Source organism: Passer domesticus, chromosome 1 (assembly GCF_036417665.1).
Source record: "Passer domesticus isolate bPasDom1 chromosome 1, bPasDom1.hap1, whole genome shotgun sequence".
NCBI lineage: Eukaryota > Metazoa > Chordata > Aves > Passeriformes > Passeridae > Passer > Passer domesticus.
In genome coordinates, this window is record NC_087474.1 from 80,091,326 (window position 1) to 80,235,504 (window position 144,179).

Here is a 144,179-nt window from a genome sequence, read left to right on the forward strand (position 1 = left end):
AGCTGGAACAGGTGCAGATTGTTTTGGTTTGGTGTTAGTGTTTGCTGAAAAAAATTGGGAGCATCATTAAAAAAAGAAGAATCAATCACATCAGAAAATTTTCAAAATCCTTTCTTCATTTAAACCCCAGGTCAGTTTTCCAATAAGAAACAAAATTTTTAGTTTAAAAAATATTCAAAATGAAAGATGTTGTCCTAAAAAATTCATTCATTTGGGTTGAATGTATTTGAGGAATATGATGGGAACTCACAGAGCTTTTAACATCTTGAAACAATATTTTAAATAAATAAAATTCAACCATTTTAAGTGTAATGATGTAAACCTGTAGAAATGAATTCTAACTTGTTGGTCTTTTGGGAAACAGGGGATTAGAGAGTAGGACCCAGGAAATAATTTTACCTTTATATATTACTTTTGAGAAACCTATATAAAAATGCTCCAAATCACCTTGACATTCTTATTTTTTAGAAGTTGTTGACAAATTGAAGGACTTGTGTAAAGAAGCCAGGCAGTTTAGTTTAGGTTTGGAGAAAGTGCCTTAGACTGAGAAACATGAAGGTCTCAGTTTCCTTGGCTTACCAGAAAGGAGATTGTAAGGTAATTTGATTATAATGTACAAATGTTTTAAATCATGGGGAAAATGGGTTGGACAAAGCTGTCTAATCTAGGAGGAAAGGCAAAATCAAAGCCAAGAGCTGGAATTTAAAACCAAATTGAAATAAAATAAAATTAAATTAAAAGAGGGAAAAAAATTATATTAAAAAGTAGAGAAAGATGACCTGGATTCTCCATCTCTTAACTCTGTATCAAAAATGGGTGCTCTTTCAAAAGACTATCTTTAACTAAGACAAATTGTTTTAAACCCCAAGTAGTTATTGCAGTTAATATTGGGTTAACTGATTGAAAGTTTAAAGGCCAGCAGTATTCAGGAAATCAAACTTGTAGAAAGTATGTTGGTTCTCAGCTAATGAAGTGTGTCTTACTATCAGAGCAGAGAGCACGACTAGAGTGACAAGTCCACAGAGGGCATTAGCCTGGGCTTTGTGCCAGTGTGGCAGAGGGTGACAGGGATGGGGAAGGCAAAAGGCTTACAAAGTACTGGGCTGCAGCTTGCTCCAAGATCCTTAGTCTGAGTCTCTTGACCTCAGTCTCTATAGAAGACAGGCTGGTGCTGTGAAGGCAGTGCATAGTAGCTTTGGCTGAAATAAAAGTGTTTAATGGCATCAACATTCAGTGCTTAGAATGAATTTCATCAGCCTCCCTGTGGACAACCCAAGGTTAAGTGCAGCAAGAAGTGGCACTTAAATTTCTATGTCATCAAAAATCTACTGTTGACTTCTGTACCTCCAGGAACATCAGCTCTCTGAAGTGAAGGCCTCTCCAAGCTCTTTGCGGATACGAACGCTGAGTAAATATGTAAATAGATAACAGGAGTTTTAAAGATTCTTCTTGTTTATCCTTTTCCCATCTTCCCCTCCGACCCTGCCAGCCAAGAGACAATCAGCAACACCCATGTGATGTGCTGTGTGCAGGATTTTGTGCAGCTCATTCCCAGAGAACATCAGGGCTGGCAGATCATAGAGATAATGGGTACTTGAAAAGGATGGAGGCAGGTCCTAAATAATACTGAGGTAAATTGAATAATTTTGCTAAGTTTACCAAGAGAATAAAGTCCTTCAAAGATCCCGTCCATGCCTAGCTGCATATGAGCCAGAGGAAGGGGAAACATTGAAGGTAAGGTTACTGAGTTCACCTTTACAGGGAATTAGTTTAGATTTTATGCATACAGACATACACTGACAAAACACACATGTTTACAGAAATAAAAGCTTTTAGCATCTAGTAAGAATTAATCACTTCCAAAGTTTTCAAATAGAGAACTTTGATTGGAATGAAAGTAAAATAAGATGTAAATTATCAGAGTGACATGGCATTCAAATCCAGATTCCCAACATTAAAGTGAACTGTTAGTCATTTCATACTGTCCAATTGAATTGTAGAAATTACTAAGCTCATACAAATCTTTCTACATGTGAAAAGTCTTTTAGTACTTTAAAAGAAACCTCTTTTTTTTCTCTAGCTAAAAAGCTCTGAGTCTCATGAGCAAAGACAATAGGAAACAACCCTCTGCTGCTCTTCTCATCCCTGTTTACACACCCCTTACACAGAATCTTTTAAGCCTTCCAGTGGTAAAAGTTATCAATGCAAGAAAGAATGTGAGGTCATGATTCCCAGTCCTTCAGAAACTGGAGACCCAAAGTAAGACTATCGTATATTAGGTTAATGACATGTATTAAAAGGGCCTCATTGGCCCTGATATATAGAGAGGGCAGAAAAAAACCAAGAACAAACCTTAATGATATACGAGGACCTTTTTGATACTTGAACATATTTGTTATTAATTCTAGCTATCACCATTTAAATAAGGCATTTGTAAGACGTGAAAAATAAAATGAACTGCAAAAATAATAAAAAGGACTTTTCCCTTTCCCAGCAAAGCTCAGTAGTTGTGTTACACAGAGACCTCTATCTAAGCATACAAAAAAAAATTACTTCTACATGCCTTGTCGGGGTGAACAATGTTGCTATTATGCCAAAATGTTAAAACTAGTTGTTGTGGTTTGACTGTGGCTGGATTCCAAGTGCCCAAAGCCTTTCTATCCCTCTCCTCCACAGCTGAACAGAGAAGAGAACATATAATGACAGGCTCCTGGGCTTAGATAGGGGCAGGTAGAGATCACTCAGTGATTACTGTTGTGGAAAAATTGAGGAAATTTGTTTAATTTATTGCCAATCAAATCAGAGTAGAGTAATGAAAATTAAAAAACAAGACTTAAAACTCCCATCCTTTCTCGGGATCTCCTCCGGTCAAGATGACTCCGAGATGTATTAAAAGTCTCTTTTCCCCAACCCAGCTGTCCCAGAAGAAATCAAAAGCCTTCGGCTTGCATTCTCAAGGTTGTTTATTATTTCTTAGCTCAAACATTTTCTGTTTCTGAGGTCTGTTCAGCAGGTCAGTCCGAGGCACACTGCCCTCCCACGGGGCCGGCATTGTCTTTTGTACTATAAGCTACGTATTCAATATTTACAGTTATGTTCCAATATCTATCACCTATGTTAGTGACTTTCTACTTTACACCAATCCCTGAGTGCCACCATCACCAAGAAGATGGAGGCTAGGAAGAAGAAGGAAGAAGAACAGGACAACGCCCAAATTCCTCCATCTTGCCTCCTAGACCCCTACAGTAAAAATCTTCAAAATTTCTCTTTTCACCCTATAACTACTACTATTATGCTATTTAAACTTTTGTGACCTTTAATTCTTCATACAAAGGTGGTAATTTGTTCCATGGGCCGAACTCAAAGCCCCAGGGGTCTTTGGCTGTATGCCAGGGTCTCCGACCCCCCGGCTTCAAAGCCCCCGGCTGGGGCTTGGATCATCCAGGACCGTCAGGGGGATGTCCTGGGCTCCAACAATCCCTCGCTTCTGCTTGGGTCCAACTTCACTCCCAATTTCCTCTACCTCCCCCCCACCAGTGGCACAGGGAGACAGGAAAAGTGTGATGTGGTCGGTTCATCACATGTTGTTTCTGATGCTTCTTCCTCCTCAAGGGGCTGATTCATCTCACTCTTCCCCTGATCCACCTTGGTGTCCCTCCCAGAGGCACTCCTCTATACATATCTCCAACATGGGCCCTTCCCACAGGCTGCAAAAAAAAAAGGCTTTGTAATATACATGTATAAATATACATGAAATAGTACTATGGTGTTTATATAATAAAATTTATATATATTTATAATAAATACATTTTTATGCATACAGTAAGTGCACTACATTTATATTAGTGAAGAGGAAACTACTCATTACTATATGCAGGCTTTTGAGTGTGCTAAATACAGCATAACTTGTTGAGTCCACTTGAATTTTGGGTAAGTATCATCCCAGTTTTTGAAAATAACTTAAACATGTGTCTTACTGCTTTCACAAAACCAGAGCTTTGGAAAAAATTAGATTTAGTCTAGTATCTTATCTGATGTGCCACGGCTGAAGATCTTGACAATTCTCTTCAGACTGTAATTCATTCATGTACGAATACATCTAATTTTAATTCTACTGACTAGAACTAATTGCTTAGCATGCCTTCTCTCATCAAACTCTTATCAGATACCAAATATCTAAATGACGTCACAGTTGTTATAGACGGACCAGATCTACATCTACATCTGCAGTCTTCTTCACTTCCTCTCCCTTAGTCCTTGACAGAAATCTTATGTCTGCAGAAGACCTGTTAGAACTACTTTTCCCACTGAAACAGAAATAGCAGAGAGCCTTCAGAGGATGACAACAAAGGAAAATGTTTTTCAAGATGCAGTGCATTTCCATGTGGAAGCCCCAGGATCTGTATACCTGTATTTTCATTTCTTACGGAGAGATATTCAAACTCTGTTACCATTTCACTGTTGTTTTTCAAATGCAAATTTGATAGAAACGTTTCATTTTTCAGACAGAAGAGAAACCTTTGCTTTTCAGTTACATTTCAGAAGAGCTTGATTTTGATAAGTTTGTTTTATTGTTTTCCCACAGGTTTTAAGTAAATTGTTTTTCATTTTGCTGTTTGATGTATCTAGGATGTGACAATGTCATTTCTGGACAGTGTTCCTGAAAAAAAAAAAAAAAAAGACTTTAGAAAAAATTTGTATTAGTCCCCCTTTTTGTGGAGTTTTGGCCCAGTTTTGTCTGTGTCATATCATGAACACCTAAATTTCACTACTGGGACATTAAAGAAAAGAAACGGCAGCTGTATTCCTGCATACAATGCCATAACCACTACCACAGCCACATGGGTTTTTTTTTCACTGACAAATAAGTTGTTTTTATAATACATCAAATACTTCCCATGACTGCTGGATCTGAAAATTTACTGAGAGAAGACTACTTTTTCCCTAAGGCCTTCAGTATTCTTGCTTTTACTTGAAGTTAAATCAGGAATTAGTCATAAAAAATAGATTATCTGAAGACAGAATCACCTGAACTTACACCATCTTTAAAGTTAATATCATGCCCTTTATATGTCCATTTCTCCTCTGACTTGCACCACTGCAAAGTGCAAACAGAATTGGCTTAGAAATAGGAGGTACATGAGCTACAGAAATGGTATAATATAAGGGCTACAGGCTTCTCTACAGCCATTGTATCTCCTTTCTGCCTACAAGTTTTCCAAGACTTGTGCAGTCAGTGTTAAAATAGCCTAGAAAAGGTAAAAATTGTCTAAGCCTTATAATAATTACTTATAATTTATCTATTAAGTCAGTTCATAAGAGTAAAAACATTCATGACATCTAGTATTTCTTCATACTTTTCATATCAGACTTCTCAGAAAAAAAAAATTAAAAATCATCAAGAGTACATACATGCATCTGTGACTCTTAAAAGCAAGAGAAAATTAATAGGTCTTAATAAATTTCACGTGTGACTTACTAAAGACATTGACTGTCTACAAGAAAACAAATACTGTAATCAGTTCTCCTAGGAAAGCATCTTCAAGTTAGTGTTGCATGAAATAAGACCTGCTTATATTGTAATAGATAAAGCTGTGAAAAATATTCCCTTTAATTTAAAACCAGGCATCTCAGTTTTTTAAAAACACTTTTGGCACTAAACTTAGCACATTTAAGAAACTCAAATCTATGATCTAGTTTTTCATTTGTTTTTCATGTAATAATAGAGGGAAGATGGAATTCAGGCAAAACACTGATTCTCTTTAGTTGATATTTTAGTTCTGTTTGAATACAACAAACTGTAGTGTATAAATTAGACAAATCTCTCAGGACAAGAATTCAATTTCACCTCTTGTGTTGAGCATCATTGCAATTACTCAAATGATTAAAGCTATACATGGCTTTAAAGACTTCACTAAATCAGGGATTTAGTACTTTAAAATTCCAGCATCGAATCAGGCAGCACTAATATGGTCATGATTAAGGGGGAAGGTATTTTTCTGTTGTCTTCTCACCTGTTGGGTAACATCACATCAGGTGGTTCTGCCTGGTGAACTTAGAATTACAGCACTTGAACATGAATTTAGTTTAGTGGAATTTGTGGAGCCTCTGTGAAAAACTAAATCAATACTAAATCAAATTAAAAATCTCAGTTGTCTATGGATGAATCTCCTGGCTGAAAGAAATTAAGGCAGAGAAAAGAAACACCACAGGAACAGTAACCAGTGTTCTGAAATTAATAAGTTCTGCATAAATCCAGGCTCACTTTTCATAATATAATAGCTTACAAAAACTCATGAGTTTTATTAAGCATACTCCTGATACCTCTGGTAATGCAAGTAACCCTTGCTGTAGGTATTATTGACAAAATCAAACTGGTAAGTATATGGCTTTTTGTATTAGAAGGCATTATTGGTATTTTCCACTTAACATGAGCTTTCCAATGAAAGCCAAGGAAAAAAAATCTGCTTATGAGCCTAAAACATAGGCAGACAGAGCAACTCCATCCATAAAGATTTTCTGAGCAGAAAAAACATTCTCTAAATAAACAAACAATAACTCAGTACGGGCAGACAGCACAACAAGGGACAACAGCCATAAATTGCAGCTTGGATGGTTCAAATTAAACAACAGCAAAAACTATTCCACCATGACACTAGTAATTACTGGAACAGGTTGTCCTAGGAGACAGGCTTTTATTTGTCTTGGTCACGTAATTAAGGATGACCTGTGGAATATATTTTTCACCTCTGGAGAGTGGGTAAAGTACAGAAAGGCTAGGTGATGGGAAATCTGGTAAACATCCTTTAACAGCAAAAAAGAAAAAAGGATGACTCAGTCTTGATTCCAATTTCCATTCAAATACTCACATGATTTAAAAACACCTGGGAAAAAAACGGAGACATAAATTACATGCTGTGCATACACAAGCAGATTAGATCAAACTCATTTATTCTCCTTCTCTGTTAGAGAAATAGTTTTGTGGATATATGAAGTAGTCTTTTACACATCTTCGCTTTAGTAGAGGATTTACCTCAAATGCCATTTTTGTTGGCTGACTCAGGAATTACTAAAAGGTCTAGGCTGCCCAGGTGTTCAGAAAATTTTTCTCAAACTAGCTATCAACAACTTAATGCTAAAACTGAGGGCATCATTTCAGGACTCCTCCTTAGCTATAGTATCAATATATGCAATCAATAAAAACTTGATGAAGGAACATAGCATATGCTTATTAAACACTATTTATGGCACCAGAATGGGAGGGACAAAATATACAGTGAAAATACCAAATTTAAAAGGTTCTGGAAAATTGAATATCTGATTTTTATGGTGAAGCAAGATTACAATTCAAGAAGCAAGCAAAAATAAATTGTAACAGAATTATAGAAAGATTATTACAGCAGCATTATAAAAATTACAAATTGCCTACCCATCAACAGTGTCATGCTATTCCAACACTGGGTAAAAGCCTCATGTACTGGGAGGCATTAACAGGCATGGAGCCTGTCAGATACAGAATATAGCACTTTAGTCTTATCCACCCTTGGAATGGTCTCAAGGGATTCTGTCTATAAAATACTTAAATGAAAGGTATAACCAATTGGAAAGGTCAAGAGGTTAACAAGGAAACTCAAATGTATAAGAATAAGAATTCAAATGCAGGTTAAAGAAACTAGTGTTCGTTTTTTATTCTCTTCAGGAGGAAAAAAAGCCAGGTTGAACAAGTGGTTAAATAGTGCTGTTAAAATATTAAAAGAGATATTGTGGTCTTCATCTTTACAATATGTTCATCATGCACACAATTGTTATAAGTGGAAATAACAAAATTGAAGTTGTCTATGGAAGTTTTGGTCTGCAGATAAGACTTTGTAGAGGTAAGAATGATAAAATACAAAAGGTTGTCTGCAGAAACTATGGAGTCTCCATCATTAGGAAACCTTTGAAGGCAAAACAGGCAAGTATCTATCAGGGTTGACACAGAATAAGAAGATAAACTTAACCTTTTCAGTCATCTGATGAAACAAACAATCAAACAGTTAAGAAGAGACCCAAGGAATAGACATCAAAACTGGAGTTCTTGAGAAGTTACTTTGGAGAACAAACTATGGAAGGTATAAGGTTGCTTCAAATGTTAGAGTAACCAGGTCCTATTTGAGTGCTCCCAAGGATGAATGGGCAGGCACAGGGAGTTAAACTTAGGGGAAAATATGTAGGATAACAAATGGGGGAGAAAATTTGCACTGAAGTAGAAAACACATAATATAGGATTAAGAATAGATTCTTGTCCATTTTTCATGTGAAGTATAAACTCAACAGAAGAATGGAGGACGGAAAAATACGGGAAACGTCAAAATATGTTTTTAAGGAAAATAACATGGCTACCAAATTATATTATATTTATGTATATATTATATAAATCTTCGACATCCATATTGGCTTCCTCAATGGAAACTTCTTAAATTATTCAAGTTGCTGTCAGACGAGAAATTAAGGCTCATTCCCTTTTAACTGTATAAGGCAAGAACACATACATGCATCCAAAAAAATGGGTAAGAACACAACATATTTTCTTCCTGCTACTGAGATGGGAAACTCCAGGAGAAATAGCCAAGAAATTATTCTCCATCCCTTGATGACATTACAAAGGCCTACTATTAAAAAAAGACAAAACTTAAATACATACTCAAATCCCAACAAGCACACCAGTGGCTTGGAAAACTTAATTTCCTCATATTGCAGTTAGTTCAGAAGAAGTTTTATCGAAAGCAGTCCCTTATGGACAATATAAAGGGATATTACCTGAATAAGATTCTAATCTGAAGGAGTAAGAGAAGAATACAATCAAGTTTTCTGGTAGCTCAAACAGGGAGAAATGAGAATGGAGAACAAGGAAAAAAAAATATAATGAAATAAAAATGTAATGGACAGAAGAATGAAAAAGGGGAAAACGAATTAATTGCCTGTAATAGAAGCATATAACAGGGAGAAAAGATAACTCAACAAAAATGCACAGTATTTGAAAGCCAGTGCTGATCATTCGCTTCCAAATAAGAGCAGTTATAAGGAAGCAATGAAGTGATTCCTTTGAGTGTAAATTCAGTTTTGTAACTTAGCATCTCATTTAGATAAACCAGTATGAAGTGAGTGTTAACCTCCCTTTTCAGTGATAGAGACAATGATGAGTTAAGGTCTCAGTCAGTTTCTCAGATTCTAAGAATTGCTTTTAACAGAACTGGAGACCAATATTCTTTACCTTTAGTGTCTGAAATCTGCAAGTGTTGGTGTGTACAGAAAGAAACACCTCTTTGGCCCAAAGCCTACTGGTGTAAAAAGTTCCCTATCTTTATTTATGGGAGGCCAGTGTTAGATGAAATTGACCATAAACTACTTATTGCTGTTGCCAAAAAAGGTTTGACAAACACTCCCACTGAGAAAAGAGAGTGCTTTTTTTCAGCTACAAATATAGGATTTGCAAACTGAAAGCAAACCTGGAAAGATTTGTGGCTGTAAGCTCACCCTCCAGGGCATTTCAGCAAAACAAAACAGCTGTACAAAGTCCAGAACTAAATTAAATGCACTTCAGTCTGAGGAAACAGAAACATGTACACATCAACCACCAACTGTCCAATCTCAGATAAAACACAAATGACAATTATCAGAGCTATGGCCAAGAATGCAGAGAGTAATGAAGGCTGTGATCACAGTCCTATTGTCAATCTGAAGGACAGCAGCTGACAGTAAATGAAGTTTGATCTAAGGGCACAAGAAGGCAATTCCTGAAGGGATAAAGACCTAGAGAAACATAAGCAGTTTCTTCCTCATTGAGACAGACCAAAAGTAACTTTAAAATCTGTCTAAAATAGGTCACTCCCAAACCTGCAATAGTACAGGGACACATGAAGCCATAGGCTGTAACGAGACCATTTTGCTTGATTCCAGCCAATCATTTCTATTCACCTTTAATGTAGACACTTCATTTTCATACTAGTCATACTTTTCAGCTTATCTTATAAACTGAGCCCTGTTTGGTTTTTTTTTTTTTTAAAGATGACAATGTCAAGCCTGATAGCTTCATTTGCTAACCTAACCTCTTGTATTGGGAAATTCTGTGAATAACCATTCCTTACATGGCAGTGTATCAGCTTCCAGCGTACTACACTTTTCTGTTGTGAAGTGAAATAGTCTACTCAATTTGTCTCACACCTCTGACCATCTCTTCTGCTCTTATCTTGTCTTTTTTATTCTATTAGCTCCTTTTCAAGGTGGGGTAGCAAGAATGCCATGTTGTGTTCGAGAAACATCATTATTTGTTCAGCTGTGTACTACTTTAAGTTCTGCTTGCTGCTCCTTTACTCTTTGAAAGGAATCTATGTGCTTTCCATGACTGTCTTTGAGCACTGACCAACTCTCATTCCTGCATGATGACAATTCATTCAAATGACACAACTCAGGATACAGAATTACTTTGCATTTACTCATTTATATTGTGTGAAAGCAATTTATAAAATAAAGTAAAAAAAAATAAATAAAAAAGGAGTGTAAACCAAAACACAAGACAGGAGAAAACATCAGTTTTCTTTTGGTCTTTTTGGCCAAGAAATTACTGCAGATGTCTCAAACTGAAAAAATTGAGCATAGGATCAATTGCAAAATATGTCTAAAAAACCAAGTACTACTGAAATCTTGTTGTTACCTCTAGACTAAAGATCCCAAAGTAAAGTACATTTCTATTTTAGAGAGAAAAAAATCCAATCTCAAAACAAAGGGACCCCTTAGATCATTACTAGAACTCTCCCAACATAAACCTACCAGAAAATTGTATATCTGGATGAACCTTTTGTCCTACAAAATCAATTTTCTGTAGAAAATGCTGTTTCTGACAGTGGATGTTAGTTTGGTGAGGACAGTGAGAACTCAGGCCTCTGAAGTTCTCCTTATTTCAAGTAGGGTCATCCCTGAACAGTCTGCTGAAGTCTCTTAACATGGCATAAATATGCTGGTTTCAGGGCTTGTTCACCAAGTAAGTAACTTTAATTAATTTGCTGTTAAGGGCCATGTATATCAGTTGAATTTTAATATTCTGTTTTCCTAAAGTATATTTAGAAGTTATAATTTTTCACTGTACTTAAATTACCTTTTCCCCCCACTCCTGCTAACAATAATCCAAAGCCTTTTCTATAGGCAGGAAAATACAATGTTGTCCCCTCAGAATTCTAGTTTTCATACTTAGGGGTAAAAAGAAAATACATGGGTCTTATTTTTCAGACATCAAAAATAGTCATAGGTTACCTAAATTCTTAAGATGAAAGAAGGTTAGAAGAAAAAATGACTTTAAAATCTGCTCATCAGAAAAGACAATGGGGTCAGATGTCAGCTGTAATGAATATTCTAAGTTCTGTAGTCTTTTCTAGGGTCTGGATAATTGCAATCCCTTGGTTCAATTCCAATGTGTAATATGTATGCATCTTCTCTTTAGTGCATCAGCCATACTGCCACAGCAGATCTCATAACAGAGTGTAAAAAATCTCAGAGAGTAAAATATGTTCTGGATCCTGCAAGAAATGCAAAGTTTCCTCTGCTGTGAATTTGTGACTTTACGCAACCAACAAGAGAAATGAGTGGCATGCTCTCATCTCCTTGAAGAATAAGTCATTTGCAAAATAAGCAGATTAAGACCCAAGGACCCTTCAAAGGTACAATTTCAGTGCACCAACTACAGGAAAACATAATTTCAGAGAAAGGTACAAAATAGCTGAAGGGTTTAGAGCCACATAATAGCCCTGCAAATTTTCAAAATGAATAAAAAATGTTTTTCTGTACCTCCCACACAGTGTTTTGTTAGTGGCTTGTTGACTCTGTTTGAATTCTACACTTTGCAAAATTTAAATAGAATCTTCTCATGGAAAAGACAGACACCATCTAGGAACTACAGAAAAAAGTAATGACACTAAAAATCTGCACTAATAATTATATTGATAACTCTAAGTCAAACAAATGAGAAATTATCTTCCTACTTTAAATACTCAAAAAACTATGAAGTTTTTTCATACCAAAGTTATAAATTTTTGTGTAATGCCACATAGTTTTTAAACTTGTATCTTCCGAATATGTAATTTGGCCTTCCTGCTTGCCAAGTTTTTCCTGTGTCTTTACAAGTCATTCAAGGCTACGAGATGCTGAAAAATTAGTAGAGTGACATTCCTTGTCTGCCACAGACATCTCTAGTGAAGTGATGAAAAATTAAAATAAAACCAGCATCATATTGCATATCTGTGCATATATGGTCAAGTAATAAATACACTCTGCTTAAATCACAACTGCAGCACTCAGTATACACATAGCTCATCATCTCTGTTGCAGGTTCTTTAGTTGGCCACCACCACTTCTTTCCCAGATGAACTGATCCAGTAAAGATTTAGGAACAAGACATCAGAATTCACCATTGTGAGAGGAAACATACAGAAACTGTGTTTAAACAGTCTCTAAACATTTGTACCAGTTAATAAACTGATTTACACTGAGCTAACTGCAGATCACAGCTTCAGAAACTGCTATGTGCTAATGGTTGGCAGGCAAATGATTCCCTAATCTGATTTAGTCTGTCTCACTGTGCATTTATGCCCCAGGATATCAAATTACCTCAGTGACTACTTATCAATATACAGCTGCTAATCAAATCACTTGCTCAACATCTGAGATACATGTTGGTCATACAGAAATATTTTGAACACTTGGATATAAATAACATTTCAATAATGTAATAATAATGGTCTTTAAGTATAACCTTCTATTACAGATGCACTCTAAAATGATTTGAGCAGTTTTGATAACATAGCATGCTTAAAATAGTCTTTAATTTTCAATATCAAAAAATTATGTACATTGTGATTCCATTTCAAAATGAAAGTTCTGGTGGGTTTTATATTGTCTTTAGGTAGTTCTATATCCTTTTTATTATCACCATTATAAATACCCAGTTATAGTAAAGTACAACAGTATGTTATTTTCTGCTAAATGTTTACCTTGTTTTCCAAAATTTTTATAGGAAACTACATTTCCTTGAAAATCTCTACAAAGGACTCCAGGTAGATAAAGAGAGCACTTGTGGCATATACTTTAGAGAAATACTATTATAAATATGAAAGAATTAATTTGTTGGACAGAAATGGGTTATAGGTGACTTTGAGGTTACATTCCCAATTCAAATCCTCCTTCTCAACTTTATCAGATTCTTGAGTGCCACAGAGGCCCATTGTATTAATAAGCATTAGACAAAATGAAGGCTTGTGCTCCAGAAGCATGGGTACATAGACTGAAACTTTTTATAACAAGAGTATTTCAGGTCTGTAGACCCGTACAGGAGAAAAGGTCTGAAGTAAATCAATCACCGAAGAAAAGAGCACCACTTCCTAATTTTCTGCAAATGAATCTGTTTTAAAACACCACAAATAACACACTTTCCATTAACGAAAAATATAAAATATGTGAATAAAAAGCAAAGAAACCTGTAACTGATGATTCTGGTATAGGAAAAAAAAAAACCTTCAAAATGCAGTCAAAACACTGCAGAAAACCTGTCTGAGAACTTTTATTTGCACTGAAACTTCAGAATTCAGTTATACTAGTCTCTTATCATGGATTTGTGCAGCAGAAACAATAGACACTGTGGTACATTCTATTTTACTTTAAAGCTCTACATTTAGAGAAAAACAATATTATTATCTCAAGGTCAACATTTTCTCAACATCTACATGACTACAATGAGGCTGTCAGTTTATGGTTCATATGGATGAGCTATACTACTTTCCACAGTAAAGTCTTTGCTTTGCTCTTTTTGTAATTTTATATTAAAAATGTCAATAACACAACACAAAAGCAAGAAAAAAATAACATAAGAAATAAAAAAACTACACCATAGAATATTTGGAATTTCACTTGATAGCAAAACAATGCAGATGGAAGAATGAAACTGTAAATTGCTCTCTAATTTTAGGCAAAATTATGATAGACAGAAAAAAAAAAGACTGTTCAGCATTAGGTAATTTAAAACTAGGCTGTGTACAATTTTCCTCCTTATCTTGGCAGAAGAAACTGTAATAAACATGCAATTACTAATATTAGTGAAATACATTTTGCTTCAAAAGACAGTTGTATTATATTTGCTTACAAATATGTTAAAACTTTTCAGTCTCTTTCAGCAATTATATGACACGGTGTTAAGGATTCAATGCAAAGAAGTAATTGCTATTTCAAGAGAATATTTTTTAGAAATAGCAGACCGTCATCCTTTTTGTAGGGCTGTAATAATAGTGAAGGTGCAATTACAATTTGAATACCATAAAGTCACATTCAATGTTTCCATGATTTGAAAAAGCACAACTGTCTCACCTGGAATGCTGGAATGCCTATTTGGGTTTTCTGGTTTGTTGTGCTTTTTGGTTTTTTGTTTTGTTTTGGTTTGGTTTTTTTTTTTTGTTTGTTTGTTTGGGCTTTTTTGTTTGTTTGGGTTTTCTTGTGTGTGATGCTTTGGTCCCTTAAATCAGTATCTGAAGCACTGCCCTTTTGTGTGCCGTTAATCAGTTCCTTTGATCAGTGTAATGTGAATTCAGAGCATTAAATTTGCTTTAGGGATTCCACGCTAGCATAAGTGAGTGCACAAATTGCCCAGTAGGGTCTTATCCATAAGAACCTGTGCACCTGTAATTTCTATTCCCTTCATTGGAGCTGGGGGAAGTGTTCAATAGTCCTTTCAGAGCTTCAGTGTACTTATGAGATCCAGCTAATCTTTTGGCTGGTCACAGCTGGCTGTACTTTAAAATAACAGGAGTCTCACAGCATCCTGCAGAAACTGGATGCCAAAACTGAAACTAGGATGTTCAGTTTTCACAGTCCCAGTCTCAAATACTGTCCCAGATTCTCCTAGGAACAATGCATGCAATTATCTTCATATTTCAGCAAAGAATGGAAACCAAAATATCAGCTTGGACACCTCCTACACCTTGAGGACATTGATATGCTCCCCAGCTTCCAGGACAGTAAGAAACTAGTACCAAATCAAACACCTAAATATAACTGAATGGACTGTGTTTGCTGCAACAGTGTAGCTACAGCCTGTGGTCCAGATTCTAATCCTGGAAAGACAGAAAATACAAGACTGCAGAAAACCATCATCAGTGAAAAATGAATACCCTGGGAAATGGAAGGCAACCAATTTTTTTCTCATTATGTGTTCATTTCTTAATTTTCAAGGGATAAGTTTTGTCTTCTTTGTAAAGCCTTGCTGGAAATAACAGGATTTGTACAGGTACAAATGAGGGCAAGATGTGTCTAATTATTTTAGGCTTTGAAATTAAAAAAGGAATTACTACTAGATTGCTGTGACCCTTCATTTTGCATAACTACCAGCTATCATCCTTTTGTTTAAGAGAGATTTTTTCCTTTCATTGTAAGCACTCATCATTGACTTGCAGTCAGATGACTAGAAATGCATCATTTTTATTCTAGAGGGGAACTCTGAACTCTCTCAACTTATGTACCACTTGGTAAAGATGAGAAGAATTAGACATGCACATTCCCTTTATCATGGTTTACCTTTCATTTTTCTAAGAGCAGTTACTTTTTTGTTTAGTTCAGGAGGATAATAAAACCTCAGAAGATGCAGGTCAGCTGTGATCAGAGCCCTTTGCTCCTTCCACTCTCCTGGCCTTATGTAAAATCTCAGATTTCATGGAATTGGCATTGTCTAATGGGAAAAAAATGTCAGATGGAATAACCAACAAAGGGGCCAACAATGCATAAAGAGATTGTATCTTTCAAGCACACATCCCCACTTTGAAACTTTTCTGGCAAAATTCTGAAACTTTCCAGAGCTATTTAGCTCTGATTAGAACAGAATCTTCTTGGTAAGAATACCAAAACTCTGATATTTGTGACAAAACTCTTGTATAGTATCACAGATGCACAAACAGGCCAGAAATATTAAAAAATATCTAAGATCTAATAAGCAAATATAATACTAGTATGAATTGCTTTTCTAAATCCTCCCTGAAAGGATCACAAAACATCCTGCTATCATTTACTTTGTGAACTCTGGAAAGCAGAATATGCTTTTTTCTCCTTTCTTCTGTGGTCAACAGAAGACTGTGGAGACAGATGTTAACATAAGACAGGAAAAGATGTTATTGTCACACAGTAAATTGTACTTACATCAAAATTGTTAGGAAAAATGAATAACTGTTATTTGGGTGGACTTGCCTGTTCAGGCTACTCTCAGTGCCAATCTGTCTCTTGTCCTTAATATCCTTCTCCAGTCCCATTTGGGTATCTTGGGAAGCAATGAATCCCAACCAGGAGAAAATGGGGCAAAAATGTCTCAAAAGAGACAAAGAGAAAGAGGTTTTCAATGACTTCTACACTTTAGTCTTCTATGGCAAGTGTTCTAGCCACTCCAGCTCAGTTAGGATAGGCAAATGCAGGGACTGGGAGAATGAAGACCCTAAGACCACTGTAGGAGAGGTTTGAGACCATCTAAGGAACCTGAATGTGAACAAGTCCATGGGACCTGATGAGATTCATCTGCAGGTCCTGAGGGAGCTGGCAGACAAAATTGCTAAACCATTGTCTATCATTTCTGAAAAACTGTGCCAGTCAGCTAAAGCCCCCAGTGACCAGAAAAGGAAAAACAGAACAAAACTCCCATTTTTAAACACAGGAAAGGAGAAGACGTAACTACTCACTGGTCAGTCTCACCTCTGTGCTAGGCAAGATCATGGAGCAGATCCTCCTGGAAACTAGACTGAGGCACATGGAAAATAAAGAGGTGGTTGGTAACAGCCAATGTGGCTTCACAAAGGGAAATCATGCCTGATAAATTTGGTCACCTTCTCTTATGGGCCCACAGTGTTGGTGGATGAGGCAGAGGAACTGACATTGTCTACCTGGACTGAAGAAAAAGCGTTTGACACTGCTCTGCATGTTGTCCTTGTCTCCAAATTGGAGGCATGGATTTGATGGATGGACTACTTGGGGACAAAGAACTGGATGGCTGGATGGTGCAGCTGGATGGCTGCGCACAAAGAATTGCGGTCACTGGCTCCTTGTTCACAGGGAGACCAGTGACAGAGGTGTCCCTCAGGGGCCAGCCCTGGGGCTAATACTGTTCAGCATCCTGTTGGTGACACGGACAGTGGGATTGAGGGCACCCTCAGCAAGTTCACTGACCACACCGAGCTGTGAGGGACGGTCGGTGTGCTGGAGGGAAGGGATGGCATCCAGAGGGACTGGACAGACTGGAGAGCTGGGCCTGTGCAAACCTCCTGAGGTTTAACAAAGCCAAGTGCAGGGTCCTGCACATGGGCCAGGGCAATCCCAGGAACACCCACAGGTTGGGCAGAGAGGTGATTGGGAGCAGCCTTGAGGAGAAGGACCTGGGAGCAATGGCTGATGAAAAACTCAACATGAGCCAGCAGTGTGTGCTCCCAGCCCAGACAGCCCATGGAGCTCTGGGCTGCATCCAAAGGAGCGTGGCCAGCAGGACAAAGGAGGTGATTCTCCCCCTCTGCTCTGCTCTGGTGAGACCCCACCTGGAGTGCTGCACCCAGCTCTGGGGTCCCCAGCATGAAGGGACATGGGACTTTGGGAGGGACACAAAGCTGGTAAGAGGACTGGAGCCCCTCCCCTATGAAGACAGTCTGAGTTGGGGCTATTCAGCCTGGAGAAGAGAAGGCTGCATGGAGATCTCATAGCAAACTTCCAGTACCTGAAAGGGCCCTACAGGGAAACTGGAGAGGGACCCTTCATCAGGAACTGTAGACAGCACAAGGAGTAATGGATACAAATTGAAGGAGAGGAAATTTAGGTTAAATATTAGGAAGAAAATCTTGGCTGTGAGAGTGGTGATACACTGGAACGGTTACTCATGGTAGTTGTGGATGATCCAACCCTGGAAGTGTTCAAGGCCAGGTTGGACAAGGCCTTGAGTAAAGCGGTCGAGTGGGAAATGTCCCTGCCCATGGCAGGGAGATTGGGATTAGGTGGTCTTTGAAGTCCCTTCCAATCCAAACCATTCTATGATTCTATAATGTTGTTTGGTTTCCATTTTCCCTTTTGGCCAAAACTACAGTTAATTATTAGTAGCTATCAGTCACATATTGAATAGGAATAGCTATTGTAGCAGAAGGAAACTAAAAATAAAACAGGAGAGAGAGTAAAAGAGAATCTCATCTAGAACAGTGTATGGACTTGTCTTTGTGAAGTCCTGACTGCTCCATTTCCAGCGAACAGCAATCAATTGAATCCTTCTGCAGCTGCTCCTTTTTATATATCAGGTATTAAGAAGGAAAAAAAAAGAAGAAGCAGCAAACTTTGGTCATGTTTTCTGGAAGCTAGCATGTGCAGATATGTCTGAGTTATTATTCCAGGTGTCCCAACCCCAAAAATACCTGGAAAACCACCAAAATAAAAGCATGTACCTTATCCTTCTGCTTCATCTTCATTTCTCTTGCACCCATTAATTTCTTGTGTCACATCTCACCACTTCCCGATACAAACATTATTTGTTATACCAGCTTGCCTTCATTCACCTTCTCAAAGCAATGTGGCCAATTAAATGATGATTCTCAAGGAAAATAAGAGATGGGATATCTGAAGATAACAACACGGTCTACATCAGTTGGATTCTCATTTTATATCGGCTGTAACCAAGGGACTTCTGTACTCTTTCTGTGCTTATTTCCTCAAGGTCAAAGATTCCTTCTGTAAATTCTGCATCTTCTGTGCTTGAATTGGGTGAACTGGATTGAGCATACTGAAAAACTATCAAAAATTAGCATAATCTCTTCCAATAATTTTTGAAATTTATGAGTGCTTACTCTGAACAGTAGTTCTGAGGTCAGCTGACAATAGAAAAAGCAAAAACTCACCACTTTTTGTCAAAGGCAGGAAGATAAAATCTGCCTTGAACAGTGATCAGAGGAATGCAAGTCTGAGACAAATACTTGGGTTTGTTTTTGAAGAAAGAAGCTTATTCTAAAACAGTAGAAGTATCACTAAAGAAATTAGTTTGGCATGCAGGGTGACACTTCCCTTCTTGTGCTTTGTAATGTATAATTTGGTGCTTTAGAAATACTTTCTCATAATAATATCTAGAGGAAGGATTAGAAAAACTATTAGCCATTTAAACTGTAAGCAATACATTAGGAGCTACAAATAAAACTTCAGTGGGGATGGTTGACTTGTAGGAAGCCAAGAAAAGCTACATTAAGGCTGTGAGCTCACATTTGTAATGATTCCCTCCCTAACACTCTCCCAGTGACATAGTCCTACAGGACTCACTTTAAGAGAATTTACCTGTGTCTGTCAGTCCCTGCATACATCTCCTTGACACTCATGTATCAGGCTGCAGGAAACAATTCATCAAATTCCCAGAGGCAATGCCAGGACTGTACTTTACAGGACTACTGTCGAACACTTTCTTCTGTCAGTGCTGGTGGCTCTCCAAGCTGCTGACTCATCTTGTGTTTTCCTACCCATCCTACATGTTTACAGCCCCACTCCACCAACCAATGCCTCTTTAAGCAGGGTTAGAAGGAAAGAAACAATACCATCGTGGGGGGGACTCATTATCTTCCCAGTTCACTTTCTTCATAGGGTGAGGGGACTTCACACAGGAAATGCTCCAGTAATCTGTGTTTCATATTAAACCTATGCTGGAGTATAGTTGAGGAAAATCCTCCTTTTAAAAATCAAACAAATATTTTCTTTATTTATTTATTTATTTGTTTTCTATTCCCATAAATTCTGCTCTTAAAACTAACTCAGACTTGCATTTAAGAAAAATAAAGAATTTTTTACCTACACTTCAGCTGAAACATTCAGAAACATTGATACAGAAGGTGAACATCAGCAGTAAAGTTGTTCACATTTCGTGTTCAATTTATTAATTTCATCTTCCTTAAAACAGAAGAAAGAAGAAAGCTGGACAAGTGTAGAGAAATAAAGCACCAGTAATGCCTCTCTTAACTGCTTGACCCAAAGGATTATATACTTTTCCATTAGAAGGGGCATTTCATGCCACTGGCCCTGGTAGAGCTGACAAATTTGACACAAATTTCTAATCTCTGTCACTGAAGATCCTGCAGATGAACACTGTCATTTACACTGAATTACCTTTAATTCAGGCATTCCTTTTCTTAGAGCACTATCCAGAAATTTATAGGGATATTACTAGAGATACAAAAAGCAAATTCAGAAATAACATGACAGGAGAAAAGGATTTTATTTATTATGTACATCTTTAATTAAATAAAGAGCTGTTGAACCCCATGCTGCTGCAGATGTCTCTGTTTGTTCTAACAGACTCTCTTGTACCTATACAGTACAACAAAGAGCTCAAATTTTCAGCAGGAGGATTGTATGCACACAGTGCAAATATACTGATTAACATAATAAGGAATGGTCTTACTTAACTGAAGTCTTGAAACAAAAAAAAAACATTTGAGCTTTCTCGACAGGACTGCATCACCTTTGGAAATGAACACTCTGGGCTTTCTCTTTCCAATGACATGAAAGTCCTGAGCCTGGTTCTCATTATAGTCAGGGTAGAAGTTCCAGACCAGACACCAGCTAGCCTGGCTCACGCTGAGCATGACTTTGAAGAAAGAAATGACTGGAAAAAGCCCAGGCTCTTCCACAGGTGAGTCTTTCAACTTTAAATGCAGTAATTAGAAAGCATTTGTGTCAAATCAAATAGAGAACAGAACGAAACACCCCATATTCTGCTAACTGCAATCATATGAGCGACTTTTTCAGGGTGCTCAGCCTGATCCCTAGTCTCCAGACCAACTATAGGTTTTTTCTCTTGTATGGTTTCTTCCATATTAGCATTTCCTAAGGGCCTACAAGACTGTTTCATTTCATTTGAACATATCACAATCCCTTCAGTACATCTCTATTTGGAGCACATGTTGCAGCTTAGCTCTTTTTTTCTCTTGAACTCCTCACATAGCACTGCTGGAGACAATGATAACTGCTGTTCTTCTTCTAGACAAAAAACATAAACCAAACCCCTCCACAAAACCCCCCATGTATGTAGTTTAATTACTATTTGAAGCAGAAAAATAGAAAGTTGCTTTTCCTGTATCTGATGATGGCTCAGTGTGTCTTGCAATTTTACAGTAAGACAGACCCTGTGTGCACTTCTACTTCTAAAGATTACAACAGTTTAAGCACAACAGGAAGCTTCACAGGGAAAATAAATAAAATTACTAGCTACCATCAATGCGTGGTAATTTATAGTTCCAAACATCAAACTTAACTACTGCTAGCAGCTCGTAAATTGGAATGGATTACTAAATTTCATAATTTCCTTGTGACATGTTTTTTGAGGAGTGAGGGGAATCATAAGGGCAATATTTGTTACTATGAAATGCATAAAAAAACGGGCATACTTTTTACCATGCCACTAACATAACTGAGTATACTAAATTGTGCCACATAGTGAACTGATAAACAGTAGCACTACCTGAAATTGCCATAAGCTGATGCCTGAAAGCTCAAAATTTTCAGTGGTAAGAGTGAGCATACAAAACTGGGTGTCAGCGCTGATGCTGCACAAGTGCAGACGTGTGGCTCTGGGCTGACCTTGGCTGTCTGCCTGGTGCCCTCCCCACTGTTCACTCACTTCCTTCCTCAACAGGACAGAAGGAGAAAATTAGATGTAAAAGTTTGTGGACCAAAACAAAGACAGGGAGATCCCTTACCAAAACAGACTCAACCTGGGGAAAGTTAGTTTATTGTCAGTTATATTCAGGTGGTCAGAAACAGAGAAGAAATTAAACACCTTCCTGCCATCCAGCTACTTGCTTTCAGGGTCAATATCACTTTTTCACTCCCAGCTCTTTATCTTTTCTCCCTTGGGCAGTGCAGGGAGCCAAGGAATGGGGTTTATGGTCAGTCCATGATAGACCCTCCCCACCGTTTCTTCAGGGCACATCCACCAGCACCACAAGGTCTCTCCAAGGCATACTGTGCCATCTGTGTTGGGATCTCTACTCCTCTCCATCCCTCCTTCTGCTCTCCCCGAGGGACTTACAATGGAACAATTAACCTGCAGGCAAAGTAGCAAATCCCACACACATCCACCCAGTTAATCCACGTGGGTGAACAGATACAGACAAATTTTTCTCCTACTATTTACTGTTACGCTGAGTGAAGAAATCCTTGCTTTCTTTTACACAACACCTAGTGGTATTATAACTTCTGGCCTTAAACATCTGTGATTTCATCATCCTTCAGATCAGAAACAGGATGCTCTGGCAAGCAGACTAGAAGGGGTCTGCTGCTCTCACTGCAAGACTCCCAGTGCTGCCATTGCAGCACAGCCCCCAGGCTGTGCTTGTCAGCCATCAGTGGCAGTGGACAATCCACCCCAATTAACAGGCAGATGGGAATTGTGCAGCAGGACTGGAAAAGCGTGGATAGATAATCCCAGTGTTCTCCAAGACCAATTGTATTATGTGAATAAATGAAGTGACTTCATTGACTCAGTAGGTAAGTAATGCTTGAATAGGGCGGGCATCCAAAGAAGTTACTGCTGGTATGCAGGACTTGTGTAAGTCTCCCTCCTCTTGCAGGAATGGAAGTCGTGATAATTTTAATAAGTGGAAGTGCAACTGCGGTGGGTAGCTCATAACAGTGCATCATCATCAAATCTGTCTGCATTTTGAAGATCTTCTACACAAGTTGATATGAAAGAAAAATGGTCTAGTTTTAATAGTAAAACAGACTCTCTACGGAAAAGATGATAGTAAAGTTTTTGCCAACAACACAGCACATTAGTTAAGTATATTTATCCAGCTCCAAATATTTCATACTCTTTAAATTTAAACTGATAATTATTGAAAGAAATTAGGCCTGTTCCTCATACTATTTTGCTGTTAATTTGTTATTTTCTCCCAAAGCAGCAACAAATGTCATGCTCTGCACAAATAAAATGTTTTAAATTGCTCTCCTTCAGATCAAACTCCAGATTTTCATTTTGGTTGTACCTAATTGAGTATATTTAGACAAATCTTGGAAGTGTGTTTTCAATCTATTAACAAATTCTGGTCAGGATTAATCAGAATTCAGCTATTATTCTTATAAATTATGACTTCTTGATCCAGACCCCATAGGAGTCTTGAATTTTCTTTTTCATGTTCTGCAGGCAGATGTTTAAATCTATGCTTCCATCTGTGTATGGAAGTGCTCTGGCCTTGAATACATGGCAAAATTCGTTATCCATCTCATGCTTTTATCCTTTATCAGACAGAAGAAATTTTATCTTTCTATTCCTAGATGTTCTGAAGGAAGACTTATTCTCAAAACATGCCTTCTGGATCAGACTTCTGCAGATAAGCCAGTAATTGCCACTACTTTAAAAAAAATAACTTAAGCAAGTGAGAACTCTAGGGAAAACAAAATTATTTTATGCAAAAGGCCTGTGATTAGAACTTCTTTCTGAGAAGTAGAACCTGAAATGAATTTTTCTCACTTTGCAAAGACACATACTTCTTTCAAGGTCCATAAGCTTGGCTGCACTATCTGGTGGCTATACACGTTGATGCAGCACAATCCATCCTCCTGAGGATTTTCTTACAAACAGAAGAGAATTCATGGTATCTTGTGCTACAGATAGTACAAGAAAGAGCTTGACAAAGCAGACTATTGATTAGAACGGTCATCTGGAAAGGAGGTTTGTGGCTGAAATTTCTGCTCTGAAGAGCAGTAATTTAATCAATGACTATGTCAAGTAATGGGAAGATATGGATAGGACTGCAATGGGGTTTTCCCTCTTTTTCCTTACAGATCTTGCTGGAACTAAAACTCTAAACTTTTGACTGTTAATCAAGTCTAACTAAATTTGTATCTACTGGACCAATTCTCTTCTTGACTAAAATGTTTAAACCTTGGGATCCAAGGTCGCCTGGTCTTCTTATCTACATATCTTTGGAGATGGATGCCAGGAGTATTAATACTACAGTATTAATATAAATGGCATTCATGTTGCAAATATACATAACATACACTTTCATGAGCTACACTGAAGTAAAATAAAACAAGTGGTTTGAAAGACTGAAGATCTTTTTCAGATTTGTAAAGTTCTAAGACCTATGAAATCTCATAATCACCAAGGAAATAAAAAAAAAATTCTATTGTTGCTTATTTCTAGGATAGTAGGGAGAATTTCAGAAGAAATCCTACATTTAGCTGAACATATGGTCCAGTTATACACTTTATACCATAATGAAACACAAATAGAAATGCTTGTGTGACACTTTTAAGAGCAAACTGGCTTGAAAATTTTGAGTGCAGCATTTTATTGATTGAATGGCACAATGAGTTCTGGCACCCCTTTTCATTGCCAGTGGATAATTTTGATTATTATGAGGAGCATGCTTTGACAGAAAAGTGAAATAAGTCTCCATTTTCTATAGCTCTGAAAGACTACTTCCCTCTAGAGGTCATATGTGGAAGCACAAAACAATTTTATATTACAATTTTCATTTTGCCTTTAAAATAATAAATTAACATTAATATGAATGATACATTTTTCTATCCAATATAATTATGAGGAAACAACACCCCAAGAAGTAAGAAGTACTCCAAGTACAATAATTCGTATAGCCAAGTATATCCATTTTAAAGTCACTGAAATAAATCCTTAAACAACTAGGTGCAGAGAAAATCCACTTTGCCAAACTTTCAGTCAGAACTCCACAATTCATTATTCACTTTCGCAAAAGCATTAAAAAAAGTGATTTTTGAGAGCTGAAATCGTGCATATATTATTTCCAAATTACAGACTGTCAATTCCATTGCTTCCAGGAACAAAAAAAAAAAAAGAAAAAAAAAAGAGAAGAAAAGAATAAGAGAAAAAAAAGTGTTAATTTTATGAAGTCACGTTTTCTCAAATGATTTTCACTGAATAAGCAGAACTGTTAAATATTGTAATTTGAACATTTTAAAGTGCGTCCCTACACATAGTTTAACATACAGCATATTCAATGTACACCTTTATCCATTCTCTCACAGGCTGTACTTGAAAGCACACACTTATGGAAGATGAAGTGCTAATTGACTGCTTTCTCAAATTAATCTTAAATAAAGGAGGTTTTGATAGAATACCCACAAATTTTAAAAGCTACCCAAATGTCAAAGACCAGAAACTGCGCCCTGTGCTCCCTAATCCAGCTGTAAAAGACTCAGAAGGCAGGGTGGAAACCCTTTCATCTGCCACACAAATCTCGTGTGCAAATGTCACTTGTGCAAATGGTGCAATTCTTTGAGAAGTTTAGCATCCACAGCTGGAGCAATCTCTGGAGGAATAGACACAGTTTTGTCATCTTGCCATTCTTTTCTGGTTCAGATCCATTTTGTCAAATATGCAGCTCTGGGTTTCATACTACTTTTATAGGGTGACTGCCAGGGACCTTGGTTTTTCCTTCCCATTCCTTTCTAAGCTTTGTTTCCCAGTTCTCCCCACACAGTCTTTGCCCAGAGCCACATCTTTTCCAAAGCTGTTGAGCCTGATGTCTCCCTCCCCTTGTGCTTCCTAGCTATGTGAATTCCAGTTGGCTTCTTTCTTCCATTCTATATTCCCTGCAATACAAATTGTCCCACTGAATTTGATTGTGATTTGGCCATGTATCTTCTCTGCCAGCCATCAGATCTTTGCTGGAAGTGAGAGGGTATCCAGATGATGCCCTTGATGGAGCCAACAGTGTTTAGGCCAACAATTTAAACAAAGAACTAGCACCGCCTTTTAATCTGAGAGCTTCTTTTGCATTTGGATTGCTCATATGATCTTCCTGCTCCCAAGCCCGTGAAATCTCCTGCAGATTGCTTTTCCCAATGTCTAATCCTGTTTTTAAGAAACAGGATTGGATATTGGGGAAAGCAATCTGTTTCTCCCTTGCACATTACCTGTTGTATTGCACTAAACAGTTTATTTAGTTGTTGTTTTGCAATGGGTGATTAAGGATTTGCACTAAGTAGTTTTTGTATTGCACTGAATAGTTTATGTTATATCACAAGGTTTGTTATTCCCCTCTCCCATCACATGGTCTCCCCCTCACCCACCCGTCTGCCCAATACCCCCTGGTGGACTATTCCCTGGTCAGTCTCTCCCCTTGCCCCTCCTCACTGGTATCCCATTGGCTGTGGTCCTCCTCCTCCAGCCCCCATTTCCCCTGGGGTATAAAAGTCTGCCACCGTGAGCCATGGGGGCTCTTCCCATGCGGGTTTTTCCATCTGGTGATTCTCAAGTCAATAAACAGAGGACATTTGCCGCCACGTGGAGAAGAGAGCTTCTCTTCTTTTGCTTTCATCCATGTAAGATTGTGTGGGCTAGGGTTAGTAGTTAGCTGGAGTGGGCCCAAACAGCCTGTTGAGACATGATCCTACAATTACCAAAGTGTTTTCCCCTTCTGCAAATATATGCTGTTTATTTTCAACTTTTCTTGATATCTGAGAGGAAAAGATTCATATAGGGGTAGAGAAGCAACCATTTCTGAACAGAGTTTCTCCCTAAGGATAAAGCTAGATATTAGAGATGATATCTAATATCATCTCTAATGAGGTAAACTCTCATTGCTTAAAATTACCTCCCCTTCTCTCAGACATTCATGGATGAAGGTAGGAAACACAGATTTATCTAAACAGAATGATTCCCCTAATTTATTTTGTATATAGAAATTTCATTTCCGTTTCCCCAGCAAAAAAGCATGATTCTCAAGGTGGATTCAGTTAATTTGTTGATTCAGGAACTCTCTTCTATGTTTTATTTTCTTTGTGACCATCTTTCAGCTCAGTGTTCATTCTGAAGAGTCCTTTGACAAAAATTCCTCCTGAAGCATAGCACCTTACACACCTACCTGCCCTTTTTTATCATATTGCAGTCTAGACTCCAAGGTCCTATCTGTATTTTTTTTTCCTAGGGACTATCCTTACTCCTTTCTTCTCTCTTTCATCTGAAAGACAGGAAACCTCACCTCCCTACTTTCAGTGATCTCCTTACATGATTTGTTGCTGATCAAAGTGTTTTCATTAAAACCAAACGCAGTAACACTGCCATAGTCTAAAATATGTATGGAAAGGCCAGGAACATATGCTGGCAAAAGCATTTTAACAGTCATTTAAATAACATCACTATAGAAACTTGCAGTAAAAGCAAACTGTACAAACATAAATTATATAGAAAACCTTGCCAAATCACAGCACTGGTTTGCTCTAATTCCACCTGCATGGGAAATTCTGTTCTGTTTTGGAATCTTGGCCTCAGGCCTCACAGGATGAGGCTAGAATATCCCCAGCAAGCGGTAGGTGAGGGAGCATGCTCAGTGGTGGCAATAAAAAAAAAAAAAAAATTCTGAGTCTATTAAGTTAAGAGTTTTTCAGCAAACTATAATTCAGCAGCACCTAAGCAAACTATGACAGGAACAAATGAACACCTTGATAAGCATGCAAAATTTGATTCTGAAATTCATGTATGTATTAAAGCTTTTCAGGGAAGTAGGTGTGACAGTACATCATGGATATGATGAGTTATGCTAATATTACTGTCAAAACCAAACCAAAACCCAACAATGGAACTGTTCAGACAGCGTGAAAGAAACCCTCACAACCTAATAGTTACAGTTTTATAAAATCATAGGGTTAAAAGTTTGCTTTTTTTCATGGGCACTGCAGACTTTGCCACCTGTGCCATCTGCAATAATCTTGCTTTAGACTGTCACATCCATGAATGTGCATCCATGACGCAGGTCAATTATAGTTCACTAGAGCCTGATATATAAACTTGCTGACTGAAACATGGCCACTTCAACTGGCAACACTTGAAGCATTTAGTTAATAAGCAGCATGAATCATATCTAAATTTATGCAATTCTCTCCAGGATGCATTCTCATGAAATTTGAGCTGGGCAATGTGTGTTGCATCGTAGTAAGAGTCCTCAGTCCTCTTTACACTGAGTACCCTGAAAAGAAGTGGTGACAAAACATATTCTGAATAAAAATCAGCACTTACTTGGTAAACCATAGACAACTAATGCCTTGAAGCAATGCTTAGGAGTATTTTTTCCCCTCTCTTCTTCCTTTCCTACAATATACACTATAAGGATTCCCTTTATGTAACTTACTAGATAAATTTCTAATTAGAAACTGCTCTTCAGCCAACTGAAAAGGCTGAAACAGATTTTCCAGTTAGTTACATAGACTTAGGTGAGTTACAGAGAAAGTCAGCCATTCATTTTCTTCTGCTTCCTTTAAATTTTCAGAACGATGTTAATTCAATTCTCAGAAAAAGAAAATGAGGCACAGGCAGAATGTTACTGATTGTTTTGTTCTTCTTAGGGGTCATCTTTGGTACCAAGGACGCTAAGAAGGAGAAGGTAGTCTTAATATGGCACTATTGTTTCATGGGCCATGGCACTATAAAAGTAGTAGTGTTGCCTAATTGATTACTGGTAGTACATCTTTCCAGCTGCAGTGTTGAAAACAGGATTGATGACAGCAGGGATCGTTTAAATAAGGTTTTACCACAGCTTACAGAGAAAAAGTTGACAAGAAATTATTTGAAGTGTAGAAGGCTGAACTCAAGACAGTTTCCTTTGTTTGCTATTTGCTTTGACAGCTGTAGTTCCGATTTCTGGTTTGTGTTGCTCATTATGTTTGTTTGTCCTTCTTTGCAGTCGTTAATGCCTTTATGATCCAAAAATACTGAGTGGGTTACTGGTATATTTTCCATATATAAAAAAGTATTTTCTTTTTTGAAACAACATCCAGACAGACTTTCATCCCACTTCTGTAGAAAGGTACATATGGAAATAGGTATTACTTTTCCATAAGTAATCTGCTCTGCATCTCTCATGGTATATCTGAAATAAAAACAAACTATGCTCTTGCTGGAGGTCCAGTAGCCTGACTACTGAAAATACAAGTAGCGAGGAATATTTTTTGTTTGGTTGGTTTTGTTTTTGTGTTTTGTTATGGGGTGTGGTTTTGAAAACATTGACTCTGCTTACATAGCAAGGTAATTTAAATTCATTGACTCTGTCACCGAGTGAGTCCTGACACATCAAAATGAAATTCATATGTATGATCTTTCACAGGAAATCATGACACATAGTAGCTGGTGTCCAAGTCTGAGTGGCTGGTGATCGGAAATACAGCATATGAAGATAAGTGAACCTGTCCTGTGAGTGAACATGAGCACAAAGGCTACCATTGCCAGCTTGCTCTGAACTGAAGTAAAAGGTACAGCTCAGTTACACAAGTGCACTAAAACAGCAAAAATCCCCTTGGTGGATGTTTTCTCAGTCCTCTCTGGGATGCTGTGCTTAATAGGTCTTTCTGGTGTTTTCAGAGGTAGTTCTTAAACTCTCAGCTGTCACTTCTCCCCCTACTGGTTGTTTTCCCCATAAAATCAACTGTCTGGCCTTGATTTCCTTTTTCTTCTAACTCATTCCTTTTCCTATTCCTATGGTCTTATTCCATGACACCTTTGCTAAAGGTTAGACAAACAGCCCACATAATAAAATTACAAGATGTCCAGGTCTGGGGGACCTAAACCTTCCAAGAAGAACTGTTTTGGCTTTGCTTACTTTTTACAAGGCACTGGGATTTCAGTGTGCTGTTTTCCTTGGTCTCAGTTTTCTTGTACTGGTTTGTCACTTAAACATTTTATGGAGTAGTTTAGATGCAATTTAAGGTAAAATTTTACCCAGCCCAGAATTACTTAATTTATAAAAAATCCCAAACTTCTGTGATGAAGAAATGCATGAAAGTCAAGTACAATGTCTCACATTCGGACACAGGATTTGGTCTTTCTCTCTCTCTTGCTTGCTGTCTTTCACTTCAATGTATGAAAAAATGGACATTCACAACACAGAATGGAATGGCAAATAAATGAATTGTATATTGCGATTTAATTCCACTCATGTAAATTGATATATGTTTGACCTTTCTTTCATTCACAGAATAGCAATTAACTTTAAATTCTTCAACTATTTTAACAACTTAAAATGGTTCAGTTTTCCAGATTTAATAAAATAAGTAATTTTCTTCTAAGAGAATACAGTGAGATGACCTAATACTATAATTACACACAAAACAAGTATAATACAAAATACTGCTAGAGTTATATTAATTCGGCTATGAAAGGAATGAGAGATGCATTAAAAGATACTTAAAAAATTCATTGTAATCTTTCAATCTGTTACAATTTTGGCATCCTCTCTGAGTGAAAATAGCTCACCTTCACTATATGAGATGAAAATACAACTTCAGCTTGTTTTGGAGTTTTTGTTGAAACCTGAAGTTGGAGCCAGGATCCCTAAGAGAAGTAATGGATGTTTTAAAAATTTCAGTCATAATAAGGAGAGAGACCACCTCATTTTAAACCTCCACAGGAATTGTGGCTTTGTAGGTCCAACATGAATGCTACAGCTTAGTTTGGGAAGGCTGGAAATGGAGAAATAAGAGGGGGAGAGAATCACATGTAACAGCCAAGAGAAATTACATACGTGTACAATGTCACAGAAACAGAGCTGAGCACTGGCTAAGAGACAGACCAACAGTTCTGTACCTGTGAGAGAAAGGAATAATACAGCAGTCTGGTAGATGCAGAAGGCTATTTTCCTCTCTTAGTAAAATCACCAAAGGGGAAACAAATTATTTCAAAAAGGACTTTAGGCATAACTTATATAGCTATACCACCTTGTTAAAAAGTTGTAGGAGATGTCTAGACAGATCCTAATCTCATTCTTAAAATGAGGTGTCATAGATCTCAGTGGAGACCTCCACCTCTGACATAAAAGATCATAGACTTTTGCTTAAGGAAAAGTGAAATGGCAAGTATTAATTGCCTTGGCCTACTGGGAACACAATATTGACTTGAACAGTAGACAATAGGGTGTATCTCTTCAGCTGAATGGATATGAACACCTCTGTAGTGTCTTCTCCCAGCCCATAAACTTAGCATCAATCAGCTTGAATTTCAGTAATTATCCCTCATCCAAGCTGTCACCTCCAGTATGCACAGGGTAAAACTCCAAGCTGTGTAATGCAGACACTGCAGCAATCTCTCTCCATTGCCCCTTCTAAAAGCACCTCACAGGCGTTGGCCGGAGAGTGCCCCAGGGGAAGATCCACCAGGATCCTGTCTTGAGAGTCTCCTTGGAACAAAACAGCAATCACTGGATATGACCCTGACAAGATCACTCTAATACTAAATTATCCTGCCTAGTCTAATTAAATGTAAAAATACTGTATAGTTATTAAGAGAAATATGGCAGATTTTCCTCAGTTAGGCCAATGAAATAAAACACAACAAATATTCAACAGGCTCAGTCTCTAGTTATGCCAGCTTTGAATATAGAAACACTATCTTCTCTAGTGAGTTGATGTGGAAGCAAGAACTATCCCAATCATCCAGAAATATCAACCCCTGAAAATCTAGGTCTCTCCTCTCAAGGACAAGTCTGGATTTAACTGAAAGAATCTTCACTTTGTGAATCTTCACTTCACAACTTTCTCCTGTTGCAGTCCTTCTAGCAGATATGAAACACTGGAAAATTACAACAGCAACATTTTAAAGCAAATTTGCACAGATATAAATGGCTACTCTATGTTCAAAATTAATTCATTTTGAACAACCAAGGTGATGCTGTCTGGACTTGAAAATAAAAAAATCCTTTTCCATGCAATTCAAAGTTAAAGAGAAAAAAATCAACTCCTAAAATACCTGTTATTCCAAATGTGTAATCTGCTTGTAGTTTAAAATAAATAATTTGTTTTTTCAAAATTAAAAAAAAAACCCCTCTGGGCTATTAAAAGTCATCTACAACATTCCTTGACTCTAGATGTTATGAAGTTAAGCAAAGAAGTTGAAGAAATTTATCTTTGCATGAAGGATGAACACTGCATGGTTCTCTGTAACTCAGCTTATCTACACATGGGCTCTTGAGTCTCTAGTCAATGGGGCAAGGCTGGTGAAGAAAGCTTCATTAGCTGCTTTGACTCCATGGCAGTTAATTACTCTGAAAGAGTTTATGTGTGGAAGCACAGTACAGGGCAAGCAAAGCACTCATTGCGGAGATTTTAATTCCATTATTATGCTTTTCTGGTGCTGTTTTGTTTTTCAAACCAGAATGACTGCATTATCACTTATGAGAAAGTCAAGGGCATATCAAAATGGAGTCAGTGAACATATGCATAATCAGAATCTGATCAATCTCACAGGGGTAAGTACATAAAAACTGTCAAAATTTCTCACCAGACCATGAGACATAGTATAATATTTCATTATTTTTCTTAGCAGAGAAAATTCACAGGAGAGGATCAAATAAAAACATCCAATATGAATTAGAAAAAAAAAAATCTATACAATGAGACAAGATCTCCAAGAAGTGACACAATTAATTGCAATTGAAATAGATGTCACAGGGCAGCTTGTGACACTCTTAAAGGTGTTGTGTAGAAGGACTATGCTGAGTTTATGGTTGACTGATGGTCAAAGTGATATGCAACACATGCCTCTGGAGACAATATAAATTGTAGAAAGTACAGCTACAGGTAAAACTTGCCACATACATTATGTCTGAACACCAAAATTAGTTGTGTCATTTACACTGTGTTACAAGCTGCCAATAGCCTTGTTATAATTACCCTGTACAGCATTTTACTTAATCTTCCTGTCACTTGTAAAAGGTGACATCTACATAGCAGCAGGAATCCTCCTTGAAGAAATCATGCAACAAAGCCACCAGAAGCACAAGTTTAAATGCTCATGCAATATTAGGGGAGGTGAAAAAAACCCCTGCTTGCGTAATGAATATATTTTTATATCACAAGAACTTACTTGAACACTTCAGTGGACTGAATGGATTAAACCAGGAAAAGCTTTCCTTCTTACTTATTATTAATGACATTTTGTACTGACTATATGTCTTGGCTAGAGACCCCTTAGCTTTCTTCTGCTAAAAAACCCATTCATTTTCACAAAAAGGAAAACTCTCATTGCATGTAGAAAGAAAAATCAGGACATAAAATTAGAGGTTGTCATTCCAAATCACAAAAGTCTCAAGCTTTGCTGCTACTCCTTTCCTAACACCAAGTCCAGTGCTGGCACTGCTGGTCTGTGGGACACGTCTGTGCTTGGCTGAAGAGCCTGCTCCCCAAGTGCAGTGATGAAGGTGAATCAGAGGTACAAGAGGGTCAATGCTGGATGTACCTAGTTATACAGTGTCACCACTAACAATTAGGGGCCATCTTTGCCTGCCCTGGAACCAGATGTGAATTATTCTTGCTCTTCTAAAATGTCCTGAATCATCTCAGAGGCTGTTCAGAGTAGACAGCCCCATAAGCCCCTTGTCTTCTATGAAAACATCTATCTGCATGTGGCAGGTATTCTTGACCAGTTCTGCAGCTGATGTCAGCTTTTTTAATACATAATTTTCAACTCCTTCTAGACTCCCCACAAGTGAAAAAAATCCCCAAAAACCAACCCACATGTGAAAAATACAACCAAAACAAGACTGGGAATAGAGAACCTGTTTATCTGTTCATCAGCTCCCACTCCCTATACATTACCAGCTCCCCTCCCAAGCACCTGTTTTATCTCAGAGCACCACAGTGAGGCAGAAAAGTGATTTGCTTAACATCAAAAAAGTTCTGTAAGAGAGCTAGGAACTGAACCTGTGTCCCTTGACTCCCAATTTAATGCCTTGCCTACAGAAACCCTTTTCTTCATAAAAGTAGAGGGACATGCTTGGTACTAAATTTAAATTGTATGTGGACTAAAAGCAATGTGCTCTCCTGACTCCCTGCATAATAGGCAGCTATTAGCAACCCTACAACTGAGGCAGTAAATAACCTATTTTCCCATTGTTTCATCTGCAAGACATGAAATTAATTTCCTGTGCTCCCTGGATCTAAAAGTGAGCTCTCTTGTCCATGTTCAAGGCAATCTTTCATAATAAATTAAAGGAAATACAGCATGTTCACAGTGTCTGGAAAAGAATTGTGTGGCAGCACATAAATCAGCAAGAAGGCTCTCCCAGAACAACTTGTTAGCAACTGATGTGGCATTTGTAGGAAGACGTCTGTGACAGTGTTCTTTCTGAAAGCAAAATAACCACTAACTATTTGCTAGAGTTTCCTCCTCCCCTGCTAAGTAAAGCATCAATTAGATGAGCACCGTTTAGAGTTGCACAGTTCAACATTTCTAATCCCTTGAAGGCTGCTCTTGTGCCTTCCCTGCATGCTTGCATAACAATTACAGGTTGCTTTTCAGCTTGTGCAATCATTTTCCTATTTAAAGAAAAAAAAACAACAACAAAACAAAACCAAAAAAAACCACAAAAAACCAAAAAAACAAACCACACAGAGAAAGGAAGAAAAAGAAAGACAAAGAAAGGTTTCCCCATGAAATATATAGAAATTGTTCTGGAGGTAGTGAAGAAGTTTATGCTCTCAAATCACCCTGAATCTGAATTGTATCTGATCAGAAGCAACACTCTATGCAATGTCAAACATAGCTTTTCTGCAGTTTTTCCTGTAGCTGGTTCTGTTGGTTTATTTGGTAAGTGACTAAAAAGTGGAGGGCCAGGGTCTCACAGGGAGGGTCTGGCTCTTCAGAACGAGCTGTTCCCAAAAAAAAAGAGCCACTGAGATATGGTCAATGAACTGTGAGAGTGAGCATGCCGGCAAAAACAAGATTCCCAGTACTTCCCAAGGCTCTGAGTTCTCTTATGCCCCTCCACCTCTTTTAGATCAGAACAATTAGACTTAGAGGCACCTAAGAGATTATTGTAGAAATATTAGATTTTTTTTTTTCAGTTTTATGAGTTATGGGCGCAACACATTCATATCTCATTAGGATACTCATAGATGTTCCCAGCTGTGCTTTGGCCTCTACAGCTGTGACATGAGTTTCATGGGCTGTTTCTTCCCCTCCAAGCCCTGTTCACATGAGACAACACTGTTGTTGCAGATGGAGACAGTCAGAGATATTGAAATTAGTATGGAATTCTCAGTATGGAATTCTCAGCAGTGCCACAGCTGTTATTGGGCCTACAACAGCATTGATGCTTGATAAATTGTGGGGTTTGAGAGACACACCAAATTCCCTTGCACATACAGAATGCACATTCACTCACTGAAAAAGGAAATTAATTTCCCTTGGAGGCTGACAACTCACTTTTCTGCTAGCTTTCAAAGGGCTTATACATTTGAGCAAGATCTAAAGTCATCTGCTGTATCCAAGAGGCCAGAAAATCCCTGTGGAAAGAACAGACATACAGGCTGCAAAACTTGTCTATATTTGAATCAGAGTTCTGAGACAGAAAAAAAGAAAATACAAATTTGTACACCTGTTTTAAAACACCTGCCTAAATGCAAAGCTGTAGTAAACCAGGTCATAGCAATGTGCATGCTAATAAGCGTCCTGTTGTGCTATCAGAAGGTTCAGGAGGAATCATGAAAAGCATTTAATGTTCCTTTTTCTATCCCTTCACAGCATGTGATTATAGTCAAACCCCCTCCTTTTTTTTTTTTTTTAAATAGACTTAGAAGAATGCAAATAGTCTTTTTAATTGTTCATGAGATGTCATTAAATTTTTCTTTTACGCTTAGAGTTCATTCTTTTAATCAGCTGTTTGGTCCCTTCCAGACAAATGTAAAGGCTGCATAGTTTCCTTTATTTTTTTTGCTTTAATAGAAAATGCAACTTCAAAGTGAAATGATTAGAGATTTTAATTTTTTTAAGAAACTTATACTTGGGGGGTTAATTAGCATTTTAAAATGGACTTTTGTTATCAAAGCTAAACTATATGACCTCGACTTTATGTATTCATTGTGAATTCAGATGCTCCTGAAAAAGCCTGATTTATGATAAATTATTAATTTTTCCACCTTCATTTTGCTGCCTGCAAACCCCAACCATGGATCAACACTTAAAAAAATAGGAGAATTAAGATCTTATTCCTAGAAGACAAGGATGCATTTCAATAGACAAAGTGGTATGAGCACCACTCATTTCATTCCTTCTTTACTCTGTGGGTAAGAGAGCACTTCTCAAACTTGTTTGTCCTCAAAATATGAGATGCCAGCTTTATTAAGAGCCCTCCCAAATATCCATCAGATCTGGGAATGACAGGATAAGCAGCATGTCCCCAAAGCCTGGCAAAGGTTAAAACTACCTGTAAGTAACAAGGCCATGAATTCTACAAAAAGAAAACAAATATTTAACTGCTGCGGACCAAGCAACATCTGTGTCTGTTTCCAGTGACCTTGCAGCCTTATGCCAATTTTCGTGCCATGCCACAGCACAGTCAAAAGCTAGGCCTAAAAAAGAGCTGAATTGTGTTTTGGTGTTGCCAGCATGCACAACCCCAAGCAAAACAATAAGCCATGCACTACTTGCTGAAAACAAATCTGGTTATCCTCAGAGATAAATGAAAGCCAAATTAGCTCAGCTACACACCATTATCACTGTGATAAAACACATTTCCTTATTGAAGCTTTCTTCTCTTCTTTTTATGTTGTTCCACGAGGTGGGAGGGCACAGGTATTTTTTTGTTTTGTTTTATGTTGTTCTATTTGTGATTTTTTTTCTTGGTTTATTGTTTGGCTTGTGGTTTGGGTTTTTTAAACCTATTTTTTTCCAAAACTACTTTGAAAAGTTCCATAAATCTGGCAGTCTAGAGGCTTTAAAGCCATTTTACCTTTCAGAGGTCTATGAGTGCTGGCAAATTTGTCTAGTGCATTTTACCTTCTTGTTCAAAGGTAATTAAGTTGTGGGATTTTTTTGTTTGGTCGGGGGTTTTTTTGTGGGTTTTTTTTTTTTTTTTTTTTAAAGACATTCCAATTTTCAGGACTAAAGGCTGGTAAAGAAATGAGTGGATTGAAGCAGTAAGCAGATCTGATACTGTAAAAATTATATATACTGAATCTCTACTGGTAGATTAAGCATTTGGCAGGCATCTTGTGATTGTTTCCACAGAGACAGGGCAGCAGAGAAGTGACACTAAAGGTTAAGCCCCCAAAGCACTGAGGTGACCTGTGAGTAGACCACACTCAGGAGCATAGACAGACACCTACAGATACACCTCAGAGTCCATGAAGACATCAGGTGTGCAGGAACACATTGCTATCAGTGGATATCAAGTACATCACTTTAGCCTGAAACAGAAATAGAACTTAATCGCACAAGGATCATTTTAAGGATAGAATTTCTGCTGGGAGAAAAAAACTGATGAGGGTGCAAACTATAGACTATTGCAGATACATGTTTACCTTGCTGACATTTCCAGTAATCATCCTGCAGGCAAATAAATCAGAGACCTATACTACATTTTTCTTGCCTAGATACTAATTTATTTTTTTTCTTCTATATAGAGAATTTCTCATTTTGACATATTTCTATCATGTCACAAAGCAAATGCTGTTTCCAGGAATATAGTACATCAATTTTCAAAATTCTTATCTATAGATTAAATTTGCTAGCCCAATTCAGAAGCATTCCATTTAGATTAGTTATATTCTCTGAAATAAGACAAAACATACCAGTATGTCTGTTTTTACAGCCTTTTGTGCATAAAGATTATATTAATAGGGTCACCATAAGGCAAGCTTCTCCAGGGTTCATAAGTACATGAACATATTCCACATAAAATCTGTAATAGTCTGTATGTTGCTGTGAAGAATATGAAAATCCCCTTATTTTTAGCACTGTAGAGTATTTCAGGTGTTTCACAGAAACTGCTCACTTTTGTTCTACTTGTGATTGCAGACCTTTAAAATCCTGCTACCCAGGGGCAGCAGAAATATATGAACTGCTCAGGGTGCCTATGAGGAAGCCTCTGAATTGCTTAAGAACAAAATTGATCTAAAACCTTACTGAACGGGCTAAAGCATACTCCATGATATAGTTATGGTTTTTTTAAGTAAAAAAAAGGAACTTTCCTTATTGACACTGCCACTCACAAATTTCTAATACACCACTCCCCCCTCCAACAGGCCACAAATGCAAAAGTGGGAGCAGAAATTGTGTCCCACACTGAGATTGTGCTGTCACTGGAAAACCAGCTCCGAGTCAGGTTGGTCTATCCACAGCTCTGACTCAGCTGTGGGAACACAGGCCACAACCTGAGCTCTGCTGACCACAGCATTGTCCTGTCCAAGCCTTGCAGCACAAGGGGATGATAAACACACCCTTCCTCCCCAAGCTGTGTCTGTGGCATGGGAAGACAGCAGCATATTGAAGAGCATTACATAACCAAGCAGGTCAGAAAACATTAAAATGCTGAATTTTCCAGAATATAATGAGGAACTTTTATTTTTCAACATCAGACACACTAACAATCCTTTCATGATTTCATGCGATTCTTCTAATGTGTTTATTATAGTATCCAAAGTGCATGCTGCAGGCAGCAAAACCATGGCTCGACCCTTCAGACACTAATTTATGGAAGTGGTTTCTGAACTTTTGCCTTGGTAAAAGTAGGATGCATTTTCCTCAGCACTTCTACTGAATTTGCTAAGATGAATGATAAGCTCTGCTGGGAGAGAGAAACCTGTAGTGGCATTATCACCTGTGCTTTAGGTGACTGACAAAACATAGATCTCTTTTCATGCTGAGTACATCATCTGACATCAGCCTCAAACACCTTAATATTCACATGTTGAGATAGTCTGTTTTCAGTATCACAAAATCCAAAGCCTAGTCCTTTTTTGAGAATATGGTATCTTCTCCATAGAGAAATCTCCTGTTTCAATGTCTCTAAGCTCACACAGTCATGAGCTCATTAGTCATTAATTGTATATTTTTAATTAATTGGGACATATTGACAGATAGCAAAATCTGAATTAAGACAGCCTATAATTAATATAACAACAAAACCACAGAATTCGTCAGCAAACCAGGAAAAGACGCAGCCTATTCTAGCTACCCTTCTAGCTACTCAGTAATAAATTGCAAGTATTTTCTTACAGAGGTATGGTAATTCACATAAGAAACACTGATTAGGGCTTTAGCCATTTTTTATCTTGGAGGGGATTGAAAATTTGTGGTGCACCATGTTACTATTAAAAGAGAAAAATTTTTCTCAACAAAAGTTAAAGTCATTTTTATTTTATAGATTTTACACCAAAATATTTTGGAAAAAACCCCATCCCTTGCATTATACCATTGTCTGCTAATAATCTTAAGGTATAAATAACATTTTCCAACTCAGTAACAGCTCCTAATGTAACAGCATCACCTTCAAATCTTCCTGCCTCTTTATAGCCTCCATTTTTGTTTTCCCTAGTTCGATTTGAAACTTCTTTCTTCCACTAAATGTTTGTATAATACCTTACAGCACAAGGTTGCAGGCTTGATTGGGATTTCCAGGTATTACTCAGACATTATCAAAATAATAGCAAAGCTTATTTGACCTTGGATTTCTACTCTTCCCTTCCCATGCTTACTTCCTACAATAGCCAGGTAAATATTCCCACCCATTTCATAGCCAAAGCACTACAAAGACAACTTATTTGAAAGAGCTCACCAAAACCCCCTCCAAGAGAGTGAGACAGAAAAGGGACCACCTGACTTGCGGATATGCAAGGCTGCCAACAGCACTAACATGCCACTCCTGTAGACTCAGCTACCATCTGTGTGCTTTATCCTCATTAATACAAACAGAAGTTTAGTACCTGACTCAAGGTTTTTCTGAGATTCAACTCCGTTGGGAATTGGAAAAGGCAGATGCCACAGGCTGTGCAAGTGTATGAGAAACAACACAAGCCAAGTAAAATTCTACACAAAGACAGAAAGTACTTATCAGGTGGCAGGCAGAAGGGAGATTTCTCGAACAATCCAGCACCACACATATATTAAGACTGCAGATTTAATAGGCCAGTTCTCATATAGAAGTATAGTTGGAAAAGGTGAGGATAAATGAGTTAAGGAAGGCTGGAGGACAGTGATGAACTGCATTTAGAATTTTTAATAAAAAGGTTCTCTTGCAATTGACACCTCAAGGAGCTGGAGTCATGGCCATTTCTGGTATGCTATTTGCTAGGGTAATGTCCTCCTATACTTGCTGAAAAAAGTCTTTAAAACAGGGGAAAAGAATATTGAAAAAAGGAAGGAAAAAACCTATCTCTACAATGACCTTAAAACCAAAACAAATCTACTCAGCCTGTGCTTCCACAAAGACCGCAGCTATCCAAAATGCTCAGGCATTATCCTATGAGTGATACTACAGCAGCAGTTACAGTCCTTCATAAGCACTGAATTTCACTTATGATTTTGTAGATTGTTTTCAAGCAGGAAAATTATGGTACAGAATAGCCCTTAAGATTCTAATGAACAAAACTTGCAAAAGGGAGAGGGATACCAATGAAAATCAATTTTTATGCTTAGTTGCCAGTCATTACAGAGACAGTTGTTAAAATACAGGCGTAAATTGTCAATAAGTGAAAGAAACAGTAGAAGATTCATTCAGGCTGTTTGGAGGAGAAAAAACCCCAATAACAACACATCTCACTGGTCTCTGACAACTTTTCTACCTAAATAGGTAGGGATTTGGAATTAGATCATGCACAGATTTGGAAAGACAGAGTGCTCCCCTTCCCTACAAGTTTAACTTGTGAGAGACTAAGCTTCAAGGGAAGTTTCAAGGGAAGTAGAGAGTAGGAAGTTGCTGCCTGGACTTTCCTGGTTATCTTGGAGAATGTTGCAGAAGGACCACTCCAGCCAAATAATTAGAACAGTCTTAATGAAAGACTTTGGGGATTGCTTTCTGGCCCCTGTGGATGGAGAGCACCCAGAGCACCCTTCCCTACATGCAAAAGAAAGCACACATCCTGCAAGGATCCAGTGCCAGGCACTGGTAAGGAATTTGTTAGGGAGAGACCTTAGATTTCAGATTTAGATTAGTTTGAAGAGGTTTAGAGTCCAAAAGTTCTCCTTCCTAAAAGGATGTTTACACCATTCTTTAGGCTCAAAATTGGCTTTCTGTCTCCTCCTCCATGGGATACCTCTGAGAAAAAGAGCTCCCTGTTACCTGGATTAGACAGTGCCCTCACTCCAAAACTTGGCTTTCCCACTTCTCATTATTGGAGGAAACTGGGCTTGAACCACTTCACAGTGAGAAACTGAACATCATCCATGCATGAACACACCAATGTAAGCACTAAGCTCTTTTGCAAGATGATCTGCCATTTATTCTTTCCCAATAAAATCCATTTTAGAAGCAAGCTGTAAACACAAGTGCATTTTGTAGGTAATTCTCATCTGTCAGTGTGCTTTAGGTATCATTTGAACTAAGTCACTTGGAGAGTTTGACAGCAAAGCACTTCAAAATGTTCCCACCACTGATTATTCTAATAAATTTTATTATTGTTGTATCACATTTTTCTACTGAAAGGAAAAGCTGAATTTCCAGACAGTTCTAATCTATTGTGATTTTGGTTCTCTGAAGGCTCCGATCCATTCAAATGTCCCTGGTAGGCAATTCTATCCTTTATGAAGAGTTAAAGATTTTGAAGGTGCTCTCAGAAAAACCCTAGCAATTAAGCACTGAAATTTCTATTGGTCGTACACCAACATTTTTAGGTTAGTCTAGATGTAAACAAGGCTTGTTTGTTTACATCTAGACTAACCTAAAAACGTTCTTGTGCTATTTTCACTAATCCTCCCAAATCAGTGCAACACAATATAATTAATCTTTTTCAGTCTCCAGCAACCTACAATTGAAAAAGCCTTTACAATCACTGCATTTAAAGATCTCCATTGCTAGCAGTCAAAAAGCAAGCAAACAATGTGATGGTTCTGATTTTCCACATCAATCTGATCTTGCTGCATTTCAAAGAAAAAATGTGGTTCAGATCTGAGTTCAAGTGAAACCTTCCTTGCCTTTAAGGTTTGGAGCAAAAAAAAATCTAAAGGAAAATGCCACTAGAAAGTTTCTGCCTTGTTTTCAACCTTAAGTTATTAGTGATGAAGTACACTAGACATTAGATCTAGATCAAATATGAATGCAATTCTGTTGAAATAATGGGAACATGATACAGTTTAGGACAACTTTCTATTTTTAGTCTAGATTTATGAAACTTATGGAAAGGTAGGCTGTACTTGGCCTGATACAAATCTGTACTACATATTTTCCTAAAGAAAAAAAAGAACTAATTTTGCTTAATAATTTTCATTATCACCAATTCAATGTTTTGGGTCACATGGCTGAGTTGTTTACTACATTTTTAGCTGATATCTGTGAGCTCTCAGCTAGATTTATCATCAGGCCACAAACTCTGAACTATTTTTGTAAATGTGTGATTGAACAACTGGTCTATTTTTCAGTCCTGTGGAGAAACTGTGGAGAACAGAAATAGTTTAAAAGGCAATTTCTGTGACAGAATCTCTCCCATTCTAAATGTCTTACAACAACATGACACCGCTGTATGAATATGCCTGTAACAAAGTGGAACCTACAGTAGATACACGTTATTCACATTACTATTCTTTTCAGTATTCACACATCAGAGAAACAAATTGCTTGAAGAATGGTTGGCCTGTGTAAATGGACAGCACTCCATTGAGTTTAGTGGAGTTCTGCAATTTACATCAAAAGGTCATTTGAGATGATTTTGAGCTCTCAGCTACACGCACAATGAGAATGAAGTCCCTCATGAAACATGGAAAACCTTTTGTAAAAAAAACCCCAAAAACTACATACCTGAAAACTAAACTGCCTGCAACAGATTAAACAGGAGAGAAAGATACAGTCATGGCTTTCTTTATGTTTTGTGCATAAGTAGTTTCTCAAGAAGTTTAGTTAAGTTTCAGCATACATTGTGCAATTTTTGAATAGGATCTTGTTTCCTCGGTGGATTCAGCACCTCTTAGTGAGATCTGGAAAAATTCAGCATCCCTAATGCATTTCCTTACAGGTGGTTTAATTTCCATATTGTTTATGAAGCCACACATGTTCATGGGACAGGTGAGCAAGATGAATCATTATAAATACATTAATGATTTATCATCTGTTCTGCACAGTGTAGCCTCATAAGTTACTCTATTCCATGATCAGCGATGAGTAAGTTGTTCTTCAAAATATCAGGGATAGGTATCCCCCATGAGCAGGTATCTCAGTAAAAGCTGAACTATTTTTAGTTATTATATTAGATTTGCAATGATTCATATTCTTGGGCATTTTTAGCCTGGGAGAAATAAAAAAGCATAGATTTAGAAACAGCAGTAGGATTACAGGGCATTTTTTTTAGTTTCACATAGAGCACCAAAGGCAACTATATCCTAATGCTGTTCTCAGCTCCACTGACTGGTGGTGGCAGTTCCCATATGCAGTGGTGGGGATTTTTGGTCACTGTACTCATCCATAATACTCACTGAAGGCTGATAGGCACTTATGTCTCACAAGAGCCCCAAATCCATTTGCAGTGGGATGCAGATACACACAGTAATTGGGAAAGAACCTTCTGTCCTCTGTCTTTGGCTTTCTTTGGCTTCTTGAGGAAGATGGACCTTGGAATAATCTGTATTCTTGATAATCATCTTTTTGCATCTACCATCATGCTTCCCTAAAGTCTTGTGTAACAGACTTACCACAGCTAACTACAATGGATCAGTTTTGCAATAGCAAATGCCAGTTTGCCACCTTGAGCTCCCCAGCTCTGTACATCTCCCTGGGTCACGCAGCATCCTGCCTTGTTAGGCAGCCCAACAGCTGAGAAATAGGGGCAGCAATGAACTTCGGAGAACCAGGCAGGTAACTATTGCAGTGACAGAAATGCCCTTCCAAAGGGCTCAGCAACCAGAAGCACTCAAATGATTTTCCTACACAAATAAACAAATTAATTAATTGCAACCATTTTTTGACAACACTGGAATGTTTTTGTTTTCAACAAAATCTTAGTTTGGTTTTGTTTTCTTCTAATGCATAAAATTTGTTCCCTGATCAGCTCTATTTATTTCCTTGTATCCTGCCTGTCCTCTCTGATGAGTATTTATTCCCCCTGGGTTGCTTTTATTTGTTTACTACCTAGCAGAATGAAGCATTACTCTTAGCTGGGAGATGCAGGAGGTATTGTAATGTGAACAAGTAATTACTATTATGAATATTTAATCAGGAATAGGATGAGCCTTGTCTAATACACACAGCCATGTCTTAGTCCCTGTGCAAGAAGACGCGTGGCCAGAATCCGTATTCACTCTGTCTTCTTGTTCTCAGAAACAATTTGAAAAAAGAACAAACCAGAGCTATAGCAGGACAGAAAACTTTCTTCTGGCTGGATGTGAATCACTAACAAATGAAGCAACAGTAATAAGCCAGCATAATCACACTTCCATTGCTTCAGGGAGCCACAAGTGGCTGCTCTTTACAGAGAAACAAGCCAGGGGCTGAGGATGACACAAGGCAAGCATGGGCACTGTTCTCACTGACAAATACTGCAGGATGCTGAGCATGGAGAGCAGAGGTGCTCTGACCAGTGACACTAATCAGGCTCAGGCAAGATTCCAGATCACTGAGCCAGCCCAGAGGGATGCAGCAGGCCTGACATCAAGCCAGGAAGGCAATATGTCAGATCAGGTCAGGATTAGCAAAGTCCATGAACAGCCACAGGCGCAGCTGCAAAGCAGTCAAGCCAAGGACTAGGGGCAAGAGGCTGAGCAAAATCAAAACCCCTGGGTCTTAAGAGAGGGGCTCGGGGAAAGATACCTCCCAGCCTGTTCTCACACAGTTCTTCACAGCAACACAACCACACTGCATCAGAGCTACCCTGCAGCACAAGGGTCTGTATTCTGAGAGCCCTGAGAGGCTGTGCAGCCTTCTGTGTCTGTACAAACCTGAATGCTTTCTCTCTACTGCGGTCTCTCTCTCCGAAGGAGAGCACTCACCGGGAGAGACCCCTGTTCAGATTGGTCACTGAAAGTATTTTGCAGCCCTATGCATACCTGTAGTGATGAATTTAACAAATCACCAGGAATATGAGCAGCCTTGCACAATATTCTTCAGGGTAAGAACTGTTTTTTCTCCCTCTGTTTTAATTAAGCTGCACATGGTGTTCTAAGAAGCTCTGATGCCATAGGGTCAGCCATGGGCTCTGAAGCATCATTTGCAAGTGAAGCTTTGTATCACAATGAAAACCCACCATCTTAACTCTTAACACAAAAGCACTAACAAAAGTAGCAAGATAGAAGGAAAATTGGAGCCATGTACTTTGCTGCAAGGTCAGGCCCTTTTGGAGGCTATGATGAACTTCCAGCCTCTAATTAAAACCAAGATATGCTAGTTTGTTTTGGTGGCAAAAATACCATAGACAGGCTAAAAATACAGCAGGCCAGCAGCTCTTCTCTAGACAGCAATTATCACCTGTCGTTTTTGGTGCAACTTTTGCCCAATAACTGCTCAGTTCAGAGGCTAACAAGAATAATCCCATATGTCATGTACCTACTTCCAAGTAAACCTCTACTACTTCTAGTCCCCAAAATTCTTATGCAAGAGAAAAGGAAAGAACTTCATAGAGCTCCAATGCATAATTTATTATCAAAATTTAATTTGATTTAAGAAAAGCATTTGCAAATAAATAACAATTACTAACAAATGAAATCCAATACATATGACACTTCCTGTGTGTGAATTCCCAGCCTAATTTAAACTCAACAAAACATGGGAGACAAACTAGGAAATGCTGAGTCTCTAAACTCACAGAATTTGGTGCTGTTTGCAAGACTTTCAAAATCTCCATATGAGCAGGATTTTGTTACATGCTCTGTATGATCTTGTTTTACTCCCAATCTATTTTGATTGTATTAAATGACAGAATAATAGAATTTTTAAGATTGAAAAGGACCTTTGAATCACTGAGTCCAACCCTTAACCCATCACTGCCAAGCCCTCCACTAAACCATGTCCCCAGGTGCCATATCTACACATCTAATGTACAGACTGTATATTCAGATCTCATTTTGCTGCTAATTTCACTGTGCCATTACAAAAAGATCAGATGTATTTACTATACATGCAAGAATTGGAACACATTTTTTTTGTCATGGATTTTTATCACTCCTAATCACTTTTACCATCCTGACTTGTGTTTTTCTGTATATAGAAAAATTTATGGCTTCTGGGGAATGCTAGTAGTCTTTGTATCTCCAAATGTGGTGCAGTAGTCCAGCTCATTATATAGCTGGCAGTGAAAGCCATAGAGTTTAAAGCAGATGATGAATAAAAACTTTTATCTATCCGTAGCCACAAACCTCAACCTGTCTGCATGTGTACCCATCCACTATACAAGAAGATATGCGTCTGTATGTCAAAATCCCTGGTTTACACTTACAAAAAGAGGGATGTCTTTAAAAGTTTTATTAAATAATCTATGGGTGAAAGCATGACAGTAGCAGGAATATGCAGTGTTTTGAACTTTTCCGAAGTCTCTAAAAAGCTGCTGGGTTTTTTGAGGATTTTTTTGGCATTGATGTTCTTTGTCTTTCCAGAACATCTTAAGTGTAATAGCAGGAAAGAATGCACAGGCTATCTGGTCCTTACACCACCTTCTGGAACTACATTACACATCTTCAGGCACGTAAATCACTTTGGTGAAACAATATTTCTTCAGTGCTTATGGCCACTATGTTATGTGGCCATAAATGTAGTACTCTGCAGGTGATATCAGAGATGGCACATTTGATGCAGAAAATTCATCATTCAGTGCCTTTGTTTAATCTCCTTAGTGGAGCCAGATAGGTTTGATTTTTCTTCTTTTCCAAAGAGTGCATGGACTCTGATTTTCCTTCATTCCATGCTGGTGTAAACTAAGGGGAAATCTAAAAACGTTAATGGGTTTTCATTTACATGAAGTTGTGTAATGAATGGAAGGAATTATTCCATGGCTCATTGTTTTCAGCCTGGCTACTTGATCCAAACACATACGGGTTCATCTTGACTCACTGATACTGTCTTTCAAGGTAATTTGGTACCTTAATTGTTAAATTCAGACCATTATACATCTTATACATGAGAACAAATTGTGAGAACCTAAGTCAACAATAAAGTAGTAATACAAATAGAGAACAAAATGCAACTATAGTTCAATTGCACTTAAATAGAATGCTAGTGATACATTTTCTCCTTAAGAAAGTAAAAAGTTGTGGAGCAAGACTCAAGAGTTGTGGATGTATGAGTAATGGAAATATACTACCTCAAAGATGGTGTAAAAATAAAATCAGGTTGATTTTGTTGAAAATTTATTTTGGGAAAAACTTTGTAAATAACTCTTATAAAGCCATAATGACTTCTCTACCACTTCAAGAATGAGATGATTTAGTCTGAATTTGCTTTATTTAAAAGCTGTAAAATGAAACAAAACAAAGCAAACAGCTGATTGTTACACTTGACCCAGACCAGTCTTACAGATTTCATTCCAATTTGGAATGCCAGGGAATTTGTAAATCCTTGACTAATGCTTCTGCAGAACTACTGCTTTTACTTGATTTGTTTTTTTATGACTTCCATACAAATACAATTTTTCAAGAAAAATCCTTTAGAGAGTTAAGACTTAGGGCTTGAATAGATTTGGAAGACAAAAGACAGCACTATGGATATTTTGACTGACATGCTCCGTAACAACGCCCTGAGCAGTTATTTCTGCATCAAGCCCATGCCAAAATTCCTCCTTGAATAACAGCCTCTCTTCTAGAAAGACTTAGAATATCCAGGGGATGGAGAATCAAAATCTTTCTGGAGTATTTTCTTTCACAACACAAGCTATTATTCTCACTAAGGCATACTTAGTGTTTCTGTTATGTATCCTTGTTGGCCTGTTTTGGAATAGCTTCTCACAGATCTTTTATGTTGTAGGGTTTTTTCCATTCATCTCATCAAGTCTCTGAAGATTTTCAACTATACCAAAGGCCAGGATAACATTACCAAATCTCACATTAGAGCAGTGTACTGTCCCTCAATTGCAAACATTTTGGCAGAGTCAAAATTCATCCTCTTCAATGTAGACCATTTGTCCAATTGCTCTGGATGAGTTCATATGAGTACTTGTCATTTACTACTTCATATTTTAAGACATGGGCAAATTTTACCAAGAGCATTTGGTACATCTGATTTCCAATCATTGAACATCTATCTAGTATTTCACTGAAAACATGTTCCCCTTTAAAGTCACTATAAAAGTCCCCCAATAAAATTCATCATAGGTAAGTCTTTCATTGACAATCCCCTTACTAATCACTTTTTAATATGGACTACTTTGACCACAAAATTTAATTGTCTGAAATGCAGCCTCTTTTACAGGCTACGTCAGAAACATCTTACAAAATTCTATAACAAAATTTATATACAATATCAGTTTTTCTGCCTTGGCTAAACACAGTAACTCGCAATCTTGAAAGCATTTGGTACAGCAAAACCCACAGTTACTTGTGGAGAACTGACATGAGGTTCAAGCATGTCCCACTCTTAAAGAAGTAAAAGTCGCAATATATAGTTCATCTGTTGCTGTAACTATCACACCAAAACCTGGGATCCACAAACATCTCAATTTGTTTTTGTTATAAAATTTTAAATGAGAAATCCAACTATAACAATTATATTTAGTTTGTATACAAGGTATCATTTCCACTGTTCAATAAACAATTGATTCTAATAAATTGTGCTTAAGATTTCTCCATTTTAAAAGAAAACAATAACTCATCATAACCAGGTCAATTTTTTTCTCATTATGAAATTCAGTAAGTGTGGGAAAAGACATCTTCACCAGCACTGAACCCACCCAGGACATGAGAGGCATTCTTACATCTAAACATCTTTATGGGAAGATGTTCCCCAACACTATGTGACCCCAGTGGGTGGGGTCACATAGTGTTGGGGAGGTGGAGTGCAACAAGGCCCAAGTAATGAACTTTGTGTAGTCTTGGGTCAAATTTTAGTGTCTCTCAGCAGAGAGTTAAGGAAAGCAGAATTAAGACAGTTAAAGAAGATTTACTTTCCCATTGTTTTAAAGTGTTGAGACAAGTGCACTGATCTTCCCCAAAAGAGTAAAAAACATGCAACTCTCCAAAAAAAGGCCATGTGGTTCTGACACAGAGCAGGAAACAGGCAGAGTGATGGAGGTTGGAAGGACCTGTAAAGAACAACTCCAAGGCAGAGCTGCTCTGAAAATGACTGAACCAATATGTCCCAACATATGTGAACAGAAGTCATGAATATAAAAGTGAAATTGAATCAAAAGAAGGTGTGTGTCTCTTTCTTTTTTCTATATGTTCTTTTCTGAAGGCTTGTGACATTCTGCTGTGTTAGTTCACAGAACTGAAGCAAGTATATGCACTAAAATCAAGGAACACTTCCTGTAGCCTTCAACAACATTTTCATCAAGGTTCAAAATAAATAAAACCAAAAATCTGTAAAATCCCCTATCTTTCTCAGTACAAGGATCTATATTAGAATGACAATTTATCAGGTGATGCCCCTGGGATTTTTATTACAAGCCCATTTAGCCCACTAACAAGTCTCCAACAAAGGCTGCTAGAGAGCCTTTAGGGAAAAAATTATAAGAAGTAGGACAACCATGGAATGACTTTCCATCTAAGTATCTGCCAAGAGCCATCCTTCCTTAAAAGCCTCAAAATAATCTGATCTCAAGTTTATATCAGCATCTATATCCCAGGCAATTATGTTTTTTCATCATTCATTCATTCATTCATTCATTCATTCATTCATTCATTCATTCATTCCATGTAGTTCTCTGTCCATCGAAACCACCAGGTCCAAATGAGAGATTTAGGTAGGCTGATATACAGATTCAGGCATGAAAGTGTCGTGTACTTCTCAGAGGCTTTTCCTTTTACTTCTGCCTTTGTGCCTGGGACTCCTAACCTGGAGGGCTTTATTGCTTCCCTCTCCTTCATCTCACCAAGAAAGGAAAAAGAAAGCTTCTCCAAAACACGCTTTCTTCTTCACAAACATGTCTAGTACCTACCATTGCCAGCTACATCACCTGTATGCCTGCATTCTTTCCATGAGTTAGTATTGCCATGAAAACATAAAAACAGAAGCAGGAGCTCTGCTTCTATATATTTGGAGTGCATAATTCAGAACTGAATGCAATTTTTAAAGTAACAGCCTTTAATTGGCATAATATATGCTTATCAGTTACTTTTTTGTTTCCTTTTTGTTTTGTTACATGCATAAGCTAAGATTTGGTTTGCATCTAGAAAGACAAAGTGAAGTTTCAAGTTTTTATATCTTTGGAATAGTTTAATGGACAATATAATGTTTCAATTTAATTAATCTAGCCTCCTTAACCAGAATGAGGTAGTACAGCCATATCCTCAGCTGACATACTTTATCATAAATTGAGTAAATCCAGTGCTTTCAGATTAAATAATTGGAGAAGTGTAGAAAAACTAAAGAATATTTATAGAAGCTACCCATAGGGATATGGTTGCATACACAAGTAAAACTAATAATACAAAAGCATATAAATCTCTATAGTGTGCACTCCATTTTCGTGAGGAGGAATATATAACTAGAGGAAAAACTCACAGGCATCCTTTTTGTTTCATATGCTAATCATTTTAGCTCAGATTCTTTCAGAATGTGTGAGCTTTCTCTCATCCCTCTCCCAAAAGAATATTATAGAGCAAATCACCTCTGATTTTGCCTGAGAGAAGCGGTAAGATTTAAAAGTGTGGATAGACAGCGCAAACAAGACAAATTCAGAGTCACCATTCTGAGAATTCTTATATCCAACCCAGGAGACTGGAGAGCCAGTCCTAAAACTGGGACAGCCGTAATACCAGTTAATAAAGTATTCTATAAATGTGCAGACTTTTAAAGCTCTGTACTTGATAATCTATTTCAAAATTAACTTTATAAAGAGAAGAGAGATTTATTTTAAGAAAGTTTTATGTGTATACACATTTGCCCCTGCTCACATGGGAACAAGGATATTTGCTACTCATGTTGTCCACCACTGACTGTTTTGCTTCACAAGTTTCAAACATCCAAGCTGAGCCAACAATAAACACTGGATGCAAAGAAAAGCCAGCAGTCAGAAAAAACAAACTAAAGAAAATTATCATATTGAAAACAGCCTGTTCTGTTTGAGCAGTCTATTTGGTGAGGTCTTGTAAACAGTAGAAAAATCTAAAATGTAATCAATGTGCAACCAGAAAAGAGTTTCTATGAACTTACTGGTCCTCAAGAAATTTGTTGCATTTTATTATCACAATTCAGATGTATCCTTACTGAATAGGTACCATGGCAACCCTAAGGAGATATGACCTCTCCAAAATCCTTGTCTGGATTGGATCACCACCTGCTTTCATCTTTCTTCTTTCTCATCTGAAATCTGAGCTTAGCACAGTAGGACAGAGAACCTCTATCAACAAAGCAGGTTCTCTTACTTCTGCTGCTTCCTGAGATATTAACTTGCCTCAGCACAAGAGGAGAGGTTTCTCCTTGCTTTCACTGGGTCTATTGTCTCTATACACACAGCCTCAGACAAGTTAATGTGCTGATTAAAAGATCAGCTTCACCTTTGGTCTCTTTGGTGACTGGTGCTTCAGCTGACTGACCAGACCAAACCCTCCTGTGGTGAGGTACTCAGACACTGGAACAATACTTTATCTTTTATGTACTCTGCAAACAAGTATCTGTGGAAAGTATTAAGTGTGGAAATGTAGACTAAATTGAATCTTCCAGACTCCAACCGTTTTTATCTTTGTCCTTGAAATTATCCTCCACACTGGGCATATATATATATATATATATTTCTTTAATCAAGCCAGTGATGGAAATTGTTTACTACCCACTAATAAATTTTATTAATGTATAATACTCGACATGGAAAGTGTTGTAGCAAATAACACTTAAATGTGTGATATTAACATAAGTATTAGGTTGATTTAGTTAAATGGGGATGCTGTCTTATTATGTAAATTAACTTTGGTAAAAACCTAGACAAAATGTCAAGGTTACCTACCTAAATTTAAGCACATGCAGTCATACTTTTGATCCCTGATAGAAGCATTCTCTCCTCACTCTAGCATGGGTCTACAACATCAAAAGTATCCATAAAATACTATGTGCTGTAGCTATGCAGCACATTGGGGTAGGGGCCAACACACACAGGTACAGCTCACAGTCCATGGAAACACAGTTTTCAAACTTAAACTCTAAGAATGAGTGGAGTGAAATGTTCATACAGGATTTTTTTTGGATCTTGGCCTTTCTTCAGTTGGACAGTTTTGACAGGGGCAAGCACCTATGCTAAATAGTCCATATTTGCAAATGTGGTTAAAAAGCATGATCTAGAGTGAGGGAAACAAACTCAGTCTATTCCTGGTATTTCATTCATTTCATTCCACTTTAAACTGTCTTTCAATTATATGTTATCTGCCATTTTAAGATACATGTAGCTTGTGTTCAATACATTCTTATCCTCTTATGAGCATCATTTCTCACTACACATGTAAGGTGCAAATGCCATATATTTGGACCAAGGAAACTCCAAACATTTGATGATTACTATGTGTATTCCCACATTTGGTAATAATTACTGCAGTAGGAATGGAACTGACTTTTTTGGTAATTGAAGTGCATAGCACTAAATATTTAATGATTTATAACATCTAACTCCACCCCAACAATAAAATGCATTCTAACCTGCAGATTATACTACTGTTATGGCATTGATTTGTATTTGTAGTTGCAAGATTCAGTTTTAAATAGAAAGAAAGAAAGAAAGAAAGAAAGAGGATAATGCCAGTATTATTAAGGAAGGAAGCTGCTTCTTTTGGGCACAACACTTGTTGCTGTTGTCCTTGCTGATTTCAAACAAGAAGCAAAAAAAGCTTACTACACCAAAACATTGAAACAGGGACTTGGCTTTTATTCCATGCCCTCCAACTCTGGGAAATATTTGGAGTATAATTGATGACAACAGTGATCAAGTAAAAACATTCTCCTTGTGGCCTACCACACATAAGTTACTTACTGTAACTCTCAGACTAATATGTAAGTCAGGAGGAGGAAAAGAAGTAAAAAGTTAAAGAACAGTTCTGGTAAGGACTTCAGGGAAGATGAAGACCACACAGTGTTATTTATTTCCACCTTTTTTTCTGATGGGAAGTTTGTGATTGACATGTGGGAGCAGACTTTAATCTTGGCCTTCCAGAACTCAGGTGAGGGCTCTGAAAATTCTGGCTGTGGACAATTTTGGTCCTTCTTCTCATGAATTTCTCTTGTATAAGATTATGTTCTTATGATCTGGCATTTTCTAGTCTTACGCTAGTTCACAGGGAACTCTCTAGCCAGCACACAATGCATCAATTGAACTGGGAGGCTAAGGCTGCTAGAGCATTTCACCTTCCTTACAAAAACTCAACACAATTTTCACTCTCATGTAGTCATCTGTAGTCATAAAATTACTTGTGTTCTGGTATCAGAGACATCAGTGCTTCATTTAACTCTGGCCGGGTTGGCATGCTGTCAGAAAATAAAAGATTTAAGGGTAGGTGGATCCTTTGCATAGGGGATAAAAACTCCAGTATTTGACAACAGAATTCAGATGTCTAGTACACAGGACAAAAGTTCAGATTTAAAGAGTGAAAGACATGCAGTAGGTGATCTAGATCTTAAAAAGGTTTAAAAATTTTGCTCCCTAAGTAGTTGCTCAAGAAAAAAATATGGATGCTGGCAGAAGGGGAAAGTATATTATAATATGGGAGAGAGCTGGCAGGGAGTCTTCACCTAGCAGTGGCCAGAATATTCATCATTTAACAGTGAGCATGCAGAGTCAGACTTCAGAGGGAAAGAAAATAGGGCTTCTCCTAGGGACCTAAGTTAGATTGTGTACCAATTGCTGTGATTTAGAAAGGCCCCAATTTACTGGGTTGAATGTAAGACTAAAGAAAAGGATTCACTCTGAAAGAACCCAGAACTGGAGAAAGATACAGGTTTATAAGCCTATTTCCAACTCACTTTGTATTTTTACTATCCTTTAAGAAGTTTGCTTTTCTAGTTTATATTTGATCTCAGTGACTAGAAATCTCACTTTTAAAAAGGTGTAGGAAGTCTAGCTCAAAGCTACAGGCTCCTGGAGGATCATAGCAGTGACACTTTTTACTTCAAAAAAAATATCTATAGGCCAGTGCTATTTATGCCAAACAAATCTGAACCGCTGTAGACAGGTGCTTCTGTTCTGCTTATTACTGTGAAAATGTGTTTCATTTACAGTGAATTTGCTTTATTGCAAACTATTCTAAAACAGGAGCTGAACCTAATTAAAGGAAAAAAAAACACCTTTTTTCTACTTGGCCCTGAATTCTAACATTATTTCAGAAGCAGAGCATATTTACTGTATCAATACAAATTATCTTCAGGTATATGTTAATGGATAAGAATAACAATGAATTATTAAGAAATAAACAATTATGCTTTTGCCACTGTAGATATTAAATATCTTTAAATCAGACAAAGCCAAAAACAGAAGCCTTTTTCTTTGCCTCAAATCACTTATATATACCAGTTCTCACTGAAACAAGTAATACTAATATTCAAATCAGCAGACAACCAATATGAAAAGCAGTCTATAAAGAACTTCACAATGCATAAATGACAAGAATGACAAATGATGATAAAACTACATATACATGTAAAAACACTGTCCATGGTGATATTTTGCCTAATATCCAATCTAAACCTTCCCTGGCATAACTTGAGGTCATTTCCTCTTATCGTGATGACACTGATCCCTGCCTCCTTTCAGGTAGTTGTAGAGAGCAATGAGGTCTCTCAGCATCCCTTTCTCCAGACTGAATAACCTAGAATGTCTTAGTCACTTGTCCTCAGACCTGTGCTCCAGATCCTTTGCCAGCTCCATTGCCCCTCTCTGGACGTGCTCCAGCCCTCAATGTCCTTCTTGCTGTGAGGGGCCCAGAACTGGAAGCAGGATTTGAGGTGCGACCACACGAGTGTCCCGTACAGGGGGACAATCACTGCCCTGCTCCTGCTGGCCACAAGAAGCCAGGATGTCCTTGGCCTTTTTGGTCAGCTGGGCACACACTGGCTCATGTTCAGCTGCTGTCAACCAGCACCCCCAGGTCTTTTCCCACCAGGTTTTCCTGCCACTCCTGTCCCAGCCTGCAGTGCTGCATGGTCTTGTTGTGGTCCAAGTGCAGGACCTGACACTTCACCTTGTTTAACCTTGGTCTACTGATCCAACCTGTCCAGATCCCTCTGGAGAACTTTTCTACCCACCCAGCAAATCAACACTCCCACCCAACTTGGCGTGATCTGCAAACTGAGGGTGCACTCGATCTCTTGTCCAGGTTGTTGATAAAGATATCAGACAGGACTGGCCCCAGTACTAAGCCCTGGGGAGCACCACTTGTGACCAGATGACAGCTGGGTTTAACTGCATTCACCACAACTCTCTGGGCTCAGCCCTTCTGATGGCTTTTCTTACTCAGTAAATGAGTGGAAACTGGAATCTTCTGGATGAACCTTTCTACTCAGATTGACAGGAGATACCTCAACTTCTGAACTGTCTTATTCACCTGGAATTCTGCATCTGGGTGTAGCACAGAGCATTGGTATGAAACACTGAAATTATAAAAGGAAGTATTCCTTCATTATTTTTATAGCTCTTTTAAAATTTTCATGCCAAAGTTATTACCCAGGACAGGTGCAGGTGGGCAGGATCCTACCTTGAATTTATGAATAAAATAACTGAGAGAAGCATCTTTCTTCTACTGTACAATGGGCAGAGAAGCAGTATCTTACTGTCACATCTTTCCCCTGAAACTGGCCCATGAAAAAACTCCATTGAATACCATGAACCTGGAAGATAACAGAGAAAATCACAGTGCTAAAGAAAAATCATCCTGCAGATTTCAGAGTAATGTAAGAACACCTCTCAGATTTTGTCCTTGCACAAAAAATTTGCACCAAATCAATTGAAAATGGAGAATTTTAAACATTAATTTGAACAGAAATAAGACCCTACAAATGCACTGTTTGAAATTGGCATGTGGCTCTTTGGTTTAATAAAGTGAACTACTGAGTTCAGCTTAGTCAATATTTTATTTATTTTGATTTAAATACCTGAAGGCACTTCTCCAGCATGTTCAGCACCTAATATACTATTAGTAGTATATTTTAAAATTAAACAGCACAAATCAATTTATTCAAGAGGAGCTCACCCAGCTGCCTATTGAAAACTCCTTTTCTTTTTTGCATTTCAGAAATGAACCTTTCCCTAAGAAAGAGACTTTGCAGCAGATCAGAAACTCAGTGAAACCAACTTTAAGACAGATGTGTCAGCAGCAATTTAATTCAAGTTAATTAGGAAATCGAAAACCAAAATGGTCTCAACTGATCTAGTTAAACTTGTGTATTATGCTTTTGAGAGCAAATGTATGTAGGGTAGGATGATATTCCAACTCTGTTGCTGAGATGCACGTGGCTCTTAGATAATGTGCACCCAACTAATGAATAGTTGTACTTATCAGAGAATTTAATTTGGCTCTAATGATATCATTCCAACTAAATAGATAATTTGCTTTACATATGAGCTTGGTATTGTAAAACACTATAGCTACTACTGCATGAATATATTACCAGGAAACACAGGGTTTGTAATTACCCATCTTAATTATGCCTTTATAATCAAGGAGAATGCATAAGTTAAAAGAATGAATTACAAAACCCTGCACTTTATCTCTGGCTTAATAATAACACAATATAAGCACTTATTCTCTTTGCAATATTTTTTTCCTTATATGGTACTATCTTACTATTAACCTAAAACCTGAGAGCACCTTGAAAGATTAGGAAACAGGAAAAATAACTGTTTCCTTCTCAGTACTCATAACAGAGGACTGTTTTGCTGTGTGCCATCAGACTTCACATGGGATAGTTTCTTCCCTTTAAGATTAGCTATGTGAAGATAAAAAAAAAAGGATCTCCAAAAGAGTTAGTTCACTCAGCTATTGCTCCAATAGATGATTTATATCCTTGCACAACTGCCCTACATTACCTGAACATCTTCTGCATATTCCATTGGAGGAAAAATTATGATCTTTTTTTTCCCCTCATTTTCCATTTGTCCTCAAGCATTTGGAGACCTAACTACCATTGACTTTATGCAGGTCTCCAGCTATGAAGAGTCCCATTCTACACAGTAGAAAGAATGGCAACTATATGTGGTCTTCAGGAAATTAATCAGTCCTGAGCACACCAAAACTATCAATCCCCTTTCCACTGACACATATTTTAATTTTAATCTTGCAGCCTAAGATAAACAAGAGATAATTTTTGCTTGTACTGCCCAGGGAGAACAGCAATACACAAATTGTTATGTGGACAGTGCAGTCAATCTTCTCTGAAGCTCTGTGGGGTAAATTACTAGGAACACTCCTCTTCGTGTGCACTGCTGGGAGAAGGCCAAGGCTCTTCATACATATTAAATATTCACATCAAAAGAAGTATCCCACTATACTTCATCTTCAACATGTGATTTTTAGATTTTTCAAAGTCTCTCTCATGGCAGGATGAAAAATATATTTACTTTAGGGACAACAATCTCAACTTTTATGGCTCAGACTTCTGGTATATGTTACCATATTATATTCTTCAGTTTAAATGTAATATCACAATGCAACTGTTGTAATAAAGAGGAGTGAAACCATACAAAGTGTTGCATTGAAAAATGAAATTTCAGTAGAAGTTTTAGTACTGGTGCCTTTTCTCACCAAGAAGGTAAAACACAAGTCAGAAATCTGTGACAAACAGGCAGTAAGAATAATTTGTTGCAGAACTACTATCATGTCATAAGAGAAGGTCTTCAGCAGGACTGAGAATTGAGTGAAAATTGGAGCAAAGATTTTTTTAATTGCTAATAAAAACTTAAAAATCAAAACAAAACCAAGCAAACAAAAACCCCCTCAAACACCCAAACAAGTTTCATTCTTTTACAATACCAGTAATTGCAAGTTAAGAAACTTGAATTACATTTGCAATATTTTTTTAAAATCCTATTCCTAACTTGTATTTTGTTGCAAAATCCTTTCAGCAGGAGTATGCTGTGAGGATGTTAAGACGGACTTAATAATTAGGTGTTCTCATTAATGCCACACAAGGGTTTGCAAGGAAAATATTTTCACACCATAGTTGAAAGCATCAGCAGATTGCCACTTGAGACAGCAAGGAATATTGCTGCTTGTCTTTAGAAAGCATAAGCAGGTTCAGCACCTCTTTTAAGCATTCACCCCATGTAAGGAGAGCGTGACGCGTTATTTAGCAGAATAACTCAAGAGAATGAAGCCAATTTTTAGGTATTCTTTTGAAATGTGCCATTTAAAGTTACCCTCAGAGAATAGACATGTCAGCAATAGGGTTAATCACCACAATTTGTTGTTCTTTTCCCTGATTTAGCAGGGTACCTTGAACAGAATCACTGAGAATACCGCATTTGTTTGTTAAAGCCATTGTGCAATATGATAATCAACTGATAGGAAGCTTATATCTAAGCAGGTTCCTCATATTTAAATTCAGCTGTCATCACACAAGAAGATTTAGTGAAGTTCTGCTGCCAGATTCACCTAAAACTAGCAGTTAGCACAGAAACATGTTACAGGCACACAGCTTGCTTTTTCAGGAAGCCTTCTGGTGTCTCCTTGAACCATTGGCCCCTTTTCTACCCTCTAGCTGATTTCTTAATATAGGAGGTTTCTTCAAGTTTTCTCATGGTCTGTTTAAACCACTGAGAAAATATGCAATGTCACTGATTGCAATAGGAGTCTAAAAAGCCAAATTAAACCATGGGTTGACAAGTATGGATGGAGAAAGTTAAACTAGATCAGTCTAGTGCAATAAAGATGGTGTTTGGGTAGCAGTTTCCTGACCTCTCCATGAAAGAACACCGATTTGTAAACTAGTTTCAAAAAATGGAGGCGAGAAGAGACATAAGGGCTCTAAATATTTTCTAAGTCTAATATACAGGGTTTACACCAGAATTCTTGTCTACACTGGCACAATCAGCATAAGCAAATTATTTCTTTCAGAAGTCTCTGTGCACCAGCACAATGGCAGTGAAAAGTTTGCCAGTGCTTTCACTCCCACTATACTGAAAGTGATATTAAAAAGAATATCACAACGAACCACTCACCATAGGTCTTCAAACCTGAATCACAATTCATATAAAGAAGACTTTAGGAGCTACAGGTATGGGGACTTCAGGAAAACAAACAAACACCCCACTCCGAAAAAGTGGATAAGTAACCTGTAATACACAAATGGGCAGTGGCTGAAAGTCAGACACTTGATTTTGCCATAGACAAGGGAAGAGTTTTCACCATCAAGAAGATCAAGTTCCTTTGTGAGCTGATGAGAAACTTCAGGCACCTAAAAATCCCATCTATTATTTGTACTCTCACACAAAGGTTCAGAGGAGTGAATACTGTTAAAGAGACATTATAATCTCCCAATTTCTTAATTGCCAAGCCATTAGAAAGTCCTGTGTTTGCTGAATTGAATTTGTTACCAAAGAGCAATTTCTAACAGAAAATTCAAATTCTGCAAGAAAATCATCATTAAGACCCTTTCTTTGAAACAGTATCTCTTCCAAAGGCAGAATAAAAGATTTGGGCTATGTCACTACAGCAGCTCTGTACAACGTGAGGACTTTCTTTACATAATAGAAAGGCAATATTAAAATCTTTGTCTACCCAGGTATATGAGTTACCAATGAGATTTGCACTTTACCTTTGGGAGGGGAGGGAAAACTTCATGCAGTTGCTGCCCTTAGCCTGAATACACATATTACCTGAAAGAAACTGAGAAGTGTTATCTACAAATTGTTCTAGCATATAATTGGTTTTGAATAAGCTCATTGATGTGCAAAACCAAGGGTGGCAATTACAAGTCAGGAATGTGTTGCACACCTAAACTTCAAAAACCTGAGTGTGAGAGCCACATGCATACATATGGACAGCATCAGCAGCAGAAAATGCAGCCATAAATCTGTAAAAGGGAGGTTAATTAGACACTTGGGAATGATAAATAACAGATCACACATGATTACTGGATGAGGGGGAAAAAAAGGACCAAAATGTTCAACTGGAAGAAACCCAAATTCAAGTGCAAACAGTTTAAATGCTAAAAGAATGAAGATCAAACACAAAGGCATAGCCTATGGGTAAAGAGGGGATAAAAAGTTAAGGGAATACTTCAGCTGAAGTTATGGGAAGAGATTAAAAAAGTTGGGTTTTTTTATGCTAGAATTCTGCAAGACAAAATATATCAGCAGAACTGTCTAAAGGAAGAGCATGCATCAATAAAAATGTTATGTATGTGAACACTGATGTGAGAGGCTATAACATATTTTGATTTTGATATGGAACATAAAAATGTAAAGGGATGATAATAGGAAAGAGAAAGAAAAGAAAATGAGAAAGAGAAGAAAATGAGACAGACTTAATTGTGAAGTAAAAGAAAAGCAAAATGACAGATTCAGGAAAAGAAAATAACATGAAATAGGAACAGAGAGTTACCAATGTGATTAACCATAATGAAAAGTCCTAAGACATCTTCAAAGAGAAGTCAGGTTATTAACAAAAGGAATTTAAGGGGATGTATAGCAATTGGCTAGGTGTATTTATCTAGGGTAAGCAAAGAAAGGAGAATAAAATATACAAGTCTCCCTTGCTACAAAGCCTCTGTATAATAATGGGAAAGAATAATTCCTTGACTATGTATCTCTCTAGACAAGTTGTTCTACCAGACCAACAAATGAACAAACTACATGACAAAGTGTCCCTCCAATGTGGAAGAATTATAGAAAATCCATTCCAACTTTGTTTAACATTTCCCAAGTACAGTCAAGTAAAGATGTGTTAATTGCACCCCTGTGAAAGATCAACCAGGGAAAAAAAAGGTCTTTTTTGGTAGGACAAACTGTCAACTCATTAGGAATTAAAATGTACTGTTTGTTTATTTATTTATTGTTATTTAAATTGGCATCTGATCAGAATTAGTTACAGAAAATACTTCTGCAGGATACCTTGCAGAAATGTCTTTTGAAGTAATACAGTTTATTTTTCATTAATATACATTTCTGATCATGCAAATCAGATTGATATTTGGCAATTTGTGTTTTGTTGTTTTGTTTGGGGTTTTTTCCTTTTTTTTCCCTTTTCCTTCACTGTACTTCCTCTTTTTCTCTTTTCCAGAAGCTGATTTACTGTAGTCAATTGAATTAACAGGTCATCAACAGCAATTTATCACGGTTCAAATAATTCTATCAAATAATCAAATAATCTACCTCAAGGAGCTACTAGTATTTATGTATTCCTGTTCTAACACAGTGGCGTAACTTCCATGTAAGCTCTTCACAAGCACTACACTTCTATCTTCTTTCTACATCCACAATCTTCCATTCTCATACTTGCCAATGTGTCTTTCTGAGCCTTTCTCCAGACAGATTTTCCTCAGGTTTACTCTTGTATGTTAGTTCTATTATTAAAAAGTCGATCCTATGTAAGCTTTGTGCTACACCTAAATCAAATACTGGTGCTTTGACCTCCCAAACCTGATTAAATGACATAAAATACCTGTTTCCCCATAACATACCAAAGATGTGACAGAAAACTGATTTTAGCAACAATTCTAGCTTCCTCTCTCTTTTTTTTTTTTTTAATTAATTTTTAAAGTAAGAAGTTTTTACCTCACTCATTATGGCTTTTCTTAGTCACAGTGTAAAGTTCACAGCTCCATTTTTCCTTACAGTAGGAATAGACACATCTCACAATCTTCGAGATTAGGAAATTATAGTCCTGGTTTTGGTTCTTTGCCAGAGCTCATGCAATTTCAGCTTTTACTCCACACAGAATGATCAAATGTATGTTATTTTGTAACATGGATGTGAACTGACAACTGACCTACTTCTGTCCCAGGAGCTAAAAATTTTAAAGGTGTTTTTACCTTCCACTGTGGAACACCAAAATGGTTAAAGAAAGTAGAATATGTTTTGGAAGCAGAGTTAACACCAACTTTGTAAGCTTTATTATCAAAGAGTACTTTGTCAGCTCTTCAAGAAAGGCAGAACAAGACACAAAAAGTGAATTCAGCAAGAAGGGAGTACCATCAATGTCTGCTGTGGTACACAGTGTGGACAGTCCTACACTTTCAAAGATGTGAAAAGTGGGAACGGGAAATCTAAAATTAGAAGGTATGCAGCAATAGTGAACAAAATTTTAAAAGAGACTGATACAGAGAGAGGAAAAACAATAAAAATCCAGAAAACAAGTGAAGACAGTCCTAGTTATTGACCATTATTGCTATATTGTATTCTGCAGTTCAAGAGAGCAAAGCCATGGACTGATTTAAAGTGATGGAAGTGACCAAGGACAGAAATTTCACATGTAACTTAGGACTTTTAGTCTCATCAGGGAAAAAGGGAGATGTGATTCTCTGAAGCCAGAGAAGAAGTAGAGCTTCAGGACAAACCAGCTCCAAAGTTATTAAAAATTAAAAAAGCTTAACTTATAAGTAACCCAATACAACTAAGATAATAGAATATTTGTAATAAGAAAGAATTTATTAAGATATAGGGACAATTAGCCATTTTGGTCAATTTGGACTTGTCAGAAACTTTATTTAAGCAATTGATTCCAAAATGACATTTTAGGAAATGGCATGAATTTTTACAAAATGCTTTTATTACTTCAGAATCTGGGATGCAGATCAGATTCATCATCAGGGGAGGTGATGGAACATTTGACTCTGCTACGTTTGAAATTATCTCTATATCAAGGAACATATCAAGGAAATTGTGCCTGGGATTAGCTATTATTCAAATAAATTCTTTATTTTCTCCACGTCTTTTCTAATGCACACTTTCACTTCTTTCTACAGAACAATCTGCTTTATTTCAATGTTTGTTATATGTTTTATTTGTAGCAAATGAATTAAGAAAAAGCTAAAAAGCATAAACCTCAAACCCCCTTGGTACTGCATTGAAACCCAACACTTAAATAAGGTTGTCCAACAGTTATTTTTAGGAAATGGTTACATGTAAACAATTTTATTACTTGAGCTAATTTGTTTTTCATTATGGCGCTCTATGGTCACCTGATTCATGTGAAAGGCAATATAAGAGTCAGAATAGTAATAATTAGTACTTCATATTTATTTTCACTCCTTTGGTATACTTTAAATGATATTTTGTGTAGTGGATATATATAAAAAGAGAGAAAAAAGTACTGTACAAATGTATGTGTATGAAGAACAGAGGAAACAGTGATTTTGCTGTCTGCACACAGAGTAAAATATTCTATTAGAACTTTGAAGTACCATTATGTTAAACAAAATGTATTACGATTCAGAGATTAAAATGCATTTTCAATTGATTCACATTCCCAATTAAATTTATGGTCAGCAGAGACACAATCATATTATCCACAAAATTATACCATATATGATAATAACACCCAACTGCATCTGTGCTGTAAAAAGTATAACAATAGTACACTATCACTGGTTCTAATTACCTCTTATCCTTTAGAGACTGGCAGGTGGCCAATGAAATGTGGATATAAAATCAGAATATAATCAGATAAAGGGAGATGAAAATGTTATTGGCTTTTGGTTATGTAAATTAAGAATTTTTCTCAACAGGTTATTTAGTCATCCTGATGAGTAGAAACATTCATTTGGAAGACTAATTATACAGTACTTACAATGATTAGAACACCCAATTGTTTCTACTGCAAAGAGTATAAAGTACATCTTGAATTATGTTAAGTTAGTGGTGAGAACGAATTTTGTTTATTTCTTTTACAGGAACTCTCCAAAGGAAATCTAGCACAGACAAAAGCAATTGGCCCAGTGGTGAACCTGTAAGAAATTCTCTCTCATCTAAATTGATTCTCTTTTGCTCTGCCTTTCAGACCTGCTTTGAGTCAATAGCTTGCACAGAGATGTACTCAACTATTAGAAACAGTCTTTCAGATGAAGCACAAATGGAGGACCTGATCACTTGCAATCTCTTGAGATGGCACAGTTCATCTGAAAGGACAGCAGCGTTTGCTGATATCCCTCCCACCAGGTTTCCTCAGCTACTGGGCTAAGCAAATAGCAGACCTATTTCCTTCACAAATATTTGAGTGAAGTATAAAACAAATTGTGACTTGTACTGTGCCCATGACCATATCACATTTACTTCACATAAAAGTGGTTATTTCCTAGCATCATTACCCAGTAAAAGGACAATTTTCACTCATGTTTTGCCAATGAGGGAAAACACAGGTAAAAACTGTGTTTTACTATGCAAACTTCCTAAAAGGCTGTGTTACTTAACTCCATGAGTCACTTAAAATAGAATAATAGTGTTTCACGATTAATTGAATAGATTAGTACATCACAAACCATGGCTTGCACAGGATTTACAGGCCATCCATACAACAAGAGTAATTCACTAAGATATTTTGCATGACAAATACCCAAAACCACTGTGCTAGTTCATGTTCATTTCAAAGAGGAAGGATTTAAGCTGCTGACATAAAAGCCTCTAACACTAATTGTGGGAGATGAGAGAGATAGGTGACTGCAGATAAGGAAAACAAGGAAACAAGCAGAAGGTTTTATCCTCCAAAGATATACCTGAGTCTATTAAAGTTCACTGTGCAAATTTCCATTGATTTTTTTGCAAAATAAGTGCTAAAAGACCATAAATTGTACCTTTAGAAAAAATCCTAATGAAGTAAGACAATTTGTTACTATTAATTGCCTTGGCTACTGCAAGTACAATTATCGCCTTCACAGTCCCACTGACAAGCACAAATTTAAAAAAAAATCCATTACTTTTCACCTTTATAATTATATATCACCGAAATATGTTATTGTGCAATAATAAACATTACTACAATTACTAAATTATTCTTTTTATTGTATTAGTCTTTGTCTTATCAGAACTGCTTGAATCATAGAAACAGGAAAATTTTAAAAAAATAACACTGAATCAACACTTCACTTTAAACTTTTTTTTCTTTTCTACTTTTACTCTTTTTGTACAGTAAGTGAGTAGATTTCCAGATAGATACTCTCTATTAAATATCCTACTTTCAAATTGAGAAATAATCTCAGAAAAGATGAGAGAGAATATGTGTATATCAGGACTGTTTATTTCTTCTCTACCTTTTGTATAGGACTAAAGATGACAGGATTTGGAGTCCTCTAGTCTACTGTTAATTGTTTAGAAGAAAGAACACCCACTTCAGAGCTACAACACTACTGAAGATCTCTTCATTATGGAAACATTCCCACCTGCTCACTCTGAGTTGAAATTATGCTGACTATAAGGTAGATGCAGCAGGGTAACTTTAATCCCATGGCTGCAGCAACTACTGCAGGACATATTAAATGAATCATTGCTCAATTTTCAATGCCTCCTTTTCTTGAAGGAAAATGACAAAGAGTGTGACCTTCCTGAAGTCTTTGTTGATGAGGTGCTATGTATCAGAAAAAGGGTCCAGAAGACGAAACTGGTCTGGGGTCCTTGGGATGCCCTAAATTTGGCACGCACAGTTGGCTGTGGCAGATCCTTACCTTTGACATTCTGCTATGAAATTTCAGGAGCTCCTACATTTTAGGTGAATGGCAACTGTCTTGTGCAACCCAATATCTCCTGACTCTACTACTCATGCCACCTTCACAGTCACAGTCTGCCTTCATCCCACTGTCTTCTCACTTTTATTGTTTGATGGCCAGAGATGGGATCTGCAGTACTGCTTTGTGGGACCTGATGATCACTCCATCAGCTCATTACTTACTGCGTGCACAGAAAGGAGGAAGGGATGTACAGTAGAATTGTGTCAGAAAAGCCTAGAGGGCAAAATTTCACGTGCAGCTGACTTTGTAACAGGACTAAGGAGTGGAAATTGAATGGGCAGATTTTCACTTGGTTACTCTCCACACAAGGAGACAACTCTCAAAGTACTGGAGGAAAAACTTTCGAAAACATGACAGACCTTGAAGTCAGCAGATCAGCAGTGCTTATCTTTTCTCTGAGTTGAGCACCTTGATGCCGCAAAAAGCCTTGCTCACCTCCTTCCTTTCACCCATGAAAGCATTTAAAGAACATAAAGCACATACCAGGATGGCAGTATAGAACATTTCCAAAGAAGGCTCCCAGTATTGGGTGGGAAAAGGAACATGCTGAAGGATTGTCTCTGGATATATGTGTATTGGGTTCCTTTGCCAGGTCCCAGCCTGAAGAGCTTAGAAATGCATCAGTACATGTCCTCCTCCAACAGAGTAGTACTAGGATCCAAGGCTGGCTTGGTGGTACATTTCCCTCCCAAGGTCTGTTGTGGATCTCTACACCAAGGCCGTGCACTGAGTCCCACTCAAAGAGCAGCTGCTCCAGGTCTCAGAAGCAGGACCCTCACTTTCCTGAGCTCTTGCCATTGCTCATCAGTCTTCTTGCACAGTCACAAGATTAACAGATTAACAGTCTTGTGGTTCCCCCATGAAGTCCTCTGCCTCTGGAGAAACTCTTAGTTCAAATCCTCTTGGAAGTATCAGCAGGAGATAAGGCTGAAGACAGGACAGACATCAAGGCCACAATACAAGTCCAAATTTGATTCAGGAAGCAAGACAGGCACACCTACACTGTATTTTAGCCAGGACTGCTGGCCCTTGGATGAAATGAAGTAGGGCTCAGGTGTAGGGTGGGGGGAGGTCTCAGGAGAGGATTATCAGGGCCATTGCAGTCATTTAATATCCTTGAGGCCCTGACCAACAGAGGCTTAGCTTCAAAACCATAACACAGCTTTTTAAAAACCCTATAATGTAAATACAGCCACTATGAAGATATATATACACACACATATATACATATATATATATATAAAGCCTCCTAGACTTAATCAATTACATTTATATGGGACTGGAAAAAAAAGAAATAGGAAAGATGTGAATAACTCAAAGCTGCCTCTGTAGAATCATGTAATTTAATAATAATCCCATTGGACACAAAAAGCACAATATTTTTCTATTAAACTCACATTCTGTCTCCAAGCAGTAACTTTAGGGGAAACAGGCTAAAACTGAATGTCAGAGATTTTCCAGCTCAATGACACAAGACATGCATTGGAAGTGCATCCCTGAACTTACATGTTGCTGCTCACAGTAAGAAACAGGCCACCTGAATGCTAAGACTCCCTCTTTGTCTCCTGACTCAACAGAATGCAGTTTTGAAGCTGCCTAAAAATCATGCCCTTTTCAAATCAAATACATAAAGGACACAAACAAACTGACATATATTTTTTTGATATTCATTTCTTCCTTGGCAATTTAATAGTTTTTTATGTAACAAGAAACAAAATGGGAATTCAGTCTAAGAAACTATTTGATATTTTAAATCAGAAGCTATTTAAATTATTAGAACTGGGTCTAAGTAAGATTTTGTTTCTGAACTCTCAAAATCTATGGGAAAGGCCAGATTAATCTCTCATATTTTGAAGAGATTTCTAGGTTTCTGAGAGGACAGGGAAACAGTCTATTGTTATAATATGAAATATTATAACAATAATTGACATGTTTAGATACAAATCAAGACCAAAATGTTGCAGTCCATATAATGACCATTCAGAAACATTTTACTGAGATCAACAAAACCTGTGAGACAACTTTTCTAGCCACAGGACAACATATTCTTTATGAGAACTACCTTCTATTTGAAACACAATTCCTGCTCTTCCCTTTTCCCCAGCAAAATGGGTGATTTGCTGACACCAAAAGGTAGAAATAAGAAAGGTACCATGTGTCTCTGTGCAACCACAGAGACAGTGGAACAGTGAAGTGATTTGCAACCTGCTCTTTATTTATACATTTGTTTGAATCTGTGTGAATTGTTTTTATATGTTTGATAGGTAAAAGCAAAGGAAAAAAAAAGAATAAGCATTCAGTAGGTCAATTATTGATATAAGAGTCTGAGCAAGCAACAGCAAAATTCACATGGTAATTTATCTGCATGGGTCAATGGCTATTGACTGCCTGAAAATAAAGGTCGATCACACTGATAGATTTCAATGCCATGGCTATGAACATATATTAATAAACACAGCACAGAAGTGATTTTTGAATCTGTTGGAAAGGACAGATAATCAATATCCTTGTGTCCTTGCTGAGGGTGAACTTCGTACTTGGATTATGTTAATTAAAGATTAAATAAAGTGCTGATGTTTTTATATAATTAAGATATGGTGAAAAATAATAAAGTAGTTGGTGGCTTTTGTTGGTTATTTGATGCTGAAATGAGTAAAAAAACCCACCTAAGCCATTTTCACAAGCATCCTCTCCTGTCCCAGATATTATTTCTACTATATTCTTGCTGCAAGAACAAATTCAGCACTTAACGCTGTAAAGAAACATGGACAAGTGGTTTGGACAATTTGTGTAAGAGCCCAGAAGGTCTGGACTGTTGGTTTATTTTTTTTTTCAGACAGATGGCCAAGCTATAGAGGTCCACTGTTGCCTGGATATTTAATTCAGACAGTATTGTTTTGTAAGACATTTGAAGCTTCCTTTTGGAAGTAAGCAAAAGCACAGAACCCTGGCCACCTGACTCTACCTGAATACCATCCCTTTCCAGTTATTTCCATTCCCCACCACTCTGCCTGACATGTAGACTTGTACAGCTGAGCTGGATGAGGGAGCTAATCCAGCTGAAAACCAACCACTTAAAGAGTAAGGAAGAAAGGAGAAGGATGCAATCTCAGCTCTCATATTGTGGTCTTTAAAATGTTGGGAGGCTTGGAATTGGAAAAGGAAACTGAAGTAGTGCTCAGCAGCATAGCCTAGAGCAACCATTAGCTGTATTGGATGCATCCTGAGATGAAAACTGCCAAGAAGTGAGCCTAAATATGTGTCTTATCATGTGTGACCTGTTCTGTGAAATGACTGAGTTTCAATCACTCACCACAATGACTGGCACAAGTATTTTATTATGCCATTTCACTGCTCTACATGGTCATTTCAAGAAAAACCTAAATTATTCAGGTATTTCACGAAACACCTGGCATTAATATTCCAGCTGTACCATTAAACCAGTTATTGAATGGAATGACTAACATTCCCATTCAGTTAGAGAAGAGGTGCATTGTGATAATAAATGTTAATTTTCTGAAATCAAACATAGAACTGTATGGGTTCAGTGGTGAGCGTAAAAGACTGCACAGTGCTATAAATACATATAATAGATGCAGTTTTACTTCTCTTTTTTGAGTTAGCAATTCCAAACAATCAGGAACCAGGTATTTTACATGTTATCTACCTATTATTTTCTCTATTTTCCTGTTATGAATAAAAACTTCTGCCAGTCCTTAAACTGCTTAGGTGATTAGCTTGATATCAGAATAGTAAGATTGTTATTTTCCTTTTTTTCTATTTAAAAATAACTTTATTACAGAATAAACAGTATGATTATTTATATATTCATATATCTATATCCATCTCAAACCACAGGTTCCTAGATGATCCAGATAAACCAGACTTTCAGAATTGTAATCTCAGTTCTATGCCTACACAAGAAAGCACACAGGTAACTGTGCTAAATCTTCACCTTTCTTCAAACCAACCATCTGAAATGAGCAAGCACTTGGATGAGCCTTCATCAAGGTAGTATGTGGATACCACCTGACAATAACCTCAATCAAGGTTATTGTCAGGTGGTATCCACATACTACCTGACAATAACCTGTTAGTTAATGTGCCCAAACCGCTATTCCTTATGCTGCACAAGCCTTTTACACTCTCATTATGTTCCCTCCTGATTTTAGTCACCGTTTCTTTCACTGTACAAAAAGTTGGTATCTCTAAGGCACTGAAAAATTCCTTATAATAAGAAAATATCTGCATAAGAAGCAGTATGAGACATGTAAAATCCTAGTTAATGTGAAAAATCAGAAGTTTATCAGTTAAGTATTTCTCTTTAATCCTTTTATTCTCCCCTTATCTCTCTATTTGAAAGCTCTTAGTTTCTTTTCTTTCCCCTTTGAATTAAGCCCCTGCACCAATTGTCCTTCTAGTAGCCCTATCAGTAAATGAGTTTAATTTCAGTGTCTTAAAAAAAAGGTGATTTCTAATAACTAATTCACATCCCCCTTTCCTTTCAAAATGGATTGAATTTTTACTAAACCATAAACCTGGGTACTATCACTTACATTGAATGTAACAAGACAAAATATTTTTCTGCTGTAATATTTTCTGTGTTAAATTTAGCTGAGCTTGACCATTCATCTCAGTTTAAAATCAAAAATTCAGATTTTCCAAATATTTTTCACTTTTCATTTTCAATGGAACTAGAAGTCAAATTTGAACTGATTTGATTAGTAGTTTTCTTTGTTTCTTATAGGAACATAGCAGTCTCAAAAAACTTTTTCCTGCACAAGCATTAATTTCTGCTTTCAAATTAACATTTTAATACTTGACACTTTGTAAATATTTCCCCTAAAGAAGGAAGGTGACAGGTTTTGCAAAAACCTATATTGCTTATGAGATCTAAACCCTTTAACTTCTTAGCATGAACCTGTTAGGTTAGATATCTTTGTAGTTACCTGAATTTAAAAAAATCAAAGTTTATATGATCCTCATTAATATTTGCTGTTTCTTGATTCAGTTAAATGACTGTAGATATTGTAAAATGCATGTGAAATCATGTACATGTACACAAAGTCCCTTGTACTTCATCATTTCCATCACCCACAATAGCTAAAGCTGAAGAAGCACAAGGGAATTTTTAGTTCTCTGACCAGCATTCCCAGCCACTCATGCATGAAAAGGAGATATCTTATCAGCTAAACACTTATATCTCCACCTTCCTATCTATCTGCTGACTGGGAAAAGAGTTCAAATCAAGTAAAGCATTGAATTTCACTGTAAATAAAAGGGTTTAGCTGTCTCATAATATGTTTTCCCATCCTTCCCCTCTTCTGCCTCTTCACACATATTTCCCAAATTTCTTTTTGAATATGAAAAAAGACCTTTCAAGTATTTTCCTCTTGTAATATTCCAAACCACCTTTGAGCAGTTGCACTGGCTTCCTGGGCATCACTGTACATCATTTCATATATTTCATTGGAAGAAATCTATCTGCAGCCTTGAATCAGTATAAAATGAATCAGTATCAAACAATATAAAATCAGATTAAAGAAAACTTCTACTGACTTGTCCCAGTGATAATATTTAGGTGTCAGTCACAGTGATACATCAAGGAAAATTGCAGTATGAAAACCGGCTATTGATCTGCCAGTCACTTGGGTCAGGCACCTGAGTGTAAATCACTCTGGACCTGTCCTGGCCCACATACCTGACCCTCCCTCCCATGGCGGTGGTGTTTTGGAGATCACTCAGCTCTCATTCTGGTGTGGCATCAGATCCCTGTTAGAGCACATAGTCCTGGGTACCTCAGTTTAGGAGAAAGTTGCTGTTGTGTTCTCTTCATAAATCAAGTCTTAAGAGTTGCAGACATTTGTGTATAGTTTTAATCTTAGAGCATTCTGTCCAGTGCAGAAATTCACAAGGTTGTTGCCTCACTCCTATTTTTGAGGCAAACCTGCCCCCAGTGAGAGTCTAAAGTGTAAGATGTTAGTTGAGCTTTAGGCTGAGCAAAGTGGGGAAGTGCCTCAATCTCCCCATTGAATCCTAGGTATCTCAACCGGGCACAGAGACACGATGTTATCTTTGTTATTTTCAAAGACATTCTTTGGGATGATAAAATTTGAACCTAAAAAGAGGATATAATTATCAGCTGCATATTCTTAGCTGAATGCAAGAGGTTCAGAGTAACTATTAATATAAAATATTTACCTGATCCCATCTAGCTGCTCAAATGCCCAATATCCATTAAATCACAGGAGTTAAAACACACCTCTCTTGTTGTCAGCTGCTCTCTGTATCTGAGTTGAGGGGCTTCCACATTTATCAAGTACAAATATGTCTTTATAAAGCAAACATACTGTAGGTGAAGAGATATCACCCATCAGCCTGTCAGCCAAGCAAACAAAACCTGGCATACAAGTCCAAGTGAGTTGTGATTCTTTCTTTGCAGAAAGATGTTCAGCAGAATAGGGTACTCTAGAGATGCCACACATCCCACTCAGAGACGTGCCAGAAATAACTGTGCTGGTTAAAGTGTTATGGGCATCAGGAATGCAAGGGAATCTTAAACTGTCTCATGGTGTTAATTAAGTAGAGCTGTCCAGGTATTTGTTTTCAAAATAAGGCAAAAAAGAGGTGTTCAGCGGATGCGTGGTCAGGTGATGTGGGAATCATCCAGAGGTGCTGCTTGACGCTGTAGGGAGAAAATGTGTACAGCCGAAGCTCAACTGGAGTTGAAGCTGACCAGAACTGTGGGGGAAAATAAAAGGAGTTTTTTTCAAATATATTAATGGCAATAGGCAGTGTAAAAATAACATAGTCTTGTTACAGGATGAGAATGGTCACCTCACAAACAAGGACAGAACAATGCAGAGGTGTTTAATGCATTCTTTACCTCTGTCTTCAACATGGATGATGGATCAAGGGGGTCTCAGCACCCTGAGCTGGAGGATTGTGACTGTGAAAATTATCAGCTCCCAGTTGACTCTGAAATTTACCCTGTACAGGATCTGCTGCTCCAGCTAGATCCCTACAAATCTATGTGGCTTGGTGGGATTCATCCAAGAATCCTTACATCTAGCTATGTCACTGCAAAATCTTTCTTGATGATTTTTGAATGATCTTGGGAATCTGGAGAGGTGCCAGCTGGCCCGAAACTGGCAATTTTCAAGAAGGACACGAAAGAAGACCAGAGGAACTAAAGGTCTGCCAGTCTCACTTCACAGCCTGGCAAAGTTATGGAGAAAATTTTTCTGGATGGTACTGAAAAACACCCAAAAGACAACAGAGTCATTGGTCACAGCCAGCACAGCTTCATGAGAGGAAAGTCCTACTTATCAAATCTGATTTCCTTTTATGACAAGGTAACCCACCCAGCTGATCAAGGGAAGCCAGCTGATGTAATAATTTTGGATTTCAATAAATCTTTAAATTTTTTGATAATGTCCCTTACAGGATCCTCCTGGACAAAATGTCCAGAACACAGCTGTATAAACACGTCACGGAGAGGTGATGGGTCAGGTACAAAGGGCTATAGTGAATGGGGTAAAATCAAACTGGTGATCTGTTACTGGTGGGGCTCTAGAGGGCTCCATCCTCGGCCTTGTGCTCTTCAACATCTTCATCAATTACTTGGACACAGGACTGGAAAGGAATTTTAAGTAAGTTTGCAGATGATACAAAAGTGGAAGGTGCTGCTGACTCCCTTTAAAGCAGGAGGGCACTGCAGAGAGTCCTTGATAAATCAAAGGACTGGGCAATCAACAATCATATAAAGTTCAACAAGGGAAAGTGCCAGGATAGGATGGGATAGCATGGGATGGGGCAACCCTAGGTGTACATAGAGTCTGAGGAATGGAGGTCCTGGTCAATGGCAAGTTGAACATGAATCAGCAGTGCTCTGGCAGCCAGGAAGGCCAAGTGTGTCCTGGGAGACATCAGGCACAGCATGGCCAGCTGGGCAATGGAGGGGATTGTCCTGCTCTGCTCTGCACTGGGGTAGCCTCACCTCAGGGGCTGGGGGCAGTTTCGGATGCTGCAATATAAGAAAAACATTAAAGAATTAGAGAACATTCAAAGAAGGGCAAAGAAGATGGTGAAGGTCCTTGAATGGAAGCCGTATAAGGAGGAGCTGAGGTCACTTGATCTGTTCAGACTAGAGAAGAGGAGACTGAGAGGAGACATTATTGCAGCCTACAATTTCCTCATAAGGGGAAGAGCAGTAGCAAACACTGATCTCTTCTCTTGGGGACCAGTGACAGGACCTGAGGGAATGATCTGAAGTTGTCAGGGGAGGTTTGGGTTGGCTGTTAGAAAAAGGTTCTTCATCCAGAGGGTGGTTGGGCACTGGAATAAGCTCCTCAGGGAAATGCTCACAGCACCAAGCCTGACGGAGGTCAAAAAGCATTTGGACAATGCTCTCAGGCACAAGGTGTGATTCTTGGGCATGGCCTGTGCAGGGCTATGAATTGGACCCAAAGGTCCAGCATACTCTTAGTCTCTGATCCGGTGATTGAGTCAACATTTTTCTTTGTTATTACTAAATTAGAAATATTTTCAAGTTCTTAATTCTTAAAATATGCTCATGTAAAGAAAAAGAACTTTTTTTCTACCAATAAGTCACATTATTACGCACATAAATATTTCATGTGAAGGGAAACCACACAAAGCATACAAATCCAGCAAGATCAAAAATTCTTCTTAGACTCTTTGTTGAGTCTCTCCATCATTTTGATGGTGTTTTTCTTTTTGGTTTTATTTTTGTTCTCTGCTGGTTTGTATTCATTTCTGCTGAAGTATTTGATCTTTTTCCTTTACTTTTTTACCATTCCTGTTCTCATCAGTCTTTTTCCACTATCATTGTCACTATGTGGAACAAGGATGATCTTTCCAAGGGCAGTGGGCTCAGTAGGATAGAGGAAAACTTGTCCTCACCTTCCTGATGGAGGGCCAAGTGACAGGAACAAGGAGACAGGAACATGAACACATCTTTCTCCTGAAGGAGAGATGGAGTGGGAGAAAAAAGAACAAAGCTGGTAAAAAAAGCTGGTAAAAAAAATCAAAGCCAGGTCCAGATTCTGCTATTCATGACTTCACAGGTGAAGAGAAAGACCCAACAGAAAGATCAGGCCTTCCCTCCAAAGTAGCAGAAAGCAAAGAAGACCTTCCTGGGCACAATACAGATCACTGCTGATTTTCTTAAGAGAAAGACTGCAGAGAGAAGAGGAAATGCTGAAAAAGGATGAGGCATTTCCCAGACAGAGGAGAAATGCAGAAATTAGCTGTCTGTTTTTACTAGCACAAGATAGTGTAATAAGTTTCACTATTTATTCTCAAACTGTCCTTATAGGCACTTGGTGGTAGCCAGGCCTGTGGATCAAGATTATGAAGTCTTAAAGACAGTTCCTCAGGAGCTCCAATTTCCCTTCCAAGTGCATTTCTTTTTCTCTTTCTGTATGTCTCCTTTTCCTGCTGTTAGAAAAGATACAGAAAGTGAATTTATATATTCTCAAGCCTTAAGATATTCACCATTGAGGGATGAGCACACACAGACATACACTTAATGTACAGATTCACAACATGCAAAGTTTCCTTTGTGCTGCAATATCAATACACAGTAATAATAACTCCTGTTGATGTGAGATCTTTTGATACTGTATTCAATGCCTTCATGCATTGCCTACATCCTAACCTTTAGAGCATCTCCTTTTCCTCTGCTAGAAACTTAAAGAAGTTTCCTTTATCACTCCTTTTCCAAGTCACTTGTAGACATTTTTTTCACAGAGCAACAAAAAAAACTGTAAGGAAAGAGTTAAGTTAAAAAAACTTTAACAAGGAGAAAGGAATATTTGATGCTGTATAGAAAACAATTCTAACATTTCATTTTGGACACCAAATTTACCCCAAGACAGCTGGGGTATTGTAGGTGTATGTACCTGCAAGGAGATGTTGGAGTGTCCCGAGGACACAGAGAGGAGGGTATTCAAAGGCAGCGCCCCTGCAGGCTTTCCAAAACCCCACAGCTAGTTAGCAGAATGGTTCCAGATGTAAAATTACCAGGATTTTCTCCCCTGCAGCCGGATTAAGTAGTTTGCTAGCGTGAGCTGCCTCTGCCACCCTGTGGGAGTTTGTGGGAAGTGCGGGAGTGTCCTGGAACAAGCAACCGGCATCCTGCACCGAGCCTTAACGACACTACGTAAAAATGATTAATCTTTTCTGTTTCGTTTCTCAATGGATTTGAGTAAAAAAAGGAAAAAAAAGTCCAAAAAACCCCCACAAACTATCAGCAAATTCCCAAAACTCCTGAATTTGAGCATGTGCAAACTTTGGCAGTTGTAATCTGAAGCTGTGTATTTGTCACAGGGATTCTCATCCTTCATAAATCACTGTGGACTGATGCACAGCAAGGAGAATATTTTTCCAATAAAATACACATAATTTTAAATGGCAAAGGCAGAACTGTCAGCAGACAGTGCTCAAATGCATCAGTTAAAAGCTGTTTAGTTCCTGGGAAATTGTGTTTTGGTACAGGCAGTTCAGGCAATCCCAGGACCAAGAGCATATGTTTTTAAACCATTCAAAGACTAGATGTAGTAAGAGTTACAGAAATAAAGTGCAGACAGTAAAGAACCCAGATTATTTTGTATGGACTAGAATATTCATGAAAAAAAAAGGAAAATACAATCATGGCACTGAGTATTCTGTGAACTCTTTCAGCCACTTCTGTTGTAGGCATCACTGTAGACATGCAACTTACCTGAGTGAGGCTAACACATACTTTAAAAAGAGAGATTTTGTAATTAACAGAATTCCAAAAATATTTCTTCTCCATGTGTTTGGCAAAGCTATCAGAAAGGTTTCTGCTCATCACACATACTCAGTAGTGGAACTAGTTGGAAAAAAGTGGCAATAGAGGGGAGAAGTGTCCATATTAGTATTACCATTGCTGGTTCTCCTCCACTCTCTTTTTCCTCTTCTAGAACATTTAAAATGCAGATTGCTTTTACTCCTTACAACAAAACACAGAAGATCTCAAGGCCTTCATGAAGACTAATGCAATTACCTAAACCAGAAAAAACTAGTAGTTAATTATTGCTCCTAGTTCATTATACTCATAAATATATATATCCACACACAAATGTGTTCATGTATAAATAACTACATATTTATATATAGTGCTCTTTATACTCATGACAAAGGAGAACTGGATTCTAAGATCTTCTTAGTTCCCCTTAGAAAGAACTGTCATTGTAACATCTAATAGTAGAACAGTTAGTTGCACCAGGGAAGGCTAAGAGTTAAGGACTATTCCTCAATATTATCTGATATAGATGAAGCCTTCCATTCCTGGCCTGGTCCTGCAGAAGAAAAGTGTGGGCAGAATGAGGGGCATTGTTACTGTCCTGAAGTTTTCCAGCATCATCTGAAGGCAGATGTTTTGATCCACTGGTAACCAGACCTTGGACAAATGAGGCCCTGTGAATTTTAATCTGATTATCATTGAAATTATAAGCTCCCTCTCCTTGTATGAAGTGTGTGTGTTTTACAAAAGTTCAGAGGTACACAAGTATCTCTAGATTGTGCCTACCATTACATCTTACTTGAATGGCATTTAAATAATAGCCTTAACCTTCCTCTAAGTCTGACATCTTGTGCAGTATTCCATCTTTATCTGGCTAACCTTTATGTCCTGACTTAGCTTCCTCTGTGTAGCATTTGAGGATATCTGATGAGGAACACACAGACACAGAGACCATAACTAAAAATGAAACTGGAAAACAGGCTGTTTGCCTGTTGTTCCCATGATGTAGAGAAAAAGTCAGCTGTGGCAGTTGGCTGCAAGCACCTCACAGAGAAAACTGGACTTCCTGAATGACTGAGATCCTACACATTCTCCATTAGGAACTTAGGCTGCCCAAGTCAGTCAGTGTCCTGGGAAGTTGAGCCACAGGTTCTTCAGCAACAACACCATTATGTGTCCTTTGGGGCATAAGGAGCTCTGATGTCTGGTGCACTGAATTAGCATCCAGGAAGATCCAGTTTTATTCCTTGGTCAGCCAAAGGTTGATGCTGATTTTGTTTTAACTGGGTTTTTTTTATGCCACACATAAAAGATAATCCCCCAGTATGGACATGTATGGAGTTGAGAAAACCAAGTCAGGCTCAGTGTCATGTCTCAGTATGCTTACGCAAGGCACTTAGATGTGATTTGCCCATAGCATGACAGGCATCTACCATCTCTTTTATCCTTTTTATTTTTCTACAGCAGAGGGCAAAAGGGTCCTTAGGCCCTCTCTACATGAAGTTTTGCTCCCGTGGCCCAAGATTCCACTCCAGGAAAGTGTTGCTACTACTGTGTCCCTGTTGAGACTAGGTCTGGTTCTGCCCATGCTATTCAGGACACAGGCCCCTCCCTATCTCTAGTTTGTACATGTTTCCAGCCCCCATTTTGCCATGCTGGCACTGTTGGGATGTTAGAGTACTCAGTCTCAGTTTATATTGCTAAAACAGTAGTGAGAGCCTGGCCCAGGGCGAGGAAAGAGCCTAAAGAGCTTGCCCCTGCCACCCTTTTCTGGCAAAACTTCAGAGACCATCCCTGCTTTGGGCACAGTCTTCCCCACATCCCAGGGTGGAGCACATGCACCAAGCCAGGAGTACCTCTGACCCCTTGCTTACCCCAAATGCACCCTGTGCCCCCTCGGCCAGCCCATGTAGGAGAGCCATGAAGGGACAGAAGAGTGGAAAATGTCATGGCAAACCTGCAAGCACACAGTGTACCTTATCATCTGCTGGTGGTTAGCCTCAGTTTTATCCCACCTTTGCACTGGATTTTCCTGGGAATGGACACTGGTTTTTGATTCCCTTTTGTACCAAGGGGATTGGAGATACAGAACAGGAGAAGATTCTTCATCCCTCCTGCATTGTCCTGAAATGTAGGAGGAGACACGACATATCACGTGATCTCTCAAATATGAGGTTTGTGGAAGAAATGAGGGTTGACACAAACACTGCTGGTCCAGAAACAGCTGAAATAGGGTAGTACTCTGGCAGAAGTAGCAATTGCTAAATAAGGGCAGTAAAATGACATCTGCACCTACAGAAATTGATTTGGGAGTTCAGGGCCCTGTGTATTCTCTTTCTAAGACAATTCTAGTGAGAATGAAATAATATGGAAGAGGTTTAATCCTTGGGAATCTAATCACATTGCTTTTTTATTATTATTTAAACAACACATCTACTAAAATTCACGCAATGAAAGTTAAACAAGCTCACTAACAACTTAATTTTCATTTGGTACTTCAAGGTCTTTCTGGAGATGTATGAGAAACATGAGAGAAAAGCTCTCTGCCTCCATTAATGTTTTATGTCAGAGTTATAATTTTATTACAGAACTGCCTTGTTTCAGCCTCTGAGAATAGCATCATAACATCTTAGAGATTGCTATGTAGAGTAGTTTAATTACTATCTGATGGTTAGATCAACAGTGTGAAAGCACTGAGCTCTGTTATTCATGAACAAGCCAGGAAAATTAAACCACTCACTGGAAATTGTTCTTTAAATACTTCTGTAATACCAGTGGGAATTTTTTTTTTTATATTAAAATTCCTAGTGATCCTCACTATCCATTTTTTTAAGATGGCTTTCTGTTTGGTTGGTGGTTTAGTTTTTTTGACCAGTGACAATAGGTGGTATTTTCGGAACTCTTTTGCAAGTAAGATTCTTAAGTCTTATTGATAGTAAGGGCCCAAGCTTCCAACACTTCCAAAGGCTATCACTCATTTTTGAAAGCTCAGCTGAAATCTAATTTTGTGACCACTTTTGGTGTTTGAATACAAAAGTATCTCTATTCATCTCAGTCATAGCATGCACTCTGCTAATAGCTTAATTCATGGCGCATTTTATTTAAATTGAAATGTGCTTATTAAGTCAGATGTTCAGAATTTTATTGCTGGAATAATTTAACTGAGCAGAAAATCATATTGTAAATTTATGATACTAAATAAAATGCAGGTTTTGAAAAAGAATACAACCAAACAAATCACAATTTGGATTTATTGCACTGAATTACGGAAGAGCTGAATTAGTTTGCTCAAAAGTAGCATTGTAAAATTTCTCATAAATAGCCCAAAAAAGAATTAAAACTTTAAGTCTCCTAGAGGGTAGACCAAACTATGTTTCACCTGTTTTTGACAGCATGTATGATTCCTTTGAACAGCCCCTTCCTTAGTCCCACCCTGCTGAGATTATGAGCCTAGTTACAGGCAGAGAGAAGAAGGAAGAAGGACTCCACTTGTTGTTTTACAATTGGCACTTAGGAGCAAATGAAATCTAATTCAAGTAATAATATAATGGCTTGCCAGCTTTTCTCACATCTTAATGTTGTACTCTTATAAAATCCACTCTGATGATGACAGGGTTCATCAGGCAGTTTTTTGAATGGCTAATTTTATCTTGTGTATTCCAGGGTACAAAACACTGGTGACTAAAATTGTTCAGAAGAGTCTCAGTCCTAGAATTTATGAAGGGCTTAACTGCATTGAAAAGCTTTGCAAAGATAGACTACAAATGACTACTGAACACAAAAAAAAAAAAATCAGATTAAAAACCCCAACAAAAACAAAACAAAAGGAAACGTAGAAGCAGAAAAGGAACCCATCTTGAATATTTCAACCCATTGCATATCAGAAAAGACTGAAAGTTAGTAGTCAGCCTAATTTGAAGTAACTAAACAAAGGGCAAAAAGATTCACGAATAAACAAGTTCTAAATAAGAATTTTTTTTTCTAAACCAGAAATCAAGCATCCAGAGGAAATTTATGGAATTTACAGACATCCTTAGCACCCTTTCTTTCCACACACTCCACAGTGATTTTACAAATTGAGCATGTTCACTTAAGGCACATGGCCCCACTCAGGATCACAGATCCACCAAGGTTGGCAAAGACTTCCAAGATTGTCAAGTCCAACCTTTAACCAAACACCACCATGTCGATTAACCACAGCATGAAGTGCCATGTCCAGTCTTTTCTTGAACACTTCCAGGGATGGTGACTCCACCACTGGAGTTCCTGAACACACTTTCAGTGAAAAAATTCTTCCTGAAATGCAACATGAACTTCCCCTTGTGGGAAATAGTAAAGGTAAGATGATTTCCAGAAAGCTGTAAAAGCAGGCCTTAGAAACAGAAAACAGAAAACTCAAAACTACATGCAGCTGCAAAGTCTGAAAATAGAAAAAGTTACAATAGTACAGCAAGCAAGGACATGAAACAACAGCTTGAGTTTCAGGCTTGGCTAAGATAGACCTTAAGATTACAGAAAAATACGATTAGCAAGATAGTAGAAGGTTTTAAGCTTAATAATGGTGTATAGTGTATTGTTAATAGAAGGCATACAGCAAACATTGTGTGAAGCAGGTGTGCGTGTACTTTTAGTAATTGGTTAGAACAATTGTCTGTACACTTTAGCAATATGCTATTGGCTAGAAAGTTTTTTAAATGCTCTGTAACAAATAAATCTTGGGCTTCTGCTGGTTGTATGTGAGCTTTTGACATCTTTCTATTGTCTCAACCATGTAATGAGGCTGATGCTGCAACAAAAGCTCAAGGAACGTATTCCAGCAGTCCCATCCCATTTGTGAAAAAACTCCAAACGCACCCCTTTTGCTCCTGGGGGCCATTTCCTCTTGTCCGGTTACTTGTTGCCTGGGAGAAGAGGCTGTATCCCATTTGGCTGCAACGTCCTCCCTTTAGGCAATTGTAAAGCGCAATTATGTTTTGTGCCCCCTGAGCCTCCTTTTCTCCGGGAAAAACACCTCCACTCCCTCAGCTGCTCTTCGTATGACTTAGTCTCTAGACCGTTCACCGGCTCCATTGCCCTTCTCCAGGACGCCCTAGCACCCCAGCACCTTTCTTGAAGGAGTCCAAAACCAAGCACAGTATTCAAGGAGTGTCCTTAGCAATGCTGAGAACAGGGCATGAGCAGCACTGAGTACAGGGCACGATCACTGCCCAGGTCCTGCTGACCACCTAATCTATGTGCTGTGCACAGCTATCCCACAACTGTTGGTGGTCCAGCATCCACAAGATCTGGGAAAGAGTGTGAACACACAGGAGAATCAGACAAGGTTCAGGCTCTTCCAGCTACTGCTCCGGGAGTGATCTCTCCTACCATGCTTATGCACCTCTGTAATTTCCTATGGAGTTTTGGGTGGTTCTCACTACATCCCTTTCACATTGCTGCACAAAAACACAGCAAAAAACCCCAAACCTTCAATATGGCAATCCCCTCAAGGATAATGAAAGCACATTGCCAAAGCTGCAAGTGAAATGAGAGATTTTTTCTTCACTTGAACATGTTACTGGGTAGCCTGGATCTGCCTTTTCTCGAGGCAAAGAGAGGGGTCCAGGGGTTTAACTGAAGCAGGGACACAAGCATTAGATGTGAAAGGTGAGAAAGAAAGGACAAAAAATTGAGACAGAGAGCTGGAAACAGTGGTGCTGAGGGGAAAATGCAAACTTCTGAAAGAGAAGGGAAATTGGTAGAGATGAAGCTGGGCCAAGATACAATTGACACTCACAGCTGATACAGCTCTCTAATCAAGCTGTATTTAAACTGTCACAGGGCTGTAAAGCCTCTCTTCTTTCCCTTCTGCTGCTCACTACTTCAGTTTGTACAACTTCACTGTGAGAGAGAGGCACAGCCTGCAGGCTTCAGAGCAGGACCAGCACCATCTACATCAATGTCCTTAAAGAGGCAGGTGGACATTCAGATTGAAAGGATACTAGGCAAGGTTTTCACTGGTGCCCAAGAATGACAAATGAGAGTCTCCTGGAAAGACTTTGCTCAATAATACCCCATGATACAATTTTCATAAATCATTACACATTTTTACAAAAGAGTCAGCAGTTTTAAAAGAACCCCACTGGTCTTTCATCACTGCTGATAACCCACATCATACAAACTCTATTTTCCAATGTATTCTAAATGCACATATTGCCCAGCAAGTGGTCCTGTAGAATTTGAAATGGCCTCTTAAAGACCTTTGCCAGTTTAACAAAAACCAGCATTTTGCTGGGAAATCTGTCCAAGTTAAGAGAATCATGAGCCTAACAGCATAAAAAAAAAACCCAAACCCTTACTTAGAAACCAGTTTTAAAATGATATAATGCTTGTAAGCCTGTAAGAGATGTGTAAGTTTTTTCCAGGCTCTGGGTGATCTGTCCCCTTGATCTTTCAAGCATCCTCTATTAAGAGCCTAGATTAAATTAGCTGCTAAAACACAAGGTTTGTTATCTATGTCTATTCCTGTAAACTGAATTTTTTCTTTTGCTGTTAAAGCACAAGTAACTAGGTTAGTAAAAAGAAGGTAGAGACAGTACTGGAAGTTGTACCAATCACAGGAAGATCAGGATTAAAGCACCTAAAGGATGAAAACTGTGACATGCTGGTATTGTGTCCAAAGGACATAACTGAAACTGTTCTGATGAAATGAATTAAAAAGAACCTTGAAAGTTTATTTGAAGAATGTAATTACAACAGTGCTTAGGACATGAAGTAGGTAATTCCAGGTCATAATTCTGTTAGTTTCTATAATTTTCTTCTACTCTTTTCTGCTTACAACACATTTTTTTTAACTTAAACTGTGCCTGCATGCTGCATATCATGTAGGTACCTCATCTCGAATGAAATGAAAAGTAGCAGTCCATAGAGAAACAATGGCAGCCCTAGTAACTTCAACAATTACAAGGAGGCTTAATGAAACAGTCCAACAGCCATATCATTCTACAATAGAGAGCTGTACTCCAACACCCTTCTGCCAAATGTCCTGGGAAATGACAATGCTTTGCAACTCTTCGGTCAGGCAATATTGGAAATACACACCCTACACTACAGGGCTGCTGCTGCATTCTCCTCAGATGAACGTGCAGCAGCGAAATGTGGACTTGAGAAGAAATATTTGGATCCGCTCTCTTTACAAAGAAAGAGAGGAAATATAGTTTTCTTCTGGTAGCTAACTTTGTGTTGCAGAAGGTATTTTGAAGAGAGGTTAGAAATGAATGTGGAGTGCACCTGAAGGAGATTGGACTCTGAAGGGAAGCAAAGCACTGGCATCACAGTTATCCTGGAAAATAATTAGAAAACCAAGAAAGAAATTACAGCTATATATCAGCTGCATATGGTTCCACTCTGGACTACTAAATTTAGCAACATTTACTTTATTACTGTTTCCCTTCCTGCAGCTGCTACTGCTCCTGCCACCATAATGACTTTTGCGCTGTTGAAAATAGAAAGGAAAAGCACCCCTCAGTCCCCAAAAATCTCCACTATTTTGTTGTCATTCTTGAATTAGCAAAGTCTGATTTTGACCACACTGCTGGGAAGCCTTGGGCTAGTTCCGAATGAACATGAGCAGCCCTGTAAATTCGTTGTCCTGAAACATGTTTGTGGTTCCCATTACTGAACAGGAGAGAGGTTAAGAAGTCAAAAAAGGAAATGGTTACCTGCCATCTTTTCACACTTGCTTTAGATTTTGACTAGTTTAAGGGTCAGAATACCTCCCAGTCTCCTCCTGCCACATTCTTCTCAGAGTGAGCTACTCAAGTGTCAGATCTCAGATCTCCCTGGGACTCAGGGAAGAGGAGGAGGGTGTTCTTCGTGGACTGAAATTTCTGTAGAAGGAACACTTTTTTTCCACATTTGCTGTGAGCAAATCAGTCACCAGCAAATCACCACAAGGCCTGTTTGTTGACATCCATTTGAGACCAAAAACATGGCAAGAGAAACATAATAAAAACCAATAAGAAATCTAGTTTATTGCTAGACTTCTATTCATAACTCAAAACCACCTAAGGCAGCAGTAAGCAGACACAAATTCCACTACTCTCATTCTGATGTTTCTCTTCCTTGGATATTTATTTTACACTTGAGTAGTCATTTTTTAAAAAACACCATCATGTTTTTATTTTGTTTGCTTTTTGATCCTGAAACAGAACAGCATACACAGTTTTCTCAAGTGGGAGAAGCAGAGACCTGTATGTCTGACAATAACTATCTGAATAACTGAACAGGTAACACAATTTGCACTTGGGCATAATGTTATTTAAAAAATTCTGCTAATTGGACTAATTGAAGCATAGCAAGCTGTGGAACTGCATCATTCCTGAGGTGTCAGTCACAGTGACTGGGGTCTCCCATCCAGCAGATTGTGAAGAAGAGACAGGAACAGAGGTGGAACTGAAAGCTGCCTCCTGTTAAGAGAAGGAAATCATTCAGCACTCCCATTCCGGGTGGTGGTCTTTGAGTTGAAAGGTATTGACTCTCATGACTGCTAGAGTTTCTGAATTTACCAGAAAAGGACTAATCTCTTCTTCTTCTTCAATGATGCTGGGAAAATGGGAAGATAATTGTCACTATTTGTTGCAGTAGACTCTTTCAGCACTCACACTGACAGTTTTTCTACTCCATTTTCCATTTTGCCACAGCAAATTTGCAGCCGATAGCACATGCTATAAAACACCCTGCCACTGTACATTGTCTTTGCATTATTTTGTTTAAGGAACTAAAGTGTGAAACTGGCATACACAAAGATTTCAGATATAGATGTGATTTTTGTGATGCGCTTTATCATTAGATTCCTTTTGTTTATGTGTACATGAAATGCTCCAGGCTCAGAGAAAATAGAGTAATTTAGTATAATCAAATTAATGTAGGTGTTCTAGAGACCCTACGGACATTAAAGCATTAGAATAAGGAAGTACTTAAAAAGGAAGGGGAAAAAATCTCTTAAAAAATAGCTAATTCAATCTTATTGCCTTGTACGCTGTATTAGACTCAATTTACTTCCAGTGTTGCATCTTAATAAAAATTATAAAATATAACCCTCATTTTTAGGTCAATTAGTCTGCATATTGAAGAACTGCAAGACATTCTTCTATAGTATATTTGATAGCAATTACTCTAATAATTGCCAAAGGATACACACACTGAGCAGAACTGATCTAATCACCACTTTATACATACAGTGGGTGAGGGTGTTTTCATTTTTGCATACAGTTTCCAACTTACTTCAAGGTCTACACAACATTTTGCTCTGACTTTTGTTGGAGTTACGACACAAAGAAAATCCAGGCCTTTGGTAGTAACCATGGTCCAGTCAGGAAAGCTCCCCTGCATTTCCAGCAACCTGGTCACTCCTCCTTTCTTTTCATGACTTGATGCTGGTAAGTGCATATGCAACATAAGACCAGAGAAACCTCAACACAACATCTGGTGTGCTTTCTCAGCCCTGGGCAAGATCAATTATATCTACATAATTACTGGAAAATATTAGTTCGTCTGGTTTTAAAAAACTCAAATAGAAAATGATTATGATTCCTTTTTATAAACTAACCTGTTTTAGTACTTGATTGTCCCTACCATCAGGAAGGTGCCTCTTAATTTTGAGCCCATAAACCTCATTGACTATTCTTTTTTGTTCATTTTTTTTTAAATCCTATCAACTATGAATATGAAGGGAATATACTCTACTTCATTTTTGCTGAGGCTTTTTAGTTATTTCATGATCATCCAATTTTCCCTAAAGAACTTAAATTATTCAATGTTTTCTGATATGTCATAAATTCAGGATTTCTAACCATTCTCAGACCTTCACTGTTTTCCCTCCAGGTTGCCCACATCTTTCTTGAAAGGAAATATCCACCATGGGATATAAAACTTAACATGAAGCTCTGAGGCATTTGTAATGCTATCGAAAGAGAAAGGTAATCTCTTTTATCCCTGTGCAGTAAATCCTTTCTTGCCCTTAGTAGCTTTAAACTGGCATATGTTTTTTCAACTACATAGTAGATAGAGTAGGCACCAACTACTGGAATAAAAAAAATCTTAATTTGAATTATTATGGAGGGAAGTTTAAGCAGTCTTATGCTGCAACACAGACACACAAGACAAGTTACAAGATGCAGCCAGCATTGCAGATGTAAATTGCAGATGAGAGCAAAACACAGACTGAGTGCACCACAGTACACAGTAGAACTGACATGTTCAAACTTAGATGGAACATTTCCTATGAAAAAGTGATGCAGTGCAGCAGAAAACAACAAAGAGCATTCTAAAACAATGAGACGGCCAAACACAGCTTCAAAATCTCAGCTTGACTGTAGGGAAGACAGCTGCAATTCAAGGTCTGTCAAGCTTTCTATTCAACTCATTTTGCTGATGGGAGAGAGAATGCTGTTTTTATAGCAGTCAGTTCCTGCTGCAAGACTCAAATCAAGCCAGAAAGAAAATATCAGCCCCGAAGAGAGGGTAGGATTCACACAAATTCACAAGAATTAAAGTTTGTTTGTTCGGGTATCCTCTTAATATAGTGAAAAAGAACACTTTAGTCAAGGAAGCATCAAACAAATTTCAGGTTTTGTGATGAAGTTACAAAAAATCATTTAGTAGCTGAGTGGTGTGAAATCTATACTTCTCCTAGTGCATACCAATGATAACAGTTTATTCTACCCTTAGAATAATTAATACCATGTTCAGTTAACAACAGTTAGGAAAATTCTCCTGTGTGTAACTACCTCTTTGTCACAAATCTTGGCTAAGTCTTTCAATTTCTTCAAGGAGAAAGTAGACATCAGGTTTTCTGGAAGCTGGGTTGGAGAAAACTATTCTGAAAATTTGGCTTTTTCATCTTGTAGCTGGTAGGTAACCATTGTCAGTCCTTCTTCTGTCATCTGTTGTTTGATCTTAGGAGCATCTGCATACAAGATGAGAAAGAGTGTGGTTAAGAGTCCTTCTGAACAAACAAAAAGAGAAAATAAAATAGAAAAGACCAAAGCTGTTTTTTCCTCTCTTCTCTATACCTGGCTGTGAAATATAAGCTCACATGCTGTTCAACCTAGATCAAAGCAGGGATGTCTCCAACTGAAGAATGAATTTGTCAGAAGAAAAAGAACAATGCATCATTTTTATTGCATATTTTCCAGAGCCATAAGGCCTTTACTGAAGCCAGAAAGAATTCTGTCTGAAGCAACAAGGGTGGGAAGTTCAAAACAAGGAGAGTAAGCCCCTGGATTTAAAATCATTTGATAAAGGATTAATGCAAATGTTTCATTCTGGGGATTATCTAATGAGTATCTGATGTGAGCAATGTTTTCAGTAGTCATACTTTATTTCATACTTTATTATAGCTCTTCTTTTAGTTTGATTACTGTATATTTTCTTGTCAGACAGGTCCAAACTCCAAGAAGTTTTCATTATGGCCAAACAAACAAGGGAGACACCACAGACACCAGGCTGCTATCCTACCCAACTAGAGTAAGAAATCACCTACTCCAGTAAAATCCTTCTTTCTCTATTTTTCTGCTAGGTCTTGCAGCTTCCTTCTGATCCCATGGATAGAGAAGCTATTTACTTCCACTCCTCCTGACTCCACTAAATCAACAGAGAAAGTGATCATGATTTCCCTTTAGTCCATCACTTGCAGCCCGCTGCAGGGGAGAAAATCTCATTCAAACTCATTTATGGTCACTCTGGAAATAAGGATAATGATAGAGACTTAGCAAGGCTGGGTCATTCAGTCTTTAACACAGGACTAAGTTCAGAGAGGAATGTATTGTATTAATGTATTACAATTTCATTAATGATGGCATAACATAAATTCAGAATTGAGTTACTCCTATGGTAATAATTCAAACCTCTCCACGATCACAAACACTTCAAACAACATTTTATTATTTTCTTTGGATGATATATATGTGAGTGCTAGGTTAACAGTTGGACTTGATGATCCTAGAGGCCCTTTCCCACCTAAATAATTCTAATAATTCTGTGATTAGTCCAGTTCTACTTCTGACACTATTGTTCTTTGTACATGTGTTGAATGTTGATGTTTGAATCCAGGTTACACTCAGCCAAACAAAAGAAATCAGACTATTGAGAACTATTTCTCAGTGCCTTAATGTTCTCCAGATTCACTGGATAATGTTAGAAAAATTACCTGACATAATTTAGCCCGTTCTGGTCACCTCCAGGAGATGTTGCAGCAGCACACATGGGTGAGTTCAGCCTTGAAAAACAAAATAAGTTTATTTCTCTGCTTAAGAAAACTCAAATCACAACAGAAACCTCTCCTACTCTAAGGCCTGAGAACTTGACATATATTTAGCTGTTCCCACATGACTTGTACTCCAAGTCAGTCACATTTTTCAGGTATTCTACCTTTTATTTAGGGATCTATTTTCCTCAGCAAGACTGATAATTACTGCAAGTCAATGCTACTTGTTACTTTCTTCACTGGGTTTGCTTTCTATAGAGATCCACATGTACTGAGAAATTTTCCCCGTAAAATGTTGAGTCCTCTTATTGAAGTTTCTTATTCTCACTTCTGTGCCTGGGAAGATCACAGGGCTGTAACCAGCTCTGGGATCCTCAGCACAGGAAGGATATCAGCCTGTTGGAGTAAGTCCAAAGGAGGCACAAGATGATTTGAATGATGAAGTTCCTCTCCTACGAGGAAAGCCTGAAAGAGTTGGTTTTGTCCAGTCTGGAAAAGAAAATGTTGTAGGAAGCCTACAACAAAAGACAGAGGCTTTTACAAGAGCAGGTAGTGACAGGACAAGGAGTGATGGCTTTAAACTGAGAGTAGGTTTAGATGAGATATTAGGAGCAAATTCATTACTGTGGGAGTGGTGTGACACTGAAAAAAGCTGCCCAGAGAAGCTGTGGATGATTCATCCCTGAAGGTGTTCAAGGCCAGGCTGGATGGAGCTCTGGAAAAGTTTGCTTAGTGAGAGGTGTCCCCAGCTATGGCAGAGGGGTGGGAAGTAGATGAGCTTTATGGTCCCTTCAAGCTCAAATATTCTATGATTCTATTTCCTGCTGAAATTCAGTTTAAAGTTTACTTTTATCTTTATTTTCAGACATTTAACAGGGATTCAGGATTCCCCTGAGACAGGGAAAGGAACATATAAGACTTCTGGAATAAACCTACACGTTCAAAGTTTTTTCATAACTTTTCTTTCAACATCAAGCAAAGGACAAAGACAGCAACATATTGGCCACAATGAATTTTCTTGTCCACTATGACAAAAGTTATATCATACTATTTATTTGGCTGGCACACAGAGCCTGTGGGCAGCTAGTTACACCATTGTAGAAAATCTTAGTGAAACCATGTGATGGTCACTTTGTAATGATATATGTGCAAATAATTCCTCAGGAGAATTCAGGTTTTTCTTTCTAACTAGAGTTTAAAGGCAAATAAACAGGACTAAAAATCTCTCCTTGCTCAGAGCCACACCTCCATTAACTGAAGAGAAATAAAACTTAATGAAGTAGTAAGAGGATCTTAACAGCTTAAACCCATAAAAATTAATAGCCTGTTAAACACATGAAAAAGCACCATGTTATGTTAAAAGTATTTGTTCTCCCAAATGTGATTTTAGGCATTTAATTTTACATCCAAGACAATGTTTACTGTTGCTCCTGTGGCTTAGAAGAACAGCACAGCTGTTGGCAAACCTAACCATCAAATCACCACCACTGTTAACTTCTCATAATAATATCGCATAGTTGGGTGTCTTTGCCATAAAATATCAAGGTTAAAGCCTACAAACCCCTACAGATAATTAATGCACCCAGTGCAACATTATCCTGTGGATTGTCTTCATGAGGAACTTAGTGGTCTCTTAGCTAGGCTATAAAATAATGCTACATTCCCAATGTCAGCTCCAAGCATCTCCATGAGAGATCGGTTGTTGCATATCCCATGGTGAGTATTCAGAGAACTATTTGCATATGGAAATAGAAGTAACCAACATGTTATAAATTTATACCTTTCCTTGCTGAATGCTGGTTTCTCTTGCAAATAAAACTCCCAGACACTGAACTCGTATACTGTGCTAAGGTAAATAGCAGTACAAATTATTAACTTTTACTATTCTATATTCTGTTTGCCAGGCATTACCTTGGCAAGCTTTGCTCTTGAGTGTCAGCTTCCACAGGAATTTTAATGAAAAAGCAAGATGAGTGAGTAGTGTGCTTTTCTGATTCATACAAAGAGACAATAGCAACTGGTCCTCAGATCTGATAGACCACCTCTCAAATATTTTGATCCAGGGTACTTTCAAAATATTTTCAACAGCTCAGGAAACAAAGTCTGTGTTTATTGGAAAAATCAGAAATTGAATACTGTATATTGCAAACCTGATAATAATTCTGTGCTTCAATTTTATGGTTTTTTAATGCATAAATAAAGATAAGCCTGTTTTACACAACCTTACCAGATCCTGGAGCCCACTCCCGGATTTCAGTCAACTTCCCCAAAAAGGAGTAAACCATGGAGGAAATCTATACTATGCCTCTCAACACTGAACTGCTTGTATGTGCAACAGGCAATATTTTATTAAAATTATTTCCCAATATGAGGAATGGAAGTCTATTTATAAAACCTATCTAGAAATTCTCAGATGAGGTTAATGGGCTAGAGCTGCTATGAACTTCTGGATTTGAAAAATTTGGACTCTTTAGAAAACACAATACTAAAATTGGCTAAAAATACAAGCCATAATTATTCACACAATTTCACAACCACAGCAATGCCCCCAAAAGAAAATAGACAACTTCCCACCTACATCCACATACTTGCACCAGAGCTAAGAATTTTGTTCAGGATGCATAATCAGGATGCATAACTTACTCTGTTATAAACCAAGTATCCTCACTCAGGAGGATAAACTGAATGACAAGTTTGAAGACATACAGTAATTCAGGAGTTCAAAAGTTACACACATAGTGTGTTTAATTTTTGGAATTATCTTAGCCAATGCATGAAAAACCAATTGGATGTGTTAGACTACTGCATGAGTATATGCAGAACTTGTGTCTATAATTTATAATAAAGAACGTTCCTCTTTACTATCCCATCTCTTCCTATTCTGTTTCAGGATGAATTAGAAAAGAAAGAAAATAAAAGAAACAAAAAACCATCACTGACCAAATTACAATGGTACTTTGTGTACATAACTGCTTCTATTTGAGTGTGAAATAACCATAGGTATTTATCACACAAATAACCCAAGTATTGTCAACCAGAAAACTTACATTAGTTTTGATCAGAAGCTATCCAAATACACCACAGTGTCTTAAGTGCTTTTGCAAATGTAGGTACCATCATTGCTGTAATGGTAATGATGCTGAAGAACATTTTCTGAACTTTCTTGGCTCTTCCCCCAAACCCATAGTTTCAGCAATGTGAAAAGCAATTGAACAGTAACAAAAGCCCCTATTTCAGATCAATATGAAAAGAAATATTTATATATTGAGCACCACAATTATTTTAAGTAACTTTTAAAAATAGTTAATCTGTGATCCAACACAGATTCAACGTTTAATAAGGTATCGAGGTGAAACATTTCAAATTTTCCTCTATCTGGGGAAAACTGGCTGAAAAAACAAGCCAGAATTTGACAAAAATTAGTAGTCAGTTCTCATTCTCTTTAAAAATAGTGTTTTCAGTTATTTTATAACTTGCAGGGAGGGGGAATATATCCTGCTTTGTCATTTACAATCAGTATCAAAGACAACTCCATGTGCGTTAATGCTGCCAGATTTCAGAGAGCATTTTCGGACTCAACTCCACATTAACATTACAAATCAGAGAGAAAACAACAACATGTCACTTTTGAGTATTTCATCTTCCAAATCAGATGGAATAATTTCCCCAGTGTCAAATATCAAGAAGAAAAAGAACCAAGGAGAATAATGTCATTTATTCCTCTGATTAACCTTGAAATATACAGGAAACTGGTATCATATTCTACTTGTAGGACTCTTTATAGTACTATTTGTTCCTTATTATTTACCATGCTATCAAGCTTGTAACCTCTGAAAATTTTACTAGCTATGTTAAAATTGATGTCATCACCGTGGTTAACATTCATTTTTGTTGAGAAAAATAAAACCCAACACTAGAGGAAGAACCAGCTTCTATGTTCATCTTCCTCAGCACCTTTTCATCCAAAAACTACCCAAACCTATAATCTGGGAATGTGCCAAGCTTCTGACTTGCTTGCTATGCTTGACAGTATAGATACAGAGACTCAACAGATTCAAGCATTAAGGCAGCAGGGAGCAAAGGCACCATCTCCTAGAGGCAAAAACTCAATGAGATTGTGGAATATATCCACAAGAGTCCAGTATGTCTTACGCTTACTTTTTCTTCAAGCACAGCAGCCACTTTTTGCCTTGGCTGAACATGGCAAGTGTTCTGAATAAAGACCTACAAAAAGCAACTTACAAAACTGAACACTGTTTTTATGAAGAATGAATGCTGTTCAAGGCAGTCAGAGCTCATTTTATAAAGTGGGATTCCTGCTGGGAAACAGAACCAAAGGCAGAACTAGTTAAGCACAACCAAATATTCCAGATAGATGTGGTATGTCTTAACTTTTACTGCACTTCACTGTGATTACTTTATCTGCCCTGATTCCAAGAATTGCTGCTGCTTTTTTCAGTGAATTACTGTTAAAGAACAATGAGATTGAGGGAGCTTTAAGCATGTCTACACATACATGAAATACAAATTATATAGGTATATATATACATATGGTGTATGTTCCTTGTCATTCTTTTCATCCCAAAGAGATACACTGCGCATGACTCAGTGATGTTGAAATGAAGACATTAAATAGGACCCCCTCTTAAAGCTCATCAGTGTTCTGCTGGGTTTTGTCTTCATCAGGAGCAGCAACACATCATTCAGAAAAAGCAGTTCTGTCTTCCATAGTGTGCAAATATATATATATATATAAATATAAATAAATATATATATATATAAAAATGTTTACTCATAGATTATTAACATAAGCATGGCACTCAGCAGTTTACTAAAAATTTTCAGAATTTTAAGAAAATTTGCAATGTTCCTTTAGAATATGATGGCATTATTATAATTAAAATTACCATATAGCCATTTAAAATATAGTAGTAACTTAATGTTTGCATCATGAATATTCAGTAAGCATTTATGATACAACTTAAAAAGTGGTCAGTTACAGTGCAGACAGTCATAAAGTCATAAGTAAAAGCACTGGGATGTATAACAACTTTTAATTTATCAACTCAAACATGAAGGGATTTGCATAAAGGAATAAATATAGGGATAAATTTATCTGAACTATTCTCCACTGCATTTGTTTGAGTAGTAGTATCCTTGACTTTAAAGTGGAAAACTAAAACCATTTTTTTTTGTTAACTTTTATCATGTGCCTTCACAGTGACAAAACAAAAAGCAGGCAAGTAGGAAGTGTTGTCCTTGAAAGTGTTGTACCCTGTGCCACAAGTGGAAGCATGAAGGCCTCAGCAATTGTGTTGCTGTTGGAGTCAAAAATTTTTGGGGGAAAGCTGATATTTTTGATAGTCCAGCTTGGAAGTTTGATCTCTACCATTTCCAGAGGACAGGATATTCTGACAAAACTGCCAGACAGAGATGATGAACAGCAATTTGTGGAAGATAATGGCTGCATAATGACCCTTTAGCTCTTTCTGGCCACCTAATGGCGCTGCTCCTGCATACATCATGCCTTAGCTTGAGCTACATCAGCCAAAATCTAAGTAGAAGTTGAATAATAGTCACAAGTGTGCAGCCACAGCACCAAGAGGCACCAGGGTGTTCTGAGAGTCCCCGAGACAAGGCTGGGAGTAGGGTGGGAGAGGGAGGAAAAGGGAGCACAGCTTGGCTGTCCAGCTGACTGTGAGTCACCCTAGCAGGCAGATTGTCTAGCAGGCTTGGGAAAACAATGCTCACTTTTGCCAGTGCTGTTGAGACTCTAGTGTCAGCTTTTAACAACCCAGAGCACGTTACTTGCTTTCTTCCACAAATCCTGCACTCCCCAACCTCTAGCCAAGGTCAGGGCCAAAGAGCTCTGTGCCAAGCCCACTCAACTTGGCACACAAGCCACCCGATCTCCTTGGCTTGGGATCAAACCTCAGAAAGCTTTCAGTGCACATCAGAGCTCTTTTACAGTCTGTTGCAGCACCAAGACATGACAAGCACACAGTGGCTCGGCCAGAGTGGCTGCAGGGCAGGGCAATGTCACCCAGCTGCCCTCTGAATGGCATCACTGGCACTTTGTGCCACAGAACTATGAGTGGGAGCAGCCTGGTCACACAGTCTCCCATCTTTGTCCATGAAATAGAGAGAGCTATGCTCTCTCTGTGTCTCCATAACAAGGACTGAGGTATTCTCTTGCTAAAAATACAACAAATCCTATTTTTCTAAATTAAAAAGGACAAATAAAAAATACTCAGCAACTTAGTGATACCACAGAGTTCCTCACCATCTCACTGATTTGACAGTTGCTTATTATGTATAGGAAAAAAAATTTTCCCCAAAAACAGCATTCCTATTCTTAATTCTGATGTTCATATCACATAAGGAGTTTTGCTAAAGATGAGTTTACTTTTGAAATGTCTAACTCTACACTATTTAAAAAAATCAAATTCAATATTAGCAGTCATTTTTTTAATTGAAATGAAATGCTTAATTTAAACAAGACACTATTTTATCTTCTTTGTAAGAATTTTCCTTCTTTGTAAGGAAAATACATACTTGATTTTGGCTGATGGTTGACTCTTTTCTTAATCCTTTTAAATTGTCAATATTACAATTACTAGGTAACAAAAAAAAAAAGAGAAAGAAAAAATAAGAATCAACATGTGCTTTTAAGGCTAATTTGCTAATACAAGTCAGCAGGATATAACAGCTCCTTCTCTGCAGTAGTAAGCAGAAAAAGATGCTCAATTCAGGGGTCTGCCTTGAGGTAACAGTGATTTCTAGGCAATGTGCTTATGCAGACCTCCACATGATTCAAGGTTCAAACACCTGGAGGATGTAGATGCTTACAGAAAACATCACAAACCTTGTGACTCAGAAGCCCATAGCACCACAGCCTCAAGTCTAGGACCAAAGGTTCCTAAATCACTAAGAGTACTTTCACACACACACTGTGAAACATTTGGAATTTTCAGAAGTCACAGGCTGTGTGTTCTGGCATGGACATTACAGCACTATTCAAACTTTTTAGGCCCATTTAACCCCTTTCCTTGACCTGTCAAGTCCTGGGTTTCATAGAACACCAAAGCATCAAGGCGGACGAATTAGTTGCCCACAAGTTATCACTGAAGTAAATTTCTTTTTTAAAAAGTTGTGGGTTTTTTTTTTTTTGTATTTTGTTTTAGTTGTGTTTGGTTTTTAATTGAGGCTGATTTCTGTTATCTAATTGAAAAAAACCAAAACTCCAGTACCTCCAAATCTGGAGGTGCTTCTCTCTGGAATTCTTTTTTTTGTCTGAGAAAATATTCTTACCACATTTAGTATTTTTCAGTTGTAACAATTTACATGTTGAAATTATAAATAATATTTTAAAATATATACCTAAAGTTATCTTCCTCCAAAAATTTTCCACTGCTGTTTGCTTCTAGATTAAAATGAAAGTAAAAGTTACTACCTGCCTTGTGGCAAGCTCTTTTTGCCTTTCAAAAAATTCATCCTCCTCTAGAGCCTGATCTAAGTGGGAAACCTCTCTTAAACCAGCGAAGCTACAAGACTTTATAGACAGACAAAACCAATAGACATGGTTACTCCCTTAACCTTCTTAGGTGGAAAAAATCTTGCCATCTGCTAAAAATTCCCTGCATCCTATCATTTAGGGTATTTTCCTCATAAGAATCTGATTCATGATAGTGAACATAGGAGCCATTTCCTATGTGAAGTCAGATAGATATTTTTTTACCCTAAAAACAACAGCTTGTTTTAAGAGTATTTCACAATGCATGAGAAATATCATTGAATGAAGGGTTTGGTTTAGCAAGACCAGAGCACAGTAATATTTGCCTTTCTGCAGAGGAGAAAGTTGCTCCATTTTTGATACAGAGACGCTTAAGAGGTCTTTGGACACTCTGTAATTGTGCCTACTGATTCTGTAGACTGTAGTTCAAATTCAGAATTTGCTACAAAGCTAACTGCGTTTATGTGTGAGCTGTGAGCTATAGCTCATTGGACTGAAATATTCCAGCATTTCACAGTCATGACTTCAGGTATTTTTGCAGACAATTAACAATGGACTGTGCAGTAGAATCTTTGTGCTATACCATCACATTTGAGACTTTCTGTGTGAGACCACAATAAACTCAAAACATTGAGGGCTGGTTTAAGGTGAAATTATAATCTTTTCAATTTATGCTCTGTGGAGCAGGAGGATTTGAGAGCTACCTGACACGTGTTGTAGAGGGAGTTAAAAATTTAGCCAAAATTGCCCTGTAAGACAGTCAGGAAAACAGTACTACCTAGTAAGGCACACTTAATACACAGACATTACTGGGCAATACCAGCCCACTTGATCATCCAACTCCTAATAAGCCTGAAGGCAGCTGAAAATTCCAGCCAGCAACAAATATTTACAGTGGGAAAAGGCTTGCAGGTTGTTTTCTGTCACCTGTAATACAGAGGAGAGCACATAGGTTTTGGCTAAAGTATGTAACATGCAAAGTATGTCACATGCAAAAATATTAATTATTTAATGACTTGCAACTGAAATCAGTTTTGCTTATTTTATATTGCTCTATTAGATTACAAACTCAAAGATTTTTATGTGAAAACAGATTTCCAAAGGGTGATGATAAGGCATAGTCAGGTGCTGTAGCCTAGTACTAGAGCCCAAGGGAATATTTTCTGTCCTTCCTTTAACTGTACTTTCCTGTAAACTTGCTGCCCTATAAAGTAGATGGCTACAACCAAGCTGATAAAAAGGCATCTATTCAATGCAGACTACACATGACATTGAAGCATTGCTCTTTTCTAGTTAAATCAAAGTCTGTAACACTACAGTTCTATACATTTAGCTTAGAACATCAGAGCAACTATAATCTAAGCAGCTCAGATTATTATATCACACCAACATGTAAAGTAAAAACCAGAGCAGGGTAGCCTCAGCCATTAAATAAAAAGTAGCATGAGGAGGAAATAACAAGTAAGAAGCTGAGTTTTAAATCAAGGAAGGAAAACCATGAAAATTCAGGCAGGATACCAGGTGGCTTTTTGCTCTTCTGCATGTAATTTTATTTTCCATATGGTCAAGTCTGCTTGGAGCACAGAAATTTGGGTCAGTAGGCAGTAAGTTTTGTTTGCATGCCAGATTTTCATAATGATTAAATTAGTTGTAAACAATGGCTTTGCTATCACCAGTGAAGCTGAATGAATGCTTAACTTGATTGTGAACATCGGGACTGAAAAATAGTGGTTTGTATTACAACATTTTATGATACCAGTCCCTTTTTTACCCCTGAAAATTGTACTACAGCCTTTCAGAGTGAACAAGACCTTTTCAGTTCCATATCCAAACACAAGGAGTAGCTCCCAGCTAAGGCTCTCAGCCAGGCTGGCTGCCCTGTGCTGGCAGAGCTGAGGTCTGCCCTGTACAGAATGTTTGTCATACCCTGTGCTGAGCAGGGGAGAACTGGGAATAGAGTCAGGAAAAGGATTCTTTACACAGATGCTGTCCACCACTGTTGAAAAAAAAAGAAATGTATGACCACACCTTGGGTTTAGCTGCCCTGATTGGCTAAGATACAGGATAAATTGTTATAACTTCATTTACTACAAAAGACTGGTTTTTAGAGCACATCCATGTTTGCATTCACTGTAGCTGTGAGCCATTCCTCAGCTAGACCAATGGTGTCAAGGCCACTAAAAATTGATTAAAGTAGTGAGGATGCACTAAGGTGATAAACAAATTAAACATATTCTGTGTAACAAATAATTTTCTCAGCACAATCTCTACTATCTTTTGTAAAGTAAGTAGTTAAAAGAAAATCAATATGGAATACAAGACATTTCATACTAATGTTGGAAAAGAGACATACCTCAGCAAAAGATATGATAGAAGCTGTAAACCATTAGGCACTACTAAAGAAAATCAACTAAATTTAATATCTACATTAGGATGACACATACATGTTTGCTGAAATTATTTATTTTGGCAGGTGTTCAGAAGCAACCTTATTTTTTAGGGCTAGACCTTCGTATGGCCTTGATTTTCTGAACAAATTCAAACACTTTCACATCATTCTGTTGCTTCCTGGACTGTACTGAGTTAAGAGTGTGTTCTGCTTAATGCCTTTGTAAATACAGGAAAGAAGTTAGCCGAAAATAGAGGGAGGATAAAGGACATGGGAAGTCAGTCAAGCAGGTAATATGCAATGCTGTAATTAAGAGAAAGAGGGTGAAAATGGAAAAATGTAAAACCCAAGCCAGACCTGCAAAAGCGTTACTGTTTCAGGTAATGTTAACATTAATGATGGAGTAAAGGTGACATTTTCCTCCTGTATTTACAGGAACATATCAAACCTCAGTATCTGAGTAAGGAAGTAATACTTCTTGTACCAAATCTGGGAGCATATTTTTTTTTCACTGACCATGCAGAGACCTCTGCATGAGACAGGACAAATTACTCTTCTGATTTGTTAACTGATCCCAGAATAATACATCTCTTTTCAAATGTCTCCTGTAATAACAAAACGTTTTCACAGCATTGTGAACACCACTGGAAATGGAGAATTACTACAAAATGTATACTACACATTTGATAAACCTCAGCTTTTCATATAAATCTAGCCCAATGCACAAATCAGTATTTCAAGCATCCACAAAACAATGTGAAAAATGAGTCATGTATTGTTCTGCTACTTTATCTTTTTTAACTCCATATTTTAATGCATCCCTATATTCAGCAAGTAGTGATCCCAGGGGCTCTGGCTGGTTAGACAGCTCCAGGCTGGGCCTTTTCAAGCTTTCCATAACCTTATGAGGGTGTTGAAACTCCAAGGCTTTATTTTCCCCATTAGAAATCCCCATAATGTAATGCAAGAGAATCTCTGCCACCTCAAGAAAAAAACTGTTTTGTGAAGCTTTCAGCATTTTTAGCAGGTAAAAAGCCTGTGCAAAAATAAGAGCGTGCAAATCAGTGTTAAGCTTTAACAGCTCAGCCAGGCTGGTCAGAGACCATTTCTATGGCTATGAATATCCTGTTGAGTTTCTCCCCATACATCCATTTCACAGGGAATAAAACAACAATGGAGATGTAACAAAACAAAAAAGAAAGGCAAAAAACATAGTTAGGAACATAGGGCCATGGATGTATTTGCAACATTTTAAATGATGCTGCACTTCTTTCTTTGACAGCCGAAGTGCCACAGAGTACACACCTGACTTGTGGGTGACTTGTCATTTGCTTAGTGACCATCTGCCCCAATGGGGAAGTTGAGGAAGCGTGAGAAGTGAAGCAATAGCTTGCTTTGCAGTCATTCCCAGGACACAGTGGTTTACTGCTCTTTATTTCCACCTGCCAGCAGCAATGATAAAACATGCCTCTCAGCAAGAAAGGGAGATTTTATCCATAAATTTTCCCATTGCTCCAGAGGTGGCTGCCAGAATGACCACTGTACTTCCACAGAATTAAGTGGAGAGCACAGAAGGCAAACATTTCTCTTTCCTCAATGAGGTCCTGAAAACATGTTTCTTCATATTTACAGGTGGAGAGGCAGGCATAGGTGGAGAATGGGAAAAGACTTCCACGGCCTGGCTAGTCTCCAATGCACTGCACAGCTGTTTTGGGAATCCACATCATCAACAACTTTCAACTTCTCTGACTAAGGCAACAACTTCAACAAATACTCTTCTCTCAGGCTTGCCCTGATGAGCATAAAAAAATTAATTTCTAGGTAAGTTTTAAAGGGGAAGAAGATGTAAAAATTATGAAAAGAGACTGAGAGCATTGTGAAGAATGATAATGCAGAGAAACAGAGTTTGGAGAAAGCGGGTCTTCACACAAAGTCCTTAAATTCTTCTCACTTGTGGTGGTGACCCCTAAGGACCCTACTATACTACCTTCTATATTAGCTCCACAGAAGCCTACTGAGGTCCTGTGAGATTTTCCTAAGAGAGCAGGGGAAAAGGATGTGTTCTAAGTAACATTTAAAATATAATAATCACTAGGTTTCTGTTTGTGTAATTTATGCTTAACTAATGCATAGGTATTTGAAAAATTATTTCAAGCTCTTGGTGCAAGTCCCTCTTGCCTCTTGCTGGAGACTGTACATGTGTGTTTTACTTGCTTCTCTAGGCTTAAAATTAATGTCTTCATCTGCAGAAATAACATCAGGATAAGGATGAAGGAAGAGGGAGAAGAATAAGAAAAAGCATTTTTAGGTGCTTGAAAACATCCATACCTATAAGATGGGGTCTGTACCCAATTTAGCTGAAGCTAGGATCTGGTACCTGGGTATGAAAGTAACCTTTTGATCTCACATAGGACTGATGCTGAAAAAACAGATTAGAGAAGCTGAAAACAGACTGAGGCGTCTGAAATAGCTCCCTCCATGTACAGATCTATGTAGATAAGAGACCAGCCTTTCATGATTGTATAATGACAAAAACACCAGAGACTAAGTGAAGTGATTCCATAAACACCAAATATGAAACTTGAAACTCTTAAAATTCTTTCAGTCTTTATATATGTGATGAATCCTGCAACTTTTCTAAACTTCCTACTAGCTAGTTTTATATATAATGAGAAATACTTCCCTCAAAGTGCTAAAATTTTAATATACTCACAACAGCAGTAGATCCATTATGAAGTAAGTATTAATTGAAGTGTATTTATCACTAAACCATAGAAAGAGAATGCCAGTTACTAGCAAGGAAATTATTAAAAGCACCTTTTGCAGCAAGTACTATTTTTTATTTTTTGAAGAAAGAACTCACCTGTATTTAGACTTTAATGAGGCAAGGAATCAATAACATGCTATCAAAAGAAACATATGCCACTTTCTCTTGAGGAGTATGATTAGCACTCCACAAATCAAAGTAAGGGTTATATGGATTCACTTAGCACATTTTCAGTCCTTATGCATGAAAAGAAGAATAGAGGAAACTTGAATGGTTTTGGTTTCCTTCCTTTCACCTCCACCTCTCTCAATGAGCCATAATTATCAGTGAAAAATAGAAAACATTACATTTCAATGGTTTCCATATTTTTATAGATGTTTTGTTTACTTTCCCATTGATTTGTCAAATGTCATTCACTTAAGTTTTTGGTTTTTTAAACTCACTGCAGAGAGGAAACTTTGTGACTTCTACCCTGAACTTGTAATGTGTCCACAGAAATAGCAGCTTTTAGGCCCTAAATGTTTCTTCTGTAAACATTTTCTATCTCGTTAAGATATTTTTATGCTAGTACCATAGTGCTCATTAGGTATGTTTGTGTTTTTGAATGGAAGATACTAATGAACTGACTCTCACATGCAGTTTTGTCTTTCATGCTCTCTTTTCCATTGTAATTGAGGACTACAGATGATTCAAATAGTAGAGATTTTTCTACCAAAAGTTTCAGAGAAACAAAGTCACTTAAAATTTTTGCTGGAACCCCAAACAATATATTTTTCTGAAGTATCTCATAGTTTGCTAAAGCTCTCCCTTCCCTCCTTGAGCAGGCTGCCTGTCTAAGCTCCAGCTCTTGCAAGAGATCACTCCTGTGTTATCTTCCTTTGTCTGCAGCAGAAGAACTGTATGAGCAGCACCTGTCCTAGAGAGGGATTCAGGGAAACAAGGGTGGCGAATGAAGTACAGTTTCAGGGAGGCACAATAGTCTGAATGTAAGAGATCTGGATCTTTAGAAGAAACCTTTCAAGTCAATTTTCCCTTGTCTTATCAAACCCTGGGTGGAAAAGGGAAGTGTTGGGATCCAGCTTGAGTGACAGGAGCACTAGTACAAGTTGCTTTAGAAATTAGCTGGGATAGGTCTTCCTGATATGCTCCATTCAAGATTTGGGCTTATTTTCCAAAAATAAGTTGGTAAAATGGAAATGAAACATTATATTTTCATTAGCTAATGGCAAGGTGGTACAGTGTTTTTGTCAGAGTTTTACTGCAGTAAGAAAGAAGTCTTCCATTGCTATGCACAGAGAAATGAGATGAACATCTTCATGTCATCTGTTGGCATAAATTGCTACCTCCACACACGTGTGCAGTAACCTACTTGCCCCCTGTTGCACGTGAAGTGGAAAACTAATGTCTGGCAGAAGCTGCCCATGCATTTTCAAGCCCATGGATTCCACACATGCAGGTTTCAGAGGTTTTTTTTAATAAAGTTTCATCCCTCAGTTAGCCCTACTAGTTTCCATTACTTTTAGCAGAAAATGTATATACACACTTACAGATGAAATGTTTGCCTTCAGTGACTGTCTAACATGAAAACCATTACAATTTACTAAACTTTCACTATTGGACTTGGCTTTCATTAACTTTGCTCTCAGCTATTCTTTCTATTATAAAATGTATATTATAATAAACCAATTCTTTCTGAACTTCACATTTATTTTAATTATTCTTCCTTTGGAAAAGATATGTGAGAAGCCAACTACACTTCATCAAGCAATATTGCATTAAAAAAATTATTTTAAACATGGCTAATATGAATTTAAAGCAATGGTGGAAATAGTCCTCAAAGTATTAAATGTCAAGATTTTTGATGCCTAGATTATAAAATATTTGACTTCAAGTTTAACAATTATAGGTTTATACTTGTATAGATCAGCAGCATTTGAAATTATATGTCACACCATCAGGAATGCAATTAATTCTTTCTGAGTATGCTATATAATTTTGGATATTATTATTGCTTTTGGAATTTGACAAAATTTCAAGAGACCAGACCAGAATCTCCCAAAATATTTACATAATTTTCTTTTGTAAAATTAATTTATACTATGTTTGCATCACTTCTCTCAGCCAGTATCTTTAGCAGCCTGGAGATGTGACAGCACAGTCAGTAAGCCATCTGGCCATACACTGCTATACCAGGTGCTACACAGCCCTTTGTTTACACATCCCAGAAAAACATCGAGCAAACAGATGTCTTGAATTCTCCTGAGCACAAGAATACTTCAAAATTAGCATGGCTGGTCTCTCTAACACAGATAAATAACAAGAAAAACAGACACAAACCAAAATATATTCTTGGTCTCAGGGCACCATCTTAAGGTCATAGGAAGCCTCTTTCATTCACATCCAGCATAAAGCCTTTTCTTCATGGCTTAGGAGAACTTGCTCTCCTTAAAACGGGAATAATGCATCACTAGCCTACCTGCATGTACGAAAGATAAATGAAAAACAACATCAAGAAGCTCTCTGCTCTCTGAATTCATTTGTACAGAGGGAGCTGGCAAAGTTAAGAAGAAAGCACTTAGCTCAAAAAATTCATCAGATTAGACATCACTCTTGAGGCACAAACTTACATCCCATTTAACATGTTGGAAGGAGGCTGGGAGAAGGACACAAAAGAAGCTTTTAAAGTGGCTGCTCACTTTCAATTTTCTCAGAAAAAGATAAGACAAGGACCACAATAAAGCCTGTCACAACAATTTTGGAAGCTGTAAAAGCTACGTTTTCCTTTCAAACAGCTCCTTTGAGCACTCCATGTTCTCAACAACGGTAATTGAACGACAAAGCTTTTACAGCTTCTGAAATGCTTGTCCCTGTTCCCTCTTTGCATAGATCAAGGACAGTAAGAGGGTAATTACTGACTCAGTAGTAATACACAGCCCACCAAAAGCTTGAAAATCAGTAGATATGTTATTTTTATGTTCTTAGCCCTTTGATAAAATAAGTGGACTGAAGAGGGCTTTTGAAGACTTTGGCTCTTCTCTTTTGCCAAACAGTTATTTTACAGAAATTAATTTTTTCTCTCAAGCTTCCATTTTAGATTATCTACCTGCAACGTCCTATAAGGACCTGATATTGACCTACTTGACCACAGGAGGGTCATTCTTGCTTAGGTATCTCCTCATTGTAATTACATCTACATTGCCTTTCTACTAGGCACTGCTTCATGCCTGCAGTGGTTCAGAGCGTTTTGCCCTACCAGGTCTTCAATTCTTCCTTGGACAAGGTCAAACTGTACCCATAGTGCAAACTGGCTGCTTTGCCTCCTAATCCAATGCCCATCCACACCATTCTTCAGCTGGAAAATGCAGTCTCACCTGTCCTGCAACACCCGCAGCATCCATCTGCTTCTCTCACGACACCCCTGCCAGAGGACTCTCTGCAGAAGGCCATATCAGGTGCTTGAGCTAAGTTACTCCTCAAATCCTACCCCTTCTCCCTCTGTTCCTGTTGCTGACAGGGACGTTACAACATTGTAAGCAGGTTTGGAGGGAGATGTGACATGAGTGAGGTTGCTTCCTCAGCTCTAGCTGCAACTTGTGTTACTTTAAAGTGACCATGCAACCATGGCCTGAGACATTTTAAGATTTGTGTATAAGATGAATGTGCCATACATGCACATGCACAGAAACACCAAACGAGGTTATGGATGAAGTGACATATTTCACAGCTGTGTGGTTTGCCTTTGTGGTGATGGCAGCACAACTTAGCATAGCCTAGTGCACAGATTATTAAGGGCAATGGGAAACTCAACCCTGCTCAAAATTAAGGCCTAAAAACCCACTAAAGAGCATGGATTTAGTTTTCATTGTGAGTGGAGGCCCACATGCCTATAGCTTCCTCAGCACTAAGGCACCACAGAGGCAGTTTGACAGCCAGCCTTGGCAAACTCTTCCACTTTCTCTCCATGTCAGCATCCACATTCATCTGAATCCTCAAACCTGGGATTAGCTTGTCTGCTTTCGTCTTCTAAACGATCACATTTGAATAACTATTACCTATCACATTTGGATAACAAGTCACATTTGTTACATTTGGACAAGTGTCATGACACTTGCAGGAACATCACTTGTTGCATTTTGTGTAAACAATGCTCACATAAATAAATACCAGCAGTCAGACATAATACACTATACCACATTCTTTGTCTTAACTGATAGCCCTTTAGAAACTTTACTGTTCTCTGTATCTAATCTGAGGCTAGGGCATCCAGATAAAAATAATTTAATATTCGACACTTACTTGCAGAATAAAAAAAAAAAAAAAGAAAAAAGAAAAAAAGGAGTCTCTGACTTTAAATTTGCAATCTACAATGCAGAAGAAGTTAAAATGTTTAGCAGGTCATCTGAGTGACACACATATACAGGTGCAGTTGTGATTCGCACCTTTGGATCAAGCCTATACAAGATATCTCAATGTACTTTTATGAAAGTATGCAGAAAAATGTGACATTAACAGTAGATTGCAAAAAGAGGCTATAAAGGACTCTTTTGTTTACTAAGTATGACCCTCTGCCTTTGATGAGGTTATCTAACCTCTTCATACAATTATGTCTCTGATGAAAACAGAAGTGAGGCAATTTTGAAGTGATACTGGAAATGCTATTTCAACAAATCACCAAAGGGAAGCTGCCCTTTTTTCTGCATTACAACGAGCTACTTCAAAACCAACCAAAGCAAACAACAAGTATCAACTGCAAGGCTGAAATATGGAAAATAAAAGAAAGGAAGCTAGAACTACTGGTACCCTCAGCATACATCTCTAAGTCAATGCCCCAAGCCATCCCAAATCAGCCTCCAGAGAGTCCTGAACTCTTCTTGACATCATTCACTGATGTTAAACATTTCTCCTGTTTGTGTGATAGATAAGTGCTAATAACTACTTGCCTCACCCAGAAATTAAAAAGCTTTTGTTATGAGCACTGGAGAAATGCTACAGAAACATAATAAATTTTTTCAAATGAGGTGTAAGAGGAGGGGAGATAGAAGGAAGGAAAAGAGTGGAAGGGATGAAGTTCTACATCCAAATAACCAAAGTGTAAAGTAGAAATTTGTTTAGCTAAGTGAACAACAAAAGGCAAGACACAAAGCAGTGTGCAGATTTGAGCAGTAGAAGAGCAGGGTGTACAGAAGAAAAAAATAGAAAACCCAATTTTATAAATACAGGAGGATCATGTCTAAGGTTACAGGAATGTTAGATATTTCAAAGCACCAGTGAGTTATTAATAACAAGATTTGACTACAAAAGAGTTATTAAGTTAAATAATTATGGCTTGAAGACTAGGAACCAAAAGCTGTTCTGGCTTCTACAGACAAGTCTTACACCCCAGCGACTTTCCTGTCTGCTATTAATTCTGTGTGCACTTCTCCATAGGGAAAGCAGCTGTCCTGACTCCCTGCTGCTGGCATCAGAGAATGGGGCTCTAGGGACACTTCTTTCCTGGGTTACAACTTCCCAGTCCCCAGGGTGCTCCTGGATCATAGCCTGACTCTCCTTGATTCAGCTTCGTAGCTGATGATATGGATCATGCAGGGAAGTGAAAACACTGTGGGGCTGCTCTCTCATTGATGCTCTAAATTATCAATTCACATATTTCTGGAGTTTTAAATGATGTAAATCAGTAATCTGCCTGTAATTGAGCTAGGTGGGACAGAGAGACCAAGACATGCAGCAATGTGGAAAACTGGTACTGCTTAAAAATGGTCTGCACATCAGACATCAGTATACAACATTTTTCTCCTTGCTGTATGAATGAAGCCAGTTCAATCAGCACATACACCTACCAGCAGTGAAAACAACAAATCAAAGCTTCTAGTAGCACATTAACAGAAGGATTTTTTTTTAAAAATGTGCCTTAGAATGATGCAGACTTATCAGTAATACCAGGAATATTGAACAACTACTAAATAAAGCATTTCTGCAAGGGAAAAATTGAGCATTTTGCTGTGGTGCTCATAGTACTCAGACATTTAGGAAAATTTATACATTTTAAAACAGTCCTTTATTCCCACAAGTTCTTCTAACTACAATAGTTTAACACTTTTTATTCTAATCATTGGGATGATATAGCTACACTTTCAAATGTCGTTTTTTTAAAAAGTAAAACCCAAGTGGCATTGGGAAGGATTATTCATGCTTCTAGTAAAAATGCAACAACATGTGTTGCACCCAGAAATATTCTCTACTAAATCCCACTAAGACATGTAGTTAATCCACTTTCCATAATACAGCAGTAGCCATAAGGCTTCTGTATAAAATATGCTTTTAAAATAAGTCTATTCTGGAATAGACTTAACTAAAATGGAATCAGGCAGCTCACACTCATCACAGAATAATGAGTTTCTCAAGTTGTGCAAGGTGGCAATTACTTTGAATAATGTAGAGATGGGGTTGTAAAATAAAAACAATAGCATGCTAATATTTAGATAAATATTTTTAGTAAAATCTAAAATTAAAAGTATTTAAGTTATTTCATGCTGGATTTTTAATAGTGGGCTTTATGGTTTTGTTGGCATTTAACTTTTCATGTAAAAGGTGGAAACAAGTTAATTTGCCTCAGCTTTTTTTTTTTTTTTTTTTTTAACTGAGACAATTTCTAACCTAAAAGACTGTGATTGAAATTCAGAAGATTGCACTTTGAGTGTAAGCATTTTTTTCTATTCTGGAAATTATAGGAGAAATATAGCAGAAAAATTATACTATAAATCAGAATTAAAAAGTGATAAGATTTTTTAAATTAATCCTTATTTAGAACAATTAACTGAAGTTATTTTCATACTTTAATCAATTTCAGTCATGTCATGGTTGAAATACACTTTTTCACAGTCATGTTCAATTTCTAAAGACAAAGCAACTTAAAAAAAATTATCTTTTGGCATTTCTAAAACTTCAGTTAATTTTTGTTCCCTCACATTAAAAAAAAAAAAAAGGCTGTACGAATATCTCATGTGTCTTAATTTTGATCAAAAATTCTAGTGTTTACTTTGGTTCTTCTTACCAAAATGTGCCCAAGATACCTTTGCAACGTTGCTTAAAGAAAACATACATAGTCAATATTAGGACATGTTTTTTGCTTTAAAAGTGGTTTATATAATGTTTTAGGCTGTCAGTACTCCTCTACATAATATTGACTCCAAAAAAGCACTCCAGATTTCATTTTGCATGTGTAACCTGTAGTTTGCTCATAGGATATTCATTTTTAAAAGGATATTTCTTCCAAACTTTTATTGAGCCCAAAAGATTCCTTTGGGGGTCTCTTGTTTTTGTTTAGCGACAAAATGAGATTAATAGTTATTTCTCTAGCTCAGAGCAAAGGTGACTTTTTTCCGTAATTCAAAACAACGTGAAGTATTTGGGTACTGGTCCAAACAGGGGTCGGCACAGAGCTGCAATGCCTCAAGAAGAGACTGTAAGCTGATTTACCATGGTCTTGCCCCTGCTTTATTTCCCTCCTTGTTTTCCTTTCTGAGCTCTGTCTCTGGGGTAGACTGAGGGAACGAATGCCTTGTTCAGAAAAGCCTTATCAAGAAATAATATACAAGGTTAAAAAAAAAAGGCAGTGGAGAAAGAAAGCTGAAAACAATGCCATAATTACTTGCTATTTTGTAACTCCTTTTTAATCACCACCAAAATCTTTGAGATGTATTTTAAACCATTATAAGAATAGTAATTAAAAAAAAATCTTTGAAAGCCTAAAGGTTTTTTTCTGTCCTCCATTTTTGGAGGATGCCAGTTCTCAGAAAAATTGTTCTTGGAATTGAAGAGTGCATTGTTCTCATGGCAAGAAAGAGTAGTACAAGAGCCATGGGAGAAGGCAAATGCAACCATGCTGGAGAACCATTTAGAAACACAAATGTTCTGCAGGCACATTTCTATGGCCTTCTGTCATGGAGTGATCACACCAGTGGACAAGGGAAAGGCTCTAAAAGTAATTTTTGTGGATTTTGTAAAGCCTTTGACGCAGTCCCTCACAACATCCTTTCATCTAAATTGGAGAGACATGGATTTGATGGATGGACTGCTAGATGAATAAGAAATTGGTAGCAGGGTACTTGTCAATGGCTCAGAGTTCTGTTGGACATCAGTAACAAGGGGTGTCACTCAGGGGTCCATACTGGGATGAGCAGAGTTTAATACCTTCCTCAGTCACAGGGACAAAGGGATCGAGGGCACCCTCAGCAAGTTTGCAGATGACACCAAACTGAGTGGTGCTGTTGGCACACCTAAGAGATAGGATGTCATCCAGAGGGACCTAGACAAGCTTGAGAAGTGGGACCATGGGAGTCTCATGAGGTTTAACAAGACCAGATACAAAGTTCTGCATACCTGGATCAGGACACCAAAAGCTTTTGTACACAGGAGATGTTTGAAAAGAGGATGCACTTTAAACCAAACTGTTTTGCTTATTCTGTTAGAAAGCAGAACACTCAAGTACAAGTTCTGTTTGCACCTCTCCAGGAGTGTGCCACACAACATCTCAAGGCTGAAAGGATATTTTTTCAGCCACTGCTGCTTTAGTAAACACAGGATACTCAACATCTTAGTCTGCTTCCTCTTATATGAACATTTAGAAACTGCTTCCTCTTATGAGGAGTTTTAAAATTCACTATCCTGCTTTTCAGCTACTTGAGCTATAGCCTCATAAAATGGAGGTGAAAAATATGACATAAGATGCAAAATAACTATATTTATATTAATTCAGTAATACCTATAAATCATTATAAATATATTTTAATGTCATATGTATATGAAAGCTTGTATGGCATCTTCCCTTTTATAGTGAGCAAGATGACTACTTGATTCATAACAGTTAAATTATCTTCTTTTGAAGAAGATATCAACACACAGCAAGTCACATGAGCTAGAGGTGAGAAAATTATAAAGATGTCTAAGGTGGATTGAAATTAATTGGAAAGAAATCAATAGAATGAAACAGTAAAAAGTTAACTAAGGACGAAGGGAAGGGAAAGATTTCTCAAAATATGAATGTGTTGCAGAGAATGAAATGCTTAGCTCTTGTTTCCTCTGTGACCCAAGCAGTCAAATCTTCCAAATTCCCTTGTAAAATTTCAACCCTAGAGCCATGAAAATGTGCAAGGCTGGTTTGCAGCTTTCTATTATGCAGGTATTAAATACAATGCTAGTTTTCTTCAAAGTATCACTTGTAAGCAATTACTAAGTTTGTTTTTGATACCATTACTAGAGAGGAGAAAATGCAGTTTTCTCAAGCACCATCTGATTTAATTTTTCTTACACACCACTTCAGAAGTTAGCAAGGAGTTGACCCTTTTTCTTGTAGATCCATACTAACAAACAATTCTCCACATTTTCTGCACTAAGAATAAAATTTTAAAAAAAACCCTTAATAACATAACAGGAAACCAGGCAGGCAGCAAACAGCCTTGGAGGCAGAAACTGGTCTGAAATTTAAAGTGTCATGGAGTAGTTGTCCAAACTCTGACATGGAAAAACATACAGCACCACCTTGTGAACTTCCCCTAAAAACACTCTTAAAAGGACTGATAAAGTTGGCAGCACAGACTTAGAGCATGATGAGGTAAATGAATGAAGGCTTTGAAGGTTGGATTCAAGATGTATGTTCCAAATGAAAGCATCTTTTAAAACCAGTAAAAAAATATTCAGGTAGTACAGAAATAATAGAGGAACTAATGAACCTTGGAAAAGTTACCTGTAAGTATATTGAATAGGGAAACAAATACCATGAGTGTTACCAACTTCACCACAGTATGTGCCAGTAGTTCTTCTAAACAATAGCCAGATCTTTGAAACTTCTGTACTTCTGCCCTCCAGGGAATGGGACAACTCTACAGCAATAGAGCCACTGACAGCATCTACAACCAGCTCTGAATAAAATGACAAAACCTTTCTGACAGCTTTTGCTACTTCAGTCCAAGAGCAAATACACCTGAGACAATAAAATTCAAATGTACAGCCACTGCATCCCTCACACACAGAGTGTGAGAGATGCCATAACCAAAATGTTTTTGCAGAAGAGGAAGCCTTCACTCTGCAATAAAAATTCCTCTTATGGTAAAGTTATCACCAGGGAAGAAAACACTGTCAACAGCTCCAGCTGTTCTATGTGAAGGGTTCATCTATTACCTGTAAGAAAATTAGTGGGCCAAAAATATTAATTGAAAACTTCCATATCTTCTCTGACCTTTTTATGGCCAGAAGGCTTTACTTGTTACTCTCCTCACCAAAAATCACAACAGAGTAAGTGAAACACTAACTTCAGTAAGAGCGAAGAAAAATTAATTTGAGTTTCCCATATTCATGTGACAGCAAACTTTGAAGATACTTATTAAGAAAAAAAAAACAAAAACAAACAAAAACACCCAAACCTGAGACAACAAGGATACTTTTTTTTCTCTCTTAAAACACAAGTTTACTATTTTTTCTCTTTTTCCTTTATACATTTTATTTCAGTGTTCCAGTCTGATTTTGCACTGTTATTTTAAAAAAGATACATGACTATAATTGCATATTATATGCCAGGGAAGATTTTAGCAATGTTTTGTAAAAGAACAGTATACTTCAATACTCTTTATCTCTGCAGAAATGGTATGTCTTTCATAGCCTAGAACTACATTTGCCTTGACTCCTGTTTTGCAAATTACAGTTCACAGTTAATTCCTCAAATAAATGTCTTCCAGCATTTGTTTTTATTTCAGTAAAATATACTCTCGTGTTCCCTTTTTCCAAGTGCTGCACTGCTTTCTATTTTCTGTAAATTAGTAACTTTTCATGACATGCAACACCAAATCCTTTACTAAAGGCAGCATGAATTGCATCATCTCATTTCCTTTGCCAGCAAAATAAGGGTTTTTTGCTAAACAAAAGGATAGTATGCAGAGTTGTGCTGAACTCCTGCTCTTTTTTACTCTGTTCTTTATGTCTTTAATTACTCTTATGTTTATAATTTGCTTTTAGTCTTCGTGGGCTATAAAGTTCAGATTGAGAGGCCCGTAGAGGACCAGAAATGACACTGTCACCTGGCACAGCGCTCCTGGGAGCGAGGGATGCATTTAGAAGTCATCAGACATAGAGGGTGCTGTTGTACTGAACATCCAGCAGTGATCTTTGTGTAGATCTGAAACCACGCATTGTCTTTTTACTGGCTCTTACAGCTAAAACTCAGGATATTTACTGTCATTTATTAAATAATATTTTAAAAATGCTACTAAAAATAACTTCATTTTTAAAAAAACTTCACTTTTATTCTTTTAAAAGTGAAGATGGCATCTCATCTTCATGGTTTTAGTAGTAATCCATTTTCTAGTTTATAAGCCTATAAGGAAAACATTCATTTCAGTGTCTGATACCAGCTGTAAGTTTCAAGCATAATAAGAATTATAAGATCAACTCATCTTGTAACAGTCTAACAGAGTCTTTGTCTTTTTTAACCATGAAGCATCAAGAACAAATTTGTCATTTTCCACTTCTCTTGCTATTAATACTTCCCTCAAAGCAGGGAAAGGTGCCAGTTTAATAGATGGGCGACTTAAAAGAAAGAAACACTTTTAAAATATTTGTCAATTTATATGGGATATATTTTTTTTTGATGTACAGAGTCTAATTTTAACTTGAGCATTTCAACAGGCACATTATTACTTTTAGGCTGTCTTGCTCAGGTTTCTGATATATTCCTTCACTATCAGTACCTGAGCAAAGAGATAAAAAGTGAATTAATCGGCCTCTGTAAGCAAAGGAGTTCTCTCTTTCTGTACACTGTAGGTTAAAGATGGCTTAAAAAGTCCAAGCACCTGTGCATTATTCAGAAGCCTCGGATTTTGGAAACTTTTTTCTTCAAGCAGAGGAGAAGAGGGAAGTAGTAGGTTCCTCCTGCTTCTCTAGCTCCTGCCCAAGTAACATGGTTGTGAAGAGGATTTGAAATATACAGCTGGTATATCTTAAAGGCTAAAAACAGGGTAGAGAATCAAAAACTCATTTGAAAACACATCCTTTGCTACTCCCACCCCTAATTATTTTCGTTACCTTTATGACAGACAGGTAGGAACAGGTGCTGTCTGAACACTAGACTGGCAGGATTGAAAATGCAAACTTCATGTTATTAATGGATTTAATTTCTTTTTCTTAAATAACAAAATATTTTGTCTCACATATAAACATTCTCTTTATTTCCCCAAAGAAAAAAATATCTTGACATCCCCTGAGCAATGAAAGCTTGTGTTGTCATTATGATACTTTACAAATTTTATCTGATCCTAGTTTTGTGTTGCACATTTGCAGCATATACATGAGTTCAAAAGAGGTAAGGACTCTGCAGTATAATGCTCACAGCTCTTCTCTCAGGAATTCGTAGTGCAATGATGAGAGCACTGAGAATATTATGGCTGCCTAAATTGATGCACAACTTATGCAGCCATAAATTGTGTCACCCCACTGGGCTATGGTAGTTTGTCCCCTTGGTGGAGATTTTGCCAGGAAGATATGCATTTGTGCATTGTGGTTTGGTTTAGTTTGTTTGGTTGGTTGTTTTGTTGTTGTTTGGGTTTGGATGACTGATTGATTTTTTGTTTTAAAGTTAAATAAATTCTATATGAAAAACAGAACAAAACCACTTTTTAAACTGCAGTTTTATATTATTTGCTATACTGGTGTGTATATAAAGGAACAATGGAGAGCCTTGACTGACCCATGGAAAGAAAAATTGATACAAGCACGTCAGCTATGGCAGTCCCTGAGGAACCATTGTTGTCACGTTTTCTGAAAGAAAACAGGAACAGATCTTTCCTACCACAAATTTAGATCACAAGCTCTGCAGGACATGAACTTCACCTGTTTGAGTGTCCATCCCCTTGCATCACGTGCCTCAATGATGACAGTAATCCTTTTCAAATGCACTGCAAAAAAAAAGTTAATACAAGAGATTCAGTTCAGTGGATTCAGTACCAGCACAGTCAAAATATACATACAGAGCCTAAAATGGCACAATTACAATGTCAAAACCCAAAATCAAATTCTGAAGGCATTAGAACCTTGATTGTTAAATTGGGCCAGCATGTGGTGGGAAACAAAACCAAAGGAAATGTATGGCAAATCCAACTTCACCACTGGAGTCAGACAGACAGCAATTTCTATAATGAAATTTTGAAGTATGCATTTTGATGTCTGGTTGCTGGGAATTAAGGAAAGTTAAAAATTACTCAGCTCCAAAGAACTAGTTGGTTATTAGTTTTTATGGGGTCAGCTGAAATCATGAGCTGCAAGATCTGAAAACTGAGGTTTGTCCATCAAGGCAAAGGACCAATTTTAAGCATAATAAAAGAAACCCAATGGCTGTACAGATGACAACTCAGTAATCGTTTGTAACTGGAGAACATCAGTTCAACACACTGAGAGGAGCATTTACAAGCTTACAGGCTCTTTAATTACAAAAAGCTGACTCACTCGCACAATGCATTCTCATCTAAGCTAAATCAGGAAACAAAGGCTGGGCTAATAAAAGGTGCTCTGAATTTCAGCCAAATGCTTTGAATCACGGCAGGTCTGTTATCCTGTAAGTATTCTTGTGACAGAACTGTAGACTCCAAGTAGCTCCATTTCTAACCATCTCTTTACTACAGACAATTGTCTGAGAGCAAGTCAGTCCAAGTGGAATACTCTTTTGGAGCCCAGTCTGACCTGTGGTGGAGAGCCGGTGAGCTGAGCCACATCATCAGCTTGTGTCTAACTCTGTGGCAAGAGAGGTCTGCTTTTACCATCTCAGCTGGCACAACAGCGAGCCTTGCTTGACATTCTGTTCCCATTTCAAGAAGTCTCCCAGACTGTCAGTCTCTCCCATACCTTTTGTCTGATCATTGCCTTTTGATCCTGGCCTTGGTGAATAATCAGGTTTTCACTGATGTGTCTGATGTCCTGCTTTGTTTGAAGTGGTAGACCTTGCCAGCACTTTAACGTTCCACTGAATTTCTTTAGTGTCTTCTGACTGATCTACCTGCATTGCACATAGCCTGCAACTATATCCCTGTTCCCTGTAATTTGTAATTGAGATATGGTCAGTTTCCTTTCATGGTTCTATTGTATATTACTTAATTTAAATACAATTTTGCATGTTTATGCCAGCTATAATTGTGGAATTAAATAAAACCGTGAATATAGCTATCACCTGTGATGAAATATTTGAAATTGCTATTAGAAACCTACAAAGAAGAAACACTAGAAGCGGATTTTCCCTACTCCCTGACTCCCACATTCTGGGATCTGACAAGGAAGAGAATGGTAGCTGGTCTTTCTACATCCTTGAGAAACTGCAAAGGTAGGATATTTGGAATAATATCTGTGGAGAGTTTTGCGGTGTTATTGCATTGCTATGGTAACAAAAACAGGCCTAATTTCAAGCACATCTTCCTATCTCCTGCTTGTCTTCCCAGCTCTTTGAAATGTATTATACAGCACTTCTGACCAAACAATTCCAGTAACTCAAAGAAACACATCAATAGTAGTTTGTGAAATTGAAATGGGAGGTCATATTTAATCACTAGATTTCAAGAATAAGGAAAAATGTGAATTAATGACTTAAACACAAAAGGAAACCCACTGCACTTCAGAGGACATTCATATAGCACACAAAACAATTGCCACATTGCAGAAGCTAGAATATTTCCTGTGGTAAAATACAGGTATTTCCTAAAATTAGGGTGGATAAGCATGAGAACAGTTTGTGGCATGAGCTTTAGCATTACTTGAAATCCTTTCATTCAAAGAGAGTGGTTTTGTAAGACATAGGCTTTACCTTAGCATAGTGACAAGGTAATCAGCCCAAAATGGAGGAAAATTTTATACTGGCTCTATAAAGATAGGAGATTTTTAAGGTTTATTATTAGCTGTCAAATTTTCTGAAATATTTTATAAAAGCTACCACCTATAACAGGAAAAAACTCACTATTCCTGCTTAGAAATAGCAGACTGTTTCCTCAGCCCTTCCCCCCTGCAGCAATAAGAGTTTGAGATTAGTGCTTTAACAAAATGCAGGAGAACATGTTATTTAAAAAAAACACCCAAACAAACAAACAAACAAAAAACCCCAAAACCAAACCAAAACCAAGCCAACAAAAACAACAACAAAGAAAGAAACTATAAAAAAAAAAAAAAAAAAAGAAAACAAACCAACAAACTTCCTACTTGTTTGCAGAGGGGAAGAAGCACAGAGAGGGTCTATTTTTCTCTGAGATAGCATCACCACGAGCTTGTGCTGAGAGAGCACATCAGACCCCACAGGAATAGACTGATTCCCAGTACAGAGGGTTAAGACTGCTACTGCTTCTTCCAAGAATTGCAGTTAACTTGCCTCAGCGCATGCATTTCATACACCAGCAAACCCAGAAGTGTTCCTTGACTTAGCACAGAATTGTAGCAGCTGTAAAATGAGATACTTTTGTTTCCCATCACTGAAGGGCAGCTCAGCAAAGGTACCTGGAAATAATCCCCTGTGTTAATTGCCTTCCAGCAGCTATAAGTATTCTTTAACTGTATAAACTCCCCGAGCAGGCAAGCAAAGTAAACATAATTCCCCAGGTTAAACCCTCCAGTAATTTTTATTCTGCGTGTAGAAGCTGGTTTGGATAAAAGAAAGAGAGGAGAAATATCACAGGAAAAAAGCACAGGAAATCAAGGATAAGAGGAGAGTCTGCAATCCAATCATAGAAAAAAAGACCAAAAAAAAGACAGTCCTGGCTTCAAAACTGATACCAACAGCTTCATATCACCAGCAGCAGATGTCAGCTGATGTGAGGATGGTTCTGTCACTCAGAACTCCTCATCTTTCTTCATAGCAATTCAGTGTGGGAAGGGGTGGTTTGCTAGGGAGAGGGGATATCAGGAAGGTTATTGTGCTCGTGGTGTCCTGCTAGAGCTTTAGTGAACAGCCAGCTCCCTGTGAGCCTGGATGGACACACAGATGGTGGCAGAAACCCAGGTGGGCTCCTTACCTGGGGGAAGAACCAACTTGGTGGGAGCTTCTGCAGCCATGGTCTCCACCCAAGACCCACTTGCTTGCCTCAGCCCTGAAGCAGATTCTGCTGAGAAGGAAGAGGAAGGCCCCAGAAGGCTGTCAAACCCCCTGGTGCTTTCAGCTGCTCTTTCTCCACACATTTATATCAGGGCAGCACTTACCACAGTTTTTCAAATGACAACTGAAACAGCAGCCCTAAGTACTGCTTTTGGCATTGCCTGGTAATTGGTAAATTGGCTGAAGCTGTTAAATGTGTAAATAGGCTGTCATTGTGCCACATTTGCAGAGCAAGCTTGAGTTTTTAGGAAATTTGCCTGCCTGTTTGCTTCCACACCTGCCCTGTTCTTGGGTTGCCCTTCCCAGAAAGAATCAGAGCAAACAAACAGGTAAACCCTACAACAATTGTTGATGAAAGAACACACAACATTTTTTAAGTCACACAGTCTTTATGATTGTCAGGCCTTTTAATGCAAACGGCTTGTTTTGAGAAAATTCAGCACCCTGGGTTGTCATCCTTCTTCCCTCCTCCCCCTTCCCTCTCTCCCCATGGTCAAGGAAATGGAATGGTCAAGGAAACGGTCAAAAAAACCCAGAAATATCAAATGTCATGCTGCAGTTTTTCTGCTGTAAAGAGTTCATTTTCCTATTTACAGTACTGTCATGTGTGCTAGAATGAGCAGCTAGAAATCTTCCCCAACAAATGCTCTTCACATCATTCTCTCTGTAAGTCTGACCCTTCCTTTACAAATAATGCTAAGAAATCCCATCTTATTCAGTCCAGTTACACTTTAAAGTATATCTGTGCACCTGAAAGCATTTCTTTTTTTCTTCTGTCAATTCTGACACTAGAGAAACTATGTTATAGCACGACAAATTTCACTTCCTGTCTGCAAGAGAGCCCTTACCATGCTTATATCCACAAACAAGCAGAAAGTGAGCATGCCATATATGAGGCTATTTATTTCTTCAGCAGTGATCACAGGAGGCAGGGAAGGCCCCTCAGTGAGTTCCTCTCATTGCAGTCATCAGACAAGCAGGCACTGTGTGGGCTCACAGTAGGAGACACAGCGCAGTGCACAGGTAGTTATGGAAATGGAACACCCAGCAAAGGTTTCAACGTGCTGTCAGCTCTGGCAAGAAAAAGCATAAGTATAATTAGATTTTCAGTGGCACAGGCTAGTTAGATCTCAAGCTACCACACTCCTCAAGCAGAAAGGGCATCGGGTTGTAACAATGTCAGCACCCCGTAGGGTGTGAAGTGCAAAGCTGTGTTTTTAATGATAAGGTAGGAGCAGGGGATAGATATGCAATTCATGCATATTATCAAATGCTCATGACATCTTTTCAATGTGGTGGAGAAATACTTACAGCAGAATTAACTCACTTGGTCTTTGTGAAATGAAATCAGCCACTATGAAGAGGGTCCCACGGAGAGTCAGCTGAGTAAGGACAATCACACCAATATGGCTACATGTCGCTCTCCTTTATTAAACTACTTTGGCAGGTTTATGTTTCTCTATACACTGCCTCATGCCACTACTGCTTAATGCTCATTGGCAAAGTGGCTGTATTCATGCATACATGTTATTTGTTGATTGGTTATCACGCTCTAAGCATTTTTAGCTAAGTTGCAAAATTAGCAATTCCCATATTGTGTTTGCCATCTGTCTTCATCCTTGCACAATGCTTATTCTTCCTTGTTGAATCTCTTTGAGGACGGTACATGGTCTATCTTGTTCCAAGGATAGCACATGGTCTTCAAAGTAACTCTGTAATCTGCAGGCAAGGGATGTCCAATTCTTGTAAGAGTACAGCATGCTCTTGTTCTGCCAAGAATTCTTCTACACCACTAAGTATTAGCAAGTATTCCCTGCAGTTTCAAAGGATCCAGTGAGGCCAGAGAGGCAGGGGGAATGGGCTTTCCTTAGTCACAGGTCATCAGGATTGCCTCATTCCTCTCTGTGATTTCACCACAGGCCTGCCCCCCAGGCCATTGCAAGGGTGCAGGATGCTTTGCTGATGTACATTATGGCTCGGGATGTGACCTGCTGATTTTCTGTTTGCCACAGGAGCTGCAGCTGCAGCCACATCGTCTGTCTGAAAGGGTGTTTGTTCATCAGCAGAGGGTCCCACACACCAGGTCCCCATTGCTCCAGGTCTGACTTCTTTCAAGTGGAAGCGAGTGGAGAAGGAGAGCATAGAATGTGCCAACCTCTCTCTCTGGCTGTCAGTCTCTAAGTCTATATAGCTGTGCTATCAAGTATTTCATTAGAGAACTATGTGACAAATAATAACTTTTATTTTGTATCTGACATGAAACAGATGCTACAGTCTTCATATGAATGGAAAAGGGTGCCCATTTCAGTTGTTTGGAAATGTTACAAAAGCCCCTATTACTTTCATATCATGGATAGAATAGTATAGACTTTTAAAGAATTTTCATTGGATTCTACACTGTTAAAACCACGGCATTGTCACGCCATTTTTTCCTAAGTATTTGAAGAGGTAGTTTTGATTTAGATAAGAATTCACAGTATTCACAGAACTTTTGCCACTTACCTCTAAACACACATAATAAGAAGCAATAATAATTGCTTGCAAAAACAAGTAAATGCATCAATAGAAAAACTGCATAAAGCCAGAGATTTAACTACTTTGTACCAGACCATTCACTTCACCACAAAGGGTAAAAAAAGTATTCTTTTGGTGTTTTAACTGTATTTCTCTTCAAAAGTATTTTTAAATTTCGTGGAAATGCAATTTCCTTATTACGTATTTTCTCACTGTCATTTTCTCTAGGCAACAGAGAAAGGTGGAGAAAATATGGATAAAATGATTTAACTGCTGGCAAAGAGTTCCTGCAGAGAGGGCTTAACAGATTGTTCTCCTAAAGTTTGTCAAAGAGAAACCAAAAAGCAATTTTAAGTATTCATTACCTAATTCTACAGTAAGAAAATGCAAAGGATTTAGAATACAAAAAATTTGTAAGTTCTTCAGTGTTGTGTAGAAGAAGTACAAGGAATAAATAGATTTTTATGAAATTTACAGAAATGAATTTTCAGTGAAGCTGATTAATAAGTTTTCAAAGGAATAATCAAACAGTGTAATAACAAGAGCAGCAGATCTGTAATCTCTTTGTATATGCACATCAGATGATATGTCTTTTTTGGAAGCCATTTAGCTAAACAAGTTGTTTTGCTGAGTAAATTACAGTTAGGACCAAAAATACCCAGGAGGGTAGTACCTATTGTCGCTTTTTGTATGAAATGAACCCACAAACCAGAGAGCTCAGACTCTACTGATTTTGTTTCTTCTTGTGTGACCCAGTTATGGGGATACATACCGAACTAAGCAGTTTCCTGTGTCCTGGCTCTTAACAAGCAGCTGAGAGATAAACCTTTCTCTCTTACACAAGACAGTGTTTGTGTCTGTCAGAAACATGTTGAGATTTTTCAACTACAGCAAGCTCCAGCCTATTCTTTGAGGGTAACTTCCCATCTGTGGAACCAAAGGGACAGACCAGGTAATCAAGTCTAAGTATTTAAATATAAACATACTATCCACTCATGCAAAACAAAGGAGTCAGATGGCAATTAGTCTTCCCAGTGTTCAAAAGTCTGGGTTCCACACTAAGGTTAACTTTGAGCTCATAGTCCATTTCAAGTTTAATGCTCAGAGTGATTTGGACCTGGCAACAGTACCTACTTTATTTAGAGAAATTAAATGTATCCTCCAGCAGCTGGCCCCTAGGAAATTTTGTTGTTTGTCTTACTCTGGGCTTTTACCACTGGGGATGTAACAGGTTGGAGATAAAATTACTTCAGATCAAAAATTCCTACAATACAGAGGGTTTATGTCTCTGTCAAGAAAAGCAAAAAAAAAAAAAAATTCAAAAGAATTTTCCTGAAAGTCAGAGAAGGGTCTCCATTAGCTAAGGTTATGTGAAGCTGTATGGTCATATGTAGCTATGGTTCCTATGATTTTTTGCATTCATGTCTCTATTGATTTCAGCAAGATAATGAAAACTCAATAAATAAACTGTCTTTATATTTACACACTTTTTTATTTGTTATAACCACCAGTTCATGTGAATCCTTATGAATTTACATGAATTTTTATGAATGACAAAAATGAGGACATCCTAAGTGTCAGAAACTGCCTTCTCTAGACAGATATCTGAGTTTCTCCTCAAAAAAAATTGAATGCATGATGCTAATACTTTCACAGATGCTCTGTTACAATTCTAATGGGAAAAAGAAAGCAATGAGCTAAAGCTAAAGCTCAAGTGTGGGGAACATCCCCACCATCCCATTCCAGTTTCTGGCTGGTTTCACCCCCCAGATCTACTGTGTTAATAATTTTCCTTAATGATGTGGGTCAGTCCAAATATGTTTGTTATTTTCTCTGGCTGTGGAAGGTGGGAGAGCAGGGTTCATTGCCCAGTAGAACATGTTTTTTATTGCTGGTCCTGCTTGCAGTGAAGCAAAGACAGAGCTATTTATAGCCATACATTATTTTCTGGCAATATCTGTGTCTTTTTCAATATTATTGCATTATTAAAGCTCACCAACAGTTTTTAGTCAGTGCAAGTGTTGTAGTCTGGCTGGTAGAAATGAGAAATTGGCCTAAAGTCCCTGAATAATTTCTTTTATTAATCTAGGCATGTAGAATCAATTTCAAGACCCAGACACAAAAGAGAGTCTCTTTTGGACTCAGTAAATCCAAATCAGACATTGCAGAGTCAGCTCTGACTCATAACATTTTCTAGATGTTTCCATTCCTCTGACCAATCCAGTATTTTAATTTTTTCCATCTCATTTTGGGGAAAATAAGAGCCAGTAATGATGCTGAAAACAATATTGGGGTGGAAATTCTAGATACGTAAACAGCTCTTGCAACTGAAATTATTTTGCCATGTGCTCCATGGTCCAACCTCATGTTTGAAAGGGTATTTATTCTGAGTGCCATTTGCACCTGAGTGCCATTTGCACCTAAATGAAAGAGAAAGCAGAAAATTGATTCCATTGAGTTTTATTAACTGGGAACATTCATTCTACAGAAAAGACAGGCATGATATTAGTGCAGAAGTATATAAAAGAGGTGGTTAGCTACAGATTATTCCCCTGCAATTAGTCACTGCAGGCAGAACAAAGCCATTAAGTGAAGTTCCTGCAGTTATTGCTGAGGTTAAACATTAGGCAGGGAACTGTACCTATTGAAAAACAGTGGGGCTGCCAAGTCTAATTGCAGACTCACAAGAATTGAAGATATTTTAATCTGGGCCATCCAAAGGTAGATGAGGAATAAAGAAATAAACATCCCTCCTCCACCACTTACATACAAAAGAGGAGGAAAGAACAAATTATCTGTTTGCAACCTAAGAATGGCAGAGGCAAGAGGAGACACGCAGAAAACAAAAATCTTTCCCCAATATGAGAAAAAACTCCCAGACAAACAACAAAACCCCCCCATTCCCCTTGTATAAGTAAATTGCTTTTCTAGAGCAACAAAGACGAGAGAGAAAAGAGAAATGAGACATTACTCATGTTGTTCACTGAAAAGTTAACATAGTCTAGGAACAGCACTGCTCAATTTAGTGCTCCCACTGAGACTCTCCAAGCCATATGCTGCACACTCTCTCCTCACTGCACACAGGGCTGAGAACAAAAGGAACAGACAGTGCAGCACCTGTGCCTCTGCCTCAGCCTCTGGATACACAGCAGGGTCCTGTAAGCCAGGATTTGCTACAGTCACAGAGATTCCATCAGCTCTGAGGCCTTCCCAGAACTGGTGGGTCGCTCATGACCAGGACCTGCACAGTTAACTTTTACCCACTCTGTATTTTGTCCAGGTTGCTGGGAGCAACTCCTCCTATCCTCATAATTTGATAGCTTTCAGCAATTTCAGTTCAGTCTAGTGTTCTTTATCATCAGGTAAAAATGTCTTTTGTTATGTTTAGGAGCAGAGGAACTGAATAAGTCCTGCGTCACTGAATGATATCCTGTAACATCTTTGCACTGCTTTAGGTACACCTTTTCATCAGCTAAGCAAGTTACATTGTGAGTTTAATAGTTTGGTTTTGTGAGTTTGGGTTTTTTTTCTGTCCCAAACAGATTGTTTAAAACCATGATGCTTCTGTTTTCCAGTCTTAACCTATCGGTGGACTTTTCATAGTAATTTTTTTTCCTATGGTGACATTGTCCTTCAGTTTACTTATAAATTGATGTTTAATCTCATTTATTTTCACAATAATATGCCCTTTTAGCTCTCAATATACTATCTAAGCCAAAGCACTCTAGCTTCCTCCAAAAAATGGGCTCATTGTTTCTCAAATACTTCTCACAGTTGAATAAAAAGGTTATTTACAAATGAGACGAGAGCAGAGCTATTTATTTTGATGTCAATTACCCTTCTTCTACCAGAAACACTTATTTTCATGTTCTTTAGGATTATACTGGCATTTTTCATGTCTGTGCTATTTGGCCAGTATGTCTTGAAGGCCATACACCCATATTTTCCAATTCAGGTGCTTGTAGCTGAACTCTTTACAGTTTATAAGGAGGTTTCATTCACAAACATTTAACCTTCTGTTTAAAAACATTTAACCTTCTGTTTGTGTACTTCTGGTCTGAGCCAATTTTCAGCCCAGTCGACTCCTTCCTAATCACTACCTCGGCACTCTCACATTGACCATACTTCTTTGGCATCAGCACATGCCTTGGTCATCACTTTGGACCAGAGCTATATGTATCCTTTATGCTGTGTGCTTGAAAGAAACTAATTCATACTCTCTCTAAAAAACAGAGATGAACTCTTCACTCAGTAGTCCAGATTCCTCTACTTTTTGTCTCTTCCCTTGGTTTCTGTCAAGAATTGATTTGGAATTCTATCTCTCTGATCACATCTATATCCTAATCAGATGTGGAACTATCACTAGGACTGTGAATTTTTTTTAAAAAAGTCTGACAAAACTATGCATCTTCATTTGCATAATTTTAAACCTTCTCTATACTAACACCAAACAGAAGTTTTGTTGCTCTGTTCTACCCTCTTCTACTTTATTCTAGATCTCCTACTTTAAATGGAACTCTTGTAGTCTACCTGTGAAAATAAATTCATGGCGATTAGATCATCTACTGAAAACTGAATGATAATTTACTCTTAAATGGCAGGGCTAGACATGCAGACACCTTCAGCAAAGTCCTGAACTGGTCAGTCCTTGATAGAACAGCTCTACTGACAGGTACTTTGTCAGAGATAGAAATTTTCTGAGAAGGGCTGTGGAGAACAGGGATATCATCTCTGCAGAGAGAATGAAACATGGAAAATATACCAACAAAAACAGTGGTAGGAGGGCAGAAGTGCATTTCAGGAGGTTCAAGGCAGAGATGTCAAGAATACATGATCTCTCTGGACAAAAAGTGTCAGTGCATTTCAGAAACATATTTAATTTTACTTTCAGCCACTAATCAGAAATATCAGCAATTTTTCTTGTCTTCTTTATGATTTCTGCTGGTCTGGGGACCCTTCTCATCAAATGCATTCTAAACATATAAAAATATTAAAAGGGCCCAACACTGCAGCATGCACCCATCACAGTTTTGTGGGCATGAGTCACAGATACATCACCTGTGATACCTTGATAAAAAAAGTCAAATCAATAGACTGCATTAAACCACCTCATGTCACCACACACATGAGAAAAACAAATCCTGGTAATGGTTTTGCAGCCCACTAAGCTGTGAAACAAAACCAATGGAAAATGGTTTCTGTCGTTTGTTCAACCAAATCCCCAAATTAAAATGCTTGTAGGGCTAATGAATGAAGAAGGAGTCACTGGAAACTGGTGGATCTACTGAAGAACAGTGAAACAATAAGCAACAAAACCTGCATTGGTTTCTCAGTATCCATAAGGAATCTGGCCTATTTTATACTGTAGGGGAAAGAGAAAGAGAAGAGAAGAAGTAGACACTTGAGATTTGTCACCCTGCAGTCAATCAAAAAGGTGAATCTTGGCTAGGTAAACCAATTTTCTCTTCCCTCCCCTTCCTGATCTTGAAAATACCCCAAACTTATTTTTTATCTGTTTAGCCTTAACTGGACTTGTGCAGTTTAAAAAAAAAAAAAAGGAGGTGACAATTTTTTTTTTAAATTTCCTGTATTTTAAAAGCTACTTTACCTGTTGGAGGGAAGGGAGAGCAGATGTACTAATTTACAAATAATTCTCTGGTTTGTCCATTCCTGGTTCAGAAGATGTTTGGATGCAATATGTTTTCAGGATTCCTGATCAGCACACATCCAATTCACTTTCTCAGTCACTCTGGCACAGGATGTACATAAAATTAAAGTAGGTAGGGAGTGACTCAAGATTGCCTTTTTCAAATTTCATCACAGATTTCCAAGTGCCAACTCATACTATGTAATCACACTTGATTTGATTGTGGGTATGTTCAACTGCATTCTGCAATAGCCTTTGGGTTTATTTATAAAATGATATTTCTGTTGCAGCTTACTACAATACAGAGACTGCAATAAACTCTTTGTTACAAAACAATATTAGTCTGCAAAGAACTTCCTCAAATTTGACATGGAAAAATCCTTTATTTTACTTCCGTAGAGATGTTTCAATCAGCCCAGGGTACCATGATGAACAGGTCTTTCCAGTGAGACACTCCAGAAAATTTTGTACAAAGATAGTAGTGGAAACAACCACAGTATTAATCAAAATATGCTCATAGTCTTGAGAACCTTTATCCAAATAAACTAATACAAACTGGAGTCCATGAGTGTTCCAGCTGCCATATACCACATTCAAAGTAAGAGTGCTGAGATAATGTAGAGATAGGATCTGTTGCTCTATAAATGGGCTGTAAGGCTTCTGCAAAGGTTTAACATTAAGTAAAATGTTGAGAACTCATGGAAAAGTACTGCTGTATCAACCAGTATTTCAAAAAGTATCCAAGTGTCAGAGAACATGGAAGATGAGTTTTGTTGAAAATACCATTTACAAAGAAACTAATACTTGAGATCAGAAAAACCAATTCAGAACATAAGGAAACAAGAATTCACTGTTCAGAGAAGAAACATAGGATGCTAGTGGTTTCAAAAGCAGAGCAACTTCAAGACTGAATAAACCTGGATTTGTTTAGCCTCTCACAGGCTTTTGATTGTAAGGGAAATGTATTTTATCGTCACATGGTGTAGCTGGCACTTAAAGGCTCACTACAGAAGCATACAATACCTGAAACTTCAATGCCTGTGCAAGCTGAGAAGCTAGATATTATTGGTAGTTAATGGACTTTGGTTTTAAAAAATTCCTCTGAAAAAATACCCTTCAATTTATGGCATTCTGTAGCAATTCCCATAATGTAGGCACATCTGCCATGACTGCTCTCTGACACCAAAACCACATCTGAGTGATACAGAGTGAGGTGCCTATGACAGGAGATCAATTGTACAGATATTAACTAAACAGCAAAGTTTCCTCAATTAAAAAAAACCAAAAAACCTGAACATAGAGGGTTTTATGACCTCTATTTTGTTTAGCTCTTACCAGGGTCAGCTAAAAGATGAGGAAAAAAAAAACCAGCTAGGCAGTGATGCCTGAATAGGCACCTAGGTTGAAATTGGAAATGCTGTTAGAAGTGTGCAGCCTCTATGTGGAGTTTCAATTAATATAAACCCAATTGGTTCAGTCACAAGTAAAAACTAATCAAGCAACAATTATTGTAGCACATGTCACTCAAGTTGAATACAAATTCTTGGCAGATGTTAAGGCTGCAGGGAAAGGTGTGTGCCTGTCTGAAGGAAACATGGCATCTGAAAGTGATGGGACCCCTCTTGATTTTACATGAACCTCACTTCTGAAAGAAACATTCACTGAATTACTGAGAGTGGCATAAAATCATGGTATCAAGTTTTATCAAGTGACAGAAACTCCCCTGGCAGTTCCAGCAGAACACATGAGGGCTGAAAGAATATCAGAGCTCTTATTCTCTGCTTCATTGCAGAGCTCCAGTATGACAAAAAGTATTAAGGATTGGAATCAAGTTCAGTCAAACAGGATGGTCATCATAAAATTGTGCATGGCAACAGAAACTCTTTGGGAACATTCAAATAAAGTAAGATACATAAAATTTAAGGAGTTGAAATCTGAAAAACAGAAGCAATCAAAAAAAAAGTAATTTGAGTATTTTCTAACCACTAATATTGGCATGTCTGTGTGGGGTGAGGAGTCATGGGGGAGAGACTGAACTGAGCAATTAAATAAAAATAAAAATAAAAATGAAAATATAAATGAAAACAAAAATAAAAATAAGGTCCAAAATGATCCAAAATATATATAAAATCCATTTCTTTTGTACTGCAGTAAGTATTTTTAAGCCAAGAAGACATATGTTACAGGAGAACAAGACATCACCTTCTAAAAGTCAAGAAGAGGTGAAGGAAATAAGAACTGAGTCAACCACTTTGCCCATCAAGGTTTCAGACAAACAACACAATCAGAATGTTCTGGGAAAGAAAAGCCCAAGGGCATGAAACGACCGGCTGATTATTATTCTGGGTTTATATACTTTATGAAACTCTATTTTTTACTATTAGTTGTTCCTGGAAGAAATCTGGAGGTCGCTACACTTTCAAACCCCACTGCTGCATGGTGGAGAGGCTCACGGCTCACCTTGGCAGCCAGCAGAGCCAAGGCAGGGAGCAGCCCAGGCTGAGGGACTTCAGAGCTGCTCCTTAGGGCAGCACAGCTCCCAGCAGGGCTGGCCTCTGTCTCAGCAGTGATAGCAGACATGAAGTACATTTCTATTGGTGTTAGCTGGTTTGAAGCATTACTGCTAGCTTTGTCTTTCAATTTCTTATGTTAAAACACAAATTTGGGTAGTAACTAACAAGCTTCTTAATTATTTTTTTCTTTATTTCTTTCTTTAATTCCATGGTCCCACAATCTCACTTAAGTCAATGACAGCTTGATTTTGCAACAATACATTTCTTCAAAAAGCTTTCAAAGCTTCCACAACCTTGTTGGACATACAAATTAATTCTGCCTTTCTTGTCCCAAAATAAATAGTCAAAATGACTTAACCAAAAAGAAGAAAATATTTGCTACTATTTTGCTCTTTGTCACATCTGTGTCTCCCAACAGAATCTCTCCCTGCTCTTAATAAGATGACCAATATGTCTTAAAGGCCACTGGAGCAACAAAATGACAGAATTTTGCACAGCAAACACAAGCTGATATGGCATCTTACTATCTAGGTCCTGTCCTGGTTTCTTCTTCCCTTGTCCATTAGCGAAATTGCACTTCACAAAGTCCCCTAGGAGGAAATTTAAAAAACACTACCTGCAATATAAAACATTTGTTTGCATTTTGTATGTGCTGCACAGGGAAAAGAACTGTTCCATTACTTTGGAAATTAAGCAGCTGGGTTCATCCTGTTTACTAATGACAGGATGATGTATCATAGGCCTATAAAATGAGCAAGATGGAAAACAAAAGATACTGTTTAAAAGGTTTTTATTTCTAGTTAATTCTAAAAGCTGACTAATGTGCATGAAGAAAACAACTATTTAACTCTACACTTCAAAGTAAATTATAGAAAAATGTGATGACACAGAAACAAAGACACACTGTGAGTAATTTTTCCACAAGGTCAAACCTAATCAATATGAAATTTGGTTTGTGCTATGGGGGGAAAAAAGCCTAAGGAAGAATAGTAGTGCATAGAAGGACCACAGATGAGATAGCATTAAGGTCTACTCATTGGGATAAACTGAGAGAAACACAAACAGTGCTCTTACAGTCACAGACAAAAAAAACTTTTCCCACAAATCCCTGTTAGATCTTGACCTTCCGCTAGAAGAAACCAGCACGTTTCTGTGCTGAAGGAACTGCATCATGATCATATGAAACCAAACATAATGTTCAAACTTAAAATAAAAAGTTAGTAGTGAGTAATCATAGAATCATAGAATGGCCTGGGTTGGACGGCACCTTAAGGATCACCTTATTTCAACCCTCCTGCCATGGGCAGGGACACCCTCCACTAGACCAGGTTGCTCAAAGCCTTGTCCAACCTGGTCTTGGACATTTCAAGGGAAAGGACATCCACATCTTCTCTGGGCAACCTGTTCCTGTGCTTCACCACCCTCATAGTAAAGGACTTCTTCCTCAGATCTAATCTAAATCTGCCCTCTTTATTCCCCCTGTGCTGTCACTACATGCTCTTGTAAAAAGCCCCTCTCCATCTTTCCTGAAGGCTCCCTCCAGGTGCAGGAAGGCTGCAATTAGGTCACTATGAAGCTATCTCTTCTCCAGGCTGAACAAACTCAATTCCCTCAGCCTTTCCTCATACTTCACCCACATTCAATAGCCTGTCTAGGCTGCATGCAGAAAGTACCTGGTGGTGCTCGTGGGCAGCCAGCCTGACCTGCCAGCCCTTGCAGGGCTCAAGCAGGGTACTATGTGCAAGGAACCCCAAAGCATTAGTTACATACCTGCACTGGTCTGCAAGAAAAGGGTGATTTTGTGGACTATATTGATTTCTAATTTGCTACAAAATTTACCTTAATTTCTCTTTAAATTAAAAAAGAAGACCTCTAAAAGGAAATGCTTTGTAAATATCCTCTGTTTTGACTTCTCATTATGATGAAAAAGACAAGTCCTTTTTTGTATAAACTAAAATAAAAAGATTTCTGTACTGATTTTTTAATTTGGCAGGCCAAGCTGAGCTTTTGAATATAGAGCTTACTCTGAGAGAATGCAGAAGCAGAATGAACCAAATAGAGTAAAGAGCCATAAATTCCAACCACTAAAGCCCATGACAGGCAGTTCTACAAATTTACAAATAATGCATATTTAGTTAAAGGATGCAATTAACTGGTTAGGGTTCTATCTCCTCATGAAATACACAATCTCATTTTTACATGTTAAGAACTTGGATTTTTTTATAGCACATTAAAATTATTGGTGCTTTGAATAATTTTTCTGTCAAATTCTATCATTCTTTTACATAAGAGTACTTGCAGAATTTGTAATAGGCCAGACTGTTTTGTTGTCTCTGGCTAGAGTCCATACATTCTGATCAACTCTAATGATTCTTCCTACATAATTCCCAACAACAGACTTCATTACTCTAAATATGTATTTTTATGGAAAAATTGATGTTTAAATGTGTAAATGACAAATTGCTATGATTTTATCTGACAGGCAGGAAAAATGATTCCAGGAAATTTTTTTCATTTTAATTAATCTTTCTTTTTCTGCACACAGTCTTGTGAAACTTAATAATATGCTAGAATTAAGCTACATTGTTTGAAATGTTGTTGCAGCAAGATATTAGCATGAAATGATGCTTTTCATAAGAGAGAAAGGCTGATTAATATCTCAAATGTACTTGCATGGAGACACCAGTTTCCTATTTATATTTAAGAAGCTATGTAATGTCTCTGTAGCCATCATTTTTACTGTTTCAGTAATCCATCATGTTCCTGGCAGGGAGTTTTTCCATCCTATTTAAGAGAATAAATACAACAGATGCCTGAAAAGATATTAATAACAGGGCAAGACCAGTCTTAAAATATCTGCAAAAGCCTGACTGTGGCTTTAGCTACTGTGCAGAGATGAAGACAAAAGCAAGGTTGGATTTTACCTGCCCACTGAGGATAAACCATACATATCAACAAATGTGCCACTTCCAGACCCTCGCCACATTGAGATGATTATCTGCCAGAAAGGCAGACAGGCAGCCTGTACTTCCTTTTAACCAATTGTGTGTGGCTAAAAAGCTTGGAAATGCACACAGATGGATGCTATAGAGGGCCAAGAGCCATGAGGAAAGAGCTCATGACTCTTGAGAGTCAATTTAGCACATTCAAGGACAGCCAGAGGACACAGTCACCGGAACATGCTGCTGCATTGTTGGTTCCCACTTTGTGTTTTATGAACATCTGTGGCTGAAATCACACTTCACACTCCATAAAGTCTGAAAAAAGAAAACTTAATGGTGCATCCCTGCAGTCAGGCAGGGCTGAGACAAGCAGGGCCCTGGACTTGCAGGCAGAGTCCAGAGAAGTGATTTGCAGTCAGCAGGCACACAGCCACCCTTGGAGTCAGCATGAAGGGTCAGAGTAGCAGTGCCCTGGGACAGGACATTGTGACAAGTAAGAGATTGGCTGGAAAGGGAGATTTTAAAGCAGCAGCTCTGCAGTTTCATCTACAAGAAAATATTAGTCAAAAGGATGGGATGTACTCAGAACTATAATGCAGGGGAAGTGGAAACTCTGGAGGGAGGAAGGATTTTTGTCTTCTTTTTTATTGCATCCAGGACCAGCCAAAAAAAAGGCCTCATTCAGAGAAAGGCAACAGAAGACAATTTAATAATAACCTCTCAGTTTTTCCTTTACAAACTAAGTCAGGGTGCCATGCACTTTGAAATACATTAGCTTTTATTTACACCAAGCAATCCAGGGCAATTGCCATTCTGTGTCACATCTGCTTGTGCTTGTGGTTCTTCCACAGTGGATCATAGCAGAATATTTCTTCAACACCTTCTATTTTAATATTTTCTGTTCTCAACTCAGAAGGATTATCAAGTTAGGGAGAGGCAGCGGCTGGAGGTGTTTGGGCGCCAGCTATGGCCGGGCTATTACCCTCAGGGCAGAAGCCCAGTGGGGAATGCCGGCCGGCCAGGATAGCTCAGCGGGGGGGCTCAGGCAACCTAGGCAAGCTATAGTGATTTGCAGTCAGCTCTTTGGTGATTTCAGCTCTTTCAGCTTGCCTGGTGCCCTAGGTACCGCCGCCGCAGCAGATGCAGAGAGAGAGGGAGCAGCGCTGTGTGGGTTCCGCAGGGTTCTTTTATTCCGGTCTCCGCGAAGGGTCCAGTGACAGCTCTCCTCTGCCGAACCGGGCAGAGTTAGGGGTTTTTATACCCTACAGGGGTTTTGAAAACTGTCCAATAGTAAGGGTCAAGGGAAAGTGACCTATGGATTTGCAGGGAGATAGCAGGGTCCGAAAGACGGAAGAGTGGGGCTTCTAAAGCCTTAGTCATGCTGGCTTTGGCATTTCCTAGCTCAGGCTTCTGATCGCCAAGGCCTTGCAGGCCTTGTGCCTGCTACATGGAGGTATTAATGTTATAGTAAATATTTACTCCTAAAGGTTTAATCCATTGTGTGGGATTTTCAGTTTTACCTTGGATGTGTTATGTCATCTCCTCAACTTGATTATTTCTGGGTATAGTTTTGATAGTTTCCATCCTAGATGTGTTTTTGATGCTGGACTGGGCTGAAAAGGGGAGGGACAAAATTTACCATTTTGGCCAAGAATGCTTGCATAGAAAATGTACATTAGATATCCATCAGTGAGATGCTGAAAGAAAAATATTTGGTTCCTAATATTTTGCTTAGTTGGCTCTAATATGCAGAAGTTCTAGCTAGCAGTAAATCTCAATGGATCAAACAAACTATGAGCATCCTGATCACATCTCTTCACTGCTCCTGTGCAGTGCTGGTAGGTATGTTGGAAATCTGCCTATAAGGACATTTTATCAGGCCCCCAAAGACACTAGTGCCTTTTGGAAATACTCAAGAAAGTAGTCTGGGTTGATTATTATCCACCCTTTTACCACCAGAAATAAAAAAGAGCACAGGACATAATAACAGATTTATCTATTGATAAATTAGAGAAAATTTTTTCCTGAACAGATTCTTCAATCTACAGCCACAAAACTGTTTACTGTAAAACAAGGGTTATTGGCCATTAATCATAAAAGTTGGACTCAATTATCTTGAAGGTCTTTACCAATCTTAATGATTCTATGATAAAGACTTTACATGTCTGACTCAATCTCATGCCTGCTTCTCATCTAGATGAGAGAGGTGCTCTGGACTTCTGCCAAGATGTTTCATTCTCCCATTCCACTTTTGCATCTCAGATCACAGGTGAGAGCTGGCACATTCAGTAACAGAATATACAAAATAGTGCTGAGAGACACCAGGCCACAGCCCTTTTTGGCTTTCCTTTTTTCTTTTTTTTTTCTTTTTTTTTTTTTTTTAAATTATTGAACTCTTACATATGCTTACCCACAATCATGCAACTGGACAGGTTTTATGGAAAAAAATTCTGAAAGAAACAGTAAGTGCTATATTGGAAGACCATTTACACAGTAGCAGCTGCTCCAGTAAGGAGATAGAAAGAAGCACCAAACTTGTTGCTCTGATACAAGGAAGAAGCATTCCAGGGGACAAACACAAGCCAGGAGCACTACTGACAGAAAAAAGAACCTAGCAAGTGGGACAGGAATGGCCCTAGAAGTCCAGTGACAAGAAAATCTGTCTCATCTAGCCTACCCCACTTCCCAGGAAGTGTCTGTCTGAGAGAGATGATGCAGAAGAGGCAATGTTTGCTTCAGCAGGTTCATGAGTGGAGCTGTAAAAGGTTTTAATGTAATACTCCTCACACAAATTGAAGAGAGACATGCACAGTGGTTGCAGAAGTACCATCAATGAACCTAAAATGAGAAATTGCAGCACTAGAGAAAAGCAGGAAGCATAAACATACACAAAGCATCAATATGGAAACTGAAGCCAAAGCTCCAATTAACCCCCCTTCTGTCCCCAGTCTCAAAGAAATATGCTATTTTGGAACTCCAGAGGCTATGTGAATAGTTCAATGTAATGATTTCGAGTAAAAGAGAGCTAAAATACTCCACCAGAAATCCAAACAGAGAGAGGTATTTGTTAAGGGTACACATGATTCCCATCTAACTCCACAAAGTATGTTCAACCTTTTCCTTCAGAGTCTCTCCATAGTCATTTGCCAGCTCTCTCACTTCACTCTCATGGTCTGCAGCATTTCAGACATACTACTGTTCATAAAAACCCCTGTCTTGCCATAGCTTCTGGGTGTTTTTCTTGCCATCAGATCAGCGGGAAATGAAGCTTGATTAATGTACTGGTCTCTTCATGAGTGTAGAGGCAAACAGGAAAATTAAATTATCTTCAGTTTTCCACATAAGTGTGTAAGTATTTAGTTTATATATTGGTCTTAGTCTTTCACTGAAGATGTTCTGGTGTCTAGATAAATTTCCTCTGAAACTGCTGTCTCCTATGGTGAATATATCCTTATTTCAGGCTGTGGGAACCAAGACTTGCTGCTTCCAAAATCCTGGTCACAGCTGGAGGACAGACTTCTGAGGAAGTTCATGTCTCACAGAGGGTCTCAGAGCAAATACCTCTGCTTCCAAATAAGTACCAGTGCAAAACTTTCCCATGGGACCAACCAGCTACTGGGTTTTTTTACAAATGGAGCTTTCCCAAGATATGCTGTTTCAACCACATATGAAGTAGCCTTAAACCCACCTCTCTGCTTGTGTGTTGTGGCCCACATTTTCAAAAAACACTGTCCCATTCACAGAATGCAGAGATGCTCTAATATTTAACTATTATGCTTTGCTGCTCCTCTTTTTATTCTTTTTCCCTCTGATCTAAAGCATGAGTGTGAACTACATAATATCTGCCTAGAAAATAGTGCTATTACTTTTCTACCAGTTAATAACTAATCCCAGCTCCATTTTTGGTGCTCAGCCAAAATACTATATAAAGCCTGGTCAATGGTGAGAAATGGTACAAATATTCTGGTTTACCATTTAGCGCACATTTTTGGGGTGGACATTAGCACATTCAGCAGAACAGGGATACACTTTTTGGTGACACAGACATTTGTTCGCCAAATGGCAGCGACGTTCAGAAAGACGAGATGGAATTATAGATTTGGTTGGGTTGGAAAAGACCTCTATGATCATCAAGTCCATCTGTTAGTCTAACTCTGCCAAATCTACCATTAAACCATGCCCCTAAGGGCTATATCTGCCCATCTTTGAAGTATCTCCAGAGGTGGTGACTCCACCGTTCTAGGCAGCCTGTTTGCCTGTTTCAATAATTAACAACCCTTTCCATAAAGGAATTATTCCTAATATTCAATCCGAAGTTTCCCTGGTGCGAGAAGAGGATATTTCCTCTCCTGGTACAGCTTGCTACTTGGGAGAAAAGGCTGATTTTCACCTTGCTGTCCCCTCCTTTTCTTCAGACTGGTCAACCCCAGCTTCATGAGCTGGTATTCATCAGAATTGTGCTCCAGACCCTTCACCAGCTCTGTTGCCCTTCTCTGGACTCACTCCAGGACCTCAATGCCTCATGCTGGCAGGGGTCTAAAACTGAACACAGGATTTGAGGGGTGGCCTCACCAGTGCTGAGTACAGAGGGATGGTCACTGCCCTGGTGGCCATACAATCAGAAAAAACTTAGTTTCTGGTTCAAATGAAAAAAACAACCAAAAACCCAGGGTCATTTCACTCCCATTCGTCACTTCTAGGAAGTTTTACTGTGTACAGAGCTTGCATCCTGATTCTTCTGCTCCTTCACTGAATATGGAATAGTCTCAATTAAATTTTGCTCATTTGAAAGCTGAGGAAGCTCAGGCTGTGCTCAGCAGATAGTTCATTTCTTGGCTTTCAGATTTCAGCAGACCCTTAGGGTATGAACAGAGTAAAGGACTATATGCTGCTTTCTTTAAGATACCTGGCCTCTAATGCAAAATGCCAGTCTCAAAGGTCACATTCATTTATTCCATACGCTGGGAAACACAGCACATGTAAGAAAGCATCCTAAATGTCCTTCAGGTTTAGCAGAGAAGAATGTAGACTTCCATACAGACAAAGCTTTAAGGATATCTGAATTCTTTCTCCTTCACCAAACCCTCTGACAGAATGTATTTCTGTTTCATCACATAGCCAGGGGCCAGGGCTCTGGCTGACTCTTTTTTTCAGAACACAGCTGCATTTCAGAAGATCAGACAAACAATGGGCATTGCAGCACATGCCAGGGACACCTGTCAGGAACTTTCAGGATAATTGACTATAGAGGGAGCCTTAGACAAGGTAATGAAGTGAGACTAGCATTTCTACATAACATCTGCAATGATTTGTCTGCAAATGTGATCAACTACCCTCCAGAGGCACTTTTTCATGTCTGTTCAAAGAGGGAATAGCAGATGAGTAACTTAGTCTACAGACTAACTTTTAAAAGGCTTGGGTTAAGACAACCAAATATCCATAGTCATCAACTTTGCATACTGTGCAGCTGCCTTCTGGTTTACTTTTTTGTGTTAAAAGATTATTATATATAATCAAGCAAACACCCCAGAAATCAGTAGACCAATCTTCTTCTTTTCATGCAAAGTATTGTTACAAACTTTTAAGAGATATTATTATTAAGATAGTGAAAGTTTATTAAAAGATTTACCTTGATCTCAGTTTTTTACCTAGAAATTTTAGTCAGCTCTGCCCCTGCAGCCCATGGAGCTCCATGGTGGATCAGAAATCCAATGCAGATATCCAATGCAGATATCCAATGCAGATATCCAGTCAGATATCCATCTACTGGACAATGCCACCTTGGAGCAGGGGAATGGTGTGGAGAGTCCTCCCACTATGGAGGAAGGAGAAGTAGAGACAATGTGCAAGGAACTGACCACAAAGCTCATTCCCTCATCCCTTGCACCGCTGTGGGGGAGAATGTAGAGAAATTGTGAGTAAAGTTAAGCCTGGGAAGGAAGCAAAGGTGTGGAGATGTTTTTAAGATTTGGTATTTGATTGGCAACAAATTATGCTCATTCCCCTGAGTTGAGTCTGTTTAGCACATGATGGTAATTGGTGGGTGATCTCTCCCTGAATTTGGCTCAGGAAACATCCTTTATATTTTTTCTCCCCTGTCCAGGGGAGTGATAGAGTGGCTCTGGTGGGCACCTGGTGTCCATTCAGGGTCAAACCACTACAATATTAATGAATTTCCCATAGTTTTTTTGATTTTTAAAACCTTTCTCCAGAATTTTGGAGATGATTCAGTTTTCTCTTCAAACATCTCTTCCTCTCCAAGTCCCTCCAACCAGACCTCTGCTTAACACCCCAGTCTTCAATTGTCAGTCACTTTGCTACATGCTGTTCTTTTTTCAGAAATAAATGAAATAATAAGTCTCCTTAGAGTGGAAAGAAGAACTTTTTCATATGCAGGGAAGCTTCAGAGAGCATGCATGAAACTTAGAGCAGCTGTCCAGGCAGTCTACAGATTTGAGAACCAGCAGTGAGACTCATTCAAAAGATAACTTACAAAGACTTTTCTAAGTCATACACAGGGAAACTTTGATCAGAGAGGAGGATCAAGGTAATAATAAGTAGGATGAACTCTGGGTATAAGGAACTGATGAGATTGCCAGGCAAAAAGCAAAAAGAGAGAAAAAAACCCACTAAAAGTGCTTCAATGAAATTCTGAATTTGGATTAGGAAGACTAAATCGTCTTCAACTTAAAATCCTCCAAAAGCATTTTGTATGTCATCACTCCATCTTGATTTTTCCCTTGTGGAAGTAATAAGAGCAATATCCTGTTCTTCTGTTTGTAAGTTTTGTTTCAAATATAAAGCAAATGCCAAATATCTGCAGCATGCTAGTGAAGCAGTAGCAAGCTAAAAAAATTAATTAGTGCCCAAACAAGCAGGTCTCAAAAATCCTAGCTGCATGTAGACAGACTTTGGTATCTAGTCCTGGGCTCTAGTAAAAACATCTGAGCTTTCCTACCTGAGTGACTCAAAGAAGTTTTTGTTGTCATTAGAATGAAATAATCTTCGGGGCTGTATTTCACCTACCTAGAAATTATATCCACTTTCAGGGTGCAATTTAAAGATTTTTGAATCCTCATTGTCACTTTGGTTTAAAGATCTCAGATTATTCAGTTTACAATAAGCAAAAATTTATTTATAAGAGACCATTTTCTAGGACATATGTTGCTTGCTGTTCCCCAGTATTGCTGCCAAAGGGTTGTTCTGGATCACATTTTCCCACAGTTTAGTGGTACTGCAGACCTTTCTTTTGAAAACTGGAGATCTGGGAGTCCATTTGTTACACTTAAGCCAGGCCATGTCACCTCTGCACAGGCAGATGTTTCCACCTCTGCCATGGTCTAGCTTAAGAAGCTACACTTAGAGTCATCATTAATTAGCTAGCAAAGCCAGAAGAGCTCATTCAGTGGCAGTGTAATAAAAAGCACAGAAGCCTTTCTCTTGCAGTATATTTCACTGACATTTGACACATTGTTAACTGTTGTACATACTCTAAAATTACTTGTTTCCAATGAATTAATGGTTTTTTGTACTTATACTTTAAAAGCACAATGAAAAGTGCCTTAAACAACTGTTAGATTTTCACTGTGAGGCTTTTGCCCAGTCTAAAAAAACTCTAAATGTTACCTTTATTTACATGTTGTCACAGTAATAAATAAAGCTCTTATAGGAGACATGATGAATTCCATTTATTCTCCTTAAGTATTGATTTTCTGTTATCTAAGAAATAATACAAATAAAAAAGAAGAAACTGCTTTTTTCAGTACAGAGATACTGACATAAATTAAACCTAATAAAATCAGCATATTCAAATAGAGCAGGAATTTAACCCATTGATAAGAAATCTAGGCTTTTTTAGAAGTGGCTCTAAATTTTATAGCAAGTTCATGTAACACAGGATTCCCTTAATAGCAAATGCATTCAAAATGTAGCAATTCATCTGTTTGAAATAAAAATACTATTGAAATTATGTGAGAAGACATTCCAGCTGACCAAAGAGAAGCTGTATTTGTGATAAGTAATGTTTGTTAGTGCTGCCTAATGATTGAGCTTTGAATTTTGAATCAATGTTTAATGTTTTGTTTTCTAATCTCACAGGAAGCTGCTTTGAAAAATATGCTTTTTTTCATTTTTTCTGGCAAACACTGAAAATCCTTTCACTAGAAACTTCAGATAAATCTCAGATGAGGCAGTGAAAGCAGAACAACATTAATGTACTTGGAGACTTTGATAGAGAAAAACATTTATTTTTTTCAACTAAACCCCAAGAATCCATAAAAAGTTAGTCATAGGAGTGAAGTTTTTTCCCCATATACTTGGGTTTATGTAGTTGAAAAAAGACTGTGATGGACGGCATTGTGTGATGAGCTAGCCAGAGCTTTGAAGTGATGCTATCTGCACCTTTCTTTATGTGAAACTCCTGGAAAAAGCTGTAAGTCTCTGAAAGTCGTGCTCTTCTTCATGCTCTCATAGTGTGCTTTGTCACAACGACCTTTTGGCACAGCTCTGCTGCACAAGATGCATTAAAGAAAGTTAAAAAATTGGCAACAAAGTACCTCCAACGTTTTCCCACACTTGCTCTCACCACCACTTTTCTGTACCTTCCTGGCTGCAACACAGTTTGCAGTATTCCTTCTGCACCTTGAAGAAAAGGGAGTGAAACCCTTCTGCCCAGCTAAAACCCCACCCCTCTCTCCATCACACCTGAGCTGTAACATGTGTTCCCCAGCTGCAGGGTGGCTCTTCTGCCCACCCAACCATGCCTTCCAGCTAAGAATGCTCAGCTCCTGCCAGGGCAGGAAACTTCTGGTGGGATGAACAGAAACATGGGAAAAAATATTGGAGGAAGAATTGTTGAGGAAAGAATAGCATGCAGACAATATACAGTCTAACTTACTGGGGAAGAATCAATCATGTGAAGAAAAAGAGATAAAGGGAGGTTAAGGCAGAGGTTTCTGAGGAGCTTTTAGAATCTGATTTTTATGATTGTGTAGAAACTTGTGCAAATAGCACCTGGACTTTTGGGGTCTTTCAAGTGGTCACTCTGACATTAACAGGGATAGAAAAAATGATGAGATGTCATCAGAGAATATTGCAGTTGGGATGAAAACCTTGGTGCAAAGGTTATTCTCATTTTATATTGCACTTTCTGTATTCCCAGTAACTGTGAACAACAGTGATATTTAAATGTCAGAGGTGAAATCCATACTTCACCAAAGTCAGCTCAAGTTTTCTAACCACAACAAAGAGACCAGAACTGGACCAAAGACTTTCACAAGGTTTATAATCTCTAAATACATTTTGTTATTCCTTCTTCCACTGTATTGCATTCTCATCAGTTTCCACAAATCATTGGGGTGAAAAGATGAAGCATTCTGATTCTTATCATTGAAAAAAAAATAAACTTTCTTGGGGTTTCTCTACCAGTGCTTTAATCAACCTCACCCCAAAAGCTGCAGAAATTTCTGAAAGACAGAGGGAGTGGTGAGAGGAAGATATCTTTTAGAGAAATTATTTTCATTTTCTAGGAAATTGTTGCAATAGCATATGACATATCAAAGAAATCCAGCTTCCATTGTTTCAGTAATAATAACAACTACTTTATATATATATATATATATATATATATATGTACACCCTTTCACCAAATTATCTAGATATTATTTGCTCTAGAAATAGTCTTTGAGATGGCAATTGTCTATCATGCTTTTGTAAAGCACTGTAAAGCACAGTGGGATCCGATGTGGTTGCAGGATTTAGGAGCTAATGTAACACATATTTCCGTTTTAAATTAAATGAAATCAAATAAAATTCTCAATAGACATTCTGAGCAGTTAATCTATTTTTTGTTTTGTTTAACAAACAAGAAAATAGCACACAACGAAGGCTAAATCACTTGAAAGAGGTCATCATAATTTTGTAGGATCATTTAACCAATATGATGTATCACTAGGAAGGTTTTGCAGAACACTCACTCCCTTAGGGCTGAGATGAAGAGTTTTTATTAAACAGAAACAAACTCCCATACACTTGAAAATTGTTGAAGACTTCAATATCCCAAAACAGATGAACACAGATTTAAATTGACAATGATTTTGGGACAATCTGAGATTCATGCAATATACGTAAAATAATCCACTGCAGACTTGTTCTAGTCAACACTACAATCCTATTGGGCTATTGCAGCAAGAGTTCTAAATTGCACTGATCTTATGGCCAAAAATCTAAGAAATAGAGAAACTGCTTAGGAGTTGAAATGCATTTCTTACTTTTGCAGTTCTGGCTTGTCTAAGATTCTTGTAGTTGGCACCTGGGAGAATTTTGGGAATGTAACTAAAATGTACGTAAGGTCTCTATCCTGAAATGCTGCAGATATGGTAGCAAAGAAAACATGGGTGCAAATGACAGCTAAGTGAATTAACCAGTAAAAGCAGTGCAAAGGAAAACCTTAAAAAATAGGTAATATTTCATTAATCAAGTTGCATTGTAATCTTTAATTTAAAATTGATTTTGACTGTAGATTTCAGCAAAGCACATTTTTTAGTATAATTAGAAGCCTGGTTCTCAGCAGAAGCAATCATTAAACTCTCTGTATATAAAAAAGTGAATGCTTTTCTGCTTATTTCTAGTGTTCTATTGTCTGTGCCTATCAAAGTTAGCACCTGTTAAGTATCAGTACTTTTTTAACAGGAAACTTTAAGTAAATTTCTCTAAATTGAATCTCTGTTTCTAGCCCAAGAGATTACAGTCATGTTCCTCATACAGTCTTAATTGGTCAACTTATTTAGGTATCAGTCCTTTCAGAAGTTGAAATCCTTACCAATTTCAGGCCATTTAATCTTAAGATTCACCTTGGAACTAAAATTTCTCTGTGTTTCCTTTATAGAGCAACAATAAATGGAAGCTCATCTTATGCTATTTGGGGTGATAATGTTAAAGCATTATGTGACCTCAGAAGCACAGTAATAGCTTGGAAGCATGACTGAAAAGTCCTTCAGGAGCTGATAAACCTCCCCAGTTTCACAGACAAATGCTCTGTGTATTATACTTCATAGGACACGAAGCTGTGAAAATTATTCATCACCTGGATCCTGAAACTGCAATTCTTTTCAGTTATTTAGAGATCCCAGCTAAGAGTGCCAAAATGAGCACATTTTGGAGAGGGACTGCACAGTCCCTTCAGGGTTGCTATAAAGCTAGACTGTTCCTCAAGGCTGTGAGGAAAGAAAACAGCTTCACACATTTTCTTTCTCAAACTGATTTTAGAAATCAGTTTCTTTGTTTAAAAATGTTGCTTGCTCTCATTATTTCATTTGAATTGCAGAGATGTAATTGAAAAAGGAATTGACCGTTGCCCTGAACTGCAAACTCATTAAACTAATACTGAGTCTGTGGCATACAAAGCAGTCTCCAGCTGCCTCAATCACCAAGGGTTATGCTTTAGAAAATTTCTCTTTTGAGTCAGGATGTGCAGCAAGGGAAGGCAGTCCTTGCAGTGTTACCTCCTGAAGACGTACCCACCTTTTCTTTTCTGGCAGATGTAGAACTTGGAGAGGGCAATACAGGTCAAAGGATGAAAGAATCTGGAGGTGTCACCCAAGAAACTAAGAATTTCAAAAGAAATGCTGCTTTGTAATGAATTCTTTTAGAAATACAGCTGTTTAACACAACCAGAGTGAAGCTCTTCACCTAGCACATAATATAGGAATGCTTTCTCTCCTCTGGCTTGCTGCCTCTTGGAAATTAAAACATTTAAAATGCCTGCCAAAAAACCTACCATCTCAATGCACACATGTGACATGATTGATTTTTGTTTGGTTTTTTGTTTTGTTTGGTTTATTTTTTCTCTTAGTAAGTGTTATGGTTGGAGAGTCTGATGGAGGGATTTATAAGTTAAGAAGCTTTATAGGTCTGAGATCAAAGAGCACCTTCTGCTCCAGTTTGTCAGGTACTAAACTTGCTTCCCAGGACACTCTTCAGTAACCAGAGCTTTTTACATTCAGCTGTCCTGAAGGTGCACCCTATGTTACAGTTGGCAGCTAGCATTAAAACGTTTGGGATTTCTAAATTACTTCTAACCCCTGAACTGCTGTTACTCACATTAGTGCTCCATTTTGAAAAAGTGAGAGTGAAATATAGATAAATTAATTATAAGGTAAGATTAATCAAGCAGAAAGATTTTCTACTCAATATTTCAAGAATCTCAAGGTACAGTTACCTGGCCTACAAAATTGTTTCCCTCTCAGATCTGTTTTTGCCTGTCTAATTAGAAGTCTCCCGGATATCTAAAGCCTTTTAAAAATCTGAACTAATAAAGGGAAAATGTTATTAAAAAAAAAAAAAGGCAAAACCCCAGAATCTTCACCCTGCAGTCCCAGCATCTAATAAGAAAAAAAGAGTGCCTGTATTTTGAAAGATATGTCAAATTTTGCCTCCTTGTATCACCTTCATGTGTTCCATAATGAGATTAAATCAAAAAATGGCCTCTACAACAAATGCTATTATAAGCTGAAGTTGGAGCCACCAGGTCACAGCTTACTGTGCAGCTAGCAATTCACTTTGAACCTAAGTAGCTGTCAGATTTATAAAAACAATATTATTCTGATGAGTTTGGTTTAGTTCATTTTTTACCTAAATCATATCCAATCTTTTTGAGCCTGGTCCTTTGTTAAAACAGAGGCTATAGCCTTTAAAACAGAAAATGAATGGAAGAACATGTACAAATGTGTTTTTTCTTTTTTTTTTGCCCCTGTGATCATCATTAGGAAATTAATGTTTACAGCTGAAATTTCCTGGTTGTCAGTGAAGGCACTGCAACAGAAAAAAGGGATGCCAAACAGACATCATAACTTCTGGCTGCATTTTGAATTCTTTCATTAGGCAGCAGATACAGTGAATCAGGAAGTTTCACTCATTATGTAAGTGGATGAAGATAAGAATATACGATGACTACAATATTCAGGTTAAGAAACTAAATCTCAGAAGGCAAGAAATATAGTCCAACAGGAACTCAGAGCTCCTC

The 144,179-nt window shown here is 37.9% G+C and overlaps 2 long non-coding RNA genes across 5 annotated transcripts; one reads left to right on the plus strand and one right to left on the minus strand.

The window, feature by feature from the left end:
* Positions 1-2,911: 2,911 nt before the first annotated feature.
* Positions 2,912-119,365, minus strand: LOC135304626 (uncharacterized). Of its 4 annotated transcripts, XR_010365934.1 has the most exons (9): positions 118,870-119,364; positions 118,391-118,615; positions 114,311-114,375; positions 88,709-88,777; positions 87,288-87,466; positions 78,495-78,642; positions 76,658-76,779; positions 4,409-4,660; positions 2,912-3,707 (listed from the first exon to the last, which is right to left on the minus strand). It is a non-coding gene; the product is annotated as an uncharacterized LOC135304626 (long non-coding RNA). The 4 variants fall into 4 exon arrangements; XR_010365933.1 differs by lacking the exon at positions 2,912-3,707 and having other exon boundaries at positions 3,721-4,660; positions 118,870-119,358; XR_010365937.1 differs by lacking the exons at positions 2,912-3,707; positions 4,409-4,660; positions 76,658-76,779 and adding exons at positions 26,188-26,422; positions 30,293-30,498 and having other exon boundaries at positions 118,870-119,365.
* A 13,447-nt stretch (positions 119,366-132,812) lies between these two features.
* On the plus strand, positions 132,813-138,107 carry LOC135288380 (uncharacterized). Its single transcript, XR_010351523.1, has 3 exons — positions 132,813-133,000; positions 133,356-133,427; positions 137,498-138,107. It is a non-coding gene; the product is annotated as an uncharacterized LOC135288380 (long non-coding RNA).
* Positions 138,108-144,179: the final 6,072 nt, after the last annotated feature.